This window comes from Arachis stenosperma, chromosome 6 (assembly GCF_014773155.1).
Source record: "Arachis stenosperma cultivar V10309 chromosome 6, arast.V10309.gnm1.PFL2, whole genome shotgun sequence".
Classification (NCBI taxonomy): domain Eukaryota; kingdom Viridiplantae; phylum Streptophyta; class Magnoliopsida; order Fabales; family Fabaceae; genus Arachis; species Arachis stenosperma.
In genome coordinates, this window is record NC_080382.1 from 3,833,218 (window position 1) to 3,976,380 (window position 143,163).

Sequence of the window (143,163 nt, forward strand, 5' to 3'; positions counted from 1 at the left end):
TTAATGCATGTAATTAGTAAGAAATTAGTAATAAGAACATTGACTTGATGACTTATTATTAATGATAATAAAAGTATTAAAACGTATTTTGTATTATTAATTTTACTTTAACGTGTTATATCTCATTTATTGTGAACTAATATTGTATATTATAATTAGCACAAAATTAGGGTAAATTTGTTGTGATAGCGTTTGTTTTTAGAAATTGAGACTGAAATTAGTGGATTAAGATTCAATAGTGTATTTGGTGATAAGATGAATATAAAATTTTAGTCCTTTTAAAAAAATAAAAATTACAGGAGACTAAAAATTTTAAAGTCAAAGACTAAAACTTTAATAATATTAATGTATGTTCCTGTATCCTGTACGAGATAATACATTAAAATGTATGAAGTTTTTATTTTAAAAAAATTCAACAAAAAGATATATACTAATTTTCACTAAAAATATTTTATAAAGTTATAATTAAAATCAAAGTTTAACGATTTTTGATATTAAAAATATTATAAATAATTAATATTTATCTTAATCAATTTAGATTGATTAAGTAATTATCTCACTCGTCTGTTTATATAAGTATTAAGAGTTTAAATCTCAGCCGTGTATAACAATTCATTCTCAAACTATTTAAAACAAACTATGAATTTCAAAAAAAAATTGAAATGTTATTTTATTATATTTAATTTAAAAACTTTATTTAACATACTAATATATTTACTCTTCTGTCAGAGTCAATGCATTTAATTATAATGCTATTGAAATTAGAACAAAAAATATTACTTAACGATAGATAATAATATAATAACTTGATTCTTTAATTCAAGAAAAAATAATTATGTATAATTTAATGTATAATTTGAGTAATTTATGTTTAGTATAATTTATAATAAATTAGAATATTATTCTTTTAAAATAATATAATCATGTATTTTTTTTATTGTTAGGTGATTTAAAATATTAATACATACATTTTAATTTTAATAATATAAAAAAGGATAATTTATATCTTAAAAAATAATTTCAATAATAATAAAAAATATAATATTATTATATAAAATAATTAAAAAATAAAAATAAAATACTTTAATTTAAGAACTTACACTTATAAATAGTAAATGAAACACTCTATATATATAATTATATATAATGTTTATGGAGATATAAAAAAGAATCATTATAATTATTAAAAAAGCGTGACATAAAATATTATGATTATAGACAAATTTTAAAATAATTAATTATTAAATATTTATAAATAGAATAATTTAAGTTGATTTTCTAAAAATAAGTAACAAAAGAGAGAAACAAATATACTCGTACCAGAATACCGTGTCCCGTTAGCATACTTAAAGTAATATAATGATTGTAGAATAATATAATGATTTCATTCTTAAATTTATCCGTGAGCCTTACTGATAATAAAAGTCTTAAAATATGTCTTATATTCTTAATGTTATTGTAGCGTGTTATACTTTTATTAATGTGAACTAATGTTGTATATTATATTAGCACAAAATTAGAGTGAATTTTTTTGTGATAGTATTTATTTTCAAAGATTGAGACTGAAACTGAAGGATTGAGATTAAGTATGACAAGTTTAATTGAATAATATCACTAAAAAATAACACTCGCAGTTAGATTTTTATTCGAGGTTGTTTGACCTAATTTAATAACGAGTAAACTATTAAAATGATAAAAAAAATACTTACGAGACATTAATATTATGTTTAGCATAGTCCAAACTTTCAATTTTTTATTTCCTTTATTAGAATCACAAATATTATTTTTCCTCCACTTATGCGCTCATAATATTATTGCAATTCATATTATTTTATGACTTTTAATGAATAAGAACATTGATTTTATGGCTCATTATTAATGGTAATAAAAGTCTTAAAACGTGTCTTGTATTCTTAATGTTATTGTAGCGTGTTATACTCTCATTTATGTGAACCAATGTTGTATATTATATTAGCACAAAATTATAGTAAATTTTATGTGATAGTATTTGTTTTCAGAGATTGAAACTGAGACTGAAGGATTGTGATTAAGTATGACAAGTTCAATTAAATAATATCATTAAAAGATAACACTCGTAGTTAGATTTTTATTCGAGGTTGTTTTACTTAATTTAATAACGAGTAAACTATTAAAATGATAAAAAAATATTTAAGAGACATTAATATTTTGTTTAGGATAGTCCAAACTTTTTATTTTTATTTCATTTATTAGAATAACACACATTATTTGCTCTCCACTTATGCGCTCACACCATTGTTGCAATTCATATTATTTTATGACTTTTAATGAATAAGAACGTTGATTTTAAAGCTTATTATAATGGTAATAAAAGTCTTAAAATCTGTCTTGTATTCTTAATGTTACTGTAGTGTGTTATACTTTCATTTATGTAAACCAATGTTGTATATTATATTAGCACAAAATTAAAGTAAATTTTATGTGATAGTATTTGTTTTCAGAGATTAAGACCGAGACTGAAGTATTGAGATTAAGTATGACAAGTTCAATTGAATAATATCATTAAAAGATAACACTCACAGTTAGATTTTTATTCGAGATTATTTTACTAAATTTAATAACGAGTAAAGTATTAAAATGAAAAAAATATTTAGGAGACACTAATATTTTGTTTAGCATAATCCAAAGGTTTTATTTTTTATTTCATTTATTAGAATAACACACATTATTTTTCCTCAACTTATACGGTCATACCAATATTGCAATTCATATTATTTTATTGCTTTTAATGAATAAGAATATTGATTTTATGGCTCATTATTAATGGTAATAAAAGTCTTAAAACGTGTCTTGTATTCTTAATGTTACCGTAGCGTGTTACACTCTCATTTATGTAAAATAATGTTGTATAATATATTAGAACAAAATTATAGTAAATTTTATGTGATAATATTTGTTTTCAAAGATTGAAACTGAGACAGAAAGATTGAGATTACGTATGACAAGTTCAATTGAATAATATCATTAAAAGATAACACTAACAATTAAATTTTTATTCGAGGTTATTTGACCTAATTTAATTACGAGTAAACTACTAAAATGATAAAAAAATATTTAGGAGACTTTAATATTTTGTTTAGCGCAATCCAAACTTTCCATTTTTTATTTCATTTATTAGAATCACAAACATTATTTTCCCTCCACTTATGCGCTCATAATATTCTTGCAATTCATATTATTTTATGATTTTTTAATGAATAAAAAGGTTGATTTTATGACTCATTATTAATGGTAATAAAAGCCTTAAAACGTGTCTTGTATTCTTAATGTTACTGAAACGTGTTATACTCTCATTTATGTTAACCAATGTTGTATATCATATTAGCCTAAAATTAGAGTGAATTTTCTGTGATAGTATTTGTTTTCAGGGATTGAGAATGAGATTGAAAGATTGAGATTAAATGTGACAAGTTCAATTGAATAATATCATTAAAATATAACACTAGTAGTTAGATTTTTAATCGAGATTTTTTGACCTAATTTAATAACGAATAAACTATTAAAATGATAAAAAAATATTTAGGAGACATTATTATTTTGTCTAGTATAGTCCAAACTTTCTATTTTTTATTTTATTTATTAGTATAACACACATTATTTGCCCTCCACTTATGCGCTCATACCATTAGTGCAATTCATATTATTTTATGGCTTTTAATGAATAAGAACGTTGATTTTAAGGTTTATTATTAATGATAATAAAAGCCTTAAAACGTGTCTTGTATTCTTAATGTTACTGTAGCGTGTTATACTATCATTTATGTGACCAATGTTATATACCATATTAGCCCAAAATTAGAGTGAATTTTCTGTGATAGTATTTGTTTTCAGGGTTGAGACTGAGACTGAAGGATTGAGATTAAGTATGACGAGTTTAGTTGAATAACATCATTAAAAGATAACACTAACAGTTAGATTTTTATTCGAGGTTGTTTTACCTAATTTAATAACGAATAAACTATTAAAATGATAAAAAAAAATATTTAGGAGACATTAATATCTTGTTTAGGATAGTCCAAACTTTCTATTTTTTATTTCCTTTATTAGAATCACAAACATTATTTTCCCTCCACCTATGCGCTCATAACATTTTTGCAATTCATATCATTTTATGGCTTCTAATGAATAAAAGCATTGATTTTATAGCTCATTATTAATGGTAATAAAAGTCTTAAAATGTGTCTTGTATTCTTAATGTTACTGTAGCGTGTTATACTCTCATTTATGTGAACCAATGTTGTATACCATATTAGCCCAAAATTAGAGTAAATTTTCTGTGATAGTATTTATTTTCAGAGATTGAGACTGAGATAGAATGATTGAGATTAACTAAGAAAAGTTCAATTGAATAATCTCATTAAAAGATAACACTTGCAGTTAGATTTTTTTGAGGTTGTTTTACCTAATTTAATAACGAGTAAACTATTAAAATGAAAATAATATTTAGGAGATATTAATATTTTGTTTATGATAGTCCAAACTTTCTATTTTTTATTTCATTTATTAGAATAACACACATTATTTGCCCTCCACTTATCCGCTCCTACCATTATTGCGATTTATATTATTTTATGGCTTTTAATGAATAAGAACGTTGGTTTTAAGGCTTATTATTAATGGTAATAAAAGCCTTAAAATATGTCTTATATCCTTAATGTTATTGTAGTGTGTTATACTCTCATTTATGTGAACCAATGTTGTATATCATATTAGCCCAAAATTAGAGTGAATTTTCTATGATAGTATTTGATTTCAGAGATTGAGACTGAGACTGAATATTGAGATTAAGTATTTCAAATTCAGTTGAATAATATCATTAAAAGATAACACTAATAGTTAGATTTTTATTCGAGGTTATTTTACCTAATTTAATAACGAGTAAACTATTAAAATGATAAGAAAAATATTTAGGAGACATTAATATTTTGTTTAGGATAGTCCAAACTTTCTATTTTTTATTTCCTTTATTAGAATCACAAACATTATTTTTCCTCCACCTATGCGATCATAACTTTATTGCAATTCATATTATTTTATGGCTTCTAATGAATAAGAACATTGATTTATGGCTAATTATTAATGTTAATAAAAGCCTTAAAACTTGTCTTGTATTCTTAATGTTACTGTAATGTGTTATACTCTCATTTATGTGAACCAATGTAGTATACCATATTAGCCCAAAATTAGAGTGAATTCTCTGCGATAGTATTTGTTTTCAGAGATTGAAATTAAGACACAATGATTGAAATTAACTAAGAAAAGTTCAATTGAATAATCTTATTAAAAGATAACATTCGCAGTTAGATTTTTATTCGAGGTTATTTTACCTAATTTAATAACGAGTAAACTATTAAAATGAAAAAAAAATATTTAGGAGACATTAATATTTTGTTTTTGATAGTCTAAACTTTCTATTTTTTTATTTCATTTATTAGAATAACACACATTATTTGTCCTCCACTTATGCGCTCCGACCATTATTGCAATTCATATATATTATTTTATGGCTTTTAATGAATAAGAACGTTGGTTTTAATGCTTATTATTAATGGTAATAAAAACCTTAAAATATGTCTTATATTCTTAATGTTACTGTAGCGTGTTATATTCTCATTTATGGAACCAATGTTGTATATCATATTAGCACAAAATTAGAGTGAGTTTTGTGTGATAGTATTTATTTTTAGAGATTGAGCCTGAGACGGAAGGATCGAGATTAAGTATGAAATGTTCAACTGAATAATATCATTAAAAGATAATACTCGCAGTTAGATTTTTTTCGAGGTTGTTTTACCTAATTTAATAACGAGTAAACTATTAAAATGATAAAAAATATTTAAGTGACATTAATATTTTGTTTAGGATAGTCCAAAATTTCTATTTTTTATTTAATTTATTAGTATAACACACATTATTTGCCCTCCACTTATGCGCTCATACCATTAGTGCAATTCATATTATTTTATGACTTCTAATGAATAAAAACGTTGATTTTAAGGCTTATTATTAATGGTAATAAAAGTCTTAAAACGTGTCTTGTATTCTTAATGTTACTGTAGCGTGTTATACTCTCATTTATGTGAACCGATGTTGTATGTATATTATATTATCACAAAATTATAGTAAATTTTATGTGATAGTATTTATTTTAAGAGATTGAGACTGAGACAGAAGAATTGAGATTATGTATGACAAATTTAATCGAATAATATCATTAAAAGATAACACTAGCAATTAGATTTTTATTCGAGGTTGTTTGACCTAATTTAATCACGAGTAAACTACTAAAATGATAAAAAAATATTTAGGAGACATTAATATTTTGTTTAGCACAGTCCAAACTTTCTATTTTTTATTTCATTTATTAGAATCACAAAGTAGTGATATCTATTTTTCGGATTGACTTTTTTTACTAAATATTTTAATCATGCAAGATTTAATTCATGGCAAACTATATGTGACTAAACCCTAATTCCTTAGACCTTTTTAGTCTCCTCTAAAATTCATCAACTGCTAATTCCTTGGTCACTTAATTCCAATTAGAGGGTGAAGTTCAATTCTAGTTTATATGCCACAAAGACTCTAATTACCCAAATATAAGAGGATTATACGTTACGTATCCTGTTAAGTCCAGATAATTAGAATTTAGGAGAATATGTTTTCAAGTTGTTGTTCAAGTAAAGAGCTTTTCCAAGTTATACAAGAACTCAATTAGAACCAATGTCATACTTCCGTTCCACCCAGATTCATAAAATAAAGAACGAAAATAATTTTTGAAATATAAATCAGTACATGAATTAAAATAGAAAAATAATAGTATCAATCCATACAATAGATAGAGCTCCTAACCTTAACAGTGGAGGTTTAGTTGCCATGGTTCAGAGAGAAAACTAGGATTCGTAAAAACTGTAAAATTGCGGAATGAGGTAGAAGAGAAGAGATGAGCCCAAAGGGCTGATTCTTTTCCATTTTATATCTAATCCTAATAAATGCAAAATATATTTTCTAAACTAAATAATATATTTTCCTAGTTATAAATAAAATAAAAATTTAATCAGATTTTAATCGAAGGATTTGTGCAACCTTTGTTGAACGAGGTTGGAGACCACCAATTGCATTAGGGTTGGCACCAAACTTGGAAGAATCCAAGTTCGGCGTGGAGTGGACAGCATATATTCCCTTGGCATTCTTCATTTTGGCGCCAAACTTGGAAGAATCCAAGTTTAGCGTGGAGATTGTGCGCACTGCTTTCTTTGGAGTCTTCATGCTGGCGCCGAACTTGAGAAAACTCAAGTTCGGCGTGGAGATGGCAGCGCAAGCCTTTCTTGGAGCCTTTGATTTGGTGCCGAACTTGAGAAAACTCAAGTTTGGCGTGGAGATGGCAGTGTGAATTCTCCTTGGAGCTTCTTGGTGGCGCCAAATTTGGGGAATCCAAGTTTGGCATGGAGTGATCCATACAAAATGGAAGAAAATGGTATACTATTATATATCGTTGGAAAGCTCTGAAAGTTAGATTTCCAATGCTGCTAAAAACATATCAATTGGATCTCTGTAACTCAAGTTATTTTTGTTTGAGTGCAAGGAGGTCGGGGTTGACAGCATCATTCGTTTTCTTCCTTTTTTGCTACAAAACTTTGTCAAATCCATTCGAATGCTACCTGAAATAAACAGAAATTGCAAACAACTCAAAGTAGCATTCATAGTGGCTAAAGGTAATTAAATCTTGATTAAATTCAACAATTTGAATGCAAATTCACTAGGAAAAAGATAGAGAAGATGCTCACGCATCACACATCCAAGAGCTTGTGCCATGGTGCATGCTTTTTGCCGATGATATATTCCTTATGAGAGAGTCAAGGAAAGACCTAAATAAGAAGTTGGACTTATGGAGAGAAGCTCTAAAAGTGTATGATCTGTGCATAAGCCAAAGCAAGATGGAATATATGGAATGTAAGTTCGGTCTGAAAAGGAAAAATCCTAATATAAAGGTGAAATTGGAGAAAACATCCTACAAAAATTTAAAAGTTTTAAGTATCTTAGATGCATCATATAGGATAATGGAGAGATTAAACAGGATGTAAATCATAGGATCCAAGCAGGTTGGTCAAAATGACGGAGTGCATCTGGTTTTATATGCGACAAAAAAGTGCTTTTAAAACTTAAAGGTAGATTCTATCGCACTGCTATAAGACTGGTTATGCTTTATAGTACGGAGTGTTGGGCGGCCAAAGGGGAGCACGAACATAAGTTGAGTGTGACAGAGATGAAGATGTTGAGATGGATGAGTGGTCATACGCGATTGGATAAAATAAGGAACGAAAATATAAGGGAGAGAGTTGGAGTAGCACCAATTGTGAAAAAGATGGTAGAATCGCGTCTCAGGTGGTTTGGACACATGAGAAAAAGACTGACAGAACACCCAGTTAGAAGAGTGGATGAGATGGAAGATGGACAAATGGTGAAAGGTAGAGGAAGACCTAAGAAGACAATCCATGAGGTGGTCAAACGAGATCTACATGTAAATGATCTCTTTGTAAACATAATACATGACATAGCTCAATAGCGCTGTGCCGCCGTTTGATTCATGTAGTCGACTCCACCTAATAAGACAATGCTTTGTTGTTGTTGTTATATACATAATAAAATATCATATAATAATACTGATTGGTAGTATGTTTCTTAAAATTTCTTCCTAATTAGAGCAAACCCATTTTCTTCTACTTATGTTGAGGCTAAATAGAAGATAGAAGTAGTTAGTAAGCAAGCAAAACATGAAAATCTATTATTATTTAGTGTAAATAAATTTCACTTTTTTTTTTAATAAAATTTAGAATAAACACTTAACTCGATCTTTGTCCATTTTTTATGAAGGATAAAGCAATTTCTATTAAAAAAACATTTTAATCATAAACCTTTTTATTTTGAACAATACGATTTCTCTATTAAAAAGTTTGCGATAATTACTCTTGTAGAAATCTTACATATATTTTATGGAAGGTTTTATTTTGTATTTTGTGGAGGTTTAACCTCCCCTTCCCCAAAATTTTTTTAACAATATGATCAACTATGACCATAGGCCATTATTTATTAGTTATTACCACCATTAGTGGCTTCTCCTAAGTTTCCAATTTTTTAGTTTAACTATCTTTTAATTATTAATTTTTCTCTCTTCTTAACTTATATTTTTTATGTTCGCCGCTTCTAAAAAAATTTCTAACTCGGCCCCTGACCACCATCTTCTTCATCTTCATTATTATCACTTCTACTTCTATATATCTATTGTGTAATCATATTTTATCATCATTGTTATCTCCTTTATCGTCATCATCACTAATACCAATATCATCAACATTAATATTTTCTTTTTTATTCCTTATTCGATGTTTTTTTTTTTAGTTTTCATACCACAATTATTTTTTTTTCTTATGACATCATTTTCATCAATAATCTTTCTCCACTTACCTACTATTAGTAAAAGAATTTTTCAAAAACAAAATTATTAATAGTTTGTGAAAGTTTAAAATTTTCACAAATTACAAATAAAACTCTCACAAAATTAATTTTTATTACTATTTAACGTTTTTTAATAGAGAGATCGTATTGTCTTAAAATAAAAAGGTTGAAGTCTGAAGTGTTCATTTTTTTAGACAAAAATTACCTTATTCTTCATGAAAATAGACAAAGATCAAATTGAGTATTTACTCTAAAATTTAAAAAATATAACTTACGGTTAATCTGATTTAATTTTATTTTTATTATTTAAAATAAATTTTAATTCTATCTCTATTATTAACCTTTTGTAAATCAATAAACAGTCAAATTTTCCCTATTTTATCCTTGTACACGTCATCCTTATCATCCTCAACAACTTTACCCTTAAAAAGGGGTATTTTCTTGTGTCAATCAAAGATTTGAAGTAGAGTAATAGCAAGTCTTGTCATTTTTCTTCATTAACACAGCTACTGGACCCCTTATGTATAAGAGTACTGATAAAATTATATAACACCCCCATAGAGTCTTCAAAATCTGTTAAAAAAGGTTCAAGAACACACAGAAAATTTCTGCATGCGCAAAAGACTTTTCAAGAATATACAAACAGGTCTACTGCATGAGTCTCTGCCTGGAACATGCAGGAACTACAACCATCACCTTTTGACCAAAATATTGATTTTGAATCTCGGTAGAAGTCTAATCAAAACACACTAAATTTGTTGGTTCAGTGACCCCAAATTACACATTGATGTTTTTATTGTCACTTCATATATAGTTTCTAGTATTAAGCTCTGCCTTTGCCTCTGTGTACCTTAGGATGCGCTTGTTTTCAAGAATAAGACAGGACAAGATTGAGAATAAGATATAATAAGACACTGATGGATAGAGATACAAAATTTTATATTTTTGTATTTTGTTTGATGATAAACTAGAACAAAGTATAAAAATTTAATTTATTCTCATTTTTTTATTCAAAAAAATTTGAAATGAAAAATATAATAATAAAAAATATAATTATGAAAAATTAACAAGAATAATAAAAAAAAAGTTGTCATTGTTAGTGTTTCCGTGTCTAGATGGACACAAAATACACTAATTTAGTATCTCTGGACATATTGTCTCTATCCATATCTCCTCTGTCAAACATAATTTTATGTCTCTGCGTTCTTGTCTCAGTGTCCTATCTCTATAAACAAACGCAGTCTTAATTAACAGAATTATAAGTTGTAACTTGTAACATGTCCGATAGATCCTACAATGTGACAGTGACATTGTACAAAAAGAAATAACAAAGAATATTGTGGACAAATTAAGGGGGGGACTAGTGAAAGCAAGCACTCCTAAGTCCTAAGATCTTGAGTTGTTTCCATTTCCATTGTCTATACTATAGTTGCTACTTGCTAGAGCGAGAGATTCAAGGCAGTAAATAAGAAAAAGAAGGCCAAGAAAACATTAAAAGAGGCTAAACAAAGTTTTATTAGTGAGCTTAATTAGGCCCACAACAGCAACGGGGACCAAGAACAACTTACGATGCATTGCATGTGAGTCTCAAGCAAAAATAGGACAAACACAAGACCAGAATGTCTTCTAAATTTTATCATAAACTCACTAATATAAACGCATATGGGATATGGCACCCCTAGTATGGTCCACAAAGCTGACAAACTCACAAAAGCCTTTAATAAAATTTAACGGTTATAAAAAAAAATTAAACTTCACTTTTTTAGCTTTCTTGTCTAAAATTTAATCCTGGTTTTTAGGAATGAAATATATTTTTAATAATTATAAAAAATTAATAAAAGACTAACGTAAAGTAGTTTAAAGGAAGACCGCAAAAAATGGTTAATAGATTTATTTTTTCTGTTATTTTAAGTGTTTGATTAAAAAGAAATCAAATGATCTTTTAAAACAAATATTTATGAAAGTCGTTGTTACATCGATTAAAAATTACAAGCGAAGTATTATCAATTTTAATATATATTTGTTGATGATAATAGTAGAGATAATGCAGGAGTGAACAATTATCAATTTTAATACTTGTTGATGATAATGGGAGAGATAATCCAAAAGTGACCAATATGTTTTACATTTTTAGTTTTAAGATTTATCTATTACGTGTTTTAAGAGAAAATTTTCATTGAAAATATAATAAATTTAAATTTTTAACATATTTATTTTGTATTCATTAAATGAAAATATTTAAAATCTTTTACTAGTAGTAAGTTTATTATATGTTTTAAAGACACATATTAACTAAATCCTTAATTTTATCACTTTTATGTTTTTTTATTGTTCTTTTTTTCTTGTTCTATTTTAGTAAATTGAACTCTTTTATTTTAAAAAATATTCAACGATATATTATTTTGCATTCCTTAATTATCACTTATTTTATTTTGTATTCTAATTACTGTTAGAACAATTGAGTAATATTTTATATAAATATAATAAGTATATAATTATAGATGTTATATATATTAAGTTAAATAAGATAATTTTGACTATTATCTCCATAATATAATCGAACTTTTAATTAATCAACTTTTTTATTGTAAAATTATTTTTTTTAACTCTTAATTTTTTGAAGGGTGTAATATTTAGAATTAAAATTTAGGTATAAAATTTAGAATTTAAAATTTAAAATACTAAAATAATTACAAAAAATTAATTGATATTAAAAAAATTAATTTCCTAATTAAACTCATATCCTAGTTAACCAAAATTAAATAAATAGCCCTGTGAATATAAGCCCTCACCATTTTAACAGTGCTAATGTAAAGATATAATCAATTAGTAATTTATCCTTCAAGTATATAACGAGATTGGGTTAATTACCAAATAATGCATTATGCATGGTAGTATGTTTTTGCAATTAACAAAGTTTATGATCAAATGGTATTTAAATGTAAGATAGAACTCATATAATGGAGAAAATATCAACGCATGACAAAGCTTGTTCCTTGTAGAGTGCTTAGGAAACCCCACGGCATACTAAGACTTCGTCTAAACCGCCACAACTTGGAAATTCGACTGCAAAGTGAAGGACAAAGACAAACACATCTTAGCTTCTTGTTAGATATTTTAATTTTATTCTAAATAAAATTCTCTAGATTAACAAACGTGAATAAATTAATTTAAATTAAAATTTTTTATTTTAATTATAAAGGACTAATTTAAAAATAATATATTTACATCTGTCTTTCTAACAAATTTTATTAATATTTTTTTAAGTATTAATTTATCCAAAATGTACTTAAATTTTCCGAGATTTATTTATCACTTTATTAATAAAAAAAACACATTGCTATAAAATACTTATGCCTCCAAAGGACTAATAATTCATCGTTAATTTTATCAAATCAAAAGAACAAAGACTGACCCTTACTAATAATTTCGCATCTACAATTTTATTGGAAAATTTGAAAATTTTCGTCTAACTTGACGTTAATCTCTTTCGAGTATTCTCCCACAATTATTATAATTCTGCCTTATTTGTTTGCCCTGCTTTAAAGAGTTAGTTATAGGGTTATAATTAGTCTCTCACAAATAGCATTGGAATATTTGCTATATATTCTCAAGCGAAATTCTTGCACATAAGAAAGTTTTTCATTTGAAGTTTCATTGCAATCAATAACAAGTATTTCAGCGTACGCGTACGTAAACAATGATGGTTCATGATGAACTCTTGTGAAGCCAGTAACTAGAAACGAAATCATGCTAGGTATGCATGTAATTATCGCTTTAAGTTACTGCAATTTGTTAATCTCTTTGATACTAGTTAACTCGACCATTTATTTCTCATTATATTCACTTGTTTTAATTAAAAAGTTAGTCCTAAAACAATTTTGAGGGACACAGTTTTTCACTTTTTCTTCTTAATTATTAAGAAGTGAATAAAATAATGGAAGCCTATTTTAGAGGAATGTTAGGAGGCCATCAGATTTTGTAATTTGTAACCATCAATTAATTATTATTGATGTTTTTAATGATGTGAGATTACATCTAATAGTATGAGACTACTTATTTTTTTTACTGGTTAAATGTTGGTTAAAATTTAGTAAAAGTGTTAGTTCCTAAACTTTCCTATTTGTAAATACTACAAAGTATAAACAACATTTTTTAAAGTTTAGATATCGTTTTTTTATTTTATTATAATTACAAAATTAAAGTAACTTTAAACTTATGTTAAAAGTTTTTATTTTTTATATAATTATTCAAACTAAAGCAGATGTTACTAAAAAGAGAGCTTGAACAAAAAAAAAGTAAAATAACAAATAAGTTTTTAAAGATCTACACTTTAGACATATTAGAATTAAAAAAAATATGAATGGAGTTTTTTACAATAGCAAATATAGATATATTACTATCATATTAACTCCCATAATCAATGTAAAAAAATTTAATTTGAACATAGATTATTCACATTTATTATCATAAAAAATTTACTAGTACTTTTTTTTAAAATTAATTTATTCAAAATATAAATTCTAAAAAATTTATTTACCATTTTACTAAAAAAAAAAGGAGAGGAAGAAAGCATGAATGATTTACCCTTGCTGGAGCTACAATCAAGAGCCATGAGAAAAGTAATCTTGCAGGGGGATCCTCTTCAAAGTAACTAACTCATCAACAAAGTAAACTAAATTGAGTTAGTTCCACCGAACATGGCAAGGCATAAAAGTAAATGGGATTATTACTCTCTAAATAAAAAACAAGGAATTATATTTAATCATTTAATCCCGTTTCTTCACTACTGCAAATGCAACGCACAACAACCACCACCACATTATTACAATGACTAATGGTAATATAAAAGTTGTTTTACTATTTCTAAAATTTGAGTGTAAAACTTTTAAATTAATGGCATAACAGTAGTATATTGCATTATATTAGTTAATTAATTAATATAATGTTAATTAATTAATTAATTAATTAATAAGTTTTTAAATAACTCTCCTAGATTACAGTTTTAACTTTTAAGAAGACCCTTGTCAGAGAAAATATAGGAGGCGAGTCCAGCGGGAGTCCCCCTCTCTTTCCTTTTGAGTTGTGTTGTCCCTTTTCACCATTTAATGGTCCATCCAATCCTCACCGTCAGATCCCATCTTCCTCTTTCATATCCACCGTCCGATCACCTTTTCTTTCCTCTTCTTTTCTTTTTCTTTTTTCTTTTTTTTTTTCAAACAATTTGGGGAACTTTGAAGTTCGAAGTTGAAGGAAGAGGAACAACCCTAAGAAGCTGAAGCGGGAGCTACTACAATCATTCACACTGAACTAGATCGCTCTGTTTCTCTCTCAATTTTGCTGTGATAATTCAGAGTCAGGTACGTAGTACTTTTTTTTTTTTCTCTTGGATTCTTGTTTGCTGAAAACTCATTCGGAAATTCATGCAAACTAAAAGACACTAATCATTCACGGATCTTTCACTTCTTCCTCTTCCATTGATGCAGACACTTTAACTTTACCCTCCCAAATGCTACCAAATTTTCTAGGTTTACTCTCTATCTTCCCAACTCCCCCCTGTCAATTTCTCAAATTTGTTGCTTTCAACTTCATCAACCTGCTCTATAATTTATTTATTTATTTAAAATTATATATATTTTTTTACCCCATGTTACTCGTTGCGGTTACAATTGGAGGGGTGCTGCTAAGAACCGCGGAGTGGGTGGAATTGATCTTAGCTTATACTATGCATAAATCCTTGTTTGTTACTGTTACTGTTCGGTGGTTCTCGACTCAGTTTTTTTTTTTTTTTTTTTTTTGCAGATTTAATTTGATTTGATTGGAGCTCCTTTTCCATGGACCGCAAGATCACCCCCTTGCACGCTTGTACTTGGGAGTTCGAGTTCGAATTTTGGGGGGAGAATCAGGAATGGTGAAGGAATTTGAAGCAAAGCACAGTTCCCCAAAATATTATATTTATTGTTGTTCTTTCTTCAAAAAAATTTTGCCCAGTTCAAGTAGTCCCTGCCAATTTAATAGTGGAGCTTCATCGTGGCAGGGGAGAGCAACAAATTTATACTACTATTCAAGTAGGCACAAGTTACCCCGTTTTGGTGGTCTTCCCTAGTCAATTTAAACCATGGCAATTGCTTACTGTTTGTGAATCGTAAAAGCAAAGCAATGGTGTGAGTGAGGCCTGTGGCAATTCTGCATCGTAACACAAGATTGACCAACCATGGAAACAAATGGAATTGTTCATGATGGTAGTATAGGAGGGGCTAGGAGAGAAAAGAGAGAGATAGGGGACAAATCAGTGGAAGATTTAGCTAAATATGCACATAGTCCTGCCCACTTGGCTGTTGCCAGGCGCGACCATGTTGCCTTACAGCGCATTGTTTCCACCCTGCCTAGGCTTGCCAAGGCTGGTGAGGTGAATACAGAGGCTGAATCTCTTGCCGCTGAGCTTCGAGCGGATGAGGTCTCTGCAGTTATTGATCGACGTGATGTTCCTGGCAGGGAGACCCCTCTTCACCTTGCAGTACGTCTCAGAGATCCAATCTCTGCTGAGATATTGATGGCTGCAGGCGCAGATTGGAGTCTTCAGAATGAGAATGGTTGGAGTGCTCTCCAAGAAGCAGTGTGCACCAGGGAGGAAGCAATTGCCATGATTATTGCGCGGCATTATCAACCTCTGGCTTGGGCTAAATGGTGTCGTAGACTTCCCCGCATCATTGCTTCGGCAGCTCGCATACGTGACTTTTATATGGAGATAACTTTCCATTTTGAGAGCTCTGTCATTCCTTTTATTGGACGCATAGCTCCTTCAGACACATATCGCATCTGGAAGCGTGGTTCTAATCTTCGTGCTGATATGACACTTGCTGGTTTTGACGGTTTACGCATCCAACGATCAGACCAGACATTTTTGTTTCTTGGAGATGGATATGCTTCTGAGGATGGTAATGTAACTCTGCCACCTGGTTCTTTGATTGCTCTTTCTCATAAAGAAAAGGAAATAACAAATGCTTTGGAAGGTGCTGGTACACAACCAACCGAAGCTGAAGTTGCTCATGAAGTTTCCTTGATGTCTCAGACAAATATGTATAGGCCGGGTATTGATGTTACGCAGGCTGAGCTTATTCCCCATTTAAATTGGAGGCGCCAAGAGAAGACTGAGATGGTTGGGAACTGGAAGGCAAAAGTTTATGACATGCTTCATGTGATGGTTAGTGTGAAATCAAGACGGGTGCCAGGTGCTATGTCAGACGAAGAGCTTTTTGCTGTGGAGGATGGAGAAAGTATGATAAATGGGGAAAACAATGATGAGTATGATGATGTATTGACTGCTGAGGAAAGAATGCAACTGGATTCTGCACTACGTATGGGGAATCCTGATATGGTGTGTGATGATGAGGAACATGGAGACAGTCAAGAAAATGGCTCAGCAGCTACCTTTGAGAATCCTGAAGCCAATGGTGTGGTTAAAGAGAAGAAGAGTTGGTTTGGTTGGAACAAGAAAAACATCAAGAGTAGCAGTGATGATCCTGAGGAGTCAAAAACTTTGAAGAAAGTTTCGAAGTTTGGCTCAGAAGGTAGCAACCAGAAGTCAAGTGATCAGCAAAAGTCAGCATCTGACTTGAAGGAAGATAATGGAGACACTAGGAAGGGAAAAGACAAAAGCAATAAGAAGAAGAAGAAGAAAGGAACAGCCACCGAGTCTAAGAATGAGAGTGAGTATAAAAAAGGTTTAAGACCTGTCTTGTGGTTAACACCAGATTTCCCTTTGAAAACGGATGAGCTTTTGCCTCTACTTGACATCTTAGCAAATAAGGTTAAGGCTGTTAGAAGACTGAGGGAGCTTTTGACAACTAAGCTTCCTCTTGGAACTTTTCCCGTCAAGGTAATCATATTTTACCATAATAACTATAGGTTTTTAATCTTTTAGGCATCATTTTTCTGTACATTGCATTATTTTTGGAGTTGGCAACTTAAAGCTTCAGAATATTGAGGAAATTCATGTGACTTGACTCTGTTTCTATTGTTTGGTTATTCTTGTACTGGTATTTGTGCATGACATGACATGATACTGCTGTTAGTGTTATCTATCATAGTCTGAGTAAAACAATGAATTGGAGCGGTTTGCCCCTTTCATTTTTTCGTTTCGTTTTGATTAATTGCTTGACAAGTAGTTCTGGCCATGTTTTGACTTCTCACTTCATGGATTTCATTTGCTAATTTGATTTAGATTTCAAGCTATACTATACTAAACATAAGTTACTAAAATGCGAGTGGAGTGCCTGATTTCTGCCTGTCTGGGTCTTAACCTGATGGTTAATTGGTTTGTCATTGTCAGTGTTGTTATACAAAGGCTTCTGTTTTTTAACGATAATAATCTCTGGTGCCACTCAGGTTGCTATCCCAATAGTCCCTACCATTCGGGTTCTCGTCACCTTTACAAAGTTTGAGGAGCTTCAGCCAGCAGAGGAGTTTTCAACTCCACTCTCCAGCCCAGCACATTTCCAGGATGCGAAATCCAAGGAACCGGAGGGTTCAACATCGTGGATTTCATGGATGAAAGGAAGTCGCGGAGGGCAGTCCAGCGACTCCGATAGTCACAGATACAAAGATGAAGTTGACCCTTTCAACATACCTTCGGACTACAAATGGGTGGATGCCAATGAGAAGAAACGCAGAATGAAGGCTAAGAAAGCCAGAAGTAAGAAAAATAAGAAGCAGACAGCAGCAAGAGGCAGTGAGGGTGGTGCTTTGCATCAAGGAACTGAAGACCTTGAAGAATAATAGTAACAACATGGATTCACGGTCTCTGGGTATATTTCCACTTTCATAATTGTTGCACAAAGAGTCTTTTTTTGTGCAAACAGCCACAGCTGACTTTCTCATTCTGCATTGGATTGTTTCTCCAAGAATATTCTACTAGAGATTTCTTGGGCAACCAATTGTTTGTTACTAGCTAAGAAAAATGTGCCTTTATTTTTTTATTTCTTCTCAAGTTTGGCGAAGAAAGCTTTTTCTTCTAGAAATTGTTGTATTGTCATGTGAAGTGAAAATTGAAGAGGAAGAGTTTATACTCCTCCTTCAATCGCGTGGCTTCATTCTAATTTTCATTAGTCACCAATATTTGTATCTACACCTATGTCAATGATTATCTAGATTACACTTTTGAGAGTGGCATTCTCTTCATTGTTTGTTGTTCTGTCTGTCATCAAGAATTTGAATCTTCTTTTGAAAAGGAAACATCATAAACCGGAAATAGTAAAGAACTTTAATCTTATTTCCACGAACTATTTTTGACACATACTACAAAGAATCCATGTCATATCACCAAAAATAAAAGACTTAATAACTATATATTAATTTACAAGAGGTAGAATTATTCTACCAAAATCTGTCTTTGTTAACGCTCAAATAGCCAGCCATTACCTTCCCCCCAGTATTTCTCATACCATCTATGAGGAAGCACCATGAAGAACCCAATGCTCCAATGAAGAAATCAGAGTCAGCAGCCATGAGGAAATTAACCAGTGGGTAATTGGTGCTGGTCTCCCTCCCAAGGCTGGCTTCATACTCAGCCATTGACACATTCATCCTGTCTTGGCGTCTTACCTTTGTATAGTGAAAGTTCCAATGAGAATATTCTTTGGTTTTGTCAATGACTTCCTGAATCAAGTTAGGTTCTTAGTAATGTCAGACACTTTTAACAAGAACAACAATTGAAAAATTAAGTACACGTGTAGTAGTAGTAGTAGTACTAGTACCTGCATCTCAGTGGAGAGCCAAATGTTGTTGAGGTTTGGGAAGTGCCTCCTAATCCTATCAGCAAGATGCATGTATTCTTCAAATTCAACCACTTTCATTTCACATGCTTTGTCTCCCATCCTTACATGCATGCTTAGAAGAGGCCTAGGAACCCATGGCTTGTGATTGGACCACACATATTCATCAATTTCAGATCTTGGCTTATTATTACTTCCCTAAAATACCACCAGAAGCAAAATTATAACAAAATCAAAAGCAATTTTCATGGTCATCTATATTCTTCTCTAAGTCAGTCTTTTATGTCCCAAAAAGTATTTTAGTAAGTTAACCTTTGTCCAGTCTCCAGCAAGACCTTCATGCACCATTTTCGCAGCTAATTTTCCGAATGCAGCATGTCGAGCTTCATTCAATAGGCTGCATGTGTACTCAGTTGGGAACCTCATTAAGTAACGCACAGCCTGGAAACAATATTTGTGGCATCAACATGACTTCATGAAGCAGTCACACAAAATAAGAGGGAAACTGATCACTGAAGAAAATTGGGAAAATGTGGACATAACTCTTTTATGCATTTCTTATGAGTACCCTACCTGTGCCCTCCACCACCGCATATCCATCTTTCTATGTGAAGTAATCAAGCTGCCATTTATATCAGTTGTTGGTTGCAGATACTTCCACGGTTCACCCCATATTCTGCACCATAAAAACTAAAATTCTTTAAGTAATCATTAATGTATAACTGCAGTTGTAGTTGGAACTTACCTAGGAGTTGGCCCTGCCCATATATGCTTTGATGTGTAATTTTCTTTTGCAGTCAAAATTCCTTTACTCCAAGCATCTTCGCTTTTCATTAGTTCTAATGCTCGTTGACGACACTCTAGGGAGGCTTCTGGAAAGAAGTAACAACTCCAACTAGACCGGGAAGACCCTGCATACACATTTTATGTTCACAATGATTGTATGCAAAAGTTGTTAAAACTGAATTGAACCTAATATCAGAAGAGATGAAGCAAGCAACTGTATTGGTCTTTTTAATTATACCTTTGCAGCCACCATGGTCAGCTCTATTGTAATATTTAGTTACAAGAACTCTGCCTTCATTGATTGCAATAGCAAGGAGTCCACTCATTCCAGCAAACTGAGCACCAATGCCGAATCCTGGTAATTTTTCCCAGTCAGCTACAAGGAACTTGACATCCGGATTGCTGCAGTTTAAGGGATGCTGATGGATCCATATGTCACGTTGCACTTTCCTAGTCAATGGGTAATTTTCTTCATCAGATCCTGCAATCTGCCAAAAGCTTATAATAAGAAAATGGTTTAGATTTGAAGTTTGAACTGGCAAGTAGTTGACATTATAATTGGTGAGTCTAGCTTACGCGATTCGACCTTATCCCGAAGAAATCTAACCATATGGCACAAATACTAAAAAGACATACCCAAGGTGGATAAGCACCCTTAGTTACAGCTTGATGCCTGAAATTTTGAGTCTGGTCACTGGTTGTAGCAACATGGTGCATGTCCAAAAATCCTTTCCAACTTGTCCATTGAGGGAAGTTCTCATTTCCTGTTCGCTTATCGAGACGTTCGAATAGCTGTGTCCTGGCTTTGCAGTCTTCCAAATGTGGGGCATAAGGCAAAATGGACCTACTGATTCCAAGTTTGTGCAAGCACTCATTTGCCTCACTTTCAGATTTAGTTAACACACAACTCCACCCTGAATAAAGCATAGAGACACTATCCTCATTTTCTTTATCTTTTCTGCTCTGGAAATCTGTTAGCCTCTGTGTTCCCTTAGCATTAACATTGCAGTCTGTTCTTGTCACCATAAGAGAAAAAATAAATTATGACATTTGACATTAATATAATCTAATACCCCTATAAAATTGATCATATCCAAATTGATAACTGCAAGAATGTCCCAAGAAAATTTAATATTGATTGATTATGCAATGCAAAATAATGTGCCATATTCGGATAGAGTAGCCTAAAGAAAGTGTTGGTATGATTTCAAGTTGCTTCAGGTACAAGCCTTAGAATTTATTCATTCATTCATCTAATCATCAATTGAAGAATCCAGTATTCTTTGCTTTAAATTTAGCCAATAATTGTTGTTCCTTTTTCAACAAGATTAACAAAGTGTACTGAATTTGTCATGTTCCACTTCAATTAAGAACCATCATCAAATGGTAGAAACAGAAACAGAAACATAGAAATAAAGATAATCAAAAGTAGAAGAAGATTGACTTACTTATGGTATTATTAGAGTGAGAAAGAGAGTCAGAATGGAATGTTAAATTAAGCATTGAGAATGAGAAGCGACCAATGCCAAGCTGAAAGGTTCCAGTGGAAGTAAGAGCAGCCAAGATGAAAGAGGCAAGGCACACTCCAAAGAGGAATCCAACAACACAAACCATACATGGAAATGAGTTTCCCATTTGCAAGGCTCTCATTGAAACCGCTCTCTCAAGAGATTTCTGATTCACTGCCTCCATGGTTTTCTGGCAATTAGGCTCCTTCAAGAAGCTTCAAAGGCAGAAAAAAAGTCTATGAAGAGAGGGAAAGACTAAAGAGGTCAATGATGTTGATGGAGCAAGAAAAGCATCCCCGCTATTTTTGGATGGAGCTAGGAATAAGGAAATAGAATTCACATGCATAGTTTTCTTCTTTAAGTGTAAAGATTAAAGAACAATGTCTAATAATCACTAAATAATTAATCACCCAAGAAGAGGAGAATATTTTTATAATACGGCATAAGCAAGCAAAGTTTTGAGGGGAAGAAGAGGAAGAAGGTGACGTACCATGAAAAAAACAAAAACACAATCCGTGAAACAAGATAAGAATGTGAGTGGCAACAACTTTTTAGAGAAACAGTGTCTGTGGAGCCTGATTTTTACCTGCACACCCTTTCTTTCTTGTGCTTTTAATATTATTATTAATAGTAAGAGTTAGTAACACCAATCTCCAATGGAAATAAAGAAATAAAGAAAGAAAGAAGGTTAGATTTGGTGGCAGCTGGTGAAGTTGCCACTTGGTTTATATATTCTGATTATTATCACTCACTCAATCTATGGCTCTATGCTTTGTTGCTATGTATGGCTGGTCCCCTCTCACATTTCTAGATGAACCTCCCTCAGCTCAACCAAAAGCTAAGCCTCCAATTAATTAATCCTTTTTTTTCTTTAATCTTATTATTAATTACAACAGTCATTCATCTAATTGTTATGGTGGTTTTTGGATATGGACAGAAGGAATGGAACCACACACAAACTTTCCATGCATGCTATGTTGACTTTCTCTTTTTGAAGATTATGTGAGCTCTAATTGTGATTAGTTAAAACAAAACGAATATAGAGTTGTTCTCTTTTTGGAGAGCCTCTTGGCTGTGATACACTTTTCCTTTCTTCTTTTTGCTTTTCAATTATGGTTATTTATTCTCTTTCTAATTAAATATTTTTATTCTGACTTATAATAAAATTCATTTAAAAGGGGGTTGGATACTTGGATGCTGGCTTTGGATGTTGAACTGAAAATTATCAATTATAGTACTCCTAGTCCTTACTACTCCAAACACTATATTAATTAGGGGTATTCGCGGTGTGGTTTGGTTCTGTTTTAAGAAAAAAAGTCATTCAATCCGAACGTTTAATTTATGTGAGGTGCGGTTTGAATTGGATGAATTTTTTTGGAAATACGATCCGATCCGATCCGATTACAAGCGGTTTGGATTTGCGATTTTTTAAATAAAAAAATTAAATACATATAACAAGTCTCAACATCAAATTTTAAATAACCAACAAAAGCCAACGATAACATAACAATAAAAATAAAATTATAGGTTAGTTAAAATAAATAAATAAATAACATTTTGAACATAAAATATTTATTAAATAATAATAATACATGAATAATAGAAAAATGTATAACAAATTGAACATGTTATAAGTATAATTATAAATATAATAATAAAATAATAATATTATAGTACATTGTGCGATTTGGATTAGATTGGATTGGTTATAAAAAATAGATCCAAAATCCGATCTAATCCAACAGTTTGTAAAAAATAGAATCCAATCAAATCCGAATTAGTGTGGTTTTAATCAGTTTTTGATTTGGATTGAATTGGATGAGCGGTTTAATTTGAATCGATTTAGATTTAAACACCCCTAATATTAATGTATAATATAATAGTATTTCTTTTGCTTCAAAATAATATTGAAAATTTTGGGGTTAAATTAATTTTGTATTTTTTTTACTTCAAATTAAATGTTTATTTTACGTAATAAGCATACCATAGTTACACAAAATATCAGGTGTGATATAATTATTAATAAATGAGGAGCAGAATATAATATTAATTGAGTTGATTAAAGTAGTTCAAATAACATGATGGGTGATTTTGTTTTCGTCATTTTTCATTGGGAAATGAGATGGGAATGGACGTATGAGAGAAAAGCGAGAGAATCTGCATGGATTTGGAGTCCCAAAAATTGTCATCTAAAATTCCTCTTACTTTGGCTTTTGCAGGATAGTGCGCAATAGGGCCCTTGGTAAATCTTGTACATTTAACTTGTGAATATAACTGTGTCACTGAAATATATAACTTGTCACTCATTATTATTATTCAATTTAATGAAAGAAGATGAAAGCATACTTGAAAATCGTATTAATTAGCAAAGTTGCACCAACCGAAAAAGTAGTCCAAAAAAAAAAAAAAAAAAAGACTCCGGTGCTAGATAATTCTTTTTTGACTTATAAAGAATTAGTTTTATATCAGCTATTTTTTATTACAATTTTTAAATTTTTTTAAAAAAATTAAAATTTATTTACTAAAAAAATTTCCATTCTCTAATTAACTTCATATAAAAATTGTCAATAACATTATTAAATAGTGTTAAATATCAGTTGTCCATCTTGAAATAAGTCATTGAGAAACATTTCTTCCCTTAACAAAATTCAGAGCTACTAAATTATTCCCTTTTGGCCTTGATGAAAAATGAGTTATTAATACCTACTATTTGTGTCAAAAACAGATGTATGATTATGAATAAATAATTGAAGTGGAGTGAGTGGTCAAAGTCAAACCTGTTCAAGTAGTAGAGTCCACATAAATGGGTGGGCCCAGAGATAGACGAGAATCTCAACGGTCAAATTTCAAAAGCTCCCTACCTTCGTCCCTCTTTTCTTCCATTTCAGTTCCTCAATCCTCTCTCCGCTTTTTTCTTTCTCTTTAGAAAGTGACCTTTTTCTCAACTATATCCATTCATGATGAGGTGCTTTCTACCTACTTGTTTTGGTTCTTGCAAACGCTCTAAACGCTCCAATCCAACTGCTACACAGTCCCTTCATTCCAAGTAAGCTTGCTAGCTTTCCATGCTTTTTGTTTATTTTGTTTTATTCCTTTAATTTATTTTGAACTTTCATTATCCGTCATTTTCATATCAGAATCGAATTGCAATATGAATTATTGAATCCAAGTGCTGAAGCAGCTCATGCGTCAACACCTACCAAGGATGAAGAAGAGAGACTTGGAAGAAGAGGTGAGAAGAAAGATGAACGCCAAGGAGAAGGAGAAGGAGAACAAGAGTTTTCGGAGTCGTTGTTTTCTCTCTCCATTGGCTCCGCTAAACAGATTTCTGCTGCTCAAAATGCTGACACTACTGAAGTTAACAGTCCAATGCAGCAGCAACAACTTCTTCTTGGAGTTAGAGACGAGGATTCTGAAGCATTAGGATCAAGCACACCAACTGTTCGGGAAAAGGTTCAAGGGAACTCGTCCAAGCCGGCTGGATTCTTTTCATCCGACAAGGAAGCAGACATAGAAAAACCTGCTGAGCAACAAAATTGCATTGCCAGAGAAGAAGGTGGTGATGTCAATGGAATTCAAGAAGAGTCTTCAGAGTCGTTGTTTTCGCTGTCGACTGATTATAGGAAACCAATTTCATCGGCTGAAATAGCGGAGACCGAAGTTAATAGCCTGAGGCAGGACAAGAAAGAAGAAACTCAAGAAAGGGTTCATGATGTTTCCTCTGTGTTGAATCCAATTGAGAATGTTGATACACAAGGGAGGGTGGCCAAATCCACATTGCTTAAGTCACTGAAGAACAATGATAAAGAAAACATCAACAATTCAGCAGTGGAGGACATAGCAATATCCCTCAGTCCAGAGCCAAATATGAAGCTCTCAAAACGCAAGGCAAGGCAGAAGGCGAATGATAACAAGCTAGAGATTGGCGTTGACACCAGCCTATCCAGCTGGTTGGTTGAACCCGAAGGCACGCCTGTTTCGGTGAACAACAGTTCAGTGGGAGAACAGACACCAAAGGGAGGTAGAGGATCCTCATGGAGTAATGAGGATAGACCAATTCTAGGAGCATTGACAATTGAAGAGATCAGGATGCATTCCCTATCAAGATCTTCAAGAAGGACTAGAAGCAAGAGCCCCGACGAGACCCCCATCATAGGTACTGTCGGCAGCTACTGGACTCATACTGGTCAGGACATGGAGTCAAGCTTGAACAACAGTGGAAGAAAGGTACTACATTTAGTGTTATAAGTTGATAATTAGGTTAGGTAGTTGATATATCAATAGTGCATAATAAACCTGTACATTAGTTGAATTGAAGTTTTATTAAACTTCACCAGAGAGTTGTGGTGTTGCAGGATGCAAAACTGAAATCAAGTTCTTCAACATGTAAGACAAGACTAGAAAGAGCGTTCGAAGAAAGTGTTTGTGAAGTTTGAGCTCGCGTCCCATGGTTCTTGCGTTCTTTCGTTGTGCATGAAGCGTGGTTAGCCCTAGAATAGTATGGTTCATTTTTCTTAATAATAAAAAAAGGGATCTTAATGAGTATATTGTTTAGTTCTCTTGGAGCATTTGATGCGTACATAGTTTCAAGATTATTACTTCCGCAGTTTGGCTGCTGTTAATGATATATTATAAGCGCAACTATAATTAAGGACAAGCAAATCTTGCCTTTGCTTTTTTGCAGTAACTATTGTTTATTGCTTTATAAGTAACATACATACATACATTCATGCTCGTTATAGCTGGAACTTTATGCGGATGAATACGAGGAAAATAACAAAAATCATTCCTCTTCTGCATCGTGTACCTACCATACTAAAGGTGAAACCCCCCATCCCTACATAGAAGAGACTAAGAGAGATGTACATATAACTAAAACCACAATTGAGAATCTTGTAGCCACGTGAGACCTAGACATCATGAAATAGTCTCCTTATCTGCTCAACTGTTGCAGGCATCAGCGTAACTGGGCAACGCTTATACTGTAATGAGGAACCACAATAAACAAAACAAATTAGGGAATAGAAGTGATACATGTTGAATTTAACACTTGACATCACAAACGTTAGGTCCTGACAACTCTTACAAGATTGAATTCTCACCTGTGTAATATACTTAAATATGCAAGCATAGCAAAAGACAAAGCCCGAAATTGTAACTACAGATGGATTTGCACGCTTCTGTGAGCACAAGGGGCAAATTGTTCTGTCAGATGGCAGCGGGATTCCCTCTTTCGCTACCTGGTTGTATGAATATATATTAGCCAATGGCCCAACACAATTTTTTGAACGGTTCATAGAGAGGATGCAAGTAGACCTATTCAATCAGTATGATTCAAACACCAATTTTACATGTATAGAAGTACACTGACGAAGAAAGAAGATGAAAAACAAAACGTTTTACCTTTGGAGGAGGAGGAGGAGGGGGTGGAGGATATACTGTCGGGGCTGACATTCGCTCCTCGGCTGACTGATACCACCATTCCATCATCTATATGTTCCACATAAATTACGTGTTAATGATTGTGCTCTGTCTCAACTAGTATGTTCCTCAAACTAACATATTTAACCACACATCACTGGTAGATTACTTAAGTACCACTTGACAGAAGAAGTTGAACACAGACCACTCAAAAAGATTTCTGAACCACCCAGGCAATAGTACCAACCAAAACTCTGTTGGCTATACCATAGTGGGTGTTGTTAATTTTGTTGACTTGAAGAAAACTAAGCCAACAAACAATATATAAAACAAGCTACAACACACACCAAAGTTTAAGAAGATTGAGTATTATTTTTGGCTTACTGTTTTACTATATTAAGTAAGAAAACTTATCAAGAGGGAAAAAGACATCTCACTTTAAAGAAGAACACAGCTGCAATCAAACCAGTTTGCGCATAATCCAGTACAGTGTACATACAGCTGAGCAGTGCTCCTTGCAAGGTCTGCATTGTGACATATATCACATAATCATATAAGGTGATTCATGTGGACAAAAAGCATAACATTTATTCAAAGTCAAGATTGCAAATGTTAAAATGAATCTTGACTTTGGATAGGCAGAACAATATGAATAAAATAACAAAAAAGAAAAAAGCTTTTGATGTTTTAAATACGAAATAAACTGCTCTAAATTAGCATTTAATTGATAAATACCTTCAACCATTGAGGACCACGAAGTCTCTCACGTTCTCGGCTACGTATCTTTGAAATTCTTGAAGAGGTATCCATCTATAATCCCATGAAAGGAACAAAACCAAATTCAGTGAAACAAGAAATGAAAAAAATGCAAACAACATGTCTATTCTCATTCACCCACCACAAAACAGCACTCAAGTACACGAGTAACAATGTTTGCTAATATACGGCAAGCTTGGAAACAATTGATCGAAACAAGAAAGTAGAAATAACAGATAACCAGATTACATAAAAGTAATGTAGTGTGACAGATTTTATAATATCCTAAATATGTACCATCTCTTGCCCTGTAGCTCGGCACACTTGTATCCCAAGTGCATGCAACGCAAATGAGTAGTATCCAGTGGCATCCAAAAGGTATAATAGCTGGTAAGCAAATTGCAAACCTGCAGTGACATTGTTAAGATATTAAGAATCAGTGAATCCGAAGTCTCAGTAAGATAACAAACAGCAGAACACACACACCCTCTGTAGTAGCATGTAGCCAAGGGTAGCAAAACCCCACAATCTTTTGAACTCTCTTCCTGACGCGCTCCCTAATAGATGCATTGGCATCAGAATCCAATGTTCTCCTCGACTCTTCGAAGCCGAGGGTGGCATCAAAGCCTTCATTTTGATCATCACCCCAGAGGGTAGCCTGCAGCCTAGCTTCCCTTTCTTTGTTGTAGATTGAATGCAACTTAGACTTCAAATAGGGCAACACAACCTAGAAACACACGCAGATTCAGCTAGCTACCACTATGTATAGTACAGCAATGTTCTCCAATTGAAGCAAATTAGGAAGAAAGAGAGAACTAGGGTTACCAGAAAAACAACAGAGAGAACTTTCTGGCGCCTTTGTAAACCTGAATTGGGAGCAGCGTCATCGGAATTGGGGGAAACGGTGGAAGCATCAATCTTGAGGGCAACATTGACGGGTCTTCTTCGGAGACCGTAGAGAGATTCAGCAAAGGAAGCATCTGTGGTTCGCAAGCTGTGAGTTTCGAGGATGAGCATGAGGAGGGCGAAGGATTCATGTTCGTAGTCGAGGAGGCGGTGGAGGAAGGGGCGGCGGAGGGCGAAGACTCCCAAAGAGTAAGTGAGGGCGGCGCGTAGGCTGGCGGGGAGCTGCTGGGCCGCCGCCATCTCGAAGAACGTGGGGCGGCTGCCTTGGCCCCCCACCTGAAACAGCATATCTTCTTATCCTTTCTTTCCTACTCTCGCACCGCCTTGCGTCTTCGTTCATATATGTTTGAGCTTACAGCTTTTACTCAAAATTCATTCGTGATTACTGACTCTATGCTCGAAGATTGTTTGTTGGTAGGGATGGAAGGATCCTCCCTCCTTTGCGTTTGCGCAAAAGCGATTCTGCTACCGAATCAAATTGAGTAAATAGTTAAAATGGTTCTAAAAGATCACGCGATCTCTATTTTAATCCCTGCAAAAAAAAAAAAAAAATTAATGAAATTCATCTTTACAAGATTTTAAGTTAATGGCGTTAGTTCTTTGTCATTTTTCTCATTAACACTGTTGATGGAAGCTGACTGGCACGTTAGAAATACACGTAACCAATTTAAACGACGCCGTTTAGATTGTTTGAGAGGCTGACATCAACACAGTATCGTTTAGAGTAGAAAGGAAGACAAAACACTAATCCCTCACTCTTCAAACACACTTCTCTTCACTCTTAGTCAAAGAAACTCAGCAGTATATTCGATTGTCCCAAAATATTTAGACTATTAAATTAAAGGAAAAAGCTCTGCATACAAGCTATTAGGGCTTGTATGCTTTACAAGTTCATTAAACAATAAAATCAAATTACGCGCTGCTCCACGTACGACGCGCTACATCCTTTCTTCTTCTCCTTCTTTTTCGATCGTTCTTTTTTCCTCCTTTTTCACTGGTTTGTTCTTCGTTGTTGACGTTAGTTCCTCCACATACTGTTACAGCACGTTTTCATTGCACCTTCTTCTTCTTCTTGCTGCACGTTCTTCTTCCTCTTCCTCTTCTTCTTCTTCTTTTCTTTTGTTTCTTGCCTTCTCTTTCTCCTTCTTCATTTACGTGCTTTTCTCTCTGTTTCTTTCTTCGTTATTCTCGATTTCTATTGTTTTTTGACATCAAGCTCTGAAATCATTTTTGAAGAAGAAGAAGTAGCAGAAGATGAGGAGGAGAAAGAGAAAGAGTTTTGAATTATGCATGATTTTGGGTGTATTTCTTTAAATCCTTTGGGTATATTTTCTGTAATCTTTTGGGTGTATTTCTATAATCGTTTGGGTGAATTCCTGTAACCGTTTGGGTGTATTTCTGTAATCTTTTGGGTGTATTTTATGTAATCGTTTGGGTGTATTTCTGTAATCTCTTGGGTGTATTTTATGTAATCGGTTGGGTGTATTTCTGTAATGCTTGCCATTTTTTCTGAAATGAAAAATACACCCATAGATATCAGTAAGATACACTCATAGATATGAACCAGATACACCCATAGATATCAGTCAGATATCACTCAAATACACCCAAAGGGTTACAGAAAATACACCCAAAAGATTTAAGAAAATACACCCAAAATTCGTTGAAGTACATCTTATGCATAATTCAGAATTCTTTCTCTTTCTCCTCCTCATCTTCTGCTGCTTATTCTTCTTCAAAGACGATTTTACCATGAAAAATCGAAAAAAAAACGAGAAAACAGAGAGAAAAGACGTAAATGAAGAAGAAGAGGAGGAAAACGAGGAAGAAGAATGTGCAGAAACAAAAGAAAAGGAGAAGAAGAAGAGGAAGAGGAAGAAGAACGTGCAGCAAGAAGAATAAGAAGAATTTCAGAAACCATGAAAATCGAAAAAAAACGAAGAAGAAGAAAAAGAAGAAGAAGAGGAAGAGGAAGAGGAAGAGAAAGAAGAAGAAGAAGATGAAGATGAAGAAGAAGAGAAGAAGAAGAAGAAGACGAAGAGGAACCGTTTGAGTGGGGCGCGTGTAGTTACGCTCCATTCAAAATGAATTAATGCCCGTGTTAATAAAGTTTGGGCTGATAACTTGTAAAACTTGTACGGCCTTTTTACTTGTATGTGTAGCAGGCTCCTAAATTAAATGGTCTCGTAACAAAACATGTTTTTTAAGTTCTTTTAATAATTGTTAAATATTTTTTTTTAATTTTAATTATAAATTAATTCTATATATTTTATTTAATTATAAAAATTATTTTTTTTTATTTTATAAATTATTATTTTATCATTTATCTATTATGTTTATTAACAATCAAAATAAAAAATAACTTTTTGGCCATTCCAATTAATTAAAAGTTTATATTTGATTCGTAACATTCCTAATTGTGTTTATTTGAAAATCAATTGATTGGATTATCAAAATAATAGATTGAATTTCAGGTTCCCATAACTCAATCGATTGGACTACAAGTTATCACAAAACAATCGATTGAAAATGGTAAGGCAGCATGGTTTTCGCAAAAATCAATCGATTGGTTATATTACTCAATTGATTGAACGATGACTAAAATGTTGGTTTTTTAAAATTCAATCGATTTCTTATACTACCCAATCGATTGAATGCTCCAAAGCAACTTGAGGTCTCACACTTCAATCGATTGATTGTGTTACCCAATCGATTGAAGTCATCAAAATAATATGGATTTGCCAATTCAATCGATTGGTTGTGTTACCCAATCAATTGAATTGTGTACTACGCCATTTTCAATTTTCTTATTGTTTTTATAAATTATTATCTTATTATTCATTTATCTCAACTTTAAAATTTTATCTTCAATTTTTAAGACTTTATTTTGATTTAAATACTCTAATCTTATCTTTTCTTTAATATTAACATTATAAATTGGTGAATAATCTATCATCAATTATTCAATTCCACCATTAGAATCGTGTATCAATCTCTTTATGTATCATGAGAGAGTGGTGCAGGTTTATGACTTAATGCTTGGGTAGTTATAATGTCTCTTGCCGTTTTTTGAAATCATGTTGACTGGTAATGAATGTTCTTATTTTTGACAGGGAATTCGTTGCTTGAAATGTTCCTTTTTTTGAGAAATTCATATCAAATACTCCCAATTGGAAATACCGGTGGTATAGGGAATATCGACGGTGCAGGAGATATTCAATATTCTCCTGTTTTAACTGCTTTTTATGTCTGCTCAAATATTTTGTATTGAAATCTAATTATCTTTTTGTGCTCTTCATCGTGCAGAATGGCGAATTGTCGAGTGATGCTGGTGTCATCTCCGAAGCTGTGAAACATATGTTCGATATATTGGAGGCTCAGAATGCAGAGCACAATATGAAAGTAACGTTATTAGAACTTTACAATGAGGAAATAACGGATCGTGTGGCTCCCGAGGAAACTGTAAAATCTGAAGATGATAAGTCTAAAAGTCCTATCTCTAACGGAGGATTGAAAAGGGGCTTCCATTGTTAATCTAGGAAGAATTGATTAAAAATTTGTAATATATATACTTTATATATGTCTTAGCAATATGCCAATATATGAACAGATTATTAAAATGCATTGATATATATTGCATGGTGTTTTTTTCTGGTCAAGATTCAATAGAGAGGTCAAATCTTGAACAAATGAAAAGAACAAAATAGAATGCAAACAAATAAAAAATATGAAATTTTTTATATAAATTAATTATATAAAATAAAATATAATTCACAAGACGTAAAATTTGTATGACATTGTTGTTGAAATAATAAATGAAAATGACATTACTTCATCATAAAAATATGAGTTTTTTAAACTAAAATATCTTTATAGTGCATAGAAATAGAGAAAAATTATAAAAACTTTCAATCGATTAGATAACACAACCAATCGATTGAATTGGGCAAATCCATATTGCTTTGAAGCTTTGAGACCTCAGGTTGTTTTGAAACATTCAATCGATTGGGTAGTATAAGTAATCGATTGAATTTTAAAAAACTCACATCTTAATCATCGTTCAATCGATTGGGTAATATGACCAATCGATTGATTTTTGTGGAAACCATGATGCCTTACAATTTTCAATGGATTGTTTTGTAATAACCTGTAATCCAATCGATTGAGTTATGAAAAACCTGAAATTCAATGGATTGTTTTGAATATTGATTTTTAAAAAAACACGATTTCACAGCCCTGGACGAACGTTACGGATTAAATATAAACTTTTAATCGATTAGAATAGCCAAAAAATTTATTACGATTAATAGAAGATCTAATTCGTTATTGTTTTTTATTTTGATTATTAATAAATATAATAGATGAATGATAAAATAATAATTTATAAAATAAAAAATAATTTTTATAATCAAATAAAATATATGAAGTTAATTTATAATTAAAATTAGAAAAGAACTATTTAACAGTTATTAAAAAAACTTAAAAAACATGTTTTGCTATAGAATCATTTAATAGTTCAAACGTTTTGGAACCATCAAATCCTTATCCAAAAAACCCCTTGATCTTTGTTCCTCCCTAAACCCATAGACAAAGCTCCGTGGAAGACGACTGAAGCTGGATTTTGACATGCGATTATACAGCGAGTGTAGGTTCTTATTTCGCAAACCAAATTCAAAGGAAGGCAGCATTTTCGGCGCTACTGCAAAGTATAAAAAACTTTTTTCTTTCTCACCTATATGCTATCTTTGATTGCAAAAGAGAGGATGAGATTCTGCTTGTTTTTTGTTTGAATGAAACGTTGTTCGATTTTGTCCTAGTGTTATTTGTGCCCTAGTGATTTGGTTTGCAAAAGGGCAGATAACTCTTTTTTGTTTTTTGATAGTAATGTGTTTGTTGTGGTGAATAGACTCTTTTGAATGGGTTAAGGTTTGATTTTGTAGGTGGTATACGGTTTAGGGTTGTTGTTTTTAGAATTTGGTTAGGGTTTACGTATTATGATCCACAAAGTTAAGCATGTGTTAGGCTAAATTTTTGAAAACAGAGCTAATGGAATGTATTGTTTCTAATTACGTATAGAATATAAATGCTAATTTTTCTCGATTTGAAATCATATTTACAAAGGCCCCAATTTGTTTCTAATTACCTGTTTTGCTCTTCTAAGAATAAGATCATGGTCGTTAGATTAAAAATGGAGATAAAAAATTCTTCATGTTTTAAGTAATATGAAACCAATTCTTGGCACAACCACCTATTTTCCAAGATTTGTTCAGAACTATGTGAAACAACAATGTATAATATCTCTGTCAAGTAAGTTCCATCCATAAAATTTTTGTCAGAATAAAGTAGATTAAATTAATTTCTTCTGAAATAAGTTTTCTGGTAGATATTATTGTTATTATTATAAAATAGATTACATCATTGTTTAGCATTGATTGGTAAATAGAATAAAATAAACGAGTAGCTGCAGACAAAAACACAAAATAGATAAGTTTCCTTGTATGCTATTACTAATGTACAGTATAGAGTTAATGCTCGTGTAATAAGTTAATGTACAGTATAGAGTTGTTTATGATTTTGAGTTTATTTTAAGTTTTATCTTTATTCATCTGTAGATGGAAGAATCTCTAATGACATTTGTGTTTCACTACGATAAAAAATTTAGCTAGACAGATGCCTACCCATTAACATAATACACACAAAACTCAGAACAAGTTGCATTTGTAACTGGAAAAAAAATTAAATGTTGTTGTTTATATTTGTAACTGAAATCATTTTTCAATGTTGGATGAAATTGTTGCTGAAATTATGTAGGAAAGTGTTACAAGGTCCGTAAAACTGAAAGTTGTCAAAGGGAAGCGCCAGAAGAAATGCCTCCCCCAAGTTGTTGCAACATCAACAACTCCTCTTTCTGCTGAAACCATTAGGGAAACTAGTTCTACCACTATCAAGAGACTTGCTGATTATATGACTTTTGTTCCTACTTCAGGATTCAACCCTCCTAAGAAGAAGTATAAACTTATTTGATGCTGATTTCTGATCCTTATGTAATTAGGGCTAATGCCATATATTTTTGTATAGGACTCTCTTATTGCCATTAAAAACATTGTGGTTGGTTTCATTGTTAAGTCCCTCTTTTTGCTTTTAATGGTAGTAATATAGGCTATTATGGTTAGATTTTTGGATATCAATCAGACAATTATGATCAAACAATGTTGTTGTTTTAGTTTCAATATATGAAAATATTTAGTTTATCGATATCTCATTGTAATCTTGTACAATTAGGTATAATTGTGTAACGTGTTGACGGATGAAATCCAGTGTTAACTTGAATCCCTAGTTCTAAGTTTAGTTAACCAGGTTACAATTTAAAGAATAATCTTGTCAAGAGTAAATTTAGTAAAACAGGTTGCTCAGTTCATTGTTAAATTCAATAGAATAGGACATATCAATTTGTTCTTTTCATAATACATTATGTACCTGAATAAAGTTAAAATCTTTATAGCACTATTAATTGAAAATACAAAATATACAAATTAATCCCACAACTAAAATTACAATTATCAATCTAATGAACATAAACTCATTAGCATTTTTGTCAATCTGACTTCTGCTTCCAAACTCTTCACTCTCCATGCATTGTTTACTTTCCACTCATCATGATTACTCTCAATTTCTGCATCAGTTTCTACATTTCCATTTCTTCTATCATATTCATCTTCATCAACTCACTTGAAAGAAGTTGCAATGGCTGCCCTTACGCAGAAAGTTAAAGAAAAGAATATTATAATTGAAAACCCCACAACTAATAAGATTACCGAAGATAAAGGGATTCACGAGAACAAATCATCTGGTATCTTGGACATATATAGAATAATCTATCCGAGTTTTCTGAAGTTTTAGATTTCTTAATCAATGTCTTCAGCCTACAATAACATATTATGTCTTCATTCTTCCTCTTTCTAATTCACATAAACGAATTAGACCCATAGCTACCAAGTGAGTAAGAAGACACCCTACCATGACGACCTCCATTTCCACCACCCATTATGCCGGCGACCTCCAATATTGTTCTCTAACCTCTGCAACTTAACTCCATTGTAAAGGACTAAGGGGATATATATGCATTATGATAGGATTAGGGTTTATTAGTTAGGGATTAATTTGACAAAATTTCGTAAAGTTGTCGTGCTGAGAGACAACTGGGATGAACGAGGGTGTGCTGACATGAATCCTAACGTGCCAGCTCAGCTTCTGTCAACCGCGTTAGTGAGGAAAGTGACGGAAGAACTAAGTGATTAACTTGAAATTTTTTAGAGATGAATTTGATTAAAAAAATCTTTTGGAGACCAAAATGAAAATTGTGTGATCTTTTACGGACCATTTTGACTATTTACTCAAATCAAATTAGTTGAATTCAATTTAATATGCATTTAAATAAATTTAAATTAAACTAATTCAATTTACTAAAAGAAGAGAGACATTAAAATACATATTATAATTTTATCAATTTAATTCGATTTATTTATGCAATAATAAATCTAATTCGCTTAGTTCAATTTACTACTATACATGTTACAAAATATGTATAAAAAATCAATATTTTATAATGCAATAAATTAAATTAGACTGATTCGATTTACCAAAGAATTTAACCCAAATCCAAAAATGATGCAACACCTCTCCTGCTCTAGTACCAATTCGATTTACTTGATGCATATTAAATCGAATTGGACTAATTGGATTTATATAAATATGTTTAGGATATTTGTGTAAAATTAATCTCCAATCAATTTATTGATGTAAATCACCCTATTATTTACAAGCCTTATTCTCAAAATAAAAACTAAAAAGATTCAACTTAAGGGCGACTTATATTGGTATATCCAAATAATGAAATTTGTACAAATAACTTGTAGAGTGATGTAGCAAAGAATCTGAAGAGTGAACTTTGTTCTGCACTATGATTTATGGCTGTTGCATTAACCTTAATCCTGGAAAAGCCCCTCTCTGTCTGAATCTGCACCAAAATGACCTTCATGTCCTCAATTCACAAGGAAAATAAATCAGTAAGCAGCTAAGAAAGAAGTCAATTATGAACCATAAAACAAATGCTATTTAGATTAAATGATTCAACAGGTTCAAGAATATACAACAATTTCCAAATGCAAATTTTATCTCCCAAACAATGAAGCCACAATCATAGCCATGCATAGCATTAGCTGCTGTTCATTCATTCATTCATTTCATCTCAGGAAGGAAAGAACACTTCTGCTTTTGTCAATCCTTTTTAAGTCTTGACCCGTTTTGTGGGTGGTGGGACACTAATTTGAGCTTCATCTGCCATTTCCTGCTTCGTGCTTTCGTCCCGAGAGCTTTCTCCTGGCCCGGCTTTCGTTATGCAACTTTCACTTCCTAATTTCTCATTTTCCTCTTTTGGAGCTTCTGAATTGGAAGGCTCGTCCAAGGAGGAAGAGGAGGAGTCCTTAAACTTGCTATCTCCCATCTCTCTCTGCTGCTCGAACATCATCTGGAGGCGCTTCCCTTGGTTTTCTATTTGAATCTGCAACTTCCTTTGGATCTATATACATTACAGCTACAATATCATAATATGCCAAAACTTGCAGTAAAGAAAGCAACAAGACTTGAGGTGCAAGAAACACAGTCTCGAGTACAAACGAATTACCTCGAGTTGCTCGTGAAGCCGCTTCTGGAGTTCCATTTGCAAGCGCAATGCCTCGGTAATCCCCTTACTCCTGCAACCAAAATCCCATGCCTTGTTTGTGAGAATTGTTGTTAATTTCAATGGCAATAAATCACACAAAATAATTGTTTTGAGAGAACAAGAACTCACGTTTTCAAGTCTAGAGATTTCATTTCTTCAATTGAACTTAGCTTTTTCTCAGAAGTTCCTGCAGATATAGATGATGAGACTCTCACCCAAACTACTGGATTGGCTATTTAGAAGTTTCTATTTACTCTTCAACCAGATAATAGCAAAATTTACCTCCAGTTTTTTAAAATTTCTTTGCAACTGTAATGAAGATCAAAGCAAAAAAAGGATGCATTTCATATTGCAAACAAAACATCTCTCCTTTGTGTTTTTTTGGGTAAGCTTTCACATATGAACGATAGAACTGATAAGTAAACTTTCACATACCTTCTGGGGTCTCAGGTTTGTACCTGGCTGTTCTATACTTCTGTAATCACAAATAATGTATGAAAGGTGTTAGATTAAATAAATGGGTCATTCTAGTAAGACTATGTTATAGTGACTACCTGGTATTTTAAAAAGTATTGCTAAAATTAAAGTAACGCTTTTTTTTATCATTAAACAATGCTTTCTAAAAAGTGTTATAAAATATAAAAAAAATGTGACTTTAATTTTAACAATACTTACATAGTCACCATAGTCACTATAGCATAGTCATACTAGAATTCACCTAAAGAAATTTACTCGCATGCTATTTAAGTGGAAGGAAAATGGAATGTACCTGTAGGTGGCTTTTGACATGGTAGATCGTAAGGCCCTTAACTTTCATGAGGTTCAAGACCCCCTTGGGAGTAGCCTCTGCATGTTGATTAACAATTTAACATCATGAGATGAACAAGAAAATTCAACTGAAAAGGTCCATCATTGTGAGACTATGGAGAAGTAGATATACTCTCGCTGCCACCAAGCTGATTCACCGCTTCCACAAAGGCCTCGTGAAGTTCCGGTGTCCAACGCATTCGAGGCTTCGTTTGTGATGCAGTTGATGGAGAACTAGGAAGACCTTTAACTTCTTTAGATGGTACATTCTGCTGCTGGATGGGCTGCATCAAAAGGGTAGGACTAGGATAAGTTTTTGGAACACATACAATAAACATAAACAAAATAAAATAAGGAGAAACAAACCAACTTCACGTGAAGTTGACTAAATGATTTGAATGATTTGACTAAATAATTGTCAACTTTACGTGAAGTTGACTGCACCTGAGTTTCCACCTGCAAAAAACAGTTAGAGAAACAAACCAACCTTTGGTTTTGGTTCTGATTCATTATCATCACCAAGGAGCTGACTCCAATTTGGGTCATAAGAATCATCAATTGACATTAACTTATCAACCCACTCCCCAAAATCAGATTGTTTGACATTGTCATCGTTTGTATAACAAGCACCATTTTCCACCTGATCATGCTGGACAGAAACATTTTCAGGGAAACCAAGCATATCCTGGAACGGATCCGGTCCCCAGGAAATCTCGTCGCTTTCTTGAGGCTGCGAAATGAATGTTGCTGAATGTAGCTCAGAAGACACACTGTCTTCACCTAATGTCTGTGAAACAAAGGAAGAAGGTTGATGCTGCCTTTCATGCTGCGAAGCTGAAGAAAAAGAGACAACATCAGGGGACGAAAATGTGTGTCCGGTACTTCTGGTGTTGGAATTCGACGATGTAGATTGTAAGGGGGATGGATTCACAGTCATTTCTCTTATAGGCGAAAGCTGAAACGAATCTGGGGGTTTCATGTACTTGTTATCCAGTGGTGTTGGAAGAACAGGAGAAGATGAAGACATAGAACTCAAAGCTTCCTTTGAAGTGAAACTAGCTTTGTACCTTTGTCAATAACAACCAATGACAATTATCATTACTACCAACATATTTGGACAAAATATACAGCAGGTTCCTTGTTAATCCTCTAAGAACCTAAGTTGAAATGATAAATCACACAATAACAGATAGAAGTAATGCAACATGGTTATCCAATAATAGACCAATATTTAGGCTAAATTAGGCATAATAAATTAAGATGGGATGAGAAATACAACATTCGGCAAAATCAATCTTATAACTTCAAAAAAAAAAGAAAAAATCAGATTTATTATTAAAAATATATCCAACTCCTAAAAGAACTCCACATAAAGGAAAATAAAGCAGTGGCCTAAAAAGTTTTCATCAGTAGCCGCCGGCAAAACTAATGAACACAAACATACACATACGTGGCAATTATGTGAACCCATTGAACATTAAGCTATTTCAGCGGTGCCATCAAATCTGAATTCGCCGTTAAAAACATTGGCAAGTGTCACAAAAAAAAAAATCAGAATTTCACCCACACCCACACCCCAACACACACACACACATCTCTGACCAGAACAGATCAAAACACACTTCCAGATTTGAACAAAGAAATTTGCCAAATTAATAGATATGAGCTCAAAATAATTTACCTTATCCAAAAATAAATCCAACCCAAAAACAATAAGCAAGTGACACCTAATCCCAATAATAAAAAATCAACACTTTTTGAAATTTACAAAAGTGGGTGTATGGATTATGCACTTACCTATAAAATTGATTTTGTGGGAACTAAAGAGAACCTGAAAAGCTTGGAATCCAAGGTTAGATTTTTGAGGTTCGGCTATGGTTGTTTGTGGTTATGGTATGCTATAACAGAAGACAAGGTTGAGAGGAACACAGAGTTGTATTGCTGTTGCACACGTATTTTGGGTTTGTCGTGTTTCACTTAAACAAACAATCTCGGAACCCAAACTCGGTCCTTTTTGGTGTTTTTGATTCTCATAATATCATATTATCATTCTCTCTCTCTCTCATAAAAAATGATTACCACACCCTCCATTTCTCTCTCTTGTCATTGGCCAACTGAAACAAGTTTGCCATCCTCTGCGCCACTCACACGTGTGTCTCTTCTCTTGTTCATTCTCCACCGTCCGATTCGGATTCATGCACAAGCTTTTGTTTTGTGTGTCACACTCTAATCCTTTTCCTCCCTGCTATTTGCACTTTGCAACTTGTTGACTTTAACAAATGTAAAGCAAATAATGACATGGAAAAAAATTATGTATATTATATAGTATTTTTTATAATTTTAGTTTTGATAATGTAATAATATAAAATATTTTATATAATTATTTAATTATATTAATTTTTCAAATGATTATTTATACAATTAATATAAAAGATAATTAATATAATTAGATATAAATATAAAATTATTTGATATTAATAGTATATTAAAATTAAAATTTTTTAATTGTGTATTTTTTTTTCTATTTAATTAAATGGGTAAAGTGTGTGTGGATTTATTGGCTGCTGATGGAAGCGAAAGGCTGCTAATGAAAGGTGTTGAGTGAAGAGTGAAGAGTGTGGCATGGGTCCAAAAATGGTCCATCAAGGTCATTGGTCATTGTCTAATTTCTTTTTGAATGGTGGCGATTCCTACCTTATTACTTGCTACTCTATGTCAAATTTGTCGAAAATGAAAGAAAGCTATGCCCTGTGTGCTGGATTATTTTATTTTTCCAGGGTATCTATCATTGAGAGAGAGACTCACTTCTTAGTTTTACTTTACTTTTATTAGAGGTGCTTGTTTTTAATTTAAAAGCATAATGCTAACTATAAATTTAAACATTAATTCAAACTCTTGACCCTTATAAAAAAGAATTGTTGTTATGTGCTAAGTGCTACATAATCACTGGGTAAAATGTTTTGTGGCTAGTATTCCAGACTAATAACAGATCTAATTGCTTGATTCGTAACTTTATAGCGTGACCTGTAATTAATTAAGTAGGCTCAATATCATATCATAGTCCATTTTGTTTATAAAACATAAAAAAATCATTCACTATATTTATACATATTATTTTATATATTTTTATTATATATTTTAATATGTATTTTATATGAATAGTTAGTTGGATAATGTTGATATTTTCATTTTTTTTTTCCCACGGTATTTTTCAACTCGGCAGGTCAAGGACTAATCTCTCGCGGTACTGAGCTCTATTTAAGAGTTTATCACTGGTTAATGAATTATTGCATGCACAATGCGAGATTCAAACCCCAATATTTTCATTTTATTGATGGGATCTATGTATACAAATGGCCTTTTTGCCAGTTCCTTCTAGTTTTGTTATATCAAACACCTACTTATAAAAAGAATAAAAAAACGAAACACTTAATATTTGATTTAGCAAGGATGAAGATACCCAATCACCATATAGAGGGCTTCAAGACCACAGATTACCTTTTTCTACCGTTTTTTTATTTAAAAAAAATGTTATTGTATTATAATCTTCGTACTGATTGTAATGTAATTTTTTAGTTTTAGGATAGGTAGTCTTTTAATTTCTAAAATTTAGAGTCGAAACTAAAATTGTTTATAACATATTTTCGTTTAAAATTATCATTAATATTAAAATTATTTTTTTATCAATAAAGCGATAAATTTATCTTTAATAATTAAAAAATATAAACCCTATCTTCCTCTTTGTTATTAATAATATGTTTAGCAAGTTTTGATGTTGATAATAGTGGCAAAATAGGACAATAACGGTAAATGTTGGAGCAACGATGGCAGCGATCTTTTTTTTTTTATCTTGCTCATCTCTCTCCTCTTTTCTCTCCCTCTCTCTCTTCGAACTCTCTTCAAGCGACGGTAGCATCACGTGATGGATCTAGATCTTCGGAGAGAAGCTCGACTTGGTAGATGAAGTTATCAAGTCCAGAAATAAATATGCAGAGCTTGAGGTAATCATAGATGAAGGTATGGATGAGATGGTGCAGAACCTGAAGGCTCAATTTTGGGTTATTGCTCTCGAGGCGGACCTCTCCCTTATTAGCCCCGACAACATTGTGGTTGATAGGAAGATTGTTCCTGCATCTAAAGACGATGATGACACTCTCATACCCAACCCGAAGACCTTAGAAGTCCGAGTTAAAGGAGCTTCTCAAAGCTTTCCAACCCAGATGAAAGATGAGCCCATCATACCTCCTCCTAAGAAACTCCCTACTCCTTCTGAAGCTATTCTGACCTCCTCTACTTAGCCTGAAGATGCTACTAATGGAGAATAGCTCATTCCTTTGTATTTCGTTGCTTTGAATGGCCCGGCTTGTGGGTCTTTATGAACAATTTTTTGTTTTGTAATAGTCGTAGTTGGAATAATTTATTTTTCCTTACTTAAAGACATTTTTCCACTACTCGTATATGTGGTGGTTCTTTTGCATGAATGAGTATTTCTTTTTCATCCACTGCTTAGTTTATTTTTTCTTTTTACGACTTAGTTGTAAATCATTTTGGTAGCTTTAGATGTTGCCTTAAAAATCTTGGGTTTTTATTAAGTGGAAAAAGACGTCGGTAAAGTAAGTCGGCCATTCCTTAGACGTTTCTCGTGTAAATTTAACTTTCCCTTAATTGTTTGCATTCTGACTTTAAGTAGTCAAGTTTATCAAGTTATTCTTGAATTTCGTTTTTAGGCCCGACTCTTTTAAGGTTGGACCACGAAGCTTACATAACTTCTTACATTAATTTGTACCTCGTCGCTTCATCTTACCAACCATTTAGGTTGGGCAATGATTTTCGCAGTTTTTCGAGTTTAAATTAATGTGTTTGAATGAGAAAATTAATAGAAAATGAGTTATCATTAATCAGAGAAAAATATTTACATACCTTTTTTTTGCTATTAAGGATTTATTTTATCCTTAGCCCTTGCTGTGGTGCCTCATTAAAACCCCCTCTAGGAAAATTCTTTTTAGAAAAAAATCATGAAGTCAGAAAAAAGAGTACACCAGAGAGTAAGGTGCACTTTCTGACGGTGGATTTGACGGAGGGGTAACTAGAGGTCGTGATGAGGTCAGCAACATACCATAGACGTACAACGGTGGTGTGGCATACTGCGCACCAGGATGAACCCCGCCGCGTATGACGATCCAGATGCAGGAGATATCTGTGGCATCCACACCGAAGTATACGCAGGAACAGATAGATGCTGGTACTGTCTGACACCCTATTCTCTCCCAGTCCGGAATGACTCTGCTAGGTGCTGCATCGATGCCGGATTAGCGGTGTGAAGCTAGAAGGCGTTGTCGAAGAATATCTCGTTCACCATCTGCTTGACCTGATGGCTACATGATAGTCTTGGATCATGCCAGCCAAGTGGTGATGTGTCCCAGATGGCCTGATGCTGCGGTCCTCCTGAACCAGATGGAAGATGCGGTGCGTGGGCTGGTGGAGGTGGAGGAGGTGGAGGTGCAGGTGCATCCTCCCTGTCTGACAGGAGGTCTCCATGATCCTCCTGTCGATCGTATTCTGCCTCCTCGTCAGACTCTACATCCAGCCGCACCCGACGAGGCCTGACCCTCTCCCTCCTAACCCCCTGCCCGGTATTCGATCTCTAGCACCCCTATCCCTCCGAGCAGGTCGCCAGGTATCGTCCTAACCTCATTCGCCCGCCTACGTTGATCTGGCACTCCCCACAAAAGGTGAAGATCGTCCCTCGGCTGGCTGGCAGTGGACTATACATTAGTGGGTAACTCGATGAGCCTAGGATCCTCCAACACCTCTTTGTCTGACAAGTACCTAACATGGCAAGCCCCATGCTACCAATCGTAATACTCCTGCGTCGGCCTGGTGTCGAACGTTTTCATAATTCAGATCCTATGACGTGGACGGAAACTGGTACGCCATCCCTCGCACCAATCGTGATGTCTGTCAGACCACCACACATCCTCATCCCGGCTAGTGGAGGTCAGAAACATGTCGGAACAAACACAGACAAGTAACTAGTCTGACGGGGTTGTCTGGGACACATATGTATATTGTAATAATTTAACTCTAAAACCAGTAAAGCAAAGATAAATAAGATTTCAGCGACACCTGTCATGGTTCACTGGAGTGCCAGGCACCTACTGCTCTCCATTGAACTGCCGTTTCATCCAGTCAACCTAGTGAAACTGCACAACATTAAAGCAGACAAGAGGAACGACTGACATTCATGTCCCCCACTCCTCCTCCTCGACGAACTAAGGAGGGCATAGAGCCTGCAGAGCAAGGTCATCATACGCCCTCCATACAAACTGAAAGAACCGTGACATAACAAATAATTAGTACTTATAAACGAATGCAACATAAAGGACTAAAATGAAATTGTGGTTAAGTCAAGCATGGTACTAACCTCATCGAATCGTAACCTGTCGATCGATACTCTCCAATGCAGGACCATGGCCTCATGCTGATCTTTGCTCTGCTGCTGCAGTCCAACCAACCTAACACCAATCAAAACAATAAAAACAGTTTATTATGCAGAAGGTCGTAAGAAATTGCAAACTCATAACTAAATAAAGACATAAACAGTTGTTACCTCGCAGTCATAGGATACATGTAGATCGCTCAATCCGGTGGACACCACTGAAAAAATCTCTGGTATATCCCATCAATAGCAGAGTGCAGTCATCAATGTCCGTGACGCTCAATGTGACGCCAAGCATAGTAACTGGTACATCCAGGCCAGCACGGCCAAGCCCTAAGACAACGCCTAGCACTGCCCAAAGTCCTGAAGAAGTGGGAGCCATCGCAGGTGGACCAAGTTGTTCGACTTATCCGTCATCAGATATCCTCTGATCAGTAATATGATGTAGCATCTAGCGTACTGTCGAAGGGTCTTTGGGTTGTCCATAGCGGACATCTGGCGAACACGATCTCGCAGCCATACGAGCTTCAGGTGAACGACTCCTTCCTTTGCGCTACCTGCTGTGGAGCCACCGGAGGCCTGGCACCCAGGAGCCACTCCCCCAACTGCCACGTCTTTGTCTCGTACTACCTACCAAAGTCACGGAAGCACCCTCCAACAGGGTCCTCGTGGGGGCATAGCCCTAGGTGGTACGCAACATCCTGCAGGGTGATAGTAACCTCACCCCACGGGACATAAAACGTGTCGGTCTCCGGACGCTATCGCTCAATGAATCCCGAAATCAGGACATTATCGAATGTGAAGTCCCTGAAAGGCACCGGGTCACCAAATCCAGCCTCCCTCAGATACAGGACGATGGCGCCCAGTGGAGGAAGGATATGACTCACTCGTCGGGACAGTAGAAGGCGAGGCCTCTGAAGAAAAAATATATGTTCACAATTATCAATAAGTAATTTTAAATCTTTTATTGATTTTTTTAAGTTTAACGGTCCTTATAATGTCACTAATTTTTTAAATAGGTGCCTATATTTTTTTTTTAATTTTTAGACTATTTTTAATTTTGTAATTAAATTTTTTTAGTATAAAAAATATTAAACTTAAATAGATACTTTTTATAAATTATAAATTTTATAATTAAGAACGTAATTACATATTTAGTTGCATATTTTTGAGAAAAATCTTGTTCTGTTAGTTTTAATATATTTGATATAAAAATTCTAATTATAAAATTTAAAGGGGTAAAAAAACAAAATTAGATAGAATTCCAAATTAATAATTATGTAATAACAATTTAAGACAAGTGAAATAAAAAAGGTTCTAAATTAGTAAATTTAGTGACTTATTCCATACTAACTATACAAACTATATTATACTTTTTCACTACTATCCTAACTATAGGTATGTACACAAATTTATCTATATAAGATTGCGTAAAATTCAATAAATTACAACTAATAGCAAAGTTGGCTGCCTCGACGTAATGCGAAGTCTCGTTCTTGTTTACAGTGTGAACGATATATACATGTGTTACGTCTATGTGTTTTATCTCGTTTACATTGTAAACGAAATACGTGTAAAATCATCTCGTTCACAGTATAAACGAGATAAGACATGTAATAATTTTTAAAATTATTTAATTCAATAATAAATATAATAAAAAATCCTTGCTTCTCCTAGTGATGCCTCTTTCAGATCAAGGGTACGTGTCAAATCAAGAACAGTCGAGAGTGTGGAAGGACCAACCACACAAGTCCCTAAGAATCTGTTGCTATTTCTGTGTCCCCACACTTTGATTTTATTGTTTGTGTCATCACTTTGCCTTCTTTCCTTTCCTATTTTTGAGCATCTGACAACTGCCACCGCCACACTCCAAACGAAGAAAGAAAGTAACTTCCTTCTCTCCTTCCAGAGAAGAACACTCTCCACAATGACAACAGCACCGGAACAATCCCAATCCCAATCCCATGAAGCCATGGCAACGGTGGCCGAAAAGGCACCGGTAACGGCTGAACGGAAGGTTCCTATGGACTTGGAAACTAAGCTCCCCAAACCCTGTAATCTCTATTTTTCTTTCAAGTTCATTTCTTTTTCACTTGAAATGAGATTATAGAGTAGGAAACTTTAATGGGGTTTGATCAAGTTTTTTTTTTTTTTTTGCAATAATCTTATTGATTGGATCATGTTTTTGTCTAGATATGCCAAGAGCACTGGTTGCACCTGACACACAGAATGTGAATGGGACATGGGGTCACAAGCATAACAACATGTCCGTGCTTCAACAACATGCTACCTTCTTTGATCTTGACAAGGATGGTATCATCTATCCATGGGAGACTTACAGAGGTACTTACTCTATTCTTTCTATTTCATAACAGATTAATAGTCTTACTGCGATTTCTTCATGTTAAGCTAACACACGTTCCTCTGTTATTATTGGATTGGATTGTATTGGGTGTGATACTCGTCCCATGTGAATCTCACACTGTACACTATGCTATCAATACACAAAACATTTCTCTTTTGGGGTTTTTGGATTGTAGCTTTGATTATTGTTTTGATAATGTTGCAGGGTTACGCAAAATAGGCTTTAATGTTATTGCTTCCTTCGTGATTGCGATTATTATTCATATAGCTCTCAGTTATCTTACACTTCCGGTGAGACACTTTCAAGTTTCAACAAGGATCCCATCCAATTATATGTTACCTTAGTATAATTACCACTTCAACTTACTTGCACATATTGTGACTTGTATGTAACACAGACATGGCTACCTTCACCTTTCTTCCCAATTTACATAGAAAACATACACAAGGCCAAACATGGTAGTGATACAGGCACCTACGACACAGAGGGAAGGTAATTAAGTGTGGTTAAGATTTAAGATTAATAATATAAACCTCTTATTGCCTGGTGACATAAGATGGTTTTCAGATTCGTTCCTGCAAATTTGGAAATCATGTTTAGCAAGTATGCACAGACAGAGCCTGATAAATTGACGTTAAGAGAGATGTGGCACATGACACAAGCAAACGCTGTTGCATATGACGTATTTGGCTGGTCCTCTCTTCTCACACCCTCTCATTTTAGTTCTACACAAGTATCCCTCATTAGAAAAAGTGGGTGAATGAAACCTTTTGCTACTGCAGGGCTGCAGCAAAATTTGAGTGGAGTGTATTGTATCTGCTAGCAAGAGATGAAGAAGGCTTTCTAGCAAAAGAAGCTGTGAGACGGTGCTTTGATGGCAGCTTATTCGACTACTGTGCTAAAAAGCGTAGTGGTAATAATCATACAGGAAAGATGGCTTGACACCCTCTCTAGCCTCTTGTAAAGGTCCAATTACCTCATAATAAGGACATATGTGTGCATGTTTACAATTTAGGTAGAGTAAATGTGGTGTTACTTTTGAAATAATCTATCTTGAGTTCTGACTTCTTAGGCGTAAGGTCTTCTATTTGCGTGTTTGATTTCAGGTGTGGCGTGTATATGATATTCATACACTTTTGAGATATCAAATCTAAATACAACTTTAGGTCTACTAAAACTAAACCAGAGAGGATGCATATTAATTAATTTTAGGATATAATTGACTGCAATATTGTTCTAGTTCTAGACCGAATAAAGCCTGCAGTTCTAGTTCAACAAAATGAGTGTGGCTACAGGTCGGGGCAGCATTCAAGCTAAATGAACAAATTTCATTACCTTCCTGTTTTAATTTCCCCCTTTCAGAAACAAAACATATTTTGGGTAAAATAGTTGCAGCCACTGAACTTTTGATTCCATTTTGGGCAAGAGAGAAGGGAAATGAAATCTATGGCTGTCATTAAATGTTAACATATAGTGGCAACGAGCTGACAAATTAATTACGTTTGATTTGTTGTGGAAAAATGCTGACAAACTTTATGTTATCAGAGTCTTTATACAGAGACCTTAGTTTTTTTGTTTGGAATAAACTAGCCTTCTGCCCAGAAAAAATTGAATTACAACATTTCTACACTCAAAATATGTTCATGAACATTAAATTTTGTTTAATGTGAAAAGTTTAATGTTGAGATCACATTAAAATCCATGTGTGTTAAAATAGTTGTTGTCAAAGAGTACAAAAAGTTAGTGTTCAAAAATCAAAATCATTTACTATTGTAATCACTAGACCAACCCAAATTTCAGGTAATTGGACTTTGAAAAAATGTGTAAAAATCAAACCACTTTGATCAAGTGGTCCTTTATCCTTTATGGTCAATTCGGATGTATCAAATCTGTAAACCGTAACCGAACCAAATGCAGCATTGAGGTAAGTGACGGATTCACAAGGCATGATTGAAAGGGAAAATGGCTGGACTGAGGAGAATCAACTAGTTACTTTCTACGGTTCGAAGGAAACGTATATGACAATGCTTCCTTGCATCAACCCACCAGGTGGAGGTGGAACTTGAATTCTAGAAGCACGATAATCATGTACCTCAAGAAATTTGTTTACTCCCTATTCTACTAGCTGCAGGTATTGCTTCGGCTGCTTCCAAATTCAGACACACTTGTTCTTGCAGATACATGGACCTGATTTTCTACTTTCCCTTTCCCTACAAGATGAGACATCAATGCAAAAAATTCCTATATTGGTTCCGATAACAGCATAATCCAACAAATACGCCTACAATATAACGAATTAACGATATACCAAAGTGAGTAAATGGAAAAAGAAAAATACTAAGTGAACAAGTTATTTTTTTAACTAAGTTCAAATAAGTCATTTTTTTAAGCCTTTCCTCTTTTTTCTTAAATTAAAATTTTTTATTATCAATCCTTAAGCTATTGAACCAACTAAGTTAAATTTAGTTATTAAAATAATTTAATCATGTAATATTACTGATAGACAAAAGTATACATAAAAAAATTTTAAGTGGAAAAAAAATATAACTAAAGATTCCTGAAATATAAAAATACACTTCAAAAATGTTTTCGGTGGACAAAAGTGTTATGCCGTAAATAAGAATTTGATATTTACGAATATTTAGTGTGTACTTTTGTTCGCAAAAATAATTTCTAAAGTAAACTTTAATATTTATAAATGTGTGTACTTTTGTGTTTTAAACTTTTTTACATGTATTTTTGTCCATTTTATCTGTCTATCGAGTTACCTTTTCTCTTCTTATCACCGCAGAAAGCGCTTCCACAAGAACATTGAAATGCTTTAATAGGATGGTCATGATCATCAAAGTCAATACCATAATCCTGTAGAAAATTTATCACGTGTCAATGAGAAAAACAAAATCTTACAAGGAGAGAGTGTTACCAGAATCAACTTACCCACGTCAACTCCTCATTGGCTCTCACATCTCGGGTGGTAAAGAAAGCGAGCTGTAGAACAAAAAATCATGAACATATGACAAGAAGTTAGTTTTCATTGCCTTACACCAAATAAGGTAAATAGAGAACTATATGAATGCAAACTCAACTAGTTATTACATGGTAATAGTGGTGATCAGGAGTCTCCACTTCAACAGGAATGTCAATGAGATTTGCATCAAAGCATCTGGAATGTTGAGCACATAAATTTCATCGGAAAAATCTACATAGAAATGAAAAGGATAGAGACATGGAAAGAAATTTGTTGTCTTTGATTTCACGTTATATAAAGCTTGAAATCAATATAAAGTATACCTGTGATTGATAAACCTTCCAACATTTCCATTATATGTTGCATCTAAACAAAGCGCTTCCTCATCTTTCAAGACCCCTTCTGATCCCCAGTCTGCATCAAGAGTTACGGGATATGTGTGTCTGTCATTGCTGCAACTGCTGTGCACATTCCTTTCGTATAACTCTGTATTGGTTAATATTTCCCCAACGTATTCACATACAAAAGTACCCTTCGGCAAATCCTCAAGTGTTCTAAGGCCCCAGCCCTTTCCCTCACGAGTCATGTACACCTGAATAACAAAGAATGAGCAATAAATTTAGCCTAATTTGCATCTACATTACACAGAATCTTTTCTGCATATACGTTGACAGAGAACGTACATATGAAATATTATATTTTGCACCTCCTCTATAAGTGTTCCCTATATGTCGGCCAATGGCCACCTACCAAATTCATATTTATAATGAAACCACAGACACTTATAATCAAACTTAAAAAACAATATAATCAAATTTACATTTATAGTAAAATAGATTCATAATTATAAGAGTATGCATTGTAAATTGTATTGGTGATTAATTCAGTATTCATAGAATAATTTTTAAGGTGGATTCTATGATGAACTATTATCATAGTAGTTACAATAACTATATAATTTTGATAATATTTTTTACTTTTTTTCTATCTCTTTATAGTAAAAAAATATTTTCAAACAGCGAAAAAAAACATTAATTTTAATAATTGTATAGTAATAACCATTATAGTAATACAAAAATATTATGTATACACAAAAAATCAACTAGTTATTACCTTCTAAGTCTTTATAATTTTACTAAATTTTCAATTAGATTCCTATATTTTTAGAAAAAGTCTAGGGGACCAACAATTTTTATGTTTTGTGGCCAGCACTTAATCATCAAGAGAAGAGTGATCTCCTACCATTGGATATAATCTCACACCATTAAAAATACTAATGATGGCTAATTGATGGTTACAAAACACAAAAGTTGCTGACTCTCTAGCACTCCTCTTTTTTTAATTGGGCCCTTATACCATATCAGATTTTGTAACTAAGTTCCTAGCGTAACAAAAACGTTAGAATCAATGAAATTCAGAAAAGTGTTAGGCATATTCATTTTGTTTAACATAATATTCCATTCATTCCAACGTTTTTATCACGACAGGAACTTAATTATAAAATAGGATATGTTATAGGGACATAATAAAAAAAGTATAATGATCAAATTGAAAATTCAATTAAACTATAGGAACTGATAAAGTAATTAAACTATAACTATATAATATCTTCTATATGTATTTCATATTTCAACATATATTCTAATTTGGTGACTAAATTTTTGTGTATACATAATATGATTGTAATAAAAAAATTTAAAACCAATAGAATTTATTATTTTTGATAACACTTTTAGTGATCAGTCTAATACCTTTAGTCTGACAATTTAACAATATATTTTTAGCCTACAGTTTTTGAATATTGCTAGCTAACTATTAGCTAAATTCTGCTAATTCTCTAGTATTTTTTTTAATATTCAATACATAAAATTTCTAAAATTGCATATATTATAATTCAATCAACAACTATATTATGTATATACTAAAAATTAGCTACCAAATTAACAACTCGCACAAAATATATGTTGAAATATAAAATACATATTAAAAATAGAAAAGTGTTAAGAGAGCTATGAAAATTTATTATTTTTAACTATTACTTAATCATCAACTCAATTCTTTTAGTCTAGTAATCCAACAATATATTTTATCCTATACTTTTAAACATTGGTGACTAACGGATGGACAAAAATAATAAATTCTAATAGTCATCTAGTATTTTTCTTAAAAATAAGTTGAATAACATATATTTATAGATTGATAGTATATGAGTTAATAGTCAAATTAGTCTCTGTCCTTCAGTTACTCCACTCACAATTTCGTCAACGATTGATGATGTAAAATGTTAACTGATAGCATACATAACACATAATATATTCAATTAGATATTAACTAAATATGTTTACGAAAATCTATCAATTTAGTCATTAGGTCATATAAAATTTTTGTAATTGGAAAAATGACTAAATTAATAAATTTTCATAAACATATTTGGTCAATATCTAATTAGACATATCAGGTATTATATATGTTATCAATTAACGCTTTACAACATTAATCTATGAAGTGACTGAAAGACGAATATGATTAATTCGCAATATTTGAAGGACCAATTTAATTAAAAAAAAATTTTAATGTTATGACTAATTTGAGTATTTACGCAATATAATATGTTACTTCATGTATGTACGACACAATAGATGATTAATGTATGCGTAAAATCTGCACATATATCTAGAGAATATTAACTTACCTGCAATTTGCATCTTATACCTCTTTGTACTACTCGATTTCCACATCGCATGTCACAGCCACATTTCCTCCAGCATTCTTTGATAAACTTCCTAACCATATGCCCTTTGCATTGTTCGGGCATGAACTCATTCTTAGACTTCTCCAATGGGCACTCTTGACAATACACGAAATGACGATCTTGAGGTTCATTCTTCATGGAAATGCAAGCTTTAAGAAACTCTTCTTTCAACACACCTTCAGGAGTGTAAGCAAACTCTCCACCAGTTTCACGGGCACATGCACAAGGCAGTGAAGCAGAAAGACAGTTGCCTGAACAATCAGAACAGCAACCCTCATCCGAAATTCGAGCCAATGAAATATTTACATTAGCACTTTGGTATATTATATTTTGCGGTATATAATTAAATTTTGGCAAGTCCTCACTGCCATTTTCATCTATTAATGGGATTTTCACCTCTTCTGAACCTCTTGTTATGTCATTGATAAACTGAGAGGAACTCCTTTCATCTTGAGTAACTGCCAAGTTGCTGGAAGAAGACCTGAAATTCGAACGTTTTTTATGTCCCAACATCAGATAGCTCCTGCATAAACCATTTAGTAGCTTCACCATTGAAAACTGAGGATCCTGAGTCATGCAAGAGCTAAGGTACTTCTCCTCCATGAACTTCATCACAGTATCCAAATTAGGATTACAGAAGTCCGGTGGAGCCAAGGCAGAGTTGCAGTTTAAAGACAATTTAACTTCTCCACGGGGTGAAGAAGCAATAGTGATATTTCCCGTGCTAGTTGTGGCATTATTATTGCATGATGAGGAAGCATCAAATAATCCTAAAATCAGCAAGAAGTTAAATAACAATCTTTGTTTTATATATATATTAAACCAAGTTGAACACATGAAACAATAACAGCCAAAATTCATCTCATTGTATGAGTTCGGCAACAGGAATCTTTGATGTAGGTGGCCTCATTAAAAAAAATTTGTACATAGCTAATTCCTACTTAATTGTTCGTGTTAAAGTTTTATGAGGATTTCTTCATGGCTTTTAATTAGAAATCTTCAGTTTGATATACTTTGCTTAGTTGAGCCTCCTTATTCACTTATGGTAGAAGGTGGATACTTCCATGAATTGCAAACTGTTAGATAGTTTGATATGTTTGACTGAACCATTTAACGTTTCAAAATATCATCATGATAGAAAACACTTTCAGCTTTTGGTGTTCGTCCCCTCTCTACAGCTGCTGTGAATTGATACTAAATACTATTTCTAACAATGAAAGTTTGAGTGCTGACAATGAAAGATGTAAATTTACTCAATAGCCATCAATGAGTGAATATGAATATTTCTATAGCAAGCATTAAGATTTTCTCTTTGAGGAAACAGCTGCTCTTGAAGTGCACTGTTAGTCCCTTGCTTGCATCATAAATTTTGACCTACTATGTGCAGATTCATTAGAGAGACAGAAGAAAGCTGCTCCTCATAAATCTGTAAAGCACCTATCATCTCCACAAAACATTGCAAGATGGAGACAATCAAAACCACGCAACTAGTGATATGTGACCTCCTACTTTTAACTCTCAAACCTACATTCTACATACCACTCTGAAAACCTCGAGCAATTTCTTTTAATATAATTTAGAAATGAGAAAAATTAACAGATTAACATGATTACCGTCATGATTTGTTGAAATAGGCTGAGTCTGTAACTTTGGTTTCTTAGTTCTGGGTTTCACTAGCTCTTTCTCATAATCAACAGAGTGCCCTGAAGATGGTGCTATGTCGTAATACGTTTTTCTATATTTAGGTGCGTTGCAAGGTGAACTGGAAACCCTTTCTACCTTCATCAACCTTGCATGTGATGCTTCTGAACTAGTTCTGGGCTTGCTATCTTGCTTAGAAGCTTGAGATGGCTCAATGATTTCTTGTGAAGAATTACCTGGAGGTGTTTTCCTATCTGCAATGGATAACTTTTGGCTCGACTTATTTGTTGTTGACAAAACCTGGTTATCATCATCATCATCATCTATCAAGTGCAGCTTCTGTTTTGGTCTTTCTCGAGCATGAAAATTGACAGACACTTTTTTCTTAGCATCTGTTCCCTATTTGAATATAACAAGGTAACTATAAAAATATACAGCAAAAGTTTGAGAAAGGATTTGTAAGGTCAAGATATTGCTTCAAACAATTATATGTGTACAAAAATTAATGAAATATTAAGAATGTGATGTGTTAATCAACTGTTGATTAAAGTAATTGATGTTGTAAAATTTTTGTTTTATATTTGCCTCTTCTAATATCTCAGTATATCTATCCTAAGCCTATTACCGAACAATGATCTCAGCAAGAACAAGTATGGAAATATAAATAACGATAAAGTACTAAATTGGTCTCCTATGTTTGGACATAATCCTATTTTGGTCTTTAAAGATTAAAGTGTCCTATTTAAATCCAAAAAGATTTCATTTAACTTCAATGTAGTTCCACCATGACATCAAAGTTAAATAATTAACGGAATATCCTATACGACAGTATAAGAACAAGATTGATAATCTAGAGAATAAGTACAAACTCTAGAAACACAAAATCAACCGTAGATGTATTAATACATTTATTTATCATTCTTCTTACAATTTAAATAAAATATTTTCTATAGAATTAAGGAGAATGATAAATAAATGTATTGATGCATCACGGTTGATTTTGTGTCTTTGAAACTTGTACTTGTTCTTCAGATTATCAATCTTGTTCTTTTACTGCTGTTATATAAGACATTCTGTTGATTATTTAACTTTGACTTCACGGTAAAACTATATTGAAATAAAATAAAACTTTTTGAATTCAAATAAGACACTTTAAACCTTAAAAATCAAAACAGGCTTATGCCCAAACGTAAGAGACTAATTTAGTACTTTATCCTTAAAAATAACTTTCATTTCTCCTTCCTTTTCACAGGTAAGGAAGCTACATGATGAGATAAACTGTTGTGGTCATAAATTGAAATTTTTCACATCAGTATTTAATTGGATTCCTAGTGGTGATAATTTTATTCAGTTCATTTGTGTTTGTTTCTGAAGATGTAAACACTCTCAGTGACAACTTCCAATAATTCAACTACCACTTTTTCTATGTCATAGTATAACTTAGAAATGAAAGGTAAGTCAATACTACTTAAAATAAAATTTAAAAAATAAGAGAAGAAAAAAGAATGAAACAATACAAATAAGCTCATTTCTAAAATTTTTTTTAACATAGTTGGAGGAACCTTATCTTCTTTGAAGTCAAAGTATGCATCTACAAGTGTCCGATAATTGTCCTCTTCAATAAGTTCCCAATTTTTATCGTAGACTCTTAACAACTCTGCCAACACCGGCTTCACCTCTTCAGCTGAAATTCCTAATGCCTTCATAGCATTAAAGGCCTGAACAACTCTTGGATTGGGAGCCATATGATCAACACTGTTACAAGAACCACTTGTTCAGAGGGAAAAAAAATGCTTGATAAGATCCTCTAAATGTTTTCTAAGAAGCTTACTGTGGTCAAGAAATTTATATGCCACAAAAAGTAATCATTTCCTATATATAGGCTCATTTTATTAAACGTATTAACCGCTAACCTGCCAATGAAATTACTGAATAATATATGAAAACTACACTCACTTGATTCAGTAAAATTTAACTAGACTCCCCCCTATTTTTTAAGATAGAGATTGATTTCTTTCAAAATTAGATAATAATAATAATAATAATACATTTTGCACTATTGTATTTTCTAAGCATAACACTAGTCTCTCTTTTATGTTCAAGGTGAGTAAATGTCATCTGAAGAAATAATAAGGAATCATAATAAATTTCAGCAAACCTAAGTAGAGATTAGCATAAGTTGATCTTGAAGTAACGATGATGCAGAGTAGTATAAGGAAATAGCATGCAGAATTACTTAATCCAGAGTTGAAGCACGGAAAGAGTTAAACACGAGTTGATAAAAGAGAATGTGGCAATGCAAGTCACAAGAACGAACAATTGATAGCAGAAAGCGAATAAATTATTATCGATCTGAATAAAACAGTAGATAAGCAGAGCTTTCGCAAACTATGAAAACAATCGTATTAGAGAATGAACAGAGGTTTACGTGGAGAAATGAAGAGAGGGAGAGTGGTGTTGGTGATGGTGTTGGCGAGGGAGAGAGAACCGTCAAGTATCAACCATGCCTCTGATTCTGAGTTAGTTATACATAAAGAAGAATGTCGTTAACAGAATGAATAAAAAACACAGAATGTGCGTGTGTGTGTGTGTGAGAGAGAGAGAGAGGGGTGAGGTGAGACCTGAGATTATCGGAGTGGTGGCCCAGCGGCCCTACTTGGTTACGGAGGGGGAAGGGGAAGGGGAAGGGGAATGGTGAGTTCAAAATCTCTCGAATAATGTGTACTGTGAGTCTGTGACGGCTTGATGAACGTGAGTGTGTACAACACAATTTTATAGGAGAGGAAGCGGAATGGTTGGGTAGTTTGTTAGGGGCTTCTATTCACTATGGCGAGGACTTGGGGAATACCGTAGACACACATATGAATGCCGCTCTTCAATGCTATCTCTTGATGGCTGCCTCTTGGTATGCCTCTCATTTGGCTTACTATTTCTGAAACTTCACCCCCTTCTCTGTACCTGAGCTGCACCTCAAAATATACTAGTTCTTTTTTAGTCTTTTTGACTAGAATATCAATTTCATACTTTATCCAAATTGGCCGCCTTAGCCCGTCCTATGGTTATTATGGACTTCATTTGGGTTATTATCGTGATTGAATTTTGATCTACTAAATTTTAGATTTTTATTTAAAAAAAAAATTATTATTAAATATTTTTTTATATTTTTTTAATTTTACTTATAAAATAAATAATAATAGATCATGTTTTATTTTTTTAAATAAAATTTAAAATTTAAAAAATCGAAATTAATCATGATTATAAAGTGTTATTATAATTAAAATTGTATTTTTTTATAATTTTATAACATTTTTAATAATATTATTTAAAAGACATTGTTAAATAATAAAAAATTATTTATTTTAATTTTAATAATATTTTTTAAAATATTATAATTAGCATAACTACCGGAGTATAAATATACTAAAATGATTCATGTAGTTTGTACCGTATAATTGGTCGAATAATAATATTTTGTAATTTTTTATTATCTGGTGCTTTGACAAAAAAAACAAATCAAAGTGTTACCAATTATATTTCTGTAATTTTGTTTAACTTTTATAACCTAACATTTATAAGTACTTCATAATTTAAGAAAAAATATATCAAGTTAAATTTTGAGGGTCAACTTCTTTTTATTGAATAATAAAATCATTCTATAGAATAGAGATAAATTATTGATATTTGCAAGATAATGAAGGTACTAAATTAAAAATGTGTATTTTAGAGGATGTAATATATTAGCGATAAAATATCATCATTACAATATTGGCCAATGCATAATATTAGTAATTAATTATACTAAGATTTATCAATGATTTTAAAATTATATCATATTTTTTTTACATTATATATCAAGTTAAATATTTAAATAATATATTTTTTTATTTTTTAATCAAAATTGATTATTTTAAAATAAAAATTAAAAATTTTCGAATTTTTTTTATTAATTCACCCATATTTTTATTCTTTTAATTATGTAATAATTGTTCCTCATCAAATTTGATTTTTTTTTTATTTTGCCTTACGCCACGATTGTCTTTTGTAGTGCAATGCAACCATTCATATTTAAAAAAATTTATATTTAAGGCATAGTCAAATTTATTCGAATATATTATATTATATATATTTATAACAAGAATTAATATATTAGTTTAATTTTGTGATAAAAATTGAGTACATAAAACCTTTTCTAAAGCGACATATGTATTTAGAAATAACTTTTTAGGCTAAAAAATTTGAATATGAAAATAGAATGAGTATTATTTCTTAACATGGTAATTTTTGGTATTTTTTAAAATGATGGAAGTATATAAATCGGACTCCCACCAATTTGTATTTAAAAAATTAAAAAAATTGGAGTACACAACCGTCCGTGTACTCCAAATTTTTTTTATTTTTTAAACACAAATCGAACAGTCCGAGTACAAAAATCGAACGGTCTGATTTTTATACTTCTTAAAAATCAGACGGTCAAATTTATACTCCATAAATTAAATTATCCCACATTTTAAAAAAATACCATAATAGATCAAAATTTAAAAAAATACTATTATTAACCCAATATTAAAAATAACAATGTGTAAGCTCTTACTCCTAAGGGACATTTAAGATTTAAAATATTAATTCATAGAAATCATATGTACACTATGTCAATAGGTATTAGGTTGTGCCAAAACGAGGCTTGCTTTGATTTTTACATTTAAAGACAAAAACAAGTTTAACTCCGTGAGTATAACTGAAAGTTAAAGAAAATATGCAATTAATGAGAATATAATCAACTAGAAAGACTTGAATTAATAGAAATAAAATATATTTATGTGATTTAATTTAGATATAATGAAATTAACCAAGAAAGAATCAATCGCAAGATATAATTAAAAATATAATAAATTCAAGATTTTACATATTAAAAAAATCAATTAAACAGGTTCCCATGATATCACAAAAATCAATGTTGGATTTAGAGAATTAATAGGTAGGGTTGAGAATGAAACTTGATAACGTGGCATATTTTTTTATTTTTTATGCAAATTTTTTAATCAATTTCTTCTGTGTAACTATTAAAAGAATAATAATCATAAGATATAAATAAAAAATGTAATTAATTTGTAGTTTTTATTCAGAGAAGAATAAATTAAAGATATAATTAAGATTTAATAAAAATCAACAATAGATTTATATATTTGAAAAGGTAGAATTTGACAAAAAAAATTCGTTGATACGGAGAATTAAAGGATTATTATGTACTCATAACACCCAGCAAGAAAAAAAATAATTCTAAAGATTTATTTTGTACTTAAATTTTATTTAAATAAATAATATATAAATCAAAGCTAAATACCTGCATACGCTAGTAAAAATTATTTTTTTCTTTGATAGTATAAAAATGTTATGCGTATTCACATTGAGACCAATTTTTACTGTAAACTTTTTGACCAACTCTTTATACGCCATAAAATTCTTCTGTAAGAATTAGACTCATATATGTTTATATGTGTAGAAATAAAAGAATAAAACTCTTGTGTGTTATTCTCATCTATTTTTTCTAGTTTTGACGTACATATATATAGTTTGAGATTACTGATTTTAAATTTGAATTTTAATTTAAATTTGAATTATATCTTATTATTTTAAACTTAAATCTTTTAAATTTATTAATCATATCATAATTCAATTTAAAACCGAATCAGTTAGGATCTCATTCAAATTTATAATTTAAATTTAGAAATAGAATAACTAATTATTCTCTAATCTTATTTAATATTCTCAATTATCATATTATTATTATATTCTTGGTACTAACAAAGAATACAATAATATTTCATCTGAATTAATATAATTATTTATTTGATCAAATCAAAATAATAATTAAATAATTCTATAGCAAAAATTAGAACACTCGTTAGTGTGTGACCCCATAGGTTTAATACTAAGCAGGTAGTAAATTAGTCATACTAAATTTACTAATCAAGGTTGACGTCTAGCAACACTCCTCAACTACCTGATAGTATAAAGTAATATTTTTTACTAAGAATCTGAGAAGAACAAAGTATAATTACTTCTATCTTTTCGGCTCTTAGTTAACCCTTGGAGTATGATTTAATTATTAAATTCTAACTTGTTACCATTATTATAATGAACTGTGAATGACTTAAAAAACTAATTTCTTCATTTATTCAATTTCCTTACCCAAGGTTTTAGTCATCATTAATTTTACAAGTATTTAAATCATACCCAATATCCATTCAACTAGCACCTTAGGGTATTAGGTGTCCGAAATTAAAGTATAATAAATATATTGTTAATTATTATGACAGTCGCAGGTCAAAGAAAACTCTATTACCATGTTCATCTTGAGAATATTCTATCGACAAATATGCGATAATTATAACCATTATAAATTCTCAAATTGATTTAGTTCAATGGTCATATCTCTATATGTACTATATATATAATTTAATAATTGAGATCTATTAATTTTCATCCAATGAAAACCATTATATATATATTGATCTTTTCGGATTATTAATGTCCTTTTAATAATCTTATGACCAAGAACAATTTAAATTAAATTATAAAAGATTCATCTCTCAATATTATGATCACTATCACAATGATAAATCCCTAAATTTAATCAAGAACCTTATTATATTAATATTTTAACATAATAACAATAATAAATTATTTGATATATGATTGATTGAATTATGATCATACTATTTATTCCTAACAAGAATAATAATAAGTTTTAAAATTGGTTATTTCATACTGATATCATTTGAAAAATAAAAATGCAAAAAATTAGAAATTTTATTTATAGAAATAATCAATTCAAGAATATAATATAAATATAGTGAAAATCAATCAGTCATTTATAGAAATTTAAATATGTAAGATTGATTGAAAAATTAATAATGAGATGCATTTTCGTGCAAGTATTTGAATTATTTTCTTCGTATGCATCTATTTAAAAATTAAATAAAGAATGTATCCTAAAATAAAATGAAAAAAATGATAATATAATTAATTAGAGATTTGAAGTATAAAAGATAATATATTGTTATGTGTTTTTTGTGCACGTTATGAATAAGATAAGGCATAATATTTGAGTAGAATTATCACGAAAGGGAAGGGTATTAATTCCGGCACCGTCAAAATCTAAGTTGGCGAAAAGTTAACGCCAATTAATGATAAAAAAATTAAAAAAACAAATGCAATAGATGATGTTGTGATAGGCATGATTGTTGGCGAGGATCACGTACCTAATATGAATAATGATTCATGGACTAATAACTTGCATTAGATTCACGTTAAAGAAGCATGCAAGAATGAAGAAGTAAGTCGGGACCAAGTATTAAGGAAGGAGATATATAAGTTAGGACAAAAGCAAAGATTCAGATAGGAAAGCAAGACCCACATTGCAGCTCGTTTTGCTTACGGGTCCGCTTCATCACGAGCCAGGATTGGATCTTGAACCATGCTCTAGTAGCATGGATCGCATGTGAGGAATGTAGATGCGTCTGCGATGCTACCTTCTCACCAAATTCCAGTGCCCCACGGTTCTTCTCTCTGGAAACGGCTAAAACCGCCATTCTTGCAAAGCTCACCGAAGGAGAAGAATTGAAGCACGATCAGAGGCGGATTTAGGGGGGACCAGCATGGACCATGACCCCCCTAAATTTTCAAAACTTAAAATACATTACATATAATGTTTAAAATTTTGACAAATATACTTTTCAGTTCAGTGGTTAAAGAGAGGTATTCTATACTTCAAAGCATGGTTTAACTCCCATTCATTTAAAATTTATTTTCTTTTGTTCTTTCAAGTTTTTTTTATAATTTTTTTATCTATTATTATATAAAAATACTTTGGTTTTTATAATAATTTTTAATTGAATGTAATAAAAAATATATACATAAAAATAAATTAGATAAAATTTTATTTTGTATAATATTAAAATCAAAATATATTAAATGAATTATTTATTAATATGAATATATCTTGTATATTATATTCATTATTTTATTTTAAATACATATATTAAAATTATTAGAGAAACAAATTTATATTATTTATGTTATATCTTTTATAATAAATAAGGATAAAAGTTAAAATTTTATGAAAAAGAACTTTGATATAAACAATTTTTTTAAAATTAATTTTAATTTAAAATAATATTAAAATATACAATTATTTTTTTATTAAAACTTTCAGTTTTAATATGGCACTTTTATTTTTTTTTCGGCCCCCTCTTTATAAGATTTCTGGATCCGCCACTGAGTACGATGGTGGACACTTCCGCAAAGGTTGCTGTTGCGACAGTACCACCAGGGATGAAAGTCTTGCCGTTGAATGATGCAATGAGGGAAGGCAGGGATGAGGGAATCTGTCCTGTGATTCAAGCCTCATCTTTAGGTTGGTGAACCAATTTTATATTCACTACTATTCTATTATTCTATCTTTATATTATGGATAGTTTGAAATATTAGGGGTGCATCTAATAAGTTAGTCCAGGTGAATTTCAAAGAGCTTGTTAGAAAATTTAAACTTGTCTTTTTTATTGTTGTTAAAACTCATTGTCCTTTTCAACACTTGAAACTATTTTGGAAAAAATTTGGTTATCATTCTATTGGAACAGTGGAGGCAACATGGCATAAGGAGGTATCTGGTTCCTTTCTACAATGCCAGATGCTTGCTGCAAGTGGGTAGATGCTTTTGATCAGTGTGTTACGGTGGAGGTTCAGTTAGATAACGTGATTTGGAGGTGTAGTGGTATTTTTGGTAGTCCTCATTTTAATACTAGAGTTCTTCTATGGGATTATCTTATGACTCAGTTTTCATCTTTTCGTGGGTCATGAATCATTCTTGGTGATTTTAATGAAGTCATTTTCTCTCATGAATCTAAGGGTTGTCTTCTTTCGAGTCGATGCGCAGATCAGTTTTGCTGCCTCATTAGGGGATAGCGATCTATTTTTCTTAAAGACTATTTTCTTGGTATAGAAAGGTGAAAAATTATGTTGAGGTGACAAAAAGGCTTGACCGGATTTGTATCAATAGTGGATAGTTATCTCTATTTTCTGAGGCTTATGCAAAAATACTAAATAGACTTCAGTCTGATTATTGTCTCGTCCTAGTTTGATGTAAAGGGTGGCCCCAACCAAAAAAGAATAGACCTTTCCAATTTATTGCAGTTTAGACTATCCATCCGGGGTATAGAAATATTGTGACCCAATCGTGGTAGTCTAGCTATAGATAGGTGCATGGAAAGCTTTCGGAAGTATAGAAGAACTCTCTAGAATTTAATTCTAAAGTATTCGACAACATTTCGTTTGGAAAAGCGAGTTGGAGCGTCAAATTAATTTCCTACAGAAGTGGCTGGAAGTCATGGAAGCCTTTTCTATGTAGTAAAAGGAGCGACAATTGATTGAGAATTACAATAACACTCTTGTGCAAGAGGAATTTCTATGGTTTCAGAAATTTAGAGAGTAGTGGGTAAAATTCAGAGATAAAAATACCATTTTTTTCATGTTCAGACTCTAGTGCGGAGGAAGAATAACAAAATTCATGGTCTCTTTCTCCAGGATAGGGTGTGAAAAACGGATCTGGATGTCCTTTGCAGAGAAGTTGAGTCCTTGTTTAAAACTTGTTCTGCCAATTAGAGGATGTGGATTTGGGATGTCTTGGTGAAGTGCCACTTCCTTTCCTGAATGAGGATGCTTGTTGTAACCTTACAACACCAGTTATATTGGAGGAAGTTAAGTCGGCTATTTTTAGTATGCATTCTTTTAAAGCGCCGGGTCCTGATGAGTTTCATATTTTCTTCTTCAAGGAATATTGGGAGATTATTGGTTTTGATGTTTGGACTATGGTTAATCAAGCATTCTCTGGTATGGATATTGATTGGAGAATGATAGAAACTCTCTTGATTCTTATTCTAAAGGTAGAAGTCTCGGTTTCCATGAAGGATTTCAGACATATCAGTCTCTGTAATGTGATTTACAAAATTATAACGAAGGTCCTACTCAACAGACTTCATCCTTATCTCACATACATTGTTGGGCCCCTTTAAGGAGGTTTTATTCTAGGAAGGATAACCACTGACAACATCATTATTGCGCAAGAGGTTCTCCACTTTATGAAGAAAACAAAGCCCAAGAAAGGAACTTTGGCCTTCAAGATTGATTTGGAGAAAGCCTATGACAGTGTTTGTTGGAGGTTTCTGAAACATACCCTTGTGAGTTTTGACTTTTCTACCCCTACAATCAATTTGATTATGCATTGTGTCACTGCTTTTTTGTTGTCTATCTTGTGAAATAGGAAGAGATTAAATAGCTTCACTCTTAGCCAGGGACTCGGGCAAGGAGACCCAATGTTACTATATCTATTTGTGTTGTGTATGAAGAGATTGTCCTGCATTATTAATCATCAAGTTGATAGGGGCTTGTGGAAGCTGGTTACTATTTCTAGAAGGGGTCCAAGAGTTTCTCATTTGATGTTCACCAACGATTTGCTTCTTTTCTGTAAAGCTGAAAAATGACAAGTTCAAAATATAATGGTTGCTTTGGATAACTTCTTAGAGCCTCTGGGATGAAGGTTAATGTGCAGAAATCTAAAGCGCTATACTCCAAAAATTTCTCAATAACAAGGAAAGTGATTTTTACTGGGGTGTCATCCATCAGATTCGTCCAGAACTTGGGCATGTATCTAGGGTTACCCTTAGTCACTCTCGAGTGACGCGAGCAGTATTCGATGATGTTTTGGACAAAATTCGGAGGGGAGATTGCTTAACAAGGCAAGAAGACTATGTTTGATCAATTTAGTAGTGACTGTGATTCCTTCTTACCGCATGCAAGTATCTTTCTTCCCTAAAGGGATATCCAATAAGATAGAATCTATTATGCGAAGCTTTCTCTGGAAAGGTCAAGCTAATGGTAGAGGCATGAATCTGGTTAGTTAGAAGGTGTTGGTCATCCCTAAAAATTTTGGTAATTTGGGGATTCGAGATCTGTTTTGTGCTAATGTTGCTCTTCTTGGGAAGTTAACTTGGCAATTTTTTATTATTCAAACAAGTTATGGGTTCAATTGTTGGTGAAAAATACTGCTCCTCTCCCAGAGACTATTTAAGTCGGTCTCAAAACACGGACTCTTATGTTTGGAAGAGTATATATAAAACTTATGATCTCTTGAAGGATGACTTTGTTTAGTGTATTGGGGATTTAAAATAGAATTTTTGGTTTTCGAATTGGAGAAAAGAGAGGTAGCTTTGTCATAAGATGAATTTACATTCACATTTCTGATTCAGATCTCCAGATCTTGGATTTTTGGTCATCTGGATAGTGGCACCTTCAGAATATCTATTCTTCTGTAAACCAGTATTTTCAAGGCAACATTCTTTTCTATAATTCGGATGTACAAGTAGGTTTAGTGGTAGGATAGTTTTGGTCTGATGCAACATCAAAGGTTTATGACTCTCGTAGTGGTTACTTATGGCTCAATAAGAAGAAGTTTGGTTGGGAGGACCAGAAAAATTGACTTTGGCTTTGGCTTTAACTTGTTTTGGAAAAACATAAATTCTTGGTCTGGATTTGTCTTACGAAGACTCTACCCACTGCTACTTTTCGTTTTAGAGGGGCATTTCACCGACAGACAGCTATCCTCGATGTTTTTCTGGTCAAGAATTGGTTGTTCATTATATTTGAAATTGTCCGAAAACTTAGCTAGTTTGGTAAGTTTTGGAGATTTTTGATCAACCTCTGGATTTGATGAACTAGTTATTGCTTCATAGCAAATAGTGCCCTTTTAGATTCTTTTATGGTCTATGGTGGATTTAGCATTCTAGGAACAATGAGATCTTTCATCCACACGAGTCTTGGCCCCTGAATAAGGTGACTAGTATGGTTTTGTCCTTAGAAAAGGAGCTTCAGAATATTTTTGAGTTGCAACAAGTTTCTATCCCTTCTACCATTAGTGGCTCATAGATTTCTCCCTCGGTAGGTACTTTTAAGATTAATTGTGATGCAAGTTATCCTGATACTAGTGATCGTGTTGGTTTTGCCTGTGTTAGCAGAGATTGGAATGGAAGTTGGCAACGAGGTTATTTGAGAAATTGAGAGTCGTAATATTTTACAAGAAGAGTTGTTTGCTATTTGGAGAGGATATCTTCTAGCCTGAGACTTGGGGCAAAGAGATGTTATTTGTGAAACAGATTGTGTGAATACCTTTACTCTTGTCAATAATTTCCAAGATGACTCTGGTTTTGTTGATCCTTTAGTGCTGAAAATCCAGAACATCATGTCTTGAAAATGGCGTGTCAACCTCCGATTAATTTTGAGAGATGAAAATAAAGTGGCAGATATCATGACAAATATGACAATGAAGACTCATACTCACCAAATAGAGCTCCCGTTGCCTTGAAAAAAATTTAAGAGTAGCATTTAGCAGGACTGCCTTGCTTCTTAAGTAGTTTCTTCTTATTTGTTTTCTTTTTCTTGTTTGTTCTATTGTTACTTTTCAATCACAAAAAAAATGAGTATAAAACTTAATGATATGACACATTCATATTCAATATTCTAATTGATTCCTCTTCTATAGCTATTTAAAGAAAAAATCATTGATTTATCATTCATGTGAATATAATAAAAAAAAATATGTAATTAATTAGGTTTTATTTTATCTTTTATACAAAGAAACAACTAAGATAAGTAATCAAGATATGACGAGAATTAGTCATAGGTATATAAACTCACACATTATTTGCAATCACCCACACATACCACATTCACATATTCAAATGAACATTTTTCAAGTCCAATGCACTCACCAATTTTCTTACACACCATTGCACCCATTATCACATTACACACTAACAATGTACCTGCATCACAAAACTATGACATCACACATGACTCCATCACTAAAAAATATGAAAGAGTCAAGAAACCGCCTGCTTATCTGAAGGACTACCATTTTATGATAATCTACGCTACTCATGCTAGCAATTTTGCCAACTCTAACTCTTTATATCCTATCTCACAATATTTGTCATATGATAAGCTAACCCCAAAATATAAGTCTCTTTCTCTAGCCATCACCTCATATTTAGAACCTAGCACTTATAAAGAAGAGGCTGCACATGAATGTTGGAGAAAGGCAATACAAGCTGAATTGACAGCTCTAGATCAGAACAGAACTTGGTGTCTCACTAAACTCTCAAAAGGCAAGAAGGTTGTGGGTTGCAAATGGGATTTTTGGGTAAATTTCAATTCCAATAGTATCATAGAAAGGCACAAAGTGAGGCTAATTACAAAAGGATTCACTCAAGTGCAAGGAGTGGATTATGGTGATATTTTTAGCCCAATTGTCAAAATAACTACCCTACGAGTAATGTTAGCATTAGCAGCGGCAAAGAAATGACATTTGAAACAGTTAGACGTCAATACTACCTTCCTTCACAGAGATTTAGACAAGAAAGTTTATATGAAGATACCACCCAGTTTAGCTGTATCACAATCATGTTTGGTTTGTAAATTGCAAAAGTCTCTATATGGGCTTAAGCAAGCAAGCAGACAATGGAATATTAAGCTCACTCAGACTCTTGTTGATGCTGGTTATAAGCTGTTTTTTATGATCATTCCCTCTTCATCAAGAAACAATCTGAAAGCTTTACTGTCATTTTAGTATATGTTGATGACTTGGTTTTAATCAGGAATGACATTGGCGAAATCAATTCCATCAAGCAAGTTTTGGATGACAATTTCAAAATAAAGGATCTTGGTGATCTCAAGTACTTCTTGAAAATGGAAGTAGCAGGCTCTAACTCTGGAATATACATTTATCAGTGGAAGTACATCATGGACCTTCTCAAGGATTTTAGTTATCTAGATTGCAAGCCTCTCCACCCCATTTGATTATAGTAAAAAAATCTCGAAGGAATCATGTACCATTTTAACGGACAATACTACTTACAGACAACTCATCGGCCGACTCCTTTACCTCACAAATACTACACTTGATATCTCTTATGCTATGGGACATTTGAGCCAGTTTTTGGACTGTGCAACCACTTTTCACTTACCGCATACTCCGATATTTAAAAGGCAGACCTACAATTGATCTATTCTTCTCCTCTACTTCTAATTTGCATGTTATCGGATTTGTCGAGGCCGACTGGGCTGCCGATACTCGTCATTCCATTTCCGGTTATTACTTCATGTTTGGAAACTTTCTCGTTAGTTGGAAGAGTAAGAAACAAACCACTCTTGCCAAGTTCTTTACAGTTTGCTATTGTCACTTGTGAAGTTAATTGGTTATCTTTCTTAATAGATTTCATTGGTTTGTCGTTTCAAAAGTCTATCACTCTATTATGTGACAACCCGTCAGCCATTCACATTGCCAATAATCCCATCTTTCATGAAAGAACTAAATATATTGAAGTGGACTGCCAATTCATGAAAAGTATGGTCTCATTCATCTTATGCTAGTTCATTCTAAAGACCAACTTACCAATTTTCTTACTAAAGCTCTGTCATTGAGTCCTTTTCTTACTAATGTTTCCAAGCTAGGATCGTTAAATTTATACAATTCTAGCTTGTGAAAAAGTGTTACTTAGATTATTTTTTTAATCAATAATAAATGTAGACTTACTTGTTATAATTTTTTTTTAGTAAAAATATATAAGAAGGACATAATATACAAGAAGTAATAACTAAACAAATATTTTTTTCAAAACATGAGACTTTTTTCGCTTCTCTCCTCTTTTCTTTTTGCCTATCTCTTCTCCTTTTTCACCGCCAACCAACCTCCTCCACCACCAGAGACATCAAAGACGATGGAATGGATATATTGTTGTGTTGTCTTCGGGTTTGTTGTCATGTATCCACCTTCTCATCATTCCCTACGTCATTTGTTTGTTTCTGCACTTTTTGGTCTGTTGCCAAATTATTACCTTTGCCTTTGCACTGTGTCACCTTACCATTAATGTCATCATCCATTTCACTCACCATCTTCCCGTTTTTTCTTCATCTTCACCCCTTTTGATTTGCTTTGCCTCTTCCTTCTCATCACCTAATACTCTCTCTAGATCTACGTTGCCCAGCTACAATGTTATCATCATGTCTCCATCTCCATTTTTATTATTCCTCCTGTCCAGCCCTTTTATGGATTTTTTTCTTTCTTTTTTCTAAATTAATATTTTTTAATTAATTTATTATTTTTTAAATATTATTAATTTTATTGTTAAAATTATTAAAATTTATGTTATTTGAATTATTTATTTTTAGCTATGAATAGTGGTGGAAGAGAATCATAGATAAAACATCAATTCAACTAGATATTCTTTAAAAATTGTACAATATTTAATCTTTTATTACAATAATTTTTTTAAAAAATAAAACAAACACATCTAAAAATTAAAAATAAATTTATTGTCTTTTAAAATTAAATACACATTCAAAATATAAACTAAATAAAACTGAAATTTAAAATTTAAATTTTAATTTTAAGTTTCTATTTTAAATTTAATATATTTAATTATTAATATATTACAAATAGCATTTTCCATCTATAAAACCACTTGACATCAATACCCCTCAAAGTCACTACATGCATACAAATCCAGACAATGACAAATACAACACAGTTAGATGATGAACATCCTTTTCACTTTCCACTAGCAAACTCCAAAGTGCTCCTTGACTCTCCAAAATTTTTCTATGAAAACCTTCTCTCTTTTCCTTTGCCTACAAACTCATTTTTCTAGAACTTCGTCCACAACGATGGCAACATAGAAGAGTATAGTTATCCTTACCTCATCAAATTCTCTTATTCTTTTGTTTTTCTCTACTACCCTTCTCTCTCTGTCTCCTCTCATTCCATGCAATAAGTCTTCACACCTGATCTCACTATCTCTTCCTCAAAAGGTTTTTATTACCGCTATGTCGCCATTTGTCCGCGTAAAAAACGTATCTAAAGTTTGGATGGGTCTCTATTCATAGAGTTTTTTTCTTATGCATTCTCTGACACTATTTCTTTTCTTATTATTCTGTATATATATAAGTTTTTTTTACATGAGTTTTGGATGTGTTGATAAAATATTTAGAATGCATTCTTATAATTTTGGATGTGTATTTGAGTTTAATTTTTTTTGTGTTCAATATGTAATTTAGAACTACAATGATAATAATACATAATTTTAAATGTGTTTATGTTGTTTATTTAATTTTAGATGTGTTTTTGACATGAGTTTTGAATATTTCAAGTAAAAAAAATAATTGAAGTGAGTTTACTTGATTTTAAAAATTTCACTTATTTTTTAAAAATTAGTATACAAAAAGTTGTTATAAGTTTTATGGTTTGGTTTATAAAAAATCAATGTATTACAAATGATTATAAATTTTACAGTGATAAATATTAAAAATAAAAGTGATTCCTTAAAAATAAAAATATAATTACTTAAAAAATTAAAATAATAAAATATTAAATTTAAAAATTGAATAAAGATTAAATTTTATTGTACAAATAACATTTTTCATAAAACATTTGAGTGATGGGATGGTGAAAAGTAGATAATAAAAGTATTATTGACTATTTAAATTTTTTTTGCTAACTATTTAGAGTTTTATGTACTTTATGTATTTTCTTTGCCAAAAATAAGATACGTATGCATAATTTGTGTCTGTCTTTATTATTTATATTATATCTCTGTATACACTAACTAAACAAAGCTTGTGTTGTAAAATAAATAAAAGATATACTAAATATAAAATAAATATGTATAAATAGAAGACTTTAGTATTAATATAATTAGCTCAATAATAATTCATATATGTATTTACTAATATTATATGTTTAATATATATATATATATATATATATATATAATATATATATATATATATATATATATATATAAAAGAGAAAGAAGTATTGAAGATAAAGAAAGAAAGAGAATTGATTTTTGTTTTATTGCTTGTGTCTTGTACGTAAGGCTATGAAGTCTTATTTATAGCTTTAGAAATTCAGTTTTCATTAAAGTTGGTCTACATAATAATCTCAACTCTCTCTCTTGAAAGCTTCAGCCGCCCGTATCATTAATGGGCATCCATCTGTCATTCTTATCACAACACTCCCCCTTTGATGATCATTTAGGATTATCGTCTCGTTAAAACCTTACTAAAGAAAAATCTAGTAGGAAAAAAATTTAGTAAAGGAAAAAGAATACAATATCCTTTAGTGATGGGGACTGCCTCATTAAAAATCTTATTAAGAAAAACCCAATGGGAAAAAAACCTGACCAAGGAAAAACGAGTATAGTCTCCTCTTCTTGTCAACATCAGTTGATGTCTCGAAATCGACGCATCCCAATCTCATGTACCAATCTTTCAAATGAGGATTTTGGGAGTGACTTTGTAAATAAATATGCCAAATTGTCACTTGAGCAGATCTGTTGGACATCAATTGTCCCTTGATTTTGAAGATCATGAGTGAAGAAGAATTTGGGAGAAATATGCTTTCTTCTATCACCTTTTATGTATCTGCCTTTAAGTTGAGCAATGCATGATGTATTATCTTCAAACAGGATAGTTGGAGCTATCTTATGATCAATCAGTCCACATGATGACAGAATATATTGAATCAGACTCCTCAGCCAAAAACACTCACGACTAGCTTCGTGAATCACTAGTATTTCAGCATGATTAGAGGAGGTTGCTGCTATCATCTGTTTCGTGGACCTCCATGATATAGCCGTACCTCTATATGTGAACAGGTATCCTGTTTGAGATCTCCCTTTATGTGGATCAGACAAGTAGCCAGCATCTGCATAGCCAACTAGTTGTGACTTGGATCCATAGGGATAAAACAATCTCATATCAACCGTTCTATGAAAATATCGAAAGATTTGCTTGATTCCACTCCAATGTCTTCTGGTTGGAGAGGAATTATACCTTGCTATTAAGTTCACAGCAAATGATATATCAGGTCGTGTATTATTAGCAAGATACATTAGCGCTCCAATGACACTAAGATATGGTACTTCTGGACCAAGGATATATTCATTTTTTTCTTTAGGACGGAATTGATCCTTCTCCACATCCAATGATCTTACGATCATTGGGGTACTCAAGCGATGTGACTTATCCATATAAAACCTCTTCAAGATCTTTTCTGTGTATGTTGTTTGATGAATAAAGATCTCATTTTTTGTATGCTCGATCTGCAGGCCGAGACAAAATTTAGTCTTTTCAAGATCTTTCATCTCAAACTCTTCTTTTAGAGTTTTTATAATTGTTGGAATCTCTTCAGGAGTTCCAATGATATTTAAATCATCAACGTACACAGCAATTATAATGAATCCAAATGCAGTTTTCTTTACGAAAATACATGGACAGATATCATCATTCTTGAATCCATTTTTGGCCAGATACTCAGTAAGACGATTATACCACATTCGTCCAGATTGCTTTAGACCATATAAAGATCTTTGCAATTCGATTGAGTCTAACTCTTGCGAATATTCATTGGATGGTTTAGATGTCTTTAGTCCTTCAGGGTCTTTCATATAGATATCTCGATCTAATGAGCCGTATAAATAGGCTGTTACCACATCCATTAAATGCATATGCAGTTTATGATATGCAGATAAACTGACTAAATAACGCAATGTTATCGCATCCACTACAGGGAAATACGTTTCTTCATAATCTATACCGGGCCTTTGTGAAAAAACCTTGTGCCATAAGTCAGGCTTTATAGCGCACAACTTCATTTTTTTTCATTTCGTTTTCTCACAAATACCCGTCAGTATCCAACAGGTTTTACATCTGCAGGTGTACGGACTACAGGTCCAAAGACTTCACGTTTTGCAAGTGAGTCTAATTCAGCCTTCATGGCTTCTTCCCATTTTGGCCAATCATTTCTTTGTAGACATTCTTCGACTGATCTTGGCTCAAGATCCTCATTTTCATGCATGATATTTAATGCCACATTATATGCAAATATTTCATTGACAATTGTCTTATTTCGGTCCATTTCTTTTCTGTAAAGACATAATTTATCGAGATCTCGTCATTTTCACAATTTTCAGGTACCTGAACGTTTTCTGGCATTAAAACTATATTAAAATTTTGGACAACTGCAGGTGTCTCTACTATGTCTTTTTCAACAGGAATATTATTTACCTCTTTTCCCTTTCGAGAATTTTTGTCTTTGGAACTGACAGGTCTGCCACGCTTCTGGCGTGTATTTGCTTCGATAGCAATTTGTCCAACTGGGACATTAATTCAAATTGGGATATTTTCTGCTGGTATATACGACTTGGTTATCCTCTTTGTATCGGAAAATGCATCAGACAATTCATTTGCTATTCTTTGCAAATGTATAATCTTTTGAACTTCTAGTTCACATTGCCCTAATCGAGGATCTAAATGCATCAAGGATAATGCATTCCAATTAAGTTCCTTTTCAGGAAACTTATTCTTTTCTCCCTAATATTGAAAATTTTGATTCATCAAAATGACAATCCTCAAACCGGACTTTAAATACATCTCCAGTTTGTATCTCAAGATACCTCACTATAGAGGGAGAATCATATCCAACATATATCTCTAATTTTCTTTGGGGTCCCATTTTGGTGCGATTAGGTGGTGCAATGGGAACATATATCGCACACCCAAATATTCTTAAATGGAAAATATTTGGCTGCTGGCCAAAAACTAATTGCATAGGAGAGAATTGATGGTAACTCGTTGGCCTCAAACGATATAAGTGCTGCGGCATGTAAAATAGCATGCCCCCCAAACCGAGGTTGGGAGATTTGTTTTCATAAGTAAGGGTCTAGCAATCAATTGGAGGCGTTTAATAAGTGATTCTGCTAACCCATTTTGTGTGTGAACATAAGCTATTGGATGTTCAACACTTATTCCATTAGCCATACAATAAGCATCAAAAGCTTGGAAAGTAAATTCACCAGCATTATCAAGACGAATTGCTTTGATTAGATTTTCTGGAAATTGTGCTTTTAATCGAATAATTTGAGCCAGTAATATTGCAAACGCCAGGTTGCGAGAAGATAATAAGCACACATATGACCATCTCGAAAATGCGTCTAGTAGGACCATAAAATATCTAAAAGATCCACATAGTGGATGAATAGGTTCACATATATCACCTTGAATCCTTTCTAGGAATTCAGGGGACTCAAATCTAATCTTTACTGGTGATGACCTTAAAATTAACTTCCCTTGAGAACATGCAACACAACAAAATTACTAGATTTAAGAATCTTTTGGTTCTTTAGTGAATACCCATGGGAGTTTTCAATAATTCTCCGCATCATGATTTTTTCCGGATGACCCAATCAGTCGTGCCAAGTTATGAATTCATTTGAGTTAGTAAACTTCTGGTTTATAGTGGCATGTGATTCAATTGTACTAATCTTGGTATAATACAACCCAGATGAAAGTGAGGGCAACTTTTCTAATATAACCTTTTTGTTTAAATTATGAGTTGTGATACATAAATACTCATGACTTCTCTCATTCATAGTTTCAATATGATATCCATTTCGGTGAATATATTTAAAACTCAACAAGTTTCTTTGAGACTTGGTAGACAACAGCGCATTATTTATTATGAATTTTGTTCATCCGAGAAACAAAATTATAGCTCTTCCGGAGCCTTCAATCACATTGCCTGAGCCAATTATAGTATTAACACATTCTTCTTTTGGCACAAGATGGGTAAAATATATATCATTTTTGAGAATAGTGTGCGAACTTGCACTATCCTCAAGGCATACATCTTCATTATATATCATTGTCATTTTCTTTAAAGACAAATAATAATAAAATGAGTAGTATGCACATTTAAATTGAAGAGTAAAGTGTCGTTTTTGTCCCCAATATTTGGGGTAAGTCCCAAAGTTGTCTCTAACGTTTCAATCGTCCTATTTAAGTCCCCAACGTTTCAAAATTGACTCAATGTTGTCCTGTCGTTAGGGATCTGTTAACAGAATTGACGGCGGAACAAAATTGAGACAATTTTGAAACGTTAAGGACTTAAATAGGACGAAAATGTTAGGGACAAAAACGATACATAAAAATAAATTTTAATTTAATTTTATCTTTCAATAATATTAATTTTTTACTGTACATAGTATTCATTTATTTTTCAATTGCATCTAAATAAATTACACTTAATCACATTACTTTTCTTTTAAATAAATTTATTTTTTTATAATTTTAAAGAATTTTGATACATTATAGACAAAAGGTATAATTTATATTTTATTATATATTTATTATTTTTTTCTTTTCTGTAAGTTTATATACTAGTCATTCTATAAATATTTCATGATAACTAAAAAGCTTTAAGAGTAAAATTATATATAAAAAAATATTTATTTAAAATAAAAGTAATATGATTAAATGTAATTTTCTTAGATGTGATTAAAAAATAATTGAATACTATGTATAGTAAAAAATTGATATATTGAAGGATAAAATTAAAATGTATTTCTATGTATCGTTTTTGTCCCTAACTTTTCGTCCTATTTAAGTCCCAACGTTTCAAAATTGTCTCAATTTTGTCCCGCTGTCAATTCTGTCAACGGATTCCTAACGACAGGACAACATTGAGTCAATTTTGAAACGTTAGAGACTTAAATAGAATGATTGAAACGTTAGGGATAACTTTGTGACTTACCCCAAACGTTGGGATCAAAAATGATACTTTACTCTAAATTGAATACTTGATCGAAATTATTTTTCACTGTACATAAAAATAATGTCATATACTAAAATTTTACTTTAAAACATGACACATTTAATGATTTCAAAATTCATAAACATTAATATTTCATTATTTATATACATCATTTTTGAAACTTAAATACATAGAAAATAAAACTTAACAATAAGTTCTTTACATTATTTATTTACATGGATACTTAACAATTACACACATTAAACTATTCCATCATTGATCAGATGACCAATATTTTCTTCAGATCCTCAAAGAAATCAGAAATATCATAATGAGTGGTGGAATTTTCAGCATCATTTGAAACGAAATTCGACTCTTTTCCCTTGTCGTCCTTTTTCAAAGATGCCTGGTAAAGATTGACTAGGTGCCTTGATGTACGACAGGTACGTGACCAATGGTCCTTTCCACCACAACGGAAATACTTATCCTCTATTGGTTTATTCTGCCCAATATTTCTTTCTTTATCCCACTTCTGGTGAGATCCTCTCTTTTGAATATAATTCATTTTCCTTCCATAATTTTTCTTGTTATTAAAAGCTTGCCATTTACCTCATGTGGAGTAATGATTTGCCACATTTACTTCAGGAAATGGGGCGGCGCCAGCAGGGCGCGCTTCGTGATTCTTTAAAAGCAACTCATTGTTGTGTTCAGCAACAAGAAGGCAAGAAATTAACTCAGAATATTTTTTAAACCCCTTTTCTCAATACTGTTGCTGCAGGAGCACATTCGATGCATGGAAGGTTGAGAAAGTTTTCTCAAACATATCATGATCAGTTATCTTTTCTCCACATAATTTCATTCGTGAGGTGATTCAAAACATTGCAGAATTATATTCATTTATAGATTTAAAATCTTGTAGACGCAAGTGCGTCCATTCATATCGGATTTGAGGAAGTATTATCGTTTTTTTATGATTATACCTTTCTTTAAGGTCCTTCCAAAGATCTGCAGGATCTTTTAATGTGAGATATTCATTTTTCAATCCTTCGTCAAGATGACGACGAAGAAAAATTATGGCTTTGACTTTATCCTTCTGGGATGCATTATTTTCAACCTTAATGGTATCTCCAAGATCCATTGAATCAAGATGGATTTCAGCATCTAGTATCCATGATAAATAATTGTTTCCAGATATATCAAAAGAGCATTGAATTCAAGATGAGAGAGTTTTGACATAATGAAAATTTGTTACCTGTGTTTTCCTAAAAATTTGATCAGAGTCTCGTGCTGATAACGTGTTGTAAAATAAATAAAAGATATACTAAATAAAAAATAAAAATGTATAAATAGAAGATTCTAGTATTAATATAATTAGCTCAATAATAATTCATATATGTATTTACTAATATTATATGTATATAAAGAGAGAAAGAACTATTGAAGATAAAGAAAGAGAGAGAATTGATTTTTGTTTACAAATTCAACTTTCATTAAAGTTAGTCTACATAAGACCATCTCCAGTAGGAAACTTATCCCAGTCTCTATTTATGACCCACTTGTCATAAAAAGTAACTCCACATCAGCTTTTGCGTCATAAACAGTAAATAGGAATTCAAAACATCTCTCTCTTCTCCATTAGAAGGAACTAACTTTAGTCCCTATTGTGGTCCCCCTTAATTAATTAATTAAAATACTTAAAATTAATGTAATTAATTTTTTTAATAATATTATTTAAATTTATAAATTTAAAAATAATTTACTATTAAAAGATATTAATATTAAATAAATTCATATATAACAATAATACACAATATATAATTTAGAATTACACTAATTTATAAAATTACTTAATATAAAAAAACATAATTAAACTTTACAAGTATGATAAAATTACCATATGTGTTTAATTAAATTCTAATTAATTATTAAAATTATTAATAAATTAATTATAATTTAATTATTATTAACTATTATTATTAATTATTATTAATAATTTAATTAATATTAATTATTATTAACCTAATTATTATTTAATTATTTAATATAGTTATTTAATTATTTTAGATTTTATATAATTATTTATTTTTATAATAACTTGCCAAATAACAAGTTATTATTGGTTAATTTGAATCCCTATTTAGAGGAATTCACTCATTTGAAATCTGTGCAGGAATTCATTTCTTCTCCTCTCTAATGGTTCCGTCCCTCATTTGTTAGAAGTAGGACCTCAACATATTGCTTATTGGAGTTGCTCTAATAATCTCAACTCTCTCTTAAAAATTTTCAGCCGCCTGTATTATTAATGAGTATCTATTTCGCATTCTTATCACAACAACTTGAAATCTTTTTATAGTGTTGAGTTGATAATAAGTTTATTAATTAATTCACTAAATATTTATGGACCCTTTACATTGAAAACATCTACTAAACATTTAAAATTCATTTGAAAAACTAAAAAAACCTACTTAGTCCATTGAATCTTTTTTTATAGTCTAGAATGTATGACAATTTTATTAAACAATAGTAGCATTTTATTGTTATATATTTAAAGGAACCACTAAAAATTTAAAACTCAAAGTAGAGAATAGAGGTGCAACAACGATAATTTAGGCTTAACTACAACGTATTTGACACTAGTCAAAACAGTAGTAACAATTAATTCATTTCTAATTCAATTTTTCTCAAGTACTCTTCTTCCTCTTTGTTTTCTGAAACCCTAGAAACTTGTTTCTGTAGAATTGATTTGCTGGGTTCATCAAACTAATATCAATCTTCTAATCTTTCATAACTCTTGAACCATTCTCACATGGTATCAAGAGCACAGGTTCAGATCCATGGCTCTCACTCTTTCTTCAATCAATTCCAAGAATTTTCTTCCCCCAATCACAGACAAGCTCAATGAATCGAATTATGTAACCTGGCAGCAGCATGCCCTGTTTGCTTTTGGTGGACAGAACCTAGAAGATCATATTCAAGAAGGCAAGGCACCGCCACAATTTGAATCTGATGCTGCTCAAGCCGCTGGTACTGTTTCTGCAACATATACTGATTGGATTCAACAAGATTAAAATTTGTGTTCTTAGATTCTTGTGCCTGTCAATCCATCAATCAAGAATCGAATTGCACACTGCATGGGTGCTCTTGAGATCTGGCAGAAGTTGCAACTCTAGTTTGCTGAAAATACCAAATAAAAAATCAAACAACTTCGAAATCAACTCAAATCTATCAAGAAAAGGAATCTTTCAGTTTCTGAGTATCTTTAAAAAATCAAAGGTCTTCTTGATTCTCTAATTGCTATTGGATATAATATCAACGATGAAGATTACATTGAAACCATTTGTAATGGACTTCATGAAGATTTCTCAAGTTGTATCACATTGGTGCAAGCAAAACCTGATTTGTTCAGTATAGGAGAGATTGAGAATATGCTTCTTTCTCATGAAGATACAATCGACAAATTCAAACAAGCTTCTTTTCCTACAGCTCAAGTGAATCTAACTTAATCTGCACCTACCAATCCAAGAATGTATGCTAGAGGCTTTGGAGGAAGAAGAGGTGCACGTGGTGCTCTAGTGATTCTGCTTGGTATCCAGACACTGGTGCCACCAATCATCTTACTAATGACTCTTCAAGCTTGATCTCAACCTCTAATTACATTGGCCCGGATCAACTATATCTTGCTCCGTTCAGGTATTCCAATCAACAAGATTGGACACTCTTTTCTTGCTGATCCTCATTCTAATTCTGTTTTTGTTTTGAAAAATCTTTTACACATACCAGCTTTAGCAAAGAATCTTATCGGTGTTTCAAAATTTTGTTTGGATAATGGAGTTTTCTTTGAGTTTCATCCTTATCATTATTTGGTTAAATCTCATGTATCCAAGGAAGTGCTCCTTCGGGGTCTACTTAAACATGGATTATATGCTTTTGATAGTCTTAACATCCATAGGAATTTAAATGATAATTGTCAAATTCAGTCTTTTTTAGCTTCTTGTAGACAGAATCTTGAACTTTGGTATAAAAGACTTGGGCATCCTGCTATGAATATTGTTCAAACTGTGCTCAAACATTGTAACATTCCATCTAATATGAATAATATAGATTCTATTTCGTCTATCTTCAAATCTTTTTGCATGGGAAAAATGCATACACTCCTGTTTTATCCTTCTGATACAACTTATACTCACCCTTTGCAATTGGTATTTTTAGATTGTGGGGTCCTACTCCAACTCTCTCTAGATCTAGCTACATGTTTTATATTAGTATAGTTGATGCCTTTACTCGATACACTTGTTTATATTTAATTTCATCTAAAGCTCAAGTGTTTCCTGTCACGCAATAGTATAAAAAATTAAAGCAAACAGGTTTCTCTTTGAAATCCATTCAAACTGATAATGCACAAGAATTTTTATCCGATCAGTTTAAAGCTTTTCTACAACATCATGGTATTTTACATTGCTTATAATGTCCATACACAGTGAAGATTTGTGAATGGCCTAGAAAAAAGGGTTGATTCTATAGCCTCCTTTTTGAACCTTTTTTGCTTTTTGCTTCTGATTGGAATTGACAATTTGTTGTTGATATGTTTGTTATGATGAAATTTAGTAGACGATTTCATTTTATCTCTTCACGAAATATTCAGAAATAGAGCAAGTAGTTACTTTCGGATGGCTGTGACTTCTAAGAAATATGTAATGCATGAGACACTTTTATTTTGTCTCTTAACAAAGAGAAATGGAAAAAGAGTAGAGAAGAGAAAATCACACAGCCATGTATCCTGGCTCAGCCACCATGTGCAATGTGTCCTACATCCAGTCTCTACGACAACAATGGAGGAATTTTCACTATCGTTCACAAAGATTACAAACACCAATTTTCCTGGAATTCAACCCAATTTTATCTGGGACAAACCCCGCTTCTACTCAAACTAGATTTGCCTAGGTTCACTTCCTAGATTTTTAACCACTAAGTGCTCACTCAACTTAGCAAGGGAATCCCTTCAAAATCATGTGTACAAAATAAAAAAACATACAAAAGAGCTTTGACATAATTTTCTGGCTTTTTTCTAATAACTCTGTCTTTTCTCTCAATGGTTTTTACTAATTCCTCACATAATGTTTTTTTCTATTGAAAAAAAACAAAGAAAAAATGAACACTAAAGAACAAAAAATTCAGTGTAAATTTTGAAGGAGAAGAAGGGTTTAACTTGAAAGCTATGAGAATCCATACTGTGTTCTCACTCCTTGAATCAATCTCTGGTCGTTTACCCCTTTAATAGCAAAGTAAAGCTTCTAAAGCTTGAACCTTGGCTTGAACAGTTGACTACCTTCTTCCCCAATGTCATAGCAGCAATAGCAGTAGCGCAGAAGACAACAGTAATGATTAAAGCAAACATTCAATCAAATCCAACTGCTTCTCTTTCATCCTTTTTCAATCTTCTTTAAATATCTAACTCGTATATCAAAAATTTGGCTCCAAGTTTTATTCTTGACCTTTGATTCATAGCCTCCACTTTCTTTAATTTTCCAATTTGGTGCTTGAGGGAGAATAGCATCTTCAACAAGTTACCAATGAACAACCAAGATGAAAAATATTTTTTGATTTACCTCTTTGATTTGATCTTGGCTTCTGAACCCTAGCTTTTGACTTTCTTAGTTTTGATAATCCACTTTTTTTTATTTGAATCCTAATAAGACTTTCTCTTTCTCGCTTTCTTTTGGTATGCTTCACGTGGATGAGAGAGAGAGAAGAGAAGAAAGAAGAGAGAGAATTGGTTTGGTGACTTTGATTTGGTTCAGATGAAAATGAAGTTTCATTTCTTAGTTAGCAACCATTTTCTTGGGCCATGAGAGTGATATGATCTTGAGCTTGGACTAACAATTTGGCCTTAAGCTTGTTTTTGATTCTGATGGGAAAGTGTTGGTATGATTAGTGATCGGCAACTATTCCCTTGAAGCTTTATGAGCCTAAAGCTTTTATTGGGCCTGTTTTGCTTTCTATTATTTTCTGCACAATTTACAAACTAATCACACACATAATTGGATTTTTAACCCAATAATAATATTTAGTCATTATCAATTAATTTATTATTTCTTTAAACTCAACACATACATCAGCGGTAAAGAGTGGTGGAGAGGAAGCATAGGCACATCACTGAGATGGCCCTCACCCTCCTTGCCACTGCCACTCTACCATTTGAATATTGGGAAGATGCATTTCTCAATTTCGCTTTTCTAATAAATAGACTCCCTTCTAAAGTTTTGCAATTCAGAAGTCCATATGAAATGCTACATAATTTTAAACCAAACTATTCAATCTTGAAAACTTTTGGTTGTACCTGTCTTCCTCACTTAAGACCCTTTAACAAACACAAAATGGATTATAGATTTGATCAATGCATTTTTTTAGGATATGCACCTCAATCTCTTGACTTTAAATGCACGAACAAAGACAAAAAAGTGTTTATTGTTAGGAATGTTATTTTTTATGAAGGAATTTTTCCTTATGGATCTATGTTTCCTAGTAACTCCTCTTCTGCTTTATCTAAATCTGATTCTAATATGATGACTTATTTACCTGTTTCCAACATTTTCACTGCTACCTCTAATCATAAATATGATCATGACAATAATTCTCTTATGAATTTATCAAATACTTCTAATCTCTCTGCTACTATCTCAAATTTGTCTCCATCCTTTACTACTACATCTTCTAATTCTGATCACAATGTCTCTACTAATACTATTCCAATTTCAAGGACTGATACTCAGTTATCTCCTATTCTAAAAGCTCCTCATCTTGTATGATTACTAACACTCACTCTATGCAAACCAAGTCTAAATTTGGTATTACCAAACCTAAGACATATACTACTACAATGTCTAAGCATGACTTAGTAAACAATATTCCTAGGAATGTTCCTCAAGCTCTACACAGCCCCCATTAATTTCAAACCATAAAGGAGGAGTACAATGCTCTTCAACAAAATAAAACATGGCAATTAGTCACAGCTCTTCCTAATGCCACTGTTATTGGTTGCAAATAGATTTTCTCTACTAAGAGAGGGCCTGATAACTCAATTAAAAAATATAAAGCACGGCTGGTAGCTAAGGACTGTCATCAAGTTGAAGGGATTGATTACTCCCAAATATACAGCCCAGTTATTCGGCCAACCATTATTAGAACTGTTTTATCAATAGCATTATCAAAAGGCCCTTGTGTCAATTTGATTTTAATAATGTCTTCTTGAATGGCAATTTATCTAAACATGTTTATATGATGCAGCCCCAAGGCATCTCTACATTTGATTCTATTATTGTTTGCAAGTTAAATAGGGCCATTTATGGTCTAAATCAGGCTCCAATGGCCTGGCTCTTTTTAATTTTGGTTCTGTTAACACCACTGCTAATCCCTCTCTCTTTGTTTGTTTTATAGCTACTTCAACTTATTTTTTACTTGCTTATGTTGATGACATTGTCATCACAGGCGACAATACCAAGGAATTGGAATCTTTAATTTCATAATTACATGCTAAATTTTCACTCAAAGATCTTGGTCAGCTGCATTTCTTTCTTGGTCGAGTTCAATTATTTAAAATCGGGTGATCTTCATGTCTCACAGTGCAAATATATATGATAAACGTGCTAACATGGATGAGTCTAATTGCATGTCTACACCATGTTGCCCTCAGTGAAATTAACATCTTAAGGAACTGAACTCTTTGATGATCATATTCTCTATCGTTTCCTTGTTGGTGGACTTCAATATGTCACTCTAACACATCCTAAAATTACCTTCTCTCTAAATAGAGCAGCCAATTCATGCATAATCCACTGCTTCAACATTGGAAGATTGTCAAACGAATCCTTCGATATTTGGCAAGTATGACAAATCATGGAATTCAATTTACTAAAAACACTAACTATCGCCTTCTTGCTTTCGCAGATGCAAATTGGGCAAATGACCCTGATAATAGAAGATTCATTGCAGCTCCTTCAGTCATGGATCTTCTTGCAGTTTTTGGTTTTTGGCCTGATGGATTTGATGTCTTTTATTGGCATTGGTGTTGAGGTACTTGCTGTTTATTTATGCTGTGTTTGTTTATACTTTAGGCCGGGGATGTGAGTATTTAGGGTTTTAATATATTTATCGTTAATGTTATCTTGACAATTCTTATTGTTTATGATGACATGTGATAACTATTTCTGTTCACAGTTTATGTGGATGCCATACAGCTCGCATGATGTTATTCAGGTGGTGTATCCCAAGATATAAGAGCCACGACATATGGCATTGTGGAGGCTGCGATGGCATTGATCTACTTTGTTGACGTAGAGTGGCATCAGGTGGATTAGGTGCTACCGCAGCTTGGTGGAGTATAGCATCGATCCCGTGTCGCCCTCGATATCGATTTCTTGATGTTGAAGGATGGCAAAGGCAGAGAGCGGTGGTTTTCCAATACCTTACAGAGTTGGCACATTCATTGGACCAACAAGACGCAACATGTGTTACGGTTTGATATTGTTCCAAAGCCAGGACCTTCACATGTGTACTTGGAGTAGTGGCATGAGCATGAAAAGAGACTCTTGTTGCCTCAGCTCCTCCTCGGTGACTCCAAGACAGTTGTAATCCCAACTGAGGCAATGCAGAGGGGTCTAGGATGTTTCTAATATGGATCAGGTGCCTGATGTACCAAACAAACGTCATGTTGAGCGAAGACGTCATGTTGGAACACGTTCGGGTCAGCGTGAGTGGAGGTTGCTTGACGATGCGAGTGATGCATTAGAAGACAGGGGTCGAGGTCGTAAAGGAGCTAGGGGTCATGGCCAACGGGGAGGGAGGGGTGGTGGTCCTAGTAGAGCTTGACATGGAGGGATAGGCAGAGATGATGATGATGGTGGTGGTGACGACGATGGTGATGGTGAGGATGATGGTAGAGATGATGGCAATGATAACGGTAGTGATGGAGGTGGTAGAGGAGGACACAATGGTGGAGGAGGACATGATGGTAGAGATGTTGGTGGTATGGGTGGTGGTGAGTATGGAGGGGGTGGCAAAGGACATGATGGTGGAGATGCTAGTGGTATGGAGGGGGTGGCAGAGGCCCTACAGGCAGATATGATGGAGGGATGGGCGGGGGTTATGGAGGAGATGAGGGAGATTGTGGTGGTGTAGCAGATGTTGGTGGAGATTGTTGCGGTGATGGTGTAGATGCTGGTTATGGTGGTGGCAGATTAAGTGGCGATGGAGGTGGCAGGGATGGTGGTGGAAGGTTTGGTGATTATTTTTGTCAGGTTTCCAGCAGCGACGAGGCAGTGCATGAGATCCAGACATACATTAGCCTAAGTGAGATACTATCGGACTTACTTGACAATAAGGGCCTTGATGCGTGGAGGGTCACACTTCATTAATGAGATTAGCGTTATTATGCAGGAGGATGACTTGGCGCGATGCAGATCTCGGGTAGTCGGCCCCAGACACACCTAGATGTGGATCTGAATGAGCCTCCTTTCGAACATTTGGATGACACATTCACAATGGGTGGGACTCCCCCCTCGGTATTCACCACAGATCCCCTGGCACATCCTGGTCCATCTACGTTAGTGGAGCGCATGTTTGGGTATGCATATTGTAATTGGTTTGACTGTGTGAATAATTATGTTTAACTGCTAATTGCTATACTTGATGTAATTGTTTTGATTGTGTTTGAACCTTTCTACTTATGTTTGTGACTGAAATTGGTTGGATTGTGGTGAATTGGATGTTAATTGAGTTGTTTAGGTCTGAGGCCATGATCAATTATGTGATGGGCCGGAGTTTGTGATTGGTTTGTGATGGGCCGGAGTTTGTGATTGGTTTGTGTTTTTGAATTAGTAAAGTATGAAAAATCAAACTAGTTCAGCATAGACTTAATGAACCTATGCTTGGAATAGGTTGGTCATGCATGCTGTCTAGAAAAATTTTTAATATTTTGTATAAAAAAAATGTTTTGGATTTTGAAGAATTAACGGATTTCTCTTTTAAAAAGGATTTTGGATTTTCGAATGTAAACCTTTAGTTTTTGAAAAGATAACTAAGACGAGCAACAATTACTGTAACTTAAATATAGTTTTATTTTACGTATCTTATTACTTTCTATTATATATATACATTTAACAACAATACGTATACGTAATATTATTAATTATAATTTTTAATTATATTAATTAATTATTATATATCGTTATTCACTTTTCAAAACGTTCGCTATGTTTATAGTCATCAATAGTTATTTTTTAATTTGTTTCAATTAATTCATATTATATGCATAAATTTTTTCTTTACATAATATGGGTTACTACATTAGTATTCAATTAAAAAAGGTATAGGTAATCAACAATATTAGTAAACAATGTGAATAATAAAGATATCAAATGTTCATTTTACTAGATGTGCTAATATTAATATTTAAGTGAATAATTTAGAGATATAATATGTTTTTATTTTATTAGTGTTTATTAATATTATTCAAAAAATTATTAATTACCTAAGATAACCCATTCATCTATTATTAGGTTCAACTCAATCTCCCAAAACAACTCCATCCTAATTATTAATTGGACGAACCAAATGACAATTGAGGGAATGGAGATTGTCTCAACCTATAAGCGGGTATTATTACATGTTTAATCAAGGCAAGATGCACGAGTGGTAACCATTATTCTCTAAACGGTAAACAACATACAAATAGTTACGTTACTGATTAATTAACTCAACAGAACGTAATAAGCTCCTTTCCTTGCGCCCTCAATCACCCAAAACCTGAAAGGTGGCATATGCCATCCACGTATTCAGTTTTTCCCGCTCTAACTAAATATAATTAACCAGATAAATGACTCGGCAATTTTATAGATATAAAAGACAGATAGAGAGGAAACAAGAGATAGCATTTTCATTTTGGCGCGCACTTTCGGGGGAGAGTGCGTGGTTTGTGACCACCACACTGACGATCGAACACGGCCAGATCCACCGCCTCCCCCGTCATACGCCACCACTAATTATAATAATCCGTGCGTCGCATATATATCAAAACAAAATCATAAAATGTCGGTTGCAGCTCCGTTTCAGCTCCTAGAAATAAACATCATATCGGCGCAGGATCTTGCGCCGATTTCGAAATCCATGCGAGCCTACGCGGTGGCGTGGTTGAACCCTGAGCGCAAGCTAGCCACGCGGGTCGACGAAGTAGGTCACACCAACCCAACGTGGAACGAGAAGTTCGTGTACAGGGTTGATGAAGACTTCCTCAGCAACGAAAATTCCGTTATCATGATCGAGATCTACACCAACGCATGGCTTCGCGATGTTCTCGTCGGCACCGTCGGGGTCCTCGTCAGCAACCTCATCCCGCCCTCCTCTCGCTCCGGGAACCGCAAGCCAAACCTCCGATTCGTCGCGCTTCAGATCCGAAGGCCCTCCGGTCGCCCTCAGGGGATCCTCAACATCGGCGTCACGCTCCTCGATAGCACAAAGAGGAGCATGCCTATGTATTCCGAACTCAGCAACTCCGCCGTCGGTTATTGGGATCTGAAGGACCCTAAGAAGATGACAAAACACCAAAACGACGACGCCGAGAGCCAGGACAACGGTATCAACGATCCGAAGCTCTTGACGCTGCAGAGATGCCAGAGCGAGAAGAACGATTCAACAATCAACGATTATACCTACCAAGGAGCGGGCCAAAACTTCTATGCCCACGACGGACACGACGAGTCGGAGTTTCTCACTCTGCGGAAAGGCACACCAATTGTGAACTTAAACGGTTCGTTGTGTTCGGATGTAGGTCCGTCGCCATCGGTGGTGGCGGCGGCAATAGCAAAAGGATTGTATCCGATGCCGGCACTGCCACCGAGATCGGCAGAGAGTTCGGCGATCGACGGTTGGACAGGGAATAGCAACTCGGAAGTAGGGATGAGGACGAAGATTGAGAGATGGAGGATTGAGCTTACCCCTGCTTACGATCTGGACCATCAACAATCGGCGCCTCCATCGGAAGTTAGTGAAGAGTTTGAGGTGAAGAAATACAAAAGCTCTAAGCGCGTTGTAGGTAAAACGCCGGGGAGGCGGAGTAGCGTAGGCGGGAACCGGCAGCAACAGCAGCAGCAGAAAGGGTTGTTTTCGTGCTTCGGGACGGTGTTTGGGTGTGAGATCTCAATTACTTGCGGCGGAGGCAAACGGAAGAAGAGGCATCAGGGGAAGAGCCACGTAATAAGTGGATCAGAGCTCACTTACGATGAATCATCTCAATGCAGAGATTAACTGATTAATTAATTTGTTAATTAAATTAAACAGGTATTACTTTAATTAATCATTAATTGATTAGCTACTCTGGAGATTAGTATCGTGTGCGATGCAGGAGCAGCCCCCTCGCGAGACATGCATGGTAGTAGTGGGATTATTGTACGTAGGCGCTGTAAATTGGGATCCGCAATTTTGATTAATTAATGGTTGGATGTATGTAGATGCAGCAGAAGAAGGTGTAGCTTTGTTAGAGAGGATATCAGATTCTTTTTTCCCTTTTAATTTTTTTTAATTAACTTTTCTGTTAACAAGTGTATATTTGCATTCCATGGAATGGATTATATATACTGGAGTTTGTATACCCGATTATCTTCAATGAATAATTTCTTTTAATTTATTGGAACTTTCATATTTTATTTAAGTCTTGTTAAATTTAAGAAAAACTCAAGAATTAGTCGAAGTTATTATTTTTAGTTATTAATTTAATTTTTTTAGTTTAGTAATTTAATATTATATTTTTAATTTATATTTTTAAATATTATTAATTAACTACTAATAAAAAATAATAAATTATGTTCTATATGTATCTATTTATTTTCAGTTGTGCTAATCCTTGAAGCTAAATAAAAATATTTTTTAAAGTAAAGAGATTGATATATAAAGAAGTAAAATAATATTTTAATCATTTCTAAATTTATAATTTTTATTATTTGTGAGTTCACCATTTTAATTCTAACATGGTTAAAGTATTATTTTATTATTTTTACCAATTTTTCTTTATATTTGAAAGACTAACATGCTAATCAGGCGAACTATATTTTTCTTTTTTAACTTTCTAGTGAAAAATACTTGAGAGCCACTATTTTTAGTATAAGAAAAAATAGAGAGTTTACTAATGTGAGTTTAAATGTAAGACTAAAAAAAAAAAAATTATTGATCATCTAGCATTTTTATTTTCAAACAGACTACATAAATTTTCTTACAAAATTCGAAAAAAAAATCCATAATCTTTATTATTGTCACCACACTTTCTATTTCATCTTAGAAAAAAATATTAGAGACAAATATTTTTATTAATATTAATTAATATTTAGTCAATATTTTATTTTTATCTTATTAGAATTTATGAATTAAATTTTTGAGTTTATAATTTATTACTTAAAATTTAAAATATTGGTCAAATATTAATAAAAAAATAATAAATTTTGTTAGTTATATAACATTGCTTAAGTGATTTGTTAAGCTAGCCAATTTATATGATTAACATTACCTATTTAACCCATGGGTCTAATAATTATGTCTATGGTAATGTACACTAATTAAAAATTAATGATTTGTTGTTACGTAGGTAACTTGAGATAGGTGGATTGGACTCGTACGATTGACCCAAACGTCAAAGGAAGGTGGTATCCGATTTATACGTATTCGAGAGCTGTCGTCCAAGTTGTGTGTTTGGAGAATAGGGAGTGATATCTGTAAAGATATTCTGATGTCTAAGTCAACAAAGAGGTAAGTAGGTTTAGAGTATATTGGAACTTAACTTTTATCTGAGTATGTCAGTGTATTTATAGTGGTGATCCAATAACCACTGTTGAAGTAGTTCCACTGTTGCGTCGTTTTGAGATGCAAAAAAAAAAAAAAATTCGCATTCGCTGACCACCTGACCCCGGTAACCCAACCCAACCCAATCCCTTATGCAAACTGGAGACCTTAGTCTCCTCACTCACCAGCCACCACACATTCAACCCTAATTTCACTTCTAAGTTCCAATCTTCATCCAACAACGAAGGCCACCGTCCCTCCCAGTCTACCACAATCGATGTTGTCACCGGGTAGAAGGATCTCCAACGGGCGGAAGGAAGTCACAGTCGCAGATTTAAGCTACTGCAGCGGCGTCCTCATCTGAACTCTGAAGCTGGTCTGGTCGTCTGGTCGGCGTCATCTGCTCGTCTGGTCAGCGGAAGCTGTTCTATCAACGTCGTCGAAAGTTGCTCTGTTCTGCCGCTGTGACCTAGACACCTTCTTTGCTCTCTGCCACAGTGAGTTATACTGGTTTTTCAACCATTTTTTTTTATTTTGTTAATGAATTATATGAATTGATATGCAGAGTTCTTTATTTGGTTAATTATATGGATTGATGTAGAGTTCTGCTTCTGTATGTAATAGCTGCTGTATATAATTCAAATTTGGATTATTTGGTTAATTATATGTAATGGTTGCTAAAATTTGAATTTCGCTTGAATTTTGGATTTTGAATTTTGCTGGAATTGTTGTAATGGCTGATGTATGTATTATGAAATTCTCTGAATTTTGCTGTATGTAATTCACTCATTTCAGTAATTTGTAATGGCTGGTTTGCTGTATGTAAATTCAATTTTGATTCTTGAATTTTGCTATAACTGACTGATTGTTGTAATGGCTGTTGTATGTATTTCACTAATTTATAATTTGTATATTATATATAACTTAGATGGAACAAGCACAAAGTGATCAACAACCACATGATAATGCTGTCCGAAAATCTCAAATAGGTTCTTCTCAAGGAAAATCTAACCCAACTTGGAAATATTTTACTGTGAAGTATGACAAAAATCACAAGGCGCAATATACATGTATCTTTTGTTTGAATACTTATAATGGAGGAGGTATATATAGAATGAAATATCATCTTGCAAAATTTTTTGGACAAATTAAAGTATGTAACAAAGTCACTGAAGATGTTGAACTTCAATTCAAGAGGTTATTGATGGAAAATAAAAAAAATAAGATGGAAAAAAATTTGAGGAGGAGTCTTATGTTGTGGAACCACAAGCACAAAAGTCTGAATCGCCTAACCCTGTACATCATATTGTTCCTACAACAATGGGAGACAAAGAAAAGAGAAGAGTTGTTGTTGCTACACAAATTGAAAGTTAGTTTTAAGAAGTGACTATTCCAGGGTCTCAACCGACTTTGAAAAGTGTTTTGGCCAGTAAAAAAATTGCACAAGGCTAAGTTGGGATTTTCTAAATGGATCATTGATGCACATATTCCTTTCAATGCAATTCAATCACCTTACTTTTAACCTGCATTGGATGGTATTGCTGCAATTAGACCTGATTTAAAGGGGCCGTCATATGATGAAATGAGAGTTCATTTGTTGGTCGATCTTAAGAAAGAGTGTCAATTGCTTGTTGAAAAGTATAAGGGCTCATGGAAAAGCACCGGTTGTACGCTGATGGCAGATGGTTGGACTGATCAAAGGCAACGAACCTTAATTAACTTTCTAGTTTATTGTCCAGTTGGTATGTCATTTGCTAAGTTTGTTAATGCTTCTTATATGATAAAAAATATCGAGGCCTTGTTTACTTTGTTTTTTAATGTTATTGAGTGGGTTGAACCTAGTAATATTGTGCATGTGGTCACTGATAATGCTATTAATTTTGTATTTACTGAAAAACTCATTTATGAAAAATATCCAAACATTTTTTGGTCTCCTTGTGCTACTTATTGTATCAATCTTATTTTGAAAGATATTGCAAATATTCCTCACATAGCTAACCTTGCTTCCCGTGCCTCCAAAGTGACTGAGTACTATTGTGAAATTGTTGGTTCTCTTATTAAGTTGTTGAGGATTGTTGATACTAATGAGAAATCATCTTTGGGATACGTGATTGAAGGCATGCAAAGAGCAAAAAAATGCTATCAAAACAATGCTTAGAAATCAGAAAGCTGCTTATACGCCATACACAAGTATCTTAAAAATGCGGTGGGATAAGCATTTGAAGCGGGATCTCCATGCATGCGGTGGCACACTTTCTAAATCCAGGTTTTTTTCTATAGTGAGGGTTTTATTGAGAAGGCAAATATCTTAAGATCTTTACTTGATTTGCTTGATGTTGAAACACTTTGCGATAACTCAATTGCCGCAATGCAAGAGATACAATTGTATCGAAATTGTAAAGAATGTTTTAGGAGGAAAAGTGCCAAGAGAACGGCAACATACAAGACTTGAACCTGGTAAGTTATTTTATTTCCAAGTTCAATTTAGTTTGAAAGTTTAATATCTTGAGTGATAAACATTAAACAATATTTGATTTTTATATCTATGTAGATGAATGGTAGAGGTTACATGGTAGAAGTGCTCCTAATTTGCAAAAAATGGCAATTTGTCTTCTTCATCAAACATCTTCTTCATTTGGATGTGAGAGAAACTGGAGTCTTTTTGAACAAATCCATTCAAGACGAAGGAACCGGTTAGAGCATCAAAAGCTAAGTAACATTGTTTATGTGACCTGCCTTCAATCTAGGTTGTATCGAAAGAAGAGGAATTATGATCCAATTGACATTCAAAGCATTAACACCATAGATTTTTGGGTAATGGCAGATGAGGATGATCCTGGATTTACTAATGGAGATGTTGAAGGCATTGAAAGTCTAATATATACAGATAATGCTATTTCGTATCCTAATGGTGAGTGACATAGCAAATTTTGTTTCCTTCCATAAAGATATATGTTGTTCATTTTGATTTTTTATTGAGTTTTTTTTCTATTTTATATTTTTATTAGATGGAGGAGACATAAAAATTGAAGTAGATATGTTTGATGTTATAATTGAATCTTCAAATACTTCTTTTTGTGGTACTTCTAAATATGGTGGTTTTGGATTACTTGTTTATGATGGAGACATTGGGACACATGATACTTAATGATGATTATGATTTCTGATGAGTAGGGTATGATTTTAGACATACTTTGATATTGATTTGTTAATTAAATGTTTATTTAGCTTTGTTTTTCTTTAATTAATTTAGTTATTAATTATTTAATTAACTATTTTTAATTAACTTAATTAAGTAACAAGATATTTATGTCTCTAGTTATTAAATATTTAAGTAAATATTTTTTTAATTTTATTATTATTTAAATTAAGTTATCAAGTTAATGGTTTACTTGTTAGTTATTTAAGTAAATATTTTTACTTAATGTAGGTTATAAGGGAGATGGGAAATGAATGTTGTTATTAATTATTTAACTAAATACTTTAATTTAAATTAAATTATATAGACTCTTATTAATTTAGTTATTAACTATTTAAGTAAATGTTTTTACTTAATGTAAGTTATGAAGGAAATGAAAAATGAATGTTGTTATTAATTATTTAATTAAATATTTTTATTTAAATTAAATTATATAGACTTTTATTAATTTAGTTATTAATTATTTAAGTAAATATTTTTATTTAAATTAATTTATACGGTAAATATTTGTAGTTATTTGTTAAAATAGTTTACTTATAATATAAATTAATTTGTTACGTAAATATTTATATAATAGAATTTTTTTGCTGTGAAGGTTTTATAGCTTTATATGTTTATACATTTTTAATTCGTATTTTTTGTTGTTTACCAGAGATCTCGCCTACTTTTTTTCAAGAGAGGGAGTCGCACACTCCCACCACCGAACGCCATTGTCCCCTACTTGAGGGAGGTTGGCTTCAATGATGTGGTGCCACTTAGAAATTTTGTGTTCAACTCCCTGATATCGGCATTTGTGGAGTACTGGCGTCCTGAGACCCACACTTTTCACCTGTCGTGGGGTGAGTGCACCATCACCCTGCAGGACGTTGCGTACCACCTCAGGGCTACACGTGCATAGAGAGCAAGTCAGTGGGTGCTTCCGTGATTTCCATACATGGTACAGGACTGAGGCTACTCGATGTTAGGCCTCCTGCAGTCCAGCAGCAAGGTCAGCAAAGGAAGGAGTCTTTCTACTTCAAGCTGACATGGCTTCGAGAGTGACTCCGACAAATGCCCAATACTGATGGTACGCAAGGTGCTACATATTATTGATGATTGGCGATCACCTAATACTGATAAATCAAATAATCAGGTCCATCTCCAGTGGCTCCCACTATGAGATGACTTTTCGAGGTGTCGTTCTCTGTCTTGAGAATCTGCGGTGCTAGCATGGATGTACCATTTCCTATCCTCTGCAACACATCGCTCCACCACAAATATCGCAGGATGCACTCCTCTATTAGTATCTTGGATATACTAGAGATTCTCCTAGTGGTGTCCACCTGAGCAACAGATTTACATGTATTCCATGGTTGTGAGGTAATTGTTCACTACGATTTTGTGCTTTTCTTCATTTACGTAATTCAATATGATTTGCAATTAATTGAATCGAGGTTATTCTTGCAAATTTTCAAGGTTGATAGGTATGACACAGCAAAATAGGGATCAGTACGAGCAAATAGTCCTGCGATGATGTCGGACATTGGATCAGTTACAATTGGATGAGGTAAGCGAGTTATCCTTTTATTTGGTCACAGTTGCATAAATTACTCATACTTTTTTAGCACTTGTCACTGATGATTATTTCACAATGTACATTGTAGTTCTTGTGAATGCCCTACAACAACGACTCTGCACTGCAGGACATCTGCCTGCCATGGCTGAAGGAAGAGGCAGAGTGGGAGACATGGATGTCTATTGTTTTCCTCGTCTGCTTTAACATAGTTGAATTTTACCATGTCGATCGGGTGAAACGCCAGTTTAATAGCGAGCATCCAGTACCAGGGGACCTGGTCAACGTTGACAGGTTCCTAACTACCACAGGACGTGGCGAGGATGTCTGGTTGCCTACCAAGTTTCATGAGTGGTACAATCGGTGGAGGGCTAAACACGTGTTGATGGTCCTGAGACATAGTTCGTGCCAAATACGTGTGTGCTCCTCCAACCTTACACACCTCCCAAACAAAATAACACATACATGATTAGCATTTACACAAAATATAACAGCGATAAATGATATTATTACACCACAGTTAAATGAGGCATCACCAATATCCGAGATTCTATTAGAGGGCAACACGGAGATTCCATGGGCATCCAGCTGCATATTGTTGGAAATAAATATGGTACTTTAATCGGTCCGACTCCATTACTATGTACTCAATACTTCTGCGAATGTTGCAATTTTTCACATCCTGCATCACTGCATCTCTACTCTTGAATCTGTGACCAATCTGAAACTCCACGCCACTATTTAGGTTGTAATCCTCTTCACCCATTGTGAAAATTGAGTTTTCTCATGCATCGCTTCCAGATCTAGCGTCTGATAGTGACTGGGTACAGTTGAGAAGGCCGGAATTGGTTGTGGGGTAGGAAGAAGATACCGAACTGATGCCTCAACTGGCATCTCGGGTACGAACTCTTCCTCGTCATCATCTTCAGAAGAACTACTCTCGTTGCTTTCCACAACATACTCCTCGTCGGATTCCTCACCATCCACGTCCATGTTCTCCACTGAACTCGCAATGTGTATTGGTTGCGATGCGAGAGGTGGGTCGTCTTGCACTAAACCCGAGTGGCTAGATCCACCGCCACCAACATCGCCGACCTCCGCAGAAAGCTCCATAACTTGTTCCATCATGATTCTCCCATGGATGTCAAACATGAGCCACACATGCTCGTCGCTAGGGCTGTCAAACGGGCTAGCCCGGCCCATTTAGGCCCAGCCCATTAAGCCCATGGGTTAAACGGGCTGGCCCATTTAAGCCCGCTTTATTCGCGGGCCAAAATTTTTAGCCCGGCCCATTTATAGTCAGCCCGATGGGTTAAACGGGCCAGCCCGTTTATCATTTTATTTTATTTTTTGAAAAATATTTTGACAAAAAATACCACTTTTAGGTCAAAAACCATTTAAAAAATTTTTTTTAGTTGATGGGTCGGATTTTTGGGTCGGATCGGGAAAAATATTAGCTAAAAGTGTTACTTTTTTTTAAAAAAATTAAACGGGCCACCCGTTTAGCCCGCGGGCTAGCCCGTTTAACCCGTCATTTTTTTCGGGTTAATCGGGCTTAGCCCATTTAGCCCGAAATTTAAACGGGCTTAATTTTAGGGGCAAAGCCCGCCCATTTAAACGGGTAAACGGGCTGGCCCGATGGGTTTAGCCCATTTTGACGGCCCTACTCGTCGCCATGGAGGACGAGAAAACTCCATTTCACATCGATGCTAGCAATCTATACCCCACCCTTCCTATCTCTTTTCTCCCGCTACCACCAACACTACTCAATATTAGACTCTTCAGCTCGGACAAAGAACTAACTCACCGGGTGCGCAACAGAATGGAATTATCACACTCAAATATCACGTCGGTGTCACTATTTCTCATATGCCGATTGGGATACACACTTACAACCACATATCCACCACCACTAGACATTTTAGCTTATTTTTCGGAAGAAAGCCAAAAGAAAAGAAAAAGTGAGATGTTTGTGAAGAATTCAAAAGATTGCACATCCTTTTATAGCTACTGAAAATTTGTTGTAATGTATTTCGTTTACACTGTAAACGTTATAATTTTTTACGTATTTTATTTACAGTGTAAACGAAATAAACACGTCTAATATTTCATACCTTATCTCGTTTACAGTGTAAATAAGATAAGAGATAAGATATCTTTTGATAAAAATGCTACAAATAATATAGTTTGATAAATAAAATATTTATTTTATTTATTAAAAAAAATTCCTTCACTATCTTTGGAGAAGAAAATAAATTCAAAAAAAGTATATCAGTTTTCTTATCCAAATTCCTACCAATCAATTTTTTTATCAGTTTTTAAAAAGACATAAAAACAATAGAAATATTATATACATTAATTTTTGTATACCATTTTTTATATAACTTTCACTTTCAGTATTAAGAATAATTGATAAAAATTATAGAGAGCTACTTAAATAAAGATGTCTAAAATATTTTTTTAAAATATTTTTTAGTAATTAAAATTTAATATATATAATCGATTAAATTTATTATTTTTTTCTAAACTAGACTAGATAAATTAATTTGACCTAAAAAATGGTAAATTAAATATTAAATTAATCTAAATTAATATTATTTTTTATAGAAAATAGCTACAATATTCTTATTATAGAAAATAATTAAATATTTCTATTTCATTTTTTATAATAAAGATATTGTAGTCATTTTTTTATAAAAGATAATATTAATTTAGATCACTTCAAGATTTGATTTACCATTTTTTGATCAAATTAATTTGTCTAGCATAATTTTGACAAAAATAATATATTTTAATCGATTATATATATTAAATTCTAATTATTAAAAAATATCTTTAAAAAAATATTTTGGACGTCTTTATCTAAATGACTTTCAAAATTATTTCATAAAAAAATATACATAAAAAATTATATATAATAAAATAAGGTATGAAGATGCTAAAAATATCTTTTTATAAAGATTCTTGTGTTAAAAGCGTATTTTATTTGTTTAACCACACTTTAAAAAAATAATGCTTTTATAACACATCAAAATTAAACCATATAATTCATAGTGCATGTTTGGACGCCATTATTTTATTAAAAAAAGATATTTTTTCAATGAATTTTTTTTATTTTTTAATGTGTTTGGCAAATTTTTAGTAGTAAAAGTAAAAGTACTAGTAAAATAAAAAAATATCTTTTTTGAAAGATCTTTTTTCTATAAAAAAAAAGATATTTTTCATGTAATAAATAAACAAAAAAATATTTTTATATTGTTATATCCAAACATAATTGATAGATAAAAAATATTTTTTATATCAAATATCCAAACATAAAATTATTTTTATTTCTCTATAAGATCTTTTTAAAAAAAATAACTTAAAAAAAATTTTTTTTTTAGTAACTCACTCAAATAAACTCATAATTTAATGATAAAAAAAGATATCTTTAATAAAAACCATTATAAAATTTTACATCTTTATCTAAGTCACTCCTATCCTCGGATTAGATGGTGTAAACGTGTTATCTCTCATAATGAAGGAAGCATGAAGTTGCTGTAGACTAGTGTCGTGTCTTCCTTCTCCTGGGTGATGTGGTCAACGTGGTGAACCACATCACTGAACACTGATTACTCCATTTCTGCACTTTACTTTGTTACATCAATACACCGTAAACCATCTCCGTTTCAGCTCTCACATGTTCAAGAACCAGCATCACTCTCAACATTAACTCTTTGTGGTGTCATAGAGAGAGATGTTTGGGTGTGAATGCTTTTGGTGGAATAATAATAACATTAATAATACTGAACCTTCTCAACTCCACTCTTCTTTTGCTGAACCTCAACCATTCTCTCTGCCTGCACCTCTTCCCGATTGGCCACAAGGTATCTATTTATTGACAATAATAATACGCTTTCTATTTGTAACTCTTTTTGAGGATGCTGCTTATGTTCTTTTCCTCTTCTATTTTTGCTATTATTCAAGGATATATACCAGAAATTCAGGCCCTTTTCTTCTTTGATTTCGTTCTCATACTAAATTAACAAGCCCCGTGTTACGGTGGGGGTGAATCCTTTCAATTAGGAGGCCACCTTGTCAATCCATGGTGAAAAATCTACACTTGACATGGTTTAAGACTTTTTAGTGAATTTTATGAATGTACTTGAAGTTGAAGGCAACAAAATGCATAGCTCTTGCATGTGTTATTTTGTTCAGATTTGTGCTTCATGATGCTATCCTATGAGTTTTTGTTCAGGGGTTGAAAAATATTCATTATTAATGCATCAATTGATACACCTTTATTGCAAAATTGTTTACCATTAGTGCATCAGACTTGAGTTGTTAACTAATGAACTAATATCCTGTATTTACTACATGGTTGATCTAATTTTTTGAATAATATTAATATGTTGTTATAGGTGGTGCTTTTTCCAGTGGAAGAATAAGCCTTGGACAATTAGAAGTTGTAAAAATAACCAATTTTGAGAGAGTTTGGTTCTGCACACAGGGTTTCATATTCTACAGACCTTTGGAGATTCCTGATGGTTTTCACTGCCTTGGACACTACTGCCAATCCAATGTGCAGCCATTGCGAGGATATGTTCTTGTGGCTGGTGAAACTGCTTTGGAACCTGAACCTGAAGCTAATCATTATTCTTCAAATAGCCCTGTGTCAGAATCTCCGGCTCTAAGAAAGCCAATTAACTACTCTTTAATATGGAGTGCTGAGTCACCGGATGGTGGATGTGGTTATTTCTGGTTGCCAAATCCTCCGGCGGGTTATAAAGCAATGGGCATAGTAGTTACTAGCATACCGGATGAACCTGACATTGAAGAAGTTAGATGCGTGCGAAAGGATTTGACAGAAGTTTGTGAGACTTGTGATCTGTTAATAACAATGGACTCAAAATTTTCAAAAAACTCATTTCATGTTTGGAACACACAACCTTATAGAAGAGGTATGTTAGGTAGAGGTGTAGCTGTTGGGACATTCTTCTGCAGCACCTATGCTGATTCTGGCATAGTGTTTGATATTGCTTGCCTGAGGAATCTTGATTCCACCTTACACGCCATGCCGAATGTAAGCCAAATTCATGCACTTATTAAGCATTATGGTCCGACCATGTACTTCCATCCTGATGAGGTATACTTGCCATCATCTGTGCAATGGTTTTTCAAGGACGGAGCGCTTCTGTATTCACAAGGTAGTGAGAAGGGTAAGAATATTGAGTATGATGGTTCGAACTTACCAAGTGGAGGAACAAACGACGGCTTATTTTGGATAGATTTGCCTACAGATGATGATGCCAGAGATAATCTCAAGAAGGGAAACATAGAGAGTGCAAAACTGTATGTTCATGTGAAACCAGCATTGGGAGGAACATTTACTGATATTGCAATGTGGGTGTTCTGTCCTTTCAATGGACCTGCCATCCTTAAGGTGGGTTTGTTGAACATTGAGATGAGTAAGATAGGAGAACATGTAGGTGACTGGGAGCACTTTACCCTCCGTGTAAGTAACTTCACCGGAGAGCTATGGTCAATGTTCTTCTCTCAGCATAGTGGCGGCGAATGGGTGGATGCATTCGACTTGGAGTTCATTGAAGGGACTAACAAACCAATTGTTTATTCATCAAAGCATGGGCATGCTAGCTACCCTCATGAAGGTACTTACCTTCAGGGGATATCTATATCGAGACTTGGAATCGGAGCTCGGAATGATGCTGCAAAAAGTGATCTTGTTGTGGATTCAAGTACAAAGTATGAGATTGTTGCGGCGGAGTATCTTGGAGCCATAGAGGAACCATGTTGGTTGCAGTATATGAGAGAGTGGGGTCCTAGCATTGTGTATGACTCACGTTCTGAGATAGACAAGCTGATAGATATGCTGCCTGTGTTTGTTAGATTTTCTGTGGAGAATTTATTTGAATTGTTTCCAACAGAGCTTTATGGTGAGGAGGGACCAATTGGTCCAAAGGGGAAAGCCAATTGGTTAGGAGATGAAATATGCAGCTAGTCCTCCTATCCCAGAAGGATCACTGCCAATTTATGTGTTGTATTGTTAGTCTTGAAAATGGCCATGTCATATTAATAGGACAAACCAAACATTCTATACTTGTGTAGTTGTGTTTATATCCCTCTAAATATGATACATTTTCATCTTCAAAATGTAAGCAGGTATTGTCTAGGATGGTAATATAGGTTAGATTATAATTCCTAGTGGTATGAAAAAGAACATATATGTGGTTCTAAAACCTTATGAACGAATGTAAAACATGAGATGAAAAATGGTAAATATTCGGAATAAATTTTTGTCCTTACACAAATTTTGTTTGGTAAACTAACTTGTGCGGTTGAAGTAAAAATTTGTTTGGTAAACTAACTTCACCGGGTGTAAAATTTCAAATTTAAAAGAGTGAAGTAACAATAGTGGAGCGGATCTCATTAAATTTGAGAACATATTATTCAATTTTTAGAGGAAAAGTATAGGGTACCAACATATTATCTGCCAACTTCTGCCAACTCTTATTTATATTTGTGTTTTATGGAAGTGTGTTCGTAGATGTGTCTAGTAATTAATATATTTTAAATACACATATAAAGAGACACATCCAAAAAATATATCTATAAAAACACTTCTATTAAACACAGTTATAAAAAAGATATTTTTATTAGACACATCCACGAACACACTTCTATAAAACACAATTATAAATAAGAGTTGGCAGAAGTTGGCAGATATGTTGTTGGTAACGTAGCGGAACCGATTTTTAGATTATTCTATATATGTAAGTTAATTTATTTAATATTGATTTATTACTTGGTACGATCCGATACACTTACCGGTTAGTTTGTCGTATTTAAAATCCGCATCAGTGCTCTCAGCGCTTTTTCATGAAGTCTCGAAAATGCCTCTTAAATTGAGCCTCCATCTCTAACGTTGCCCTTGTTTTTTAGTGGCACAGTCACAATTCGCCCCCTTCATTTAGGCTTGATGACTGGACTCGGCAATTTCGCCCTCCCAATATTGTTTTCCATAAAACTAGATTACACACCAAATGGACTATTTTTAGCAAATACACTTAAACTGACCCAATATTTAAAAAAAAGATCGACTAATTTCAGTGCCCTTAGATTTGGAACAAATGCAACTTTATGAACCACTTTAACCCTATAAAAATAGAAAGAAAAACCTTTGTTGTAGGCCAATGGCCAATTTTCAATGTTTGTCGTATGAAATAGGAAGAATGTAAGCTCAAAAAGCTTCAGCCACACTGTGTAGTATACAACATCGATAGAGTATGTAGAAAAAAAGTGAAAAAGATAGGAGACACATATTTTGAGGAATATTCACTGTGATGGTGGTGCTAAACGCTGAGACCTAGAGTTTAGCGCCAATATACACGTAATTTGAGGGGAAGCCACTGTTTTGGTGGCATTAAATACCAAGACCTGACGTTTAGCACCGAGCAGCACGTAATTTGAGAGTAGCGCTAAACGTCGCTATCTGGCATTTAGCACCAAGCATGCTTTATTTGGTGATTGAACCACTGTGTTGGTGGTGCTTAACGCTACAAACTGGGCGTTTAGCGCTAAAAAAAAGAGAAGCGAGGGTGGTACTAAACGCCGAACCTGGCGTTTAGCGTAGAGAGCGCCTCAAAGACCCCTTTGTAGGGGATTCAAATTTTGAATTTTGTAAAGTTTTGGAATTCTGAATTCACCACCCCACCTCCAACCGTTACCCCTTCCCCAATTACATTCCCCATTCACCACTCTTCCCTAAATCTCACCACTCCGACAGTTACGCCACCAACCCCTTCCCCAATTTATTTTTTTTCATTCCCATTCAATTCCCCTCCCCCCTAATGTAACTCCCTCTTCCTTCTCTTCTCTATATAAATCAATTTTAACCCACTCCATCCCCACTTCTCAATACCCTCTTATTTATCTTTTCTTTCTTTTTCATTAGTAACCCCATTTTACTTTTCTTCTTCTATTTCACCCTCCTTTCTCTACCAAAAAGTTACCTTTTCTTGTACCCATTGCCACCCCCTTTCTATTTCTCCATCCTCTATTTTCTAATTTTCTTTGTTCGGGAATGAGTAAAATTTTTAAGTTTGGTGTGATCGCGCTGCTTGTTCTTTAACTGTTATACATGGCACCAAAGGGAGGAGAGTCCTCTTCAAGGAAGAGGAAGGAAAAGGCCCCTCAAACTGATTCGTTTGACGCCAACCGGTTCAGCTCTAAAGTGTACAAATAGCACTTCTTTAAGATCACCGGTAAGAAAAAAGTGATTCCTAAAGTCCGGTTTGATCTCAAGCCGGATGAGTATCCGGAGATTCAGAAGCAGATACAGAGAAGAGGTTGGAAAACTTTATGTAACCTACATACTGAAGTGGTCCAGCTGAAGGTCCAGAAATTTTATGAAAATACGTGGGTTACATATAAGCATGTCCCAAGAACTACCACACTATGATAAAAGAGAGGATTCTAGACTTCGGCCCAAGGAGTATGAGGGAGGCACTCCAACTACCACCTCTGAGGGATAATGATCACTCCTATAGTGAGAGAATGAGTGGCGATTAGAGACATGATCAGATTCTTCCAGACATATGCCTCCTAGGAGCCCAATGGAGGCTGAATTCAGAAGGGCAACCAAATCAGCTGGGGCGGCATGATTTGAAGCCGGTAGCCTGAGGTTGGTTGGAATTTATCCAATACTCCATCATTCCGATTAGTAACCGTTCTGAGGTTATCGGGGACCGGACTGTTATGATTCACTGCATTATACTAGGAAATAAGGTGGAGATAGAGCTCACAATTTCATAGCAGATATACAGTATTGCCTCTAACACCTCCATACATGTCAAGTTGGCCTTCCCACATCTCATCCACCACCTCTGTGATGCTGTAAGAATGCGCCTAGAGAACGACATCATCATCCCCATAGAGAGGCCAATCTCCAGGAGGACTATGGAGTATGCCAGAGAATATGCACGGCCCCGAGAGACGATTCCACAGCCAAGGGAGAGCCAGTTCTCCCTCCTCAGCAAGAGCAGCTTATGATGCCTTAGGTGCACTACTTCCCACCATAGGAGTTTGGCATCAACTTACCTCTTCCATTGAGCAGCTGATGATTGGCCAGGATGGTTATGGTGTCCTCATTTAGCAGGTTTTGGCTGAGCAACAGAGTCAGCACCAGGAGCTCACCCAGATGAGACTTGACATAGGGCGACTGAGAGGATACTAAGGAGCTCAGCCGGTTGGAGGAAACGACCACCAGGATGAGGTGGTTGTATTTTTTTTCGTTCTATTTTTCCTTTCCGTTCTTATTTTGTTATTTTATGTTTTCTGTTAATTTATTTTCTGTCCTTTACATGATCTTTAGTATTTTCGGTTTGTTTAATTTATTTTAGTTATAATTATTTTTATGTTTATTTTAAAAAATGTCTCATGTATAGCTCACTCAGCTTAAATTAAAAAAAGAAAAGAAAAAAGTGGTGTAATGCATAAGCAATTGAGTTTATATTTACAATTGTCTTATTTAATTAGATGTGGTATTTATTTGTGACTCTGAATAGGGGTGTTCAAAACCGATCCGGACCGAACTAAACCGACGAATCGAACCGAAAAAATCGAAAACTGAATTAACCGATAACCGAAAAAACTGAAAAAAATTGATTTTGCTGTTTTTTGTCCGGTTTAGTTCGGTTTTCGGTTTTGAATCTGAAAATCCTAACCGAACCGAACCGAACTGAATTTAATTGGTTTGGTTTGGTTCGGATGGCTTCAAGAAAAAATCGAACCAAACCGAACCGCACTTTAATTAAACGATCGGATCGGATGACTTTTCTCTCAAAAACCGAACCAAACCGTACCGCGAACACCCCTAACTCTGAATGCATGAAAAAGAATAGTGCATATTTGATCAAAATCTACATCAACGCTTCCGGCGTTTTCTCATGAAGTCTCAAAAATGCCCCTCAAATTGGGCCTCCATCTCTAATGCTGCTCTCGTTTTTTGGTGGCATAGTCACAATTCGCCCCTTTATTTGAGTTTAATATCTGGATCTGGTAATTTTGTCCTTCCAATATTGTTTTCTATAAAAGTAGATTACACATCAAATGGACTATTTTTAACAAATATATTTAAACTGACTTAATATTAAAAAAATCGACTAATTTAAGTATTTTTATTCTTAAAATAAATGTAATTTTATGGACCACTTTAATTCTATAAAAATAGAAAAGAAAATCTTTGTTGTAGACCAATGACCAATTTTCAATGTTTGTCGTATGAAATAGGAAGAAGGTAAGCTCAGAAAGCTTCAGCCAAAGCGTGTAATACACAACATGGATAGAAGGCATAGAACAACTTCTTTTTTTTTTTTGTTATAATTGTAAAAATCATTAGTACCAAACTTTACATCAAAACCTATGAGAATCGGTTTGACTTGTGACCCATCCAGTTTTGAAAACGAACCGGGTCATTTTTTTTAAAAAAAAACCCCTTTCAATTCGATGCTGTTTTGGTTTAAAAAAAAAAATACAAAACCCTAATTTCCCAACGGCACCCCCAAGGCCCCAATCATCCCCAGCCTCAAGTCACAGGTCACTCTCTCCCAAGAGTCAGTGAGTCACAGATTCACTCACCGCAGTTTCGCACGGTCACCTCCGAACACAACGGCAGCCAACGACGGAGGTCGTCACTCGTCACTCCCCTCACCGGTTCCTCTACCTCGTCCCCGCGACGCCAGTGTCTGCTGGCCTCTGCCGTCTCCGTCTGTGTCGTCCCGGCCGCCTTGACTCTGCCGTGCCTCGCCTGTCTCTGCCTCTGCTTCCTCCGTCGTCATCGTGTTGGCTCCTCTTCGAAGCTCTGATCTCTCTCGCCGGTGGCCTGCTCTGCAACAGCTCCAAGTTGGAAAACCGTCCCTAAATTTGTTTGACTCTCTGCTTCTGCAGTGTAGTGTAGGTGAGTCCATTTTTTAGTTATTCTTATTAATTTTTTATACTGATTTTTGCTGTTTTAGTATATTAATGTATTTATATGTAAAACTGATTGATTTAATTTGTAATAGGTTTAGATGAGTTATATTTGTAGGTAAGACTAATTGATTTATGTTCTTTTCCTTTCTTGAGGCTTGTATATTAAAGTTGGAGAAACTGAGATAGATAATAGAGCAGAAGACATACACTATAAAATTTATGTCCTAGCTTGATAATCAAATGATGAAGGGTCTTTCTTCTGGTGTTGTGTAGCACTCTTTAATTTCCTCAGTGGATTAATCACTTTGCAATAGTTTGATTTCGAGGTCAGTGGTAATAAATAAGAGTTTGTTTTAAAAAGAGAGAAAATGGGAAGGTTAACAATTAGAGGACTTGTACGGTGAAGTATTAACTTTGAAGGATCTTTGGCAAAGGAATTGGACCAATAGAAAGCTAGAATCTGGGAGGGCATGAGGGTGTTTCGGTTTACCTTAATCTGTAGCCTTTAGTCTTTCCTATGTGCTTATCTGTTAGTTTTAGTTTGTTGTTTGTTTTGAGGACTGTTTTCTGTTTGTATCTTATTGCTGTGCTTGTGACCGGGTGTGTTTCTGCCTGGATTTGTTGATTTTTTACTGCAACGCCCACCCCTTCTATGGGCTTCTTTGTGAGTGGGTTGAAGTATCGGAAAAAAAGATTTCAACGTGGAATTTTGGTTTGAGTTGAAGGTTTTTTTGTTATATTTGTCTTTTTCTTCATTCAGGAAGGGTCTTCTATGTTCTGTTCTTTGGCCCTTTTGTTTTCCATTGCACGTTTAGATCAAAGATGCTAAAAAGTGCAAAAAAAAAAGGAGTCACTGTAGAAGATATATTGTGGCACATAAAAACATAATCACAAGTCACAGCCACACACTTGGGTTTTTCTAGAGGATTGTTCATGTTCACAAAAAGAATATTGGAATGCTGCTGTATTAGTTTATTTTCCAATGGAATATATTTCATTGAAAAACAAAAAATATAATTTCAGCTTTTGCATTGTATCGTTCATTTTCAGGGTGTTTTCTTTTTCTTGATTAATATCTGGACAATTGATTATTTAAGTGAGACCGGGTCAACCGGTTACCCAGTAACCCAGTAGTCCAACTGGTTTGATTACTAGTTCGATTCTGAAAACTATGGTTTATTTCCTTCAATTTTGTTTAGTTAGGGTTTAGGGTTTATGGATTGGAGTTTTGTGCATAAAACGTGGGATAAGTGGGCTTCCTCTAACGTTGGTCATTCTGGTGAGCAATGTCTTCCCTCTTAATTAACCTCTTAATAGCACTCTTTATGTTTGAGTTTTAAACTATTGTGTCGTTTAGGTCACCCTTTGAAAGCTGCTTTGTTGATTAATTATGACCCAACTGGACCCTCTCGCTTGTTATCTACCATGTAAGCACCACCATTATCCTCTATTCTTCATATGATTTTTCCTTTTTTACATTATTTTGATCCATGTTTGGGTTCATTGGATGCTGGCAGTGCTGAACAGGAAGGAATCAAAGCCAATCCCATGGAATTGACTCACTTTCTAGACTTCATCAAGCGCAATCAACTCCAATCAGAAACCTTCATTATTGCCTCCAATGAGTGTAAGCTGCAATTTTTGTATGCCTTATGCTCTTAAGAATCAAGAATTTAGGGTTCTTGGATAGCTGAACTAGTGGAGCATATATGATGCTTGTTTAACTATGTGTTCAGTCTGTGAATAAGAGATTTAGCTCATGAAATTAACATTTAATTTAGAATGATCACAGGACACTGCTAGTGTGTATGTGCGAGCGAATACGGCTAGCTGATATTAGCTGCTAGTTCATATCCCTGTGATTATCGGAAAACATTTGTACTGAACTTACAAACTACAAGAACATATGTCTAGTACAAGTTCAAACTCCCAACTTCATCAGCTAACCCTAATTCTACAAGCAACTGGTAGCTTCACAGAATTCTTGATGAGTAATTGAGCTAGATTAAGGTTTCAGCTGCAGCTATTTAGCACAAAGTTTGAAATTTTTTGTTCTGGATTGTAGATGGGCAGGGTGATGCATGTTATAAGTTAATTTGCATTTGATGGTATAATCATGCATGTCATTGGACTCATGACTTTTTCAATGGTGCATTGAAATTTGGATGGCAGACTTGGTGACCTCAATTCACGAGAATTGGTTTAGTGGAAGGTGCATAAACACATCAAAGCCTGCTGGTGAAGGTGCAATTGTTATTCAAACGGCAGCATATATCTTAGTTGCTTTGTAAGCCATATTATTTCAGCTCCTTTATCATGGATTTTTACCGATGCACTCTCTAACAGTTTATGTCTACATATACAGGTATGAAGGGTCCATTGGTCCGGCATCTCGTGCTATGGCGGCTGCTGATCAGTTAACTTGGCAATTAGGACGGAAAAATCTCTAGATGTGAAGTTGCACATCCACATTTGTTTGTATCTGTTAGGAAGAGAGCAAATTATCAGAATATTTATGCCCCTTTCTTGGGCTTGCTCAAATGAGAAAATGTTAATCACACATTAAGTACTGATTTTATTGTACCATAGAAAACCTACCAATTTTGTGTAAGATAATATAAATAAGATTTTTTGGCTGATAAGCTAATCTAAGCTTGTTTCACCAGTGTCATGCAGAACTTACTATATATTATTAGGGACCCAATTGAACTCTCAGGTTACCATCTGTTGAACTTGAAGCATAGACAATAACTTGATGAAATTTCTATGGTGCTGACCTCCTTTGTCAGCATGCTATGTTGTCCAAATGTGTCATCTATAAAACACGATGCATGGAGAGTGATCGAACGTATTCCGTTTCTGTATCTCACTCACCTTTATTAGGGATAATGGCTAATGAAGTTTGTTAAGGTAGGTGGGTCATTGGACCATTTTCTTTACGGGCTTGTTGGGTTTTAATGTTTGTAACGCAAAATAGATATGATATGAATTGAGGCCCAGAAAGGTGAGCAATTGTAGGTGTCAAAGGAATCATTAGAATAGTAATGACCCAATAGGTGAGAAAAAAAGAAAAATAAGGAATCATTTTATGATGGATTTGTATGCAAAAAATACTAATTTGTTCTTTAATGATATTTTTTAAGAATTAAATTATTTTATAATAAAATTTTATTTTTTAAACATACATATTAAAAATTTTATTAAAAGTATTAGATAAATCAATTTGCTTAACGAAAATAAGAGTTTTTAAGAAAAATAACAATTTATTCAAAACTAATTTGTTTACCGGGGTGGAGGAGTTGTCCCCTGCATACAGATAGCCTCCAACACGCCTACCCCGTATTACTGTAGCACATTGAGAAGGCGCGGAACCTTTGTAAAGTCTGTTTGATTTGTAAGCAACACGCCCACCGCGTGTTGCCATGGAACTGCATGCGTCCGCCTCACCACGCCCACAACTTGTTGCTGGAGAATTAACACTCCTCTGACGGACCGGTATCACGCTCCCTATATGTCAACTGTGACATCCACAAACCAGCAAAACCCCTCCTTCCTAAATATTCAGTCAAAATATTAATACAGAGTCCATAAAAAAAATAATTTCTGTTTATTTTAATTCTCTATTTAGATTATTTTCTTACACTTATTGAAAAATTCCACTACTATATGTGTATATTGATGTTTTAAGTGAACCACGTTTTTGTACTCTATTCCCTTAATGGAATAGAATTTAACTTTAAAAAAAACATAAAAAATATAATTTAAAAAATAAATAAATTAGATTAATTTAATAATTAATTTACTAATTTATTTATATAAATATTAAAAATTTAAATTTTATTTTATACATCCACCAATCAATAACAAACCGCTAACCGTTAGACCGAGTTCAATATATCATTTAAAAGAAAATCAACAAAGTCAAGAGAGAATGAAAGGCGGTGCAGCTTATTCCCGTGGAACCGATCACAGAGGATCAGAAAAATCGCAAGCCCGCAGGCCGCAGCCAGAGAAGACCACCCAGAAGGAAGGAAGAAAAAAAGAAGGTCATAGATGAGAAGAACATAACCTACATATTCCTCAAATCAAACCCCTTTCAATTCAAGTTTCAACATTTTTTCCCTTTTTTCTTTTCCCCCTATACTTATTTCACTGTCATCAACTTCGAAGCACTAGTAGGATCGGGGATTTGAGGTATGATGAAAGCACATAGGGCATCATCATGGTCGTGTTTGATAGTGATTCTGATGGTTTTCGTTCAATTGGGAGCTTCAGTGAGGACCGATGAGGCATATGTCACTCTTCTCTACGGTGATGAGTTCTTGTTGGGCGTTCGAGTTCTCGGTAAATCCATACGTAACACTGGATCCACCAAGGACATGGTCGTTCTTGTCTCCGATGGAGTCTCCGATTATGCCAAAAACCTTCTTAGGGTAAGTGAATCATTTCACATCGTAATTGCTTAATTTTTGGTCATCAATCCCAAAATTTTATTTTGATTATTATTATTTTTTCTCTGCAGGCTGATGGATGGATAGTTGAGATGATTAGTTTACTGGCTAATCCTAATCGAGTGCGTCCAAAGAGATTTTGGGGCGTCTACACAAAGCTCAAAATATTTAATATGACTAACTACAAGAAAGGTAACATTTTCTTGGGGGCTTTGTGTTATTGTTTAGTGTTATCTGGTTACAACAATAAGGAGGAAACTTGTAAAGTTTCTATTTAGGGTTAATTTCCATTTAGTATTTTACTATTAAGTTTAATTATCTTGAAACATTTCCTTTTTTAATAATATGTTGTTAGCTTCTTTTGAGTTAAGTCAAATTGGAGCAGGCAATTTATGTTAAAGGATTTGTGCTTCCTCTCTTATTGTGGGATACGGAGCATGGCTTATTTGTTGTTTTTGTATTGAATTTGAATGTGCAGTTGTTTATCTTGACGCGGACACTATTGTGGTAAAAAATATTGATGATCTATTCAAATGTCAAAAATTCTGTGCTAATCTGAAGCATTCTGAGAGGTTGAATTCGGGAGTCATGGTGGTGGAGCCATCTGAAACCCTTTTTAATGACATGATGAGCAAAGTGAAGACTCTTGCGTCTTACACGGGAGGTAAAACAATTTTTAGACACCAATTTGAAATTCTATGATTACTTGTTCCTTGAGTATCGCTGTTGGAAACACCTATATGAGAAGTCAGTTCAAATTCGATAGCGTGATAATGGTTATCTTCTTCTGTCTTTCTCCCTTTACAGGAGATCAAGGATTTCTCAATTCATATTACTCTGATTTTCCAAATGCACATGTTTTTGAGCCAAATTTGAGCCCAGAGGCATTGAAGTCCAGACCCATTCCTCAAATGGAGCGACTTTCAACGCTGTATAATGCTGATGTTGGTCTTTACATGCTTGCTAACAAGGTACTAGAATATAGGTAATGAGAGGATGTTACATTCCTTTCAAGTAATAGAGTCAGTAAGGCACATGCAATATATGCCCCTTTTTCTTCTCCCCCCTCTTAACTTAATGATATTTGATATCCTTATTCATACCAGCTTCATTTATCTGCCTAATGCCGTAATCTATATTTCGTCTAGAAGAGTCCTATACTTCAATACACCTGACGTTTAATTACTTTTATTTCATCAACGATATGTGGCCTGTTGTCCCCAGATGTTTTGTGATAATTCAAATAATATATACCATTCAGGTGACCTACATTAATAATGACATATTGACAAGAGGTTATTTAGTGCTGCTTTTGAATTTTTAGTTCAATAATTTAATCAATATGATATTTTTTCAGTGGATGGTTGATGAGAATGAACTCCGTGTGATTCACTACACACTTGGCCCTCTTAAGCCCTGGGACTGGTGGACATCATGGCTTCTGAAACCTGTTGATGTCTGGCAGGTATTTCTGCAACTTACTATCCTCTTTTGCGCTTTTAATGATATTTGAAAAATTGTTGTCTTCCCCATTTTTCTCTGTACCATGCTGCTTAGTTTGAAGTTTGTGATAAAAGTATGCTGACTTTTTCTTTTATGGTTATGCAGGATATAAGAGTACAACTTGCAGAATCCCTTCCTGGCACGGGAGGGGGCCAAAATCCTAAAGAGAGTTTTCTTGTGAAGTTTCTCTTTCTGCTACCATTCTGTGCTCTTGTCATCTGCTTCTACCATTCATTTCTAAAGGTCAGCAATCATGGACTAATATTTTTCTTTATATCTCAAGCATTGAGCAAATGGACTTTAAAGTAAGTATCGGAATATTGTATTTCCTGCAGAATCAAGGGTCTTCATTTTGTAGAAGCTCGCTATGTGATCATTTCAGACGCTATTATTACAAGATTAGATCAACTGGACCACTTACATATACTAGTATTTCGACATCAACAATCAATTCGTCCCATCAGGTCAGCCTTTTACGTCCTCTGTTTTCTAAATGGGAATTTGGATCTTTCTCATCCGAGGCTCTCACATGCCAAATTTGCACAAATCATTGTGATTTGTGCCTTGTGTCTGTCTTAATGTCTATATCTTGTTATTCAAAATGCTTAGATTTATTATTTATGTATATTTGACAATTGACTCAATAAAATTCCTTTTCTGTGGTGTTGAACAGCTCTTAAATGGTTCTCAGTTCAAGGTTCCTGTCTATTTGGGAGGCATTTCCATCTGTGTCTGTTTTATGGCTGCAGTGGTGTCTCTAGGAATAGCTCTTGCGATTATTCCTCGGCAAGTGATGCCATGGACTGGTTTGCTTTTGATGTATGAATGGACATTCACAATTTTCTTTATATTATTTGGAGGTTATCTCCATTTGATTTATCAGTGGGGGAAGATTGTGGCATCAAAAGCAGTGTCGTCCTTGTCGCAACCTGGGTCTTCTGATTATGATTCAGGAAAACGTACGACCTCATGACCAAAGCTTATTTATTGTATTATCTTTCTTTGAGTTTTGATCTCAATATTTGTATTCCATATAAAAAATTTTTTGACATCTTCTTATCTTTTTGGGGTATTTACAGGTCATCAACGACAAGCCTCATCTTGTGATGCTACTACGTGGTTCTATGGTTTAGGGATGGCCTTTCTGGCAATTGCTGCTCCATCTTTGCCTTTCGTCTTTGGAATAACTGCCCTGTTTGTTAGGTAACTTGGAACTAATAGAAGCATGCATAGTGTAAGCCATCATGATAGATCTAGTTAAGACACTTAAAATTTTTTTCGATGTCAATTTCGTCTTGGTGATTCTGAATTTACTCTTATCAGATTCAGCTTGAGTTGTGGTTTGTCAACCAATATTATCTCTTTTCAGAGATGTCATAGTATCCCTTCTCCGTTAGTAGCAAACAAGCCCTTAGTAGTTGAAAATTTGTAGTTTGTTGGTTCATTGCATAGCAGTAGCAGCTACTTTTAAGTTCTAAGTAGTTTTTAAGTTGAAAATGTGCATTGCCCTCAATTCTTTTTTTTTTTTTTAATGAAACTAAAGTAATGCTTATATACTTTTAACAGGTTAGGATTGATGGTTGTTGGGGGCATAATATTGGCATCTTTCATGACATATGCTTCTGAACATCTTGCCATCCGTTCATTTCTGAAAGGCCTTGAAGAGTGGGATATTGCTAGAAACAGGACTTTCTGTTTCTTATGCTGATTTGACCATAGGAATTGGTGTAGACTGTGGTAGATATTAATTTGCTTCATTTATTCAGCAAATATTTGTATCATCATAGTGGTGTTAGTGGCAAATGTAATGTAGAAAAATTTTGTCACCTAGCAGTTGTATTGGCTCAGGTCCTGTTGTAGTTGTATTATTTTATATTTTATATATTCTACCGTCCGTTTCAAAATCACTTTCGCTTTGATTTTTCTGATACATTAAAAAATTAATGTATTTTGACTTATTTAGCATCTAAGTACATTGATTTTTTAATATATCAAAAAAGTTAAAACGACAAATATTTTGAATCGGAGGAAGTATTATTCTTTGGTAGGTGTCGATATATTGAAAATTGCATGGCATTGAGACTTGAGAACTGCTATGCTTGGTTAACATTCATTTAATGCGAGATTGTTCTGTTCATATGATCTTGAAATAGGATTGGTTAAGGCGAGATATGTTGATATAATTCACATTCCCATTTTTTTCTTTTGCATCTTATGTATGAACACTTTTCAATTTTCATATGCGTGTAAGGAAATCAGCTCAGTTCAAGAAAGTTGCCACGGTGTTATCCAATAATGATGGTTTTGAATAATAAATAATAATTAATTATAAGATAATTGGAGCTGGTTAAGCCTTAACAAGGCAAGTAATGAGTAATGCTAGTTGGCTACAACTCATATCCCTTTTCTTTATCATATCATATATCTAATCTAAAAGTTAATAAAAGAATGGAAGAGATCTACAATTATTTACAAGATCAATGCTTGTCTGAAGCAAAAATATTAAGGTTCGTTGTTTGTTCTTTTCACCAATCTATCTATGCCTTTTTCTCTAAAAAAGAGGGTCAATTTGTTTCTTTTGGCTATATGCTTTTTTCTGCTCCATCTTTGTGGCAATGTCCCACGTCAATCTGACATTCACAATCTATCTATGAGAGTGGAATTACAATGGAGAATAAGTGGAACTAGCACAAAGAAACCAAACAGATTCATCGTCATTATATTGAGTAAACTGTAAACTCAATAAATAAGCTTTCGAAAGATTTAAAAACGCGACAAAATGAACTAGATATTAAATTAAATATATATTCTAAAACAAGATATCAGAAATCAGATTTTGTTATAATTTTTTGTAAGCATTACTAAAAAAATAAGATTTTTTTATTCTAAAATTTTGATAATTTTATGTCAAGTAAATTTTTTGTAAAAAATATTTTGTGAATGATCATATTATTTTAAAAAATAAAAAAAATGTAGAGATCAAATTTTGTTTCGAATTTTTTTGTGCATTTCCTAAATATTCATTTAAATATATTATTACCACAAAAATTTGGTTCAAATAGATAAGTTATTTGATAAATAAAAAAGTTTTTTTATCACTTATAAAAAATATTTATTGATTATTTTATTTTATTTTCAAAATATTCAAAGTTTATTTTATCAATTATATCTTTTAGAAAATTTTTTTAGTCAATACCTAAATCTTTCGGATACCCAAATAGTAATTCACTCCATTTATATATCTTTCAGTTTTAGTGTAACAGCCACTTCTATTTATTTCTATATTAAACAAAGATTATCTTTTCAATTGCCCTCATTGTTGAAGTAAACACAAACAAGTTGAGAATATCTCAAGTGGTTCACACTAAAATCGCATTATGAATTATGCGTCTTGGTCAGTTTAATTAATCCAACTGCCATCGAAGTTATCAGCAAACAATAATAAGATTAAAAGAGTCATCACGTTTTGGTTTGTCGTTTTATGGCATTTGATGAGTCACAAAAGCTAATAGAAATTAGATATGATGGCCGGTTTTATATCACTTTTTTTATGTTGTTTTGTTGGTGCGCATCTCTTTCCTCAGGTGGGACACATACACCAGCTTAGCATTTTAATTATTTAACAAAAATGTTATTGGTACCATAAAATTAATTATTAAAATCAGTTATTAATATATTTTTATATAATATATATAATTTAATTTATTTTTAATATATATTTATATTTTAAATATATTTTATACTAATAATTAATTTTAATAGTTAATTTTAATATACACGTAACATAATTGATTATTTAATATTATATAATTAATTAAAACAAGGTTTGCACCATAATTATTATATTATATCTATCTTGATTCTTGAAGGTAATAGTAAAGTATCACACATCAACTACAATTAGTGTTAATTTTTTTTTGTTGTTGACAGTATTTTTTATTTAATAAATTAAAAATTAATTCGTCACAGATCTAAATTTTATTTAAAAATTTATGGTTAACTAATAAATTGATACAAATTCAAATTTTAAATATTTATTTAAGTAGATGAATAAATTAATCATATAACTAACTCAAGTTAGTTCAACTGGTGTTAACTTTAATTAGATGTTTATCATTAAACAGCACTTATACAGTAACATACCATTAATCTTGTTTAAATTAAGGTGACGTGTTGTAATAAGATGAGGACATGTGGTACTATTATTGTAACGCAGGATATGTCTTCATCCTCTAAGAGCAAAAAAAGGAGATTAAGACGAAAAAATAAGGATTAAATTCAATTTTTATAATGTGTTTAATATAAAATATATAAAATTAAATTATATTTTAATATTATATTTAGTTTAAAATAAATATAAAAATTGAAAGATAAATTTAAAATTTAAAAAATTAATAAAAATAATTAAAAAAAATATTATTATAATTTTTATTTTTATTTTTTAAAAAATTAATTTATGTATCCTTACTTTTTAAAAATATTAAAAAAATTAAAATTTTATATTCCAAAATTAAAATTTTAGTTTCAGCCTTTATTCATCAAATATCATACTTAGTCCTCATTTTTCGGTTACAATCCCAAAAACAAAACACAATCTAAAGTGTCTATTATAGACTCAACTAGCTTAGCTAGCTTTTTAATTGGTTCCTAAAATTCCTGAGTTTTGTGAATGATAGGCATTAGGCAGATTTGATTTATTTAATGAATATTATCCTTTAGAATCAAACAGTACTCATAACTCATGAGCCTTGAGGCCCTCCTGCCACTGAAATTCCTGGCTACTATTCAAACATCTTAGAATTCAGAAACTGAATCAAGTAAAGTAACCGACAAAAACTCATCAGTACTATTAAAGTTACTACACAATGTTTCTACAAAAGTATACTAAATCTAATTTGTTAAATTCTAAAAATTGAAATCTTTTTTACTAACAGTAATTTATGCAGTATGTAAATGTATGAATCTAGCTTGTATTTCGTCTTGATTCGTTTAACCATATTAACTAGAGGCAGCGCTGTATCTATGTTAATATTTGATACAATTACTATGTATAATCTATAGTCTAGGCAAGAATAATAAGAACTGAATTGAACAAGGAAGATAAGAGACTTGAGTTCATTTCTTTTGGTAACACAACATATCTTACATATATGATAAACTTGCTGAAAAGACATAAGAAAATAAAATGAGAAAATTAATTAATGACCATCATGATAGATCATCATCCTCTCCAAGAGAGATGTGAGATGGAAATCAATTCAATTATTTAAATAAAAGCCAAGCATCAGACTTGCCTAGATCAGAGGGCAGAACAGAACCCCCAGGTCAAAGGTCAAATGTCAGATCATCACTACTCTCTTATCTTTCTGGTGGTCTATATATATTTGGCCATGGCTCCAACAACCCCAGAATCTGTAGCAGTAAACACTTGAATGCTTCTCTTCTCATCTTCTTCTTTCTCTCTTTCTGCTGCTGCAGCAACAATTACACCCTCATGTTCATGGCAAATAAAGAATGGATAAGAAGATTATTGGATTTGTTGGGAATCATATATGAGATATCCCAACAAGGCAAAGATTTCTTAGTACGATGATATACTAAGTACAAGGAGCAGAGACGGATGATACCATGAACCATGCTCATATATATAGGGCTAAACAACATACAAACAATCTCAGCTACGTGGCCGGATTACATTATTAGTTATCACATAGTTGTTGTTTTCATAATTTTTTTTTAATTATGAGGTGATGTTTGATTTACTTTGTTAATATATTTATTTTTTTAAATGATGATTTAAACTGTTAATATAAAAAACAGTTTTTTTTTTTTTTTAAACAAAAGAAGTTCAACACATTACAGTGGAGCATATAAAGAAATATAAAAACATAAAGAGCTATCAATAGAAATCACTCAAATCCCTGGTATCTCCATTATTGCCATCAGCCTCCTACAGGATCACAATCACACTATTCTGTGTAGTTCAACTCCCTCCGTGTGTGAATTATCTCAATATCCGTTTTTTCATTCTTAAAAATTCGTGCATTGCGTTCTAACTAGATGTTCCAAATTATTGCAAAAAACACTGTCATCCACACTCTCTGTCCTTGTTGTCTATTGTGCATGCCATGCCAACTCTCAAACAGTTCTTTAATGGTTACAGGAATTACCCATTCTCTACAAAGTGACCTCAACCACTTGCACCACACCTGCCATGTAACCTCACACTGAAGAAATAAATGCTCTGCATATTCTACACAGTACACACATACTATCACTTAGAATGTTAACTCCTAATTTAGTCAACCTCTTCTTGGTGTTAACTCTACCAACTAGCACAAACCACCTAAAAAGCTCAATTCTCGGAGGTATGAAACCTTTCTAAAGGGAACTCGTGAAGCTATAGCTCGTAATCTCAGCCGACAACGTCTCTGATTGTATGGCCTGTATCACAGAGCTAGTTGAAAAGATACCTTTATTTTCAAACTTCCACACCATATTATCCTCCCGACCAGCTGACAACTTCACTGGCCTTAATCGTCTCATAGAGCTGATGGACAAGTTCCAACTCCCATTGAAACAACTCCCTCTTCCATTGAAAATTTCATATTCATTATAATCCATCTCGAAAACCACAATCCCCAATGACAATTCTTTGCTGGTTTGAAATAGAGTAGAGTCTTAGAAAATTCAGATTAAGAAAACCACTTTGAACTCAGTTATCTTTTCAAAACCTGAGTTTGCATACCATTATCTACTTTCATTGCTAAGCCATTAACCAATTTATTTCGAATCCGTAGTTCTTTTATATTCAGCTGACATATGTCTTTCTAAGACCCTTCTTTTATTAGTAAAAGCTGAATTGTTAGTTTTACATTCGAATTCAACTTATTGCATAAACAAATTATCTTCTTCTACAGCAGACAATTCTCTCTGTTTTTGCTGGTATAATTATATAATTAAATATATGCGTAAATTTTGAAGTATATAATTAAAATCATGCATTTGACATTTCAAACTATGTGGAAAGGAATATTCCAATTAGCAATTAGAATCTACCTGCTAAATTCATTATTGGACTGGAATCTGTGGTAACGGACCCCACTAAACGAAAACAAACATTACTAAAAATTATTAAGAAAGAGGGCATAATGCAGCAGGTAGTAGGTTAAATGTACTTAACTATATATAAACTAGTTTTTCTAATAATATCAACATATTTATTGAACCAACGAAGGTTAAAGTGTAGTAGGATTCCACTCTCAAGAAGAGAACCAAGATTCAGATTCTAGAAAGACAGTTAGTGGAATTGTTTCTTAACAGCAACAGTACTTGAAGGTAGAATTATTACTTTAAAATCAAAATCAAAATAATTAATTATTTAATATTCAAAAAATATTTTATGTACTACTTTTCGTCTATATTATATATGTACCCTCTTTATTTATGATATTAACTATTAGTAATAATATGTCAATAAATTATAATTCAAATGACATAATTTTTTATACTAATTTAAGAAGTTACAGGATCGAATTTCTTTATTTTTCGTTAGAAAAAAGACTATTAGTAATAATATAAAATATAAACAATTTATCTTTTATCATAAAAAATTAAAAATTAAAATAAATAAATAATGGTATGTGCTGGCAGCATACTGATGTTGGACAAGTGGCATGGATATTTTGATGTATGAACATGGTGGACCTTACCTGGCCATTTCTCTTGTCAGTTGATGACTAAAGCAAAGAGCACATACGCACCAATAATTTCATTTCATTGTTATGTATACCTACTTTTGTCGCATAATTAAATTGATCATAAGAAATTAATTAACCATTTAGTATTTTTCAATGAAACAAGAACTCACACCGACGCATATAACCTAATGCTGAATAGAGGCTATTTGATTCAAGATTTTTTTGACATTTTTAAAATTAATACCAACTCCATTGAACAAGAATGGAAAATTAATTAAAAGACTCGAATAAAATAAACGATTGTAAAGTACAATTTAAATTGAGAATGAGTTGGAGAATCGCTCTCTTTTACAAATGGATCAAGTGAATTGGTTGTCTCTCCCATAAAAATGAAAAAGTGAATCTTTATATAGAGAAATAAAAGTATTATGAAACTGTATGAGCCGTACCCTGGTTGCTGCTGTTATAAGAGTTCGGTTATTCCCTAGCTAGCTAGCTAATATCTACACAAACAATTATGGAGTACCTTTTAATCTCAAGTTAGTTAATAATACTAATAATAGATTAATGGGATTATGGTAGACCCAAATTTGAGTGGCCACTGTTCACTATCCAGTGGCTCACCATTAAGCATGTTTTAATACTTTGCAACTGCTAGTAGGGTAGACCTTTTCATTAAATATTCATTCTTATCCAAATGCATTGCAATTTAGCATGCTTCCATTATGTACAAAATGTTATTTTATTCAATATAGTGTTTTACTTTACAGAAAGCTAATATCCAATAACAAGATATGTATCATGGATCTGTACGGACATTCAAAAAACGTTTTTTTTTTTCTATTTAAATACAGCAGAAGCATATACGTGATTTTTTATATTATATATCGATTTTGCAGGTAATCTGATTATTTCAAGGCGTATCAGAAATTGTGAAGGTATTTAAGATAATTTCACGTCAGTTCTATGGCAAGTAAGGATACCTATAAAGAATTTTAATAATTAAATTAGTAAGTGTTTAATCAGATTTTTAGTAAAATAGAGTTGAGAGATATTTGAGTGTGATAGAGTATTTATATAATTGAGATGATAGTTTGACCATCACTTTAGAATTTTTTTATCTATAATGATGAGTAGTTATTATTTTTTCATGTTTAGAAAATTATTGTTATCCTACATTTCAAATAATAGGGAATTTATAGGTATGCACATTAGTGCAGTTAAGATGTCTTTCTTTTTGTACAAGTAAGGTTGAACATAGGCTGTGGTATCTATGCCCCAAGTAAGTTGGATAGGTTAACCCGTATAGTTTTTAAATTGATCCCCTTGGATCTGGACAACTTACACTGAGTTCATTAAAGATGGACCAGTTCTTTTGGGCCACGACTAACTATTTGAGCCATGGTATGAACAGTGTGCCTATTCGAGGTCGAATTTGGAGAAGTCAAATCTCGAGCAAGAATCTGGTTGTTTAAGCTAACAAGTCGCGATTTTACTAAGTTGAATAGTTGTTCGACTATCCGTCCCGAGTTGTTTTGATTCATACAAATTGGTTGGTTGGAGTTGGAGCCTTCAGAGTTGAAGTCATATTCTCAACGTGATTTGTAACTCCAAGTCGTCAGAAATCTCGACGTGATTGATATGTGTGTCATTTCAGCTGTTCGCGTACTTTTTCATTGCTTTGGTAATTGTGCCTATCTTTCAAATCAGAATGAGATGATCTTTTTGTTCCTGTTAGCCATTTATTTATAGCATTTTTCTTTTTATTCTTCATCTTTTTCAGTTTTTTAAAAAACTTTTAACATTCTTTACTCCTTCATCTTCATTGTCATTGTATCTTGTGATTTCATTAAGTGTTCTTCATCTTTTATCTTTCAGGTTAGTCTCCATTTTCTTTCTCATTGTATTTTTGTTATTACTTGTTGTTTTTGTCTGATTGATGTTCTTATGATGCTAATGCTTTGAAGATGAATGGATATTAAAAAAATAATTCCAAATAAAAATAATGATTTTTTTCTTTTAGTTGCCTTTCTTCTGGTTATGACTAGTTGTGTTGTGAGATTCCTACCCTGTCAGAGATAATGGTGTTGTCTTTGGTGCGGTAGCACCATCATTGTCATAGCCATATGTGTAAATTTTGGGTAATTAGTAAATAATTAACTAATAAATTAATTATTATTCAAAGAAATTAGGAAATTAAATTTAAAAAGTTAGAATGGTAAAAATAATTAAAATATGAATTTCGACACTAATTTTAATAGTTTTGGCCCAAAATTAGACTAACAGGTCGAACCGGTTAAACCGAACCCAAGGCCCATCATATAAAGCCAACAATCAGCTCCCTTCTCTTCGTTAAAATGGAATCACGTTGCAAGAGGAGAGATTGAAGGAGAGGTTTAAACCCTAACCCTCACTTTTAACTTCAATCCATCATATCTTTCAATCCAGAGCTCCGATTGATAAGCTATCAACGGCCATGCATTTGTATCGAAATTCTCTTCAAAATCATATAAAAATTGTGGTAAGGAATTTGATATTTTGTGCCCAATTCTTACTCTCTTCAATTTCATGATTTTGGGTATTATATGTTGAGGAATTTGGTGTTCTTGATGATTTAGGTGAACTCTAGTAGCAGAAAATCATTGAGTTTAGTCCATTTGACCTATGAATAACGATAAGAAAATCCTAACCCTTGTAAATTGGTGATTTAGTGAGTCATATATTGATTATTGTGATATTGTGTGAGTTAGATTGTGCTTCTTGTTCTTTTGGAGTCCAATTTTGTGGTTTGGAACGAGATTCCGATGTTGGAGCTTGCAAAGTTGGAAGTTTGTGACTTGGAACTTGTGAAGGAGAAGTGTTTTGAGGTATTTCGAGCTTAGGGAGGAATCGGTTAAGGTATAATTTTGATTTCTCGTAGTTAATGTTTAATGTCACGTGAAAACTTAGGTTAGATGCCATAGGATAAGCTTGAATGTGTTGAATTACTGGATTTGATGGGTTATATGTATCTATGTGTATGATGAGTAATGTGGATGAAATGTATATATAAAGGTGGTGCATGACATATATGATAGAATTAATGTGTATATATGTGAAGTGTATTGAATTTTGTTGAAGATGAGTTGAATATGGAGGTTACAAGCTAAGTGGTTGGGAGATTTGGTGAGTAAGAGACTAATATTTGGTGGCATATGTGAATATTGAGAATGATTTAGATTGTGAGTGGTTTAGTTTGTTTTGAGGATTTTGGAAAGTTAAATGTTTTGAAACTTTTGGTAAAAGCATATTTTTTTATCAAATTTTCTGGGTCATAACTTGACTTCTGGACTCCCAAATTTTATAAATTTGAATGAAAACTGGGTTTGTGAAGTTTACAACGTTCAAAGAAGGGACTAAAAATAATTTTTAACGAAAAAGTTATTTACATTTAAAGTTAGGAGTGTAAAACTGATTTTTTGGAATTTAGCAGTTTTTTTGCAAATTTTGATAGGTGCACGTGGACATGCACCCGATGTAGACCCCAGCTATGCCCAGACGTCCCGCATACACGGACATGTGCGTGCCTACGCCGAATGGGCCAAAGTACAGGCTCGCGTACGCGAGCAATGCTACGCGATGTGGGGATGTTTCCCTACCCAAGGGCTCGCGTATGCGAATAAGTGACGCGTACATGCACTTTCGCGTACACAGATATGGTATATGTAGGCGGAATCCCTATTGTCTGAAAATGTTGATTATAAGTTTTAAACCATTTCTCAAGCTTTCCAAACCCCCTGTAACCCTTGTTTAGGGTCCGTTAGTGAGTTTTTAAACTTTAGAACAAGGGTGAATAGGTTGAATGAGTTAAGAAAATATTGAGAAGGATTTGCAGAGTGACAATAAAATATTGAGTAAGAAGTAATTGATAAAGATAATGATAATAATGAAATGTTATTGAATTAAGAGATGATTAATGATGTTATTGACTATGAAGGAAGTAGAGTAAGGTGGAGGATGAACTTGAACATGAAATTGAATTTGATTGAGATATATGTTGAGATACTGGGTAAGATGCAATGGCGTTGTCCACTTGCTCCGGGAAAGAGATGGAGAAGAAGAATGACGAGAACTGAGTTTGATTATGAATTTGAATGAATATGAATGAATTGAAATGATATTGAGAATGAATTTTTGTGAATGAGATACCTGGTAGTGACAGTAGTAGAAGTTTGTCCCACTTGTCCTGGGTCAGTGATTGAGGTACCTGGGCAATAGCAGTAGTAGTGGTTTGTCTCACTTGTCCTAAGTCAATGATTGTGACGCCTGGGCAATAGTAGCAGTAGTGATTATTCCACATGCTATGCGTTGAGTTTGTAAACACCCGCCTGGATAGTATGCAATAGTAGTGGTTCAATCCACTTACTTTGGGTCAAGCGGGTAGTATGTGAGGAGTTGTGGCTCAGACCTACTTGCTCCGCAAGGTGGTGTTTCAGTCTAAGGTTAGCTACTAGAACATGTTGGATTGGCTATATAACCAATAGATGATATCATCAACCATAGGACATGCATACATCATATGCATTTATATGTTTTACTTGAGTGTGCATTACTTTGGTTTGCCTAATTGATTAACCATGATATCTGTTATTTGTTCTACTTGCTATAATTGCATTCTATCTGTGTTTTCTTTGCTTGTCTTGTTTGTCTTTGCAATTGAGAGATCCCTCATGCTGGAAGAGGTGACGCTGGGGGTAGTTCCACCGGTGATTTGGATGGTTGGAGGGGACTGGAAGTGAAATGCAGGTTAACATTAGATTAGAACTTGAATACCTTAGATAGTTTTACCTAATTTCTGGTTTAGTTGGATCTTAAGTTTTAACTTGAGTGTCGAAGTTCTAGGATTACTTCTGGCTTTTTCAAAACCTTTTATATTAACTATGCAGGCACCTTTATCATGCTAAGAACCCATAGTTCTCATTTATACATATTTCTGCTGTTTTTCAGATACAGGTCGAAAGGCACCCCGTTGAGCATTCTGAAAATTCTTGGAAGTGAAAAACTATTTTGTATATATATATATATATATATATATATATATATATATATATATATGTAAATAGATTCTCCGCCCTGTATTTATGTTTTATGTCCCTCTTAGAGGTTGATATGGAAAAATATGAGATTATATTATAGTTTGAGTTATGTTTTGGGTTGTATATATATTTACACTCTGGCCACCCTTAGTTTCATAGGTCAAGTCTGGAGCTTGATATTTGTATATTTTGGAACTCTGGTCTTTATGTATATAACTTATCCTTCTCTTTGATCTTTTTATCTGTTTTAAGTTTATTTGTACGAGTGTGACGCAACTTCTGTTACGCTTTTGTTTAACTTCTTTTCAAGGCTCCTAGTTAAAATTTCTTTCAACTATATTATATAAGTATTTTTGTTTTAGAGATTGTAGCGCCTCACCACTTCTGATTTACGTCCTAGGCGTAAAGCCCTATGTGGTAGGGTGTTACAATATGTGTTTACTATATTGAGTGTTTTGCATGCTGCCATTGTGGAATGAAGTGAAGATGAATAATTTTCATCTTTTGTCTTGGATTGTTGATGAGACTGACCTCTTTTACCAGTTATGTTACTCGTGTTTTTTTTTTGTAGGTGCCCAACCTCCGTGTCTCGGTTTGTAGCGTTTAAAATGCCTCCTAATGTGCCTGAGAACGTAATGTGGGTAGATATAACATTTTAGGAGTTCTCTCAATTATGGATAGAGAAACTTTTAAAAAGTTTTAACTTATTCATACCTTTTGCAGTGATAAGAATAAAGAGAAAAATTATGATCTATTGGCCTCTTAACTCGAGAAGAGAATGTTCTACCTTCTTCTCAACAACTCGGATCCCCACTTTATTTATGTCTATGAATGTTTCATCACTAGATTAAGTAATAAGGTCTCATATTTTGACTTTGAAATGGATGTCATTTTCGCTTGTAAGGTTGTCCCAACTCAATTTCATCCCAACTCTTGAACTTTTATGCATGACTACCAAATCCTATGTCCTTTCAACTTCCTATTTTTTTTTTAAAGTTTTCTTCTATTTCTTTCATCTCACTAAGCCTTTTAGTTTTTCCAAAAGACAACAATGAACTTCTTTCCAAGCTCAACAAGATTGAAAAGTGTTTATTATCTTTGAAGACTCTTTTCATGATTTCAAAAATTGCAATCCCGAAAAGACATATATATTTTACATTAATTTATGGTGACATAGCGATTACGAAATTAAAATAGAAAATGTGTGAGTTTAATTTCGTTCAAAGTGCCTTCAAAATTGATATACAATGCACAAGTTAAGGGTGATAGCGTTTCTCAGCTCTTCATTCACCGAGCTCATTAACGAGAAGGCGGAGAAGGAACTCTAACCAAGTATGGAAGATGATTTTCTCGATGAAATGTATAAAATATATACAACAGAAAATTATTACAAATTTGGTTGTTAATCATTTGTCACGATGCCTTGAAAATAATATGTTTTGCTTTTGGTTCGGAGAAATAAAAATTCTACGATTGTATGACATGAAAAGGTCTTGCGGTCCAGTCTATTGTACGGCCCATTAAGACCTTGAATGAGACCCAGGCCTAAACCTAAATTGATGAACTAAAGCCCAAACATGGCCCATTTAGTGTACGAGAAAAAAAAAAACGAATAAGAAAAGCGTGATTTCTTCGTATATATGATTTGGAATTGGAAACGAGCGTGCTGGGTTTGATGGTGAAACGACAACAGTGCATGCAGCTGAAGCACCGTTCACTGCTCAGTGCTCTCAGTACTCACACTCCCAACTCTGAACTCCGAAGACATAAATGAAATGACTGAGGTGTTTATACTGTTTACCCTTTACCCTCTCTTCTCTTTTTTCATTTAATCTTTCTGCTTTCCATTTCGTTATCTGTTTTAGATTTCAAAGTTTTTTTTTTTCCGATTCTGATATTTGATTCAATGATCAAAAATCGTTTAACCAAATGCTTTGAATGCATTCATTAGTTTTCCAATTAGGTGGGTTGGTCTGGAAGATGAGGGTTTCAGAATCGAAGCTACAAAAATTTATCTTTATGATTTGGCTTCACTGAAAATTTTGTGCTATTAACTACTTCGTATTCGTCGTATTCTTAACCTCGTAGTTTCAGAAAGATGGGAGGGCAAGGTTCTTTACCTGCTAACTGCTGTGTGATCCTATTTTTTCTGTCATGTGATTATGAATGATCTCGTAAATAGTGATGAAAGGATGATATTTTCTGGCACATTTTTCATTGTAGAATTCAATATTCATACACTGTAAGCTGATGAAGTTAATTTATCTGATGATGAGTAGTGCGTTTAGTAGTTTCATTAAAATGGGTTTGAATGACATTGAATGCGTTTAAGCACCCCATTATCTGTTTAAGTATTTGAGATGTGTCTATAGTGTACTAATTTTAAGCTCTTAATAGGATGCAGATAGGTATGCTCGGAGATAACTTGCTTTGACATGAATGGGAATAGAAATGGGTAAGAAGAGTTGCAATAGCGTTTATGCTGTGCTCAATTGTGATGACATCTTGCATGATATATTGATTCGTTTGCCGCCGTCAACTGTCCACAAACTCATTCTTGTATCAAAAAGATGGCTGCGTGTGGTAAGCAGTTCTTCATTTCGCCGTTGCTACTTGAGGAAGTGGGGACAGGATTTTCGACTTCTGGGTTTCTTTGTATGCAACTTTTTGTATCTTGGAAGACCCCGAGATGGCTACCGTCGCCCTAACTGGGAGCCCGCCCTGCCGTTCTTATCCACATGTGAAGAGGGTGATGATTTCAAGCTTTCTGGAATCCTCAAACAACTTGGCTACTTCATTGATTGTTCCAATGGCATTATTCTTTCCGGTCGCCATCCAAAGACATATTTTGTGTATAATACCATGACCAAGAAGAAATATCAACTCCCGGAACCCCAGCAGTTCTACAAAACTCTGTGCATGGCATTGATTGTTGAGGAATCCTTTGATGATGACCTCTGTTACAAGGTGATCCGTGCTAAATGTGAATGCAAACTTAGGGAACGCAACACTGTTTCCATCGAGACTTACTCGTCAAAAACAGGAAAATGGAAGCAATCCACTTTGATATGCTCTACATCATTTGCACTGCGCCCAAGGACAGTTGGTATGGTGGTTGGTGGGGTTGTACACTGGTTTGCAATGTGGGGAAAAATTGCTGTTTATGATCCACGTCTTGGCGACAGGTATATAGCATTGGTTAAACTACCATCGGGTACTTTATCACATGAATACGAAGAATGTGTTCTTGGGGAGTCTTCTGATGGTCTTTTGCAATATGGTCAGAGCAGTAACTTGGGTCTGGAGATATGGGTACTGGAGAAGGAAAGTGACAACCCTTCCCTTTACTGCAACTGCACTCGGCTGAAGTATAAGTGGGTTCAAAGGTGGAAACTAAATTTCAAAGTGATATGGAAGAAGAATCCACCTTTGAGTACACAGTCTAAAGAAGCTCAGATACTATCATTTCTTCCTCGGAATTCTAAAACTGTCTTCATCAGATCCGGGTCGAGCATTTTTCTATGTGATTTGGGGAACAAAATGGTAGAACCAGTAAACTACCAAGGTCGTGGAGCTGCCATTTCATGGGAATCAAGCAAAGTAGTTCCTTGCTTTCTACCAGCTTGGCCAGTATCTTCTTTATCTGAATAAGGTGGAAATCACTTCTGTAGTGATAAACCTCTCTTTGTGAATAGATAGATGCAACGACTATGTTTGTCCTTTTGTTTTTATGTGGATTAGGAAAATTAAAGACATTAATTTATTGGTAGGTAGGTGTATCTTGCTCCATGCTGCTGTTAAACAAGAAAGTGAGAAGTTGTTACTTCTAAGATCGTCATTCTGTTCTTTCTCAGCATAGAAAAATTGCAGATGAAACAGTCGCAACTCACTAACAACTTTAAACTAATGCTCTTTTAAAGATGAATATAGGAGAATGCTTTTTCACCCCCATTTTCGGTTACTTGAATGCAATATGGAATCTGGTTTTGTTTGCTGACAGCAGCTTATCTTGTGTGATTTTTATCTATATAAAACTGATAGCCTTACAACATCAAACTTTTTCATTGGTCAATTGTGCTTAAGATTGTAATATAGATAGTTCTCAGATTCATTTATATAAAAAAACCTATTAATAGGACTAGTTTAATATATATGTTTAGAAGGGCTTAATCTACTGCATTATTGGCAACTTTATAGTCATAAGCTAAAAATACCTAACAAGAAAGCACTGAAAAGAAATGAGAATGTGAATCAGTTAGATCTGACACAATGCCATAATATGCAACTTTTTGAATTCATTAGTCATTACTGCATTTTGGTGAAATTCCTATATTTTCTAGTTACAAAATCTTATTCTAAGAAAATGTGCTGACAAGTGAAAAGTCCAAATAAAAAGGAGATGGTGAAGGCAAAAATTGTCACAAGCCTTTTAACCACACCCCCAAAATCTAGCTGCTGCAAAACCAAAACGTAAGATCTGCACTATGTCTCCCTTATAAGAAACAACTAATAAATAAATTACGTATGTTAAATCAAAAAATAAATCAGCATCCCTCCATCAGTCTGCGCGTGGCAACAAGAAGCTAAAGCCAGAATTCTCACGAATTAATGGTGGGGGCTCTATATCAGATATATCCATCTGTTCCATCGACTTTGATATGTCATCAACAGAAAATGGAATGCTGCAAAGTAGATACTTCCAAACGGTTAATGGCAAAGGTATTGTAAAAAATTATCTCATATGTTTGCGACTAGAAATAATCAGATCTATGACATTGCCGAACAAAATATGGCATACCTTGAATCATCATCCAACAGGAAAGAATTACTAACGGCATTATTTGAATCTTCAGTCATCAACACTCTCATATTGGATATGACCTAGATGAAAAGAAAAAAATTGAAACAGAAAAGTTCAACATAGTTTTATACTTGACTTGTGGACTTAGTTTAAGAAATAGTTTGCTGTAAGAACTTACATCAGGGGACACACTGTGTGTGCCATACTTGTCATCCCAGTACATAGTACTTATTCGATATAACTGTTGTATACTAAGTACCTACAAATAGAAAATTCACAATTATAGCCAGGTATTTGGAAAAAGTGAATTTATAAGTAGAAAGAGAAAGTATTCACTTACAGGACACAGGTCATGACTTATTTCATCCAGCGTTTTCTTTGGTTTTTGATGTATGACCTAAATTAGTAACGGCATAAAATATTAGTACTGAATTCTTAACTTCTATTCACATGGTTCATAGCCAATATAGGGTAGAAATATATATATAGATACCAGAAATCCTATAGCCTGTCTTATATGTTTGAGTTCATCCCAAGCTGAGCCTGCATACTGCATTTTTTTCCCCCAAGAGAAATATGGAGGGAGAAGTTTTAAGTATATATGAAAGAACTGTGTAGTATAACAAAAAAACAATGTGAAATAGTTAATGCACCTCATCTGTTGCTTTATAACACCAATGCTCCAATTCAGCCAAACCAGCTTTCACATATTCTCCGTTGCTAAATGAGCAGCACTCTCGTCTTAAGAGAAGACTGTAAAGGAAAAACAAATGAATACACAAGGCATTAAACCTGAATTCTGATTCGAAGAGCAGAAAACTACCACAAAACAATGGAAAACAGAACAAACTAACCTGTTGAAAAGTTGGACGTTGATGAATGAAAAAATTTGGGTGAACACCTTACGAACCAAGAATGGAGGAACCTGCCAAAATGAAAACAAAATCGGAAAATTTAAAGCAAGCTAGTTTAAGTAACATAAAATAAATAAAGCATACATAACACGGGGGCAAAATGTTGTTGTACTAACATGATTTGCTTTTAGAGTATTTAAGAAGTTTCCAAGGCTCTTAACTATCCCTTGCCAATGTGCAATCAAGGCTTTCTGAGCTTCGGTGTTTGCAACTGAACGTGATGATCCCTTAACCAAGCTTGCTCTGGATGTTCTTGGTGCCTGTCTCATATTGCATTTAAAAACAGTTACCCTTTGAGAGGAAACTTTGCAAATGAAAAAGCTTTATGAGCTTGTGAATGCATGCATGCATGATAGACATGTACATAGAAACTTGTGAATGAAGAAATCATCATACCTGAATGCACAATCCAAGCAAAGGAGAAATTTCTTTCTTCAAATTATCTCTGATCATTCCATATATCTTTTCCACATAAGCTGTAAGCTGCTGTTTGAAAAGCAAAGCTGGGTACTTGGCTTCAACTTGTCTTAATGCATCCACTCCACCATTCATGCCACCATTGATGAGAGAAAGGTTCACTCCCCCCGGTGCTCCACGGAAACTCTGAAACAAAATATAGGAAACTAAATCACCATGCTGATCTGAAGAAGCAAAATGTTTAAATCTGTTAGACTGAGAAGTTACACTTACTTGTGTCATCCTTCCAAAAAGAGTTGCTGATGAAGAACGACGGCGTTGAGGAGTCATTCCAGCTGCACCACTCGCTTTAAGGGTGCGCTGGAGTAACAAGAGAAGCGTAGAAGCATTGGATAACCAATAAGCCAAGACATCATTGTTCTCCTGTGTCTGAAGCCATATAAAAATGTCAGTGAAATGAAATCTGCTGAGAAAGAAGAGGAAGTTTAAAAGATATATGTAGCACATGAAAATTGATGCATTTCACACCTCAATTGCATGCCCAATAGTTTGGATTATGCGATCGAAAACACTGGTACGCTCAACTTCAAACGATCTCCAATGCAATAGGCATTTGTATATGATACAGGCTGCAATTGGTCTATTTCCAGCAAAGCCTAAATGTTGTGCAACGCATCTAATGAGCAACTCTTGATTCTCTTGCTGTTTCTCATTCAATGACTTCTGTGGCTTATCCTCCATTTCAGAGGATTCTCTGTGGTTCATTGATGGACTATGCATCTCCTGGATGGTTCATAAGAAGATAGAGAACAAGTTAAAAATCCACATATGCATAATATACCTAAGAAAAGCAACAATGATTCGAATAAATTCAGTTACCAAAGATGGCTTAGACTCCACTGCAATATGTCCACTCTCAACTCTCTATCAAAACAAAATTTAAAAAAAAAAAAACTATATTAACAAAAAGTTATTTAAACCAACTTAAAGATTCATATTGTTAATCCTGTATGGTGGTTCATAAGTTCATTAAAAGGACACCTGCATAATTGATCTGGAGCGGCCTGAGAGGAACTTGTTAGGAGACATGGACAGAGCTTGTTGACGTAGAACTTGATTCTCTGATTCTAAATTATGAATCTTCTCTTCCAGCCTAATCAAACAATTATGAGGATTTAGTCTTCTCAAAAAATTAAGGATGAATATGAGTCACATGATATTAACATTGATTCTACTGTTCATTATTTGTATTACCTGTGTAGTGATTCTTGGAGCTGACGAGCCTTCTTCTCTGTGTCTTCTAATTTGTGAGTCTTTTCTTCACTCGAAGCTTGGATTTCATTATATTTCTTTTCAAATTCATCAGCTTTCTGTTTCTCCGTCTCAAGGGAAGTCTGTTCAAAGATAAAGGCACAGGCAACACAAATTAGTTGTGATAATCATTAGGCACCTACATGAACTTAAGTATATCACTATGAGCATAAGATGATATCAAATTAGTCTATAAGAGTAGTAAAAGATTTGAAATGTTGAACATGGTTACCTTTAGCCTCTCAACTTCCGCTGTTAGTGCGTCAATCTTTGCAGTGTCTTCAACAATAACCTCCTTTTCTTGGATAACCGGAGTTGCTTCGATGGTAACCTTCTTTACATTCTCTCGCTCCTTGACAAGCAGAGCATTGGTTTCATCAAGTTTACCCTGCATCTCCTGTAATGAATTCTGCAGTTTCGATATCTCTTGTGCTTTAGACTCTTCGAGGTTGGTCTGCAGAATTCAACATAGTTTTCTTCAGGAGTTATAGTATGCATGATTATGTAAAGATATCAAAATAACAAAGTCCACCAACTTATATCTAATTGCAAAACAAAAAACACTCTCACCCGCAAACTTTTTTCTAGTTGGAGACGCCAGGTGAGTTCCTCCACCCTTTTTTCAAGTTTGTCCTTTGCTTCTTGAAGTGCACCAGTTTCTCTTGCAGCCTAATCATGCAAATCAAAAGATATGTCAACTTAGAGTAGGAAAAAAAAAAGATAAGAAGCTTAACTATTTCATTTTTAGCCATTCAAAAAACCACCAATAAGAGGAACTAAAAGATCTGGGAGCACAGAAATGATGCTTGACATTCAGATGATGCCCATAGGGATTTGATATTCCCTTCTGTTGTTCACTACAAGCTTTATTTTGCATCTGTTTCACATGTTTCATGTACAACATAAGAACATAGTTAGAGAAACTTACCATCTTCAGTTTCCTGAGTTCTCTCCTGGCCATCTTCCCCCTCCATCTGCATTGTGCGACTATTGCTCCTACCTTAAGTCTCTTGTAATATTTAGAAGCTCTGTGGCACCTATAACGAGCCTGCCATATTTGGACAGAGATTTTAAAAACTGATCGTGCTTGTGGCTGGTCCTGATAGACATTACAATAGTCCAACTCAAATCATACCTGAATAATGATTGAGGCTTTAGTCTGTTTTCTAAACTTGAACTCTTTAAGGGATGCCACTGCCCTTAAAGCTGTTTGTAAGGTAAGAACTGATGCGTGGAGTTTCCTATATGATTTCCTAGCTTCATATCTGCGAGCATGCTTCTGAATTTTTATTGCAGCTGCTTTCCTCCTCATGTTCTGATAAAGTTTGCATGCAAGGTTTGCTGCACAATGTGTCAGGCTTATTAACGTATATACATTGTTGCTTAACCATAGGATATTGCACCTATCATAAAAAAACGGTTTAGCTGTTTAACTTGTAAAAAACCTCACCTCTGCACACAGACTGCACGAATATGGTCTTCGTCCGCAATGAAAGATAATGTTGTCGAGCTTGATAGGTTCGTACACGCCGTTGGATAGTTTTTGCTGCATTGCTGAGTACTTGAGCCCTACGAGCATCTAGTTCAGCCATCTGACCTGCCCTTAGGAATACCTTTGTTTTTCCAATCTACAACAGTTGACAACAATAAAATGAAGTCCGGCCATAAATGTCAATTAAACATATGCCTTTTTTTATGATTGTACAATAGTCTTGATAATATTCATGTATAAACTTATAGGTGAAAAAGGCACTATGAATTATGAAACATATGGAAGTACCTGATATCCAGCAAGCCCCATTTTTTCTAGAATCTTTTGGCAAACAACCTTCTCATCGTGGCTGCCACAGGTGAAAAAACATAGCAGATCAACAATATTGTCTTTGGTAGAAAAGTATCTGGAAACATCAATTCCAAATCTTCGGTTCTGACACAAGATATGCTACAAGAGTTCTTACTGTGAATCAGCGATCTCCGGGGCGAGGAGGCTAAACCGATGCATAAATTCAAAGAAAGCACGCCGAGTAGGGTAGCCCGCGCAACTAATTCTGATTGCCTCTAAAACACCCTGCAGGGAAAACAGTTAGAGACAACTCTGAAGAAAGGCTAAAATCATGAAGAAACTATGGATTTATATTTGTACAAATCATCATTCAAGGAAGGAGATAAAAAGAGAACAATCAAAGCATACTCACACCACAACGAAGTTGTTGCATAATGTTTTGATTCTCAAAAATTGCAGGCTTCAGGAGGTTGTTTGGTTTCACACATCTAATGTAATGAGGTTCTGTAGAGTTTAATGTATCCATCAGTGACTGCAGTTGTAGCTGCACCATTCAGGATACCAACACAAGGTTTATTAGCTTCCATATCTACAGCTCTATTTTGATGGAACTGACATGATCTTATACATATATCAATGCAATAAAAGGTAACAGTGTCCAAGATTTTGATAATGAAAACTAGAACAAGAGTGATACCTTAAAGCGAGAACCAATTGAAGAAAATTTGGAAGATTTTGATGTCTCTTCTGGAAGTGGAGGAAAAAGGCCAGCTACAAAAGAACATTTGGAAGCACCCAGCAAATCTTGATACTCAGGGACAACATAATCCTTGTTTTTGTCTAGAAATTGATCAGACTGGTATTGCACCTGCATATTAAGGACAGTTAGCATTAAGAAGAAAAAATGTCTCACTTTGCTGAAGCTTCTGATATGAGAATAAGTCATACCTCGCCTGCATAATGAGAAATAGTGAAATCTGTCCGAGACAATTTTGGCTTAATGAAGCGCTTATGATTCTTAAATGTCTGATACAGTTTGTTTGAAAACGTTTCATGTGTTGACTTTGGAAACATGCTGAAAAACCAGGGGAAAAGTGAGAACGAAAAATCAATTGGACATGTTATGTAATTTGGAACTTCAGATTCAAAGCACAGACAACAATGGATCAAATCATTTTTGCCACCAAAAACGAATACAGAATCACCATAGCAAGCCATGAACTTATATCAAAAACAATGTCTTACCAAGCTTCATCAAGGAGAGCAATGATTCCACCAGGTTTCTGCAAATGAAAAAAGGTTTTATTTAAATTGACTGCTTATAAACTCAATAAGTGAAGTGTAAGAAGAGAAAAACAAAAACAACCTTTTCAATAAGGTCCAAAACATCTTGGTTGTCAACAAATTCAATGTAGCTCCAATTGATCTCCTCCTTTGTATATTCTTCTTGTTCCATTTTAAATACGTGCTGAAATTCATAATCAAAACCAAATTAAGAAGGGTTATAATAGTCGTAAGCATTTTTTCTAGAAGTGGTCATGGTGGTCTGAGACTTTGCCTGATTGAAATGTTGCTGCAACTTCTCATTTGTGAAATTAATGCAAAACTGCTCAAAGCTGCAGAGCATGATAGGCTGAAAATGAGTTACAAAGAATTGAAAACAAGCATAGGGTGCTTTCAATATCTTCCATTAATGAAGTCTAGTGGATGTACTTCTAAAACTACATATTACCTGTTGGTTTTAAAGCTTTCAAAGCCATAGATATCAAGGACTCCAATCAAACATTTAGAAGTCGCGTCTTGTCCGATCGAATTGTTAATCTTGTCCACCAACCTAGTAACAAATTAAACACATTAGTGGAGCAGGTTTTGAATAGCTAGAATTTGATTATATTTTTTTCTTAATTACCAGTCAAAGAGTCTAGAATATATTGTTTTCGCCAAGCCATCTCTGCTTATTGCTGCGCTTGCCGGATCGAGGCTCCGTTTAATAACTTCCTCTGGGGTGATCATCACACGCTTCACTAATGCATCTTCCAAACCAGCAAGATCACACCTGATCAAGTGAAAAATACAGTATAACTAAAATCATCTTAAAAGTAATTGAGAATCAAGTTGACATAGGAGTAATAACTCAATCTTACATGAGAAGCTCAGCAGTGGTTTTCAGGTGGAATTTGGCTTTATCATCTTTTGGAACAGATGAATCAGCTTCCTTTCCTTTGGTAAACGCAATGTTACCAAGATGAAGAATAGCAGCAACTACTCTGAAAATTGCTTCCTGGCAAAGACGCAATGATAATGATTCGAATTGTTCTGTCAAGAAGCCAAATTCATTCTTTCCAAAAAGAGATACATTATAGATACCTGATCCTTTTGGCTTATTCCAACAATGTCCATAGCTCTTCTAGTGGCAAGATACTCGCGAGCATCGCTTATATCGGCCAGTTCATAACATTTTGACTGATTAAGGTAATGAAATGTTTTAGGATGTCCTAATTTGTATTTCTCAACTTCCTGTTAGCAGAAGAAATTGCAACGAGTTTACGTAATGAAGCGAATCATAGCAACTATAAGTAGATTAAGTGCGGCGCAAGTTACCTCCTGCGGTGCAGCACAGAGAAGATAGAAGCAGTGGTAATTGCGTTCAGGATCATTTACTTGACAAACCCTAGATCTTTCTAGAAGGTATGTTCTAATGGCTGCTCCTGAGATTCTTCCATTCTTATCAAATTGGATCTCAACGAATTTACCAAATCGACTCGAATTGTTGTTCCTCACAGTTTTAGCATTTCCAAAGGCTTCTAACACTGGATTTGACTGCACTTAGATCCAGTTCATTCAAAAACCCCAAATGAGTCAAAATTCAAACATAAAAAAAGAAAAAAGAAAAAAAGAGTGGTTTATTTGCATCGTACTTCAAGAACTTGCTGTTCAACTGTTCTTCCTTCGGTGGCAGCCCTTCCTCCTAAATAAGCAAGGTATCGCATAAGCATTTTCGTAGTTTCAGTTTTACCGGCTCCACTTTCTCCACTGACAAGAATTGAATTGCTTTTTCCTTCGTTAATCATAGCCCTGATTGATAACAAATTCATGAAATCACCACCGAATTAAACAAAATATAAATCGAATTGTGATGATTAATTAGGTACGTAACATACCTGTAAGCAACATCAGCAACTGCAAATACATGAGGGCTTAATTCACCAAACGGTGCTCCCTTGTATTGTTGCATCATGTGTGCATCGTAAATGTGAGGTAGCCTTTGGAATGGATTTATAGCAATCAGAATGTTTCCAGTGTATGTCTGCCATGGCAACAACAATATAGATATAGATCTTAATTCTTATTGATCGATGATGAATAGAAATTGAAATCCTTAATTATTATTACTTACATATATTTCATTCAATTCATATCTACTTTTCAAGTTCTGCAAGACTCCAGGCTCGTGCAAATACGAGAGCTTGGTCATATCATCCACTCCGCCAGCAGGAGCTTCCATATCCTTGGGATATATCTTTGATAACTTTGCAGTAATCTGAGGTCCATGCATGCATGGTTATGGTTAGAGAAAAACGAATAATAATTAAGCAAACGAAAGAAAGAAAGAAAGATAGGAACCTTCTTTCCATTGGATGTGGCGACTTCAACATCCTTGCCAGTGATTTTAGAAACCTGTCCATCTAGCCAAGCTTCGTCTGGATCTTCAACCCAGACGTGAGACCCCACAATGATATTCACTGGAGTCCCCTGCATCATGCAAAACAGATCAGATCATGCATGCATGCATGCATGCATAGAAAGAGAAAGAAGAAAATAGATCGATAACGTACCATTATTGAGGTGCAAAGTGGGAAGGGCTAATAAGGAGTATTAATTAATTGTTATCATCATGTTATGTGAAGTGTTGAAGATGATGTAACCAAGTGTGGAATGAAGTGGTAGTAAGTTTGGATTGTGAATGAGTGAGTGAGTGGCCACATTGTTCAAAGGATGGGAGCCCCTGTAACTTCGCCAACACCACCTTCGATCTTCTTCCCTTTCCTTCCCTTTCGCCAACTTGTGGCTACAATTCTTATCCATCTCTTTCTCTCTAACAGAATAATTCGTCTCTCTATCATATTTAATTAACACGGTAACATTATTGTTATATAAGATTTTCATACTAAAATATTCATCTATTACATGCGTAAATTATCTACAATCTTGTGTGTTTATATATAATACAAGCAACATAACACAATTTTTTTTTTCAAATATTCCTATTTTACTTTTGACCTAGCTTTTTTCTTAAATTTATTTTTACAAGAATTTTTATTATGATGAAAATATGTTATTAAAATATGAATGAAGTTTTAAATAAAATTACATACGTTCTGTTTGACTTTTATGTTTTATATTGCTGTTATATTTTTATCTTTTTAACATTTAACTCATATATTTGTATTTATATATATGTATATTTCTTTACATACTAGCTAGCTAGTAGATAATAAAGAGGTAATTAAATGTCTGTTGAAAATTTTTTTATAATAATAATAATAATAATTTAGTTTGAAACATAATGTATACTTTGTGATAAACTATTTGATTGATGAATAATGTGTTAGTATAACAGCTACCCTTTAATGTAAATGCAATTGTATAATCTGATCAAATAAATAGCCTCCAATTTGTTTTTATAAGAGATATTTATGGTATATGCATGGTAAGTACATATGATTTATTTTATCAAAATAACAAAATAACACAAATATATACCTGATTTGTGATGTATACACAACCACAAAACAACATGTTATAGATGGATATACCGACAGATTTTTAATCAGTGAGGGATTTCGTCTGTTAATAAAAGCCTTGTTGGTAATAATTTATTCACGGATTTTTTTTAGTAACTGACAAATTTTACTTCGATAATTGCCTCGCCCATTTGTCTAAATACATCAAACTTTTTGATAGATAGTCGATAACGAGCAGCAAATTTTTCGGTAAATTTTTTATGCGGTAATTAATAAAGTCAAACGTTTTAAATTTAAATTATTTTTAATATACAAATATTTTTTTCATTAAAAGTCTTTATAAGTTATTTATATTTATGCGTTTTGTGCTGTTTCGGCACGTTTTTCTTCTTCGTTATTGTTGTCATTAACACCACCTCTTTCTTCTCCTCCTCTTCCTCCTTATTTTTTCATTAGAATTTCTTCTTCTCTTTTTATTGTTTTGAATTCAATCAAGTGCCTAAGGTATGGTTCAATTCAAAAGAAAAAAATGCAACATTAAAAGAAATATTTTTCTGTATTTACAGCAAATTTGAGTGTAACACGAATATATTTTGGTACAACACAAGGATATTTGGGTGTATTTAAGAATTTTAAGTGTATTTTTATTCTGATAAGTTTTGCATAATTCAAAACTCTTCCTCTTCCTCCTTCTCATCTTCTACTACTTCTTCTTTTTTTTATCATCATTATCATCTTCCTTTTTCTTTTTTTCTTATTTATTTTTTCGTTTTTGTTTTACCTTCTCAAATTTTTTCTTATTTTACTCTCTTAATAAGAATAAAAATAAAAAATCAAACAAAGAAGAAGAAACACATAATGTTGCAAAATTACTTGGAAGAAAATGAACTTACATTCATTTAACTAAAAGAAAGAAAGAAATAAGGAAAAAAAGAAGAAGAAAAATACAGCATTAGAGAAAATATTTTTCTGTATTACAACAAATTTGGGTGTAACACGAAGATATTTGGGTGTAACATGAAGATATTTGGGTGTATTTTTATTCTAAAGTTTGACATAATTCAAAACTCTTCCTCTTTCTCCTTCTCATCTTCTACTGTTTCTTCTTCCTCATCTTATTTCGTTTTCTTATAATTCTTCTTGGGAGAAAAACTCAAACAAAGAAGAAAAAAATACATAATATTGCAAAATCAATAGAAAGAGAAGGAGGAAAAAATACAGCAACAATAACAACAATAAAAAGAACTACAATGAAGATGAAAACCCGAAGAAGAAGAAGCAATACGAAGAAAAATGAGAAAGAAAGCAAAGAAGAAAGAGAACAAAAAGAAGGAGAAGAAGTAGGAGGAAGAACGTAGAATATAAACGTTGAAGAAAAACCCTTTCTTATTTCACGCTATTCAAAGTTGAGAAAGTATGTGTTTACACGCTCTTTAAATTAAGAGTTGTTTTTGTTGGGGTTGGGCTGACTTGTATAGACTTATATGCCAAAAAGACTTATATGTATAGCAAGTCTCTTCAAATTTTTTGTCGATAATTTATTTTAAAAAAACGTTAATAATTTTATTATTTGTCGGTAAATTCATCCATAAGGTAGAATATATATTTTTTTAGGCTTTTAATCACAAAATTAACATATTTTCATATAAAATAAATATAAATTTAATTATGAAAATTTTTTATCTAATTTTCAACAAAAATCAAACGTAAATTAAAATATTTATAATAATCAAGAAACAAACAAATTAACCATCTTAACAATCTAAAAAAAATACTAAAAACAAATAAATCTATTCTAAACATAAAACCAAGTATTTGGAGATATTATATCCAATAAAACATAAAAAAAATGTGAGTTATAATTTTGAGTATCATCTTCGTTCTCATCATTATTATCATAGTTTTCATCTTATTCTATTAGGAGTTAGATGGAACAATATTATATATTATAAAAAAATATTTTTAACGAATTTAATCTCACTGATACAGATAAATTTTTTGACAAATTTTTCGTCAATAACAAAAAGAATGTGTGAAAATTTGATGTGTTTGTGGAGAAGAACACATAACTAAAAAAACTGAGGTAAAAATGAGTAATAAACTTACATTAATGAAGAATCACACTCGTTATAATGCTAATGACAACTATATATATGGCTATATTATTCTAGCTAACTTTGTATAGCTTAGCAAAGCTAATGATAACGGACCTCAACAAGTTAACAAATTGCCTAACTAAGCAAAGAAACTATAGTAACAGCAGTAACAACTTCTAACTTCCTATTAAATAATAATCAAGTAACACCCCCCATAAGGATGGAGTATTGGGAGAGAAGAGATTCAAGTAAGCTGCAGCAAAAGGGCCAGGAGCAAGTGGTTTGGTGAGATTGTCAGCAGTTTGGTTGTCAGCAAAGATGGGCAAAGGATGAATCAAGTGTTCCTGTAATTTGTCACGATATGGCAGTCTGCCTCAATGTACTCAGTGCGTTCGTGAAACACTGGTTTGTAGCAATGTAGATGACAGAATTGTTATCACAATACAAGTTGATGGATTTTTGAAGTGGCACACCAAGGTCGATCCTTAAGAACATAGCTTAGCCACTGAGCTTCCTGTGTAGCTAATGTTAGTGCTCGATACTCAGCTTCAGAAGAGGAAGCCGCAACTGTGAGTTACTTCTTGCTCTTCCAAGTAACCAGAGAAAGACCAAGGTAGAAGCAATAAGCAGAAATGGATCTACGAGAATCAGGATAACCTGCCCAGTCTGAGTCAGAGAATCCCATAAGTTGCATCAGATAGAAAAAAAACAAGCCAGTAGCAGGAGAACCTTTGACATAGCGAAGCACTCTATGCATAGCTTTTAGGTGTTCAGTAGTTGCACAATCCAAGAATTAACTCAGCTTCCCAATAGCATAGCTTATATCAGGTCTGGTATTGAAAAGATATAGAAGTTTGCCTACGATCATAGAGTCTGTGAGTAATTCCCCAACATCCTTGCTTAGTTTAACCCCATAGTTGATAGGTGTGGTAGCAGGTTTGCAATTCTCGAATCCAATTTCCTTAAGCATGTCAAGGACATACTTCCGTTGATACAGAACAATGCCACTCTTAGATTGTGCTACCTCCAATCCAAGAAAATACTTTAAATCTCCTATGTCCTTGATTTGAAATCTGTCATGAAACACACTTTTAACTAACTCAATCTCATATAAATCATTTCCTGCCAACACCAAGTCGTCCATAACTCCATATACACCAAGACAGCCGTGAAACCAAGTGCTATAGATTTAATGAGCAGACTGTAATTGAACTTGTATTAAGTAAAATTCAGCTTAAGAAGAACAGATTTGAGCTTGCAATTCTATTGTCTGCTCGCCTGCTTCAACCCGTATAAGGATTTTTCAAGCTTGCAAATTTGGCCAGGTGTGGCTTCTAAACCCGGAGGCACCTTCATATACACCTCCTCATCAAGCTCACAATGTAAGAAGGTAATATTCACGTCAATTTGCTTTAGGTGCCAACCCTTAACAACAGCAACAGCCAGAACAACCCTTAGAGTACCTAATTTAACAACCAGACTGAATGTGTCCTTATAATCCACCCCTACTACCTGTGTAAATCCCTTGGCAACTAGGCGTGCCTTGTGTCACTCTATTGTTCCATATAGGTGATACTTTACACGAAACGCCCAATTGCAACCGATAGCTCTTTTACCAGCAAGTAAATAGGTTAGCCCCCATGTTTTGTTTTCTTCCAAAGTAAGGAGTTCAGCTTTAATATCTTCTTGCCAACAGGGTTGTGTGACAGCATCCTCATAGCATTTTGGCTCTAAATTTTTGTAGAATTAAGAACATATCGAACTTAATTGATGATGACAAACATTGATGTATTGGATTAAACATCCAATTAGTTTTGATTGCATTTGATTAGTGTTGCAAACCAAAATCAAATATGCAGCCGTCCAAACAGATAAAAACATAAACAAGACTTTCGGTGGGTTCTCTATCTAACAAAGCCCAAGGAAATAAAGCAGAGAAATCAGTTGGGATGAATGGAAAATAAATCTAACCCAAGTCCAAGAAAATTCCACCAAGTAGAAGCATTCCAAGGCCAACGTTCACAAGCTTGCTTCGGTCAGAATCAGAAAGAAAGAAGAGAGCTTCATCCTTCTTATTTATTCACCAGAGAAGAAATAGAGAGAAAGGTAAATCACAAAAGCTAATGTCTAATCACCCAAATCAAAGCAAGCTAAGCTAAGTTAGAGGATAAAGGTGATTTATTTCCATTTGCATGCAATTTATTTTCTTTACTCCTTCTCCAAATCTCTGCAACTCTAATTTGGGATAAATGGAGAAAGTATTTTCTGATAATCACAGATGTGAATCAATGGCTCAAATTGTTTGGGGACAAAATACTATCTCAAGGGTTTGGATTTAGATTTACCACTGAACAACTTTTTCCTTATTACTCTAAGGTCTTCGGTCAAGCAAAAAGGACCAGCTTTAAAATCTCTAATTTGGGGGTTAATTGAAGATAGTGAAATGACAAGCTGGGAAGGCACACAGCTCAAAGAGTTGACTCAGGAGAAATAAAAAAGAAAAACTTGAAAAGAGGTACAAAAGGAAAAATTTTATTTTTTTGAAGACAAGGAGAAAGAACTAGAATCGGAGAGTGTTTGAAGAGAGCTTCCCTGAGAAGAGTTCACCATTTTGGACAATGTTTTCTAAGTCAAAGAAGCATTCCACCAAGATCAAGAACTTAATCAAAGTTAGCTGAATCCGGTTCAAGTGATAGCAATAGAGGCTGTTAATGTATCAATCTCCTTCATGTTTTATAGTTTGTATTCATTTTCAATATATATCTTTCTATAATTTCTTAGAGAGGTAAAA

General features: G+C 33.5%; 13 protein-coding genes and 1 long non-coding RNA gene across 21 annotated transcripts; 9 read left to right on the forward strand and 5 right to left on the reverse strand.

Moving 5' to 3' along the window:
- Nucleotides 1-14,698: 14,698 nt before the first annotated feature.
- LOC130933059 (uncharacterized) lies at nt 14,699-18,672 on the forward strand. The gene is made up of 3 exons (XM_057862559.1): nt 14,699-14,852; nt 15,295-17,371; nt 17,881-18,672. The coding sequence occupies exons 2-3, from the start codon at nt 15,707-15,709 to the stop codon at nt 18,268-18,270; spliced, it is 2,055 nt and encodes a 684-aa protein (XP_057718542.1). The 5' UTR covers nt 14,699-14,852; nt 15,295-15,706; the 3' UTR covers nt 18,271-18,672.
- Nucleotides 18,673-18,742: 70 nt separating this feature from the next.
- LOC130933060 (uncharacterized) lies at nt 18,743-22,253 on the reverse strand. Of its 2 annotated transcripts, XM_057862561.1 has the most exons (9): nt 22,050-22,253; nt 21,500-21,774; nt 20,688-21,061; nt 20,290-20,539; nt 20,011-20,176; nt 19,839-19,941; nt 19,578-19,706; nt 19,248-19,463; nt 18,743-19,149 (listed from the first exon to the last, which is right to left on the reverse strand). In XM_057862561.1, exons 2-9 carry the CDS (start codon nt 21,741-21,743, stop codon nt 18,868-18,870), a joined length of 1,764 nt encoding a protein of 587 aa, XP_057718544.1. In that variant the 5' UTR covers nt 21,744-21,774; nt 22,050-22,253; the 3' UTR covers nt 18,743-18,867. The 2 variants fall into 2 exon arrangements, with proteins under 2 accessions (XP_057718544.1, XP_057718543.1); XM_057862560.1 differs by lacking the exon at nt 22,050-22,253 and having other exon boundaries at nt 21,500-22,025.
- Nucleotides 22,254-24,397: 2,144 nt separating this feature from the next.
- On the forward strand, nt 24,398-26,141 carry LOC130935652 (uncharacterized). 2 transcript variants are annotated; one of them, XM_057865499.1, is made up of 3 exons: nt 24,398-24,605; nt 24,697-25,786; nt 25,915-26,141. In XM_057865499.1, the coding sequence occupies exons 1-3, from the start codon at nt 24,517-24,519 to the stop codon at nt 25,993-25,995; spliced, it is 1,260 nt and encodes a 419-aa protein (XP_057721482.1). In that variant the 5' UTR covers nt 24,398-24,516; the 3' UTR covers nt 25,996-26,141. The 2 variants fall into 2 exon arrangements, with proteins under 2 accessions (XP_057721482.1, XP_057721481.1); XM_057865498.1 differs by having other exon boundaries at nt 25,897-26,099.
- A 165-nt stretch (nt 26,142-26,306) lies between these two features.
- On the reverse strand, nt 26,307-29,204 carry LOC130935653 (peroxisome biogenesis protein 12). The gene is made up of 8 exons (XM_057865500.1): nt 28,562-29,204; nt 28,223-28,463; nt 28,034-28,143; nt 27,716-27,790; nt 27,418-27,504; nt 26,963-27,049; nt 26,662-26,799; nt 26,307-26,541 (listed from the first exon to the last, which is right to left on the reverse strand). The coding sequence occupies exons 1-8, from the start codon at nt 28,928-28,930 to the stop codon at nt 26,470-26,472; spliced, it is 1,179 nt and encodes a 392-aa protein (XP_057721483.1). The 5' UTR covers nt 28,931-29,204; the 3' UTR covers nt 26,307-26,469.
- A 7,132-nt stretch (nt 29,205-36,336) lies between these two features.
- On the reverse strand, nt 36,337-40,199 carry LOC130936268 (protein PHR1-LIKE 1-like). Its single transcript, XM_057866316.1, has 8 exons — nt 39,969-40,199; nt 38,659-39,238; nt 38,305-38,455; nt 38,134-38,210; nt 37,800-37,839; nt 37,494-37,551; nt 37,326-37,395; nt 36,337-37,220 (listed from the first exon to the last, which is right to left on the reverse strand). The coding sequence occupies exons 2-8, from the start codon at nt 39,196-39,198 to the stop codon at nt 36,930-36,932; spliced, it is 1,227 nt and encodes a 408-aa protein (XP_057722299.1). The 5' UTR covers nt 39,199-39,238; nt 39,969-40,199; the 3' UTR covers nt 36,337-36,929.
- Nucleotides 40,200-46,423: 6,224 nt separating this feature from the next.
- LOC130935915 (peroxygenase-like) lies at nt 46,424-48,022 on the forward strand. The gene is made up of 6 exons (XM_057865842.1): nt 46,424-46,664; nt 46,804-46,953; nt 47,180-47,265; nt 47,373-47,467; nt 47,543-47,668; nt 47,758-48,022. The coding sequence occupies exons 1-6, from the start codon at nt 46,538-46,540 to the stop codon at nt 47,915-47,917; spliced, it is 744 nt and encodes a 247-aa protein (XP_057721825.1). The 5' UTR covers nt 46,424-46,537; the 3' UTR covers nt 47,918-48,022.
- Nucleotides 48,023-48,787: 765 nt separating this feature from the next.
- On the reverse strand, nt 48,788-56,081 carry LOC130933504 (histone-lysine N-methyltransferase SUVR4). Its single transcript, XM_057863139.1, has 9 exons — nt 55,899-56,081; nt 54,309-54,735; nt 53,347-53,465; nt 52,636-53,196; nt 50,267-50,535; nt 50,072-50,138; nt 49,913-49,963; nt 49,744-49,837; nt 48,788-49,185 (listed from the first exon to the last, which is right to left on the reverse strand). Exons 1-9 carry the CDS (start codon nt 56,079-56,081, stop codon nt 49,097-49,099), a joined length of 1,860 nt encoding a protein of 619 aa, XP_057719122.1. The 3' UTR covers nt 48,788-49,096.
- A 22,557-nt stretch (nt 56,082-78,638) lies between these two features.
- LOC130936387 (uncharacterized) lies at nt 78,639-85,867 on the forward strand. Its single transcript, XR_009068102.1, has 3 exons — nt 78,639-79,726; nt 83,981-84,106; nt 84,251-85,867. It is a non-coding gene; the product is annotated as an uncharacterized LOC130936387 (long non-coding RNA).
- Nucleotides 85,868-87,118: 1,251 nt separating this feature from the next.
- Nucleotides 87,119-88,623, forward strand: LOC130933505 (uncharacterized). Its single transcript, XM_057863140.1, has one exon. It carries the CDS (start codon nt 87,119-87,121, stop codon nt 88,331-88,333), a length of 1,215 nt encoding a protein of 404 aa, XP_057719123.1. The 3' UTR covers nt 88,334-88,623.
- A 9,490-nt stretch (nt 88,624-98,113) lies between these two features.
- LOC130932684 (hypothetical protein At1g04090-like) lies at nt 98,114-100,903 on the forward strand. Its single transcript, XM_057862077.1, has 2 exons — nt 98,114-98,474; nt 99,009-100,903. The coding sequence occupies exons 1-2, from the start codon at nt 98,345-98,347 to the stop codon at nt 100,604-100,606; spliced, it is 1,728 nt and encodes a 575-aa protein (XP_057718060.1). The 5' UTR covers nt 98,114-98,344; the 3' UTR covers nt 100,607-100,903.
- Nucleotides 100,904-105,084: 4,181 nt separating this feature from the next.
- On the forward strand, nt 105,085-108,263 carry LOC130932573 (uncharacterized). Of its 4 annotated transcripts, none has more exons than XM_057861923.1 (6): nt 105,085-105,562; nt 106,776-106,855; nt 106,934-107,003; nt 107,094-107,203; nt 107,749-107,820; nt 107,942-108,263. In XM_057861923.1, exons 2-6 carry the CDS (start codon nt 106,792-106,794, stop codon nt 107,995-107,997), a joined length of 372 nt encoding a protein of 123 aa, XP_057717906.1. In that variant the 5' UTR covers nt 105,085-105,562; nt 106,776-106,791; the 3' UTR covers nt 107,998-108,263. The 4 variants fall into 4 exon arrangements, with proteins under 4 accessions (XP_057717906.1, XP_057717904.1, XP_057717902.1 ...); XM_057861921.1 differs by having other exon boundaries at nt 105,136-105,562; nt 106,780-106,855; nt 107,749-107,863; XM_057861919.1 differs by having other exon boundaries at nt 105,138-105,562; nt 107,749-107,863.
- Nucleotides 108,264-109,528: 1,265 nt separating this feature from the next.
- LOC130935520 (inositol phosphorylceramide glucuronosyltransferase 1) lies at nt 109,529-113,667 on the forward strand. The gene is made up of 10 exons (XM_057865305.1): nt 109,529-110,009; nt 110,099-110,219; nt 110,506-110,691; nt 110,835-110,998; nt 111,385-111,492; nt 111,636-111,773; nt 111,866-111,994; nt 112,204-112,489; nt 112,610-112,733; nt 113,097-113,667. The coding sequence occupies exons 1-10, from the start codon at nt 109,773-109,775 to the stop codon at nt 113,236-113,238; spliced, it is 1,635 nt and encodes a 544-aa protein (XP_057721288.1). The 5' UTR covers nt 109,529-109,772; the 3' UTR covers nt 113,239-113,667.
- A 12,288-nt stretch (nt 113,668-125,955) lies between these two features.
- LOC130933144 (F-box protein At5g03970) lies at nt 125,956-128,250 on the forward strand. Of its 2 annotated transcripts, none has more exons than XM_057862677.1 (2): nt 125,956-126,089; nt 126,703-128,250. In XM_057862677.1, exon 2 carries the CDS (start codon nt 126,745-126,747, stop codon nt 127,954-127,956), a length of 1,212 nt encoding a protein of 403 aa, XP_057718660.1. In that variant the 5' UTR covers nt 125,956-126,089; nt 126,703-126,744; the 3' UTR covers nt 127,957-128,250. The 2 variants fall into 2 exon arrangements, with proteins under 2 accessions (XP_057718660.1, XP_057718661.1); XM_057862678.1 differs by having other exon boundaries at nt 125,983-126,089; nt 126,710-128,250.
- A 613-nt stretch (nt 128,251-128,863) lies between these two features.
- On the reverse strand, nt 128,864-142,377 carry LOC130935361 (myosin-11-like). 2 transcript variants are annotated; one of them, XM_057865064.1, is made up of 37 exons: nt 142,365-142,377; nt 137,156-137,274; nt 136,929-137,072; nt 136,693-136,838; nt 136,450-136,606; nt 136,133-136,351; nt 135,899-136,048; nt 135,676-135,812; nt 135,441-135,587; nt 135,264-135,365; nt 135,090-135,147; nt 134,898-134,999; nt 134,777-134,814; nt 134,480-134,606; nt 134,229-134,399; nt 133,944-134,075; nt 133,707-133,816; nt 133,529-133,589; nt 133,199-133,376; nt 132,884-133,089; nt 132,677-132,796; nt 132,319-132,417; nt 131,981-132,202; nt 131,692-131,831; nt 131,479-131,590; nt 131,317-131,361; nt 130,966-131,220; nt 130,711-130,866; nt 130,417-130,623; nt 130,137-130,280; nt 129,961-130,031; nt 129,760-129,859; nt 129,600-129,656; nt 129,447-129,503; nt 129,285-129,365; nt 129,104-129,186; nt 128,864-128,987 (listed from the first exon to the last, which is right to left on the reverse strand). In XM_057865064.1, exons 1-37 carry the CDS (start codon nt 142,375-142,377, stop codon nt 128,864-128,866), a joined length of 4,590 nt encoding a protein of 1,529 aa, XP_057721047.1. The 2 variants fall into 2 exon arrangements, with proteins under 2 accessions (XP_057721047.1, XP_057721048.1); XM_057865065.1 differs by lacking the exons at nt 137,156-137,274; nt 142,365-142,377 and having other exon boundaries at nt 131,317-131,359; nt 131,477-131,590; nt 136,929-137,051.
- Nucleotides 142,378-143,163: the final 786 nt, after the last annotated feature.

Coding starts and splice junctions, on each gene's coding strand:
- LOC130933059 (XM_057862559.1), top strand. CDS start 15,707: ATGGAAACAAATGGAATTGTTCATGATGGTAGTATAGGAGGGGCTAGG. Junction 17,372..17,880: donor TTGGAACTTTTCCCGTCAAG/GTAATCATATTT, acceptor GGTGCCACTCAG/GTTGCTATCCCAATAGTCCC.
- LOC130933060 (XM_057862561.1), bottom strand. CDS start 21,743: ATGGAGGCAGTGAATCAGAAATCTCTTGAGAGAGCGGTTTCAATGAGA. Junction 20,177..20,289: donor TGACCATGGTGGCTGCAAAG/GTATAATTAAAA, acceptor ATGTGTATGCAG/GGTCTTCCCGGTCTAGTTGG. Junction 19,150..19,247: donor GGCTCTCCACTGAGATGCAG/GTACTAGTACTA, acceptor AACTTGATTCAG/GAAGTCATTGACAAAACCAA.
- LOC130935652 (XM_057865498.1), top strand. CDS start 24,517: ATGATGAGGTGCTTTCTACCTACTTGTTTTGGTTCTTGCAAACGCTCT. Junction 24,606..24,696: donor ACACAGTCCCTTCATTCCAA/GTAAGCTTGCTA, acceptor TTTTCATATCAG/AATCGAATTGCAATATGAAT. Junction 25,787..25,896: donor TGAACAACAGTGGAAGAAAG/GTACTACATTTA, acceptor AAACTTCACCAG/AGAGTTGTGGTGTTGCAGGA.
- LOC130935653 (XM_057865500.1), bottom strand. CDS start 28,930: ATGCTGTTTCAGGTGGGGGGCCAAGGCAGCCGCCCCACGTTCTTCGAG. Junction 27,505..27,715: donor GTGGTCCTCAATGGTTGAAG/GTATTTATCAAT, acceptor GTCACAATGCAG/ACCTTGCAAGGAGCACTGCT. Junction 27,050..27,417: donor CAGCTGTGTTCTTCTTTAAA/GTGAGATGTCTT, acceptor TGGAACATATAG/ATGATGGAATGGTGGTATCA.
- LOC130936268 (XM_057866316.1), bottom strand. CDS start 39,198: ATGTCTTCATCTTCTCCTGTTCTTCCAACACCACTGGATAACAAGTAC. Junction 38,211..38,304: donor TCAGCTTGGTGGCAGCGAGA/GTATATCTACTT, acceptor ATCAACATGCAG/AGGCTACTCCCAAGGGGGTC. Junction 37,552..37,799: donor CAAACCTGAGACCCCAGAAG/GTATGTGAAAGT, acceptor CTATATCTGCAG/GAACTTCTGAGAAAAAGCTA.
- LOC130935915 (XM_057865842.1), top strand. CDS start 46,538: ATGACAACAGCACCGGAACAATCCCAATCCCAATCCCATGAAGCCATG. Junction 46,665..46,803: donor AACTAAGCTCCCCAAACCCT/GTAATCTCTATT, acceptor GTTTTTGTCTAG/ATATGCCAAGAGCACTGGTT. Junction 47,669..47,757: donor GCATATGACGTATTTGGCTG/GTCCTCTCTTCT, acceptor TTGCTACTGCAG/GGCTGCAGCAAAATTTGAGT.
- LOC130933504 (XM_057863139.1), bottom strand. CDS start 56,081: ATGGCTCCCAATCCAAGAGTTGTTCAGGCCTTTAATGCTATGAAGGCA. Junction 54,736..55,898: donor TTGACTTCAAAGAAGATAAG/GTTCCTCCAACT, acceptor ATATTCAAATAG/GGAACAGATGCTAAGAAAAA. Junction 50,139..50,266: donor GGAAGGTTTATCAATCACAG/GTATACTTTATA, acceptor TCAACATTCCAG/ATGCTTTGATGCAAATCTCA.
- LOC130933505 (XM_057863140.1), top strand. CDS start 87,119: ATGTCGGTTGCAGCTCCGTTTCAGCTCCTAGAAATAAACATCATATCG.
- LOC130932684 (XM_057862077.1), top strand. CDS start 98,345: ATGTTTGGGTGTGAATGCTTTTGGTGGAATAATAATAACATTAATAAT. Junction 98,475..99,008: donor TCTTCCCGATTGGCCACAAG/GTATCTATTTAT, acceptor ATGTTGTTATAG/GTGGTGCTTTTTCCAGTGGA.
- LOC130932573 (XM_057861921.1), top strand. CDS start 106,792: ATGGATTGGAGTTTTGTGCATAAAACGTGGGATAAGTGGGCTTCCTCT. Junction 106,856..106,933: donor CTCTAACGTTGGTCATTCTG/GTGAGCAATGTC, acceptor TGTGTCGTTTAG/GTCACCCTTTGAAAGCTGCT. Junction 107,204..107,748: donor CATTATTGCCTCCAATGAGT/GTAAGCTGCAAT, acceptor TTTGGATGGCAG/ACTTGGTGACCTCAATTCAC.
- LOC130935520 (XM_057865305.1), top strand. CDS start 109,773: ATGATGAAAGCACATAGGGCATCATCATGGTCGTGTTTGATAGTGATT. Junction 110,010..110,098: donor ATGCCAAAAACCTTCTTAGG/GTAAGTGAATCA, acceptor TTTTCTCTGCAG/GCTGATGGATGGATAGTTGA. Junction 112,490..112,609: donor TGATTATGATTCAGGAAAAC/GTACGACCTCAT, acceptor GGGTATTTACAG/GTCATCAACGACAAGCCTCA.
- LOC130933144 (XM_057862677.1), top strand. CDS start 126,745: ATGGGAATAGAAATGGGTAAGAAGAGTTGCAATAGCGTTTATGCTGTG.
- LOC130935361 (XM_057865064.1), bottom strand. Junction 136,839..136,928: donor ATGAATTGAATGAAATATAT/GTAAGTAATAAT, acceptor TTGCCATGGCAG/ACATACACTGGAAACATTCT. Junction 135,000..135,089: donor TGCAGCAACATTTCAATCAG/GCAAAGTCTCAG, acceptor TATGAATTTCAG/CACGTATTTAAAATGGAACA.